We start from the raw sequence: 142012 nt of genomic DNA on the forward strand, positions 1-142012 counted from the left end.
TCTGCCAGTAGGTAAAGAAAAATAGTCTCAACAAGAACTCATATTTTAAGGAAAAAAAGTCAATTCACCAAGATTAATAAGGTTGTTTTACCATTTAAAGCTTTCATAACAAAATTACTTTTCTTGCAAGTAAAAAAGAAGACATTTTTAAACAAGGACTTCTTACTTTAGTTTAGTTTTTGCCCAGATTGGCCAACAAGATTTAATTCATCAATATTGCTTTTATTATTTTTGCAATGTTTAAAGAAGCTTGTATTGCATGTTATTTGTCAATAATATTGACCCAAAAAGATTTCTTTTTTGCTGGGGTAGCAGTCTGAAACTGAGGACAGACACCAAACTTAGATCAATGGAAAGACTTTTTGTACTTTTCCTTTTATTCCATTTAGTATAAAAATTATAAGATTTTTCTTCTACTTTTATCACAGCTTTTATTCATTGAGTTATGAGGGTGAGTTCTTTCAGAAAAGCTTTCAGCATCTCAATCAGTCTGAGGTTTGGAGATGTTTTCTCACTCACTCATTTGGTCCAAATTAGAGTTTTTTTTTGTTTTTGTTTTTATGGATTGTCAGTTTTTTTTGGCTGGAATAATCTGAAATCTGTATGGTCAAATTCCTGTCTCCCTGAGAACAAAAGCTTATTTTTTCTTTTTGCAACTAAATCCTAGTGTGATTCATCACAATGTGAATGTGGATCATCTAATGATGCACCCAGCATTCCATGGCATACATGCCAAAGACGGTCAATTAACGCAGTGTAGTAAGAAGCTGAAGGAAGTCTTAACTTTTAAAGGGCTTGAGGAACTAAGAGGTTTTCTTTTTTCTTTTTGTTTAATATTTTTTACAACAATGTCTTTAAACAGCTGCTGTTTCCAGATGCTGTTAAAAAGGTGAACTAATTTTAGTACTAAAAAAAACTATCCTAGTTTCAAAATTCCCTGAAACAAATTATTGCTTCGCAGTAATCGAATCGGTTAGTTCAAAAGGGGTCCAAGTCCACATTTTCTTCAAAATAGAGATATTATATGTTCTATGGTCTTCAAGGGAAAAGCTATCTGATTATGTGCAAAAAAATCCCAAGTCCATTGTAATGTGTTGACTATGCTTGACATTTAAAATGCATTAGGGCAAAATTCCTGGACTTGGGCCTCTCTTGTATGGGTTTTGCTTTATCCCATAGATGGCAGCACTAGTTATCCAATGTGGCAGTGCCCCTGTTTATTTCAAGAACGGCCCAAGTCCAGAGACTTTAGTTTGCTAGTCCTCTGAAATTATAAAAGTGAAGTACTTCATATTATAGCATTTGTAAGCTATGAACTGGTGCTAAATCTGGGTTAAGTATTAATCATTTGGTATAGTCTCCCTTTAAGCTATGCAATTAAAATCATTTCCTGGAAAAACAAACCTCTTGGACTTGGGCCCCTTTTGAACTAACTGATTCAATTCCACTAAAGGTCCATTGTCTTGTCAGATGACCCACTTTTAGTCCAGCTTTACTTGTCAACGTCATAGATTCAAATATGTCTCTAATAAAGCCTCAGATGTTCATGATCTGTGGCTGCAAACTGAACCTAAATCATCAGTCGTCCTCGTTGTGCTTGATAAGTCCTTTCCATCTCAGCGTGCCTTCTGGTTGAACACCTTCACTTTCATCTTTTGGGCATTCTACCACAAGCCATTTGGTTATTAAAGTGCAACTGCGCAGTGATCATGGTGTCTGAATTGCATTAAAATGCACTGCACTGGATGGTCTTTCCAGGATTTGGTGAAGGAATTCGGACAGCAGTTGCTTGATTGGACGTTACCTTCTTTTTGTGCAGCAACTTGTGAGCTCAGGTGGGAATTTTTTTAATTGTGGAAGGATTTTTTGAATAAATGAATCCAGACTTCCTTTTGTTGCAGAATAATGGACTCCAGTTGCTTCTCCATTTCTTTTACTCTGACGGTCACGCATCTGAGCAGCAAGCTGTCAGGTTTCACTTTGATCAGAAGACTGCACACCTGCTAATGAATCATTTAAAGCTACTGATTAGCATTTAAATCATGGATCCGAGATTCTGTATGGCGGTAAAATTATTTAATATTCGGTCCTCTGGCTGAGGGTATGCTTTAGTGACACCTTCATCGTCTTTGAACTCTTCATATAAGCTTTTAATCTCCCTTGTTCCATTTTCATTCTTTAATGTCGATGTATAGAAACTTCTAGGATTATGCAACATGGATCATGACAAGATTTTGGACTCTGCTGAGCTTTGAAGCAGCTTTTTCATTAAGTGGTTGGACACCCTGAGATGACAGTAATATAACACAGACTTCAAACACTTCTCACATTTGCAGGCAGACTGAAACAGATCTTCAGCGCTCATCTGAATTTCACACTTTTAAGTCACTTTTATGGATCAAAACACATTTTTGAAGCAGGGATTAAAAAGTTTTGAAGCTGTGGGATTTGTCACTTTTATTTTTGCTGACGTAGTGTGCTAGACAAAAATCCTACAAGGAAGCAAACTGAGAACTTAAGGAGCTAAATGGAAAAAAAAAAAGAAGCATCACAGGAGGAGCTGTGTCCTGCCTTTGTTGGATGACTTGTGCTGCACCTGGATGACAGAGCAAATTTAAGAGTTGTTTCTATCAAAATCCCCCTTTTTTTCCTGATAGCTGATGAAAAAATTGAAATGTTTTGATGCAGAACTGTGCCTCAAACAGATGTACAGACCAAGCCAACATGAAATTAGTTTGCCTTGTTTCCGTGTCAGTAGCCATGACATCAGATATTTTGAATGCAGCACAGTTAATGCCGCAACAGCTCCATTACTCGTCAAATTACATCAGATACAATGATGAGATTAAAAATAGCTGCATGGTACACATGTTTGTGTGCACTCTGACATAAATGGTAAATGGTAAATGGCATATACTTATATAAGGCAAGGCAAGGCAAGTTTATTTGTATAGCACAATTCGTACACAAAGTAATTCAAGGTGCTTCACAAAACAGAAAAATGCATTAAAATCACAATACATCATAGAAATAATCAACGTAAAATTTACTTTAAAAGAAAAGAAAAAAAAATAATAATTGAAAATTGATTTAAAAATAAAGGAAGGAAAGGAAAGAAAAGTGCAGATAGGACCTCTCAGTCACAGAGCTAAACAGAAATGTTTTAAGTCTAGATTTGAATATGAACACAGAAGAGGCCTGTCTTACGACTTCAGGGAGGCTGTTCCAGATTTTAGCTGCAGAATATTGAAACGCTGTTTCCCCCTTGTTTAGTTCTGACTCTGGGTATCAACAGGAGGCCGGCCCCTGAGGTCCTCAGAGTACGAGATGGTTCATATGGCACTAACATGTCAGAGATGTCCTTTGGTGCGTGGCCATGGAGAGACTTGTACACAAGCAGAGCTGCTTTGAAGTCTATTCTTTGAGGTACAGGGAGCCAGTGCAGAGACCTGAGCACAGGACTAATGTGATCATACTTCCTGGTTCTGGTCAGGACTCGAGCAGCAGCATTCTGGATGTACTGAAGCTGTTTTACAGCTCGTTTGGAGAGGCCGGTGAGCAGGCCGTTACAGTAGTCTAACCTACTGGAGACAAATGCATGAATAAGTATCTCCAGGTCTGGCTTTGACACTATGTTTTTGATTTTGGCAATGTTTTTCAGATGGTAAAATGCCGCTGATGTTACTGACTTGATATGGCTGTTAAAGTTTAGGTCAGAGTCCATGATTACCCCTAGATTTCTGACTTGATTTGAGGGTTTCAGAGACAGAGAATGAAGGTAGCTGCTGACACTTTCTCTTTGTTTCTGTGGGCCAAAAATAATAACTTCTGTCTTGTTTGAGTTTAGCTGGAGAAGGTTGTTCTGCATCCACTCACTGATCTGTTGGAGGCAGTGGCTGAGTGAATCCACCGGCCCATATTCACCTGTTGTCAGTGACACATAGATCTGAGTATCATCTGCATAGTTGTGATAAGATATGTTATTACTGCGTATTAACTGCCCTAGTGGCAGCATGTAGAGGTTGAACAGAAGCGCTTTCTACCCTCTTTCATACAGGCATGTTCCACTTCAGCTCGGACAAACATAAGAGGATTTTTTTTTTGTACTTGACCACATTTAGTCTCTGCAATTTCGATAAAAACAAAAATGACCAATTTTTGTGTTTTTTTTAAATATTTTTGACTAAAGAGATTATTTTGAAAATAGTCATGTAATCCCTAAAAATTTATAAATAAATCAGTTTTTTAAATCTAGATTACACGTCTAAGTAGAAGAAATAATCTGATAAATCTTTTTTATTCCTCTCTGGGGTTATGCTTTTTATGTTTATGTGATCCTTTTTTCCAGTGATTAATATTTTTTAAATCTAGAAATCTATTTTAAGTACCTATTCAGTTGAACAGCTCCAAAGAATGCCCTTGTTTAGGTGAGTCTACTCTGATTTATTTAGGGTTCTTTTGGTTGGCCACAAGTCTCTCTTCTATATTTTGTACATGAATGATTTCAGAAAATTTAGTTAACCTTCTACAAACTATTTCTTTATGTTAAAGAAATTCTATAAATCCACAAATGTAATAAATAATCCCATATTTTACAAGAAAGAATTAAACAGCCTGTTGACCCTGCACAGGACAAGACAGCAGATAGATGGATGGATGGATGGGTTGAACACTCCAAATCACACAGATACCTATTATAATTGACAGTGACCAAAAATACATTTTGTCAACATTGTAATTTTACTTTACATATTTAAGACTTGAAGCCAGCTTTCGTTCTCTTAACAAAAACTTAACCTTAAACTTTCTTATAGGACAAAAAGGCTGGGCCGTGAGAAGAAAGTTTCCCAGCCTTTTCACAATTTTAACCAGCCAATGATTATAAGATCTTTTGCTGACCATTACCATTTACCATTTTAAAAATTGCTAGCTGTAAAACATAAATAACTTTAATTTGTTTATCTTGTAGGAGTTTTAAAAAAATCTCAATTTTAGCTCGCAATTTAAAATCATTTTTTTCAATTTGATTGGTGGTTTAAGCTGTTGTAACTCTCCACCCTGCCGCTAGGGGCAATAGTGGCATCATTGTGTGTTTTTCTTAATGATGTTGAAAGCGGAAGTGACGCGTAATGTTATGGCGCTTCACATGTAAAGCACCGAGAATCCAAGTTTAAATAAGCGTGCATTTGGAATTTTAAATAAGCTTTATGCATGCTATTACAAACAATTAACTTTAATTTTCAAATAATAAAAGTAGTATTCGCTTAAATCTGGTAAGTAACCTAAAAACACGTTTGTTGCCGTCTTTACTCGCTTCATGCTAAAAATAAATAAGCTAGCAGCAAGAAGAAGAAGTTGTAGGCTCGGTGTTAATAATTCCGACGCTCTTGTCTTGTCAGCTTCATGTTTGCATGAAGAGAATCTGCCATTATTATTATTATTTTTTTAAAACGGTGTTATTCATTATTTAATATTCCCCAACAATTGTATGTTGGTTTCAGGTCGAACAAACTACGCTAAGTGGCTCCATTTTTGGGTGGACCAATCACCAAAACGATGAGTACTCAGGTAACTGAGAGACAGAGCAACATGTTGTGCCTCCATGCGTTCACCAAACACTAATGCTAAGCCTGTGTTTTGTCTCCAGTACACCATTCTGTTTAAACAAGAGCACGGTAAGTGTTACTCTGTTCGTCCTCCTCCATTTTTCTGCGGCGCCGCATAGTGTGTTTACATGCTGGATTCCCCTCATATTTTCAGTAGAATATTTAATATACTTATCAATCAGATCCCCAGTGTTGTTAAGGCTCACCAGGATATCAGACATCTTTGCAAATGTAGTCCTTTATTTGAAGTGAATCTGTGCACTGATTCCCTCTTATTCAAAAGCAAATTTGAGTTTGTGTTAATTTTATTGGTTTATTAATGTTTTTATGCTTTCTAAATACAGATGAAAACAAGTAAAGGTTGAATTTTTTTTTAAGAGGAATGTTCTAACCGTTTTCTAGTGTATGGGTATTAAACGAATGAATGAATCTTTGAATTTCTTTTAAATTTTAAAACCTCCTGTGTGTTTGCAGCTCACGATGACGCCATCTGGACGGCAGCGTGGGGCAGGAGTGCAGCAGACGGCTCAGAAACCATCGTCACAGGCTCACTAGATGATATGGTGAAAGTCTGGAAATGGTAAATGCTTCTGTTTATTATGGTTCCGTGTCTGAAAATGTGTCCCCTGCATTTGTCAAATTTCCTTGTTTTGCTTTTTTAATCTTTCTGGAATTTGGTTTATTTATAAAGCTTAAATCCACAACCAGAGACGTGATTGGTCAAGTTTCTATTGTTTTTCTTTTATAGAATTTGAAGTTTTTTTCACGTAAAATTTTTTTTCTTATCAATAAATCAAAAAATATTACAACATTTAAGTGTCACAGGCAAATTATCTTTCTTTTTTTTTTCTTTTTTTTTCTACTTGTCCTGTCCAACAGCTGGGCAGACAGATGAGAGCTGAGGGCCTCTTGTGTTGGACATATTTTACTTTAACAAGAGGGGTTATTCATCTTCAGACAAACCAAAGGTGTGACTGAATAAACCCCTTTTGTAATTGAGGCCAAACTTTATTAATTTCAACCATGTTTGAAAATCTTTGGTGTTGGACCGGACGGCAAAGGAAAGAGGGGAAGAAGAGAGAGGGACGTTAGAGAGAGGGGGGGTAGGGGGTGATAATAGGAGGGGAAGGGGGGTAAGACCATGAAGCAGCATAAAGCAACAAGTTTACTGGTTGTTAATCATTATGGTAAGGTTCAAATGCAGTACAAAAAGGGCGGGGCCCGTCCACACACACACTCAACTGTTATAAACACACCTGCTAGCTGCAAAAATGTCCACCTGTCGACATGTACACAAAACAGATAGTGTTCACACGCATACTTATGCCTTAAAACCAACTAGTGTGAAATATTTCAGTCATTCAATCATGCAAATTATCTTTCTATAAAATTCAGTACACATTTTTACATTTCTGTGACACAAAAGGTGTTATTTCAAGACTCTTAGTAGTAGAAAAAAACAAATTTTTTGGGTTTTATGTTGCTTTATGTTGCCCTTTTGGTTCTTATTTATACTGTTGAATTTTTTCTTTGGAACTTTCTGTTTGTCCACTTTTTATCAAATTAGTAATTGGATACAAATACAAACATGTATTTTATTTGTCCTCTGGGTGATTTGGGGCTTCTAAACTCTGAAACCTGTTTTCTTTCCGGCCTGTCGTTCATTAATCCCCCGCTTCCTCTTCATGCAGGTCAGATGAGAAGCTGGAGCTGCAGTGGACCCTTGAGGGCCACCAGCTGGGCGTGGTCTCGGTGGACATCAGCCACAATGGTGCCATTGCCGCCTCCAGTTCCCTCGACGCGCACATCCGTCTGTGGGACCTGGAATCTGGAAAACAAATTAAGTCGATAGATGCAGGGCCAGGTGGGAAAACTTAAACGGATAATTGTTAAAACTCTAAATTTTGATGTTTTCAAATCGTAATCTGCTGAAAATGTTTAGTTAAAGAAGGACAGAGCTTTTTCTAATTCTTCAAGGAACGTATTCATCATTGGGAACATTTTCTGCATTGTTGCCAATAAATCTGGATTTTGTTCACACACAAGTCCCATAATATAAGAAGCTGCTGCCGTTGGCTGTGATGAGTAGACTCTCCTCTCCTCTACAGTGGATGCGTGGTCGGTTGCCTTCTCTCCGGACTCTAAATACATCGCCACCGGCAGCCATCATGGCAAAGTCAACATCTTTGGTGTGGAAAGCAGCAAGAAGGAATATTCTCTGGACACACGAGGAAAATTCATTTTGAGTATAGCTTATGTAAGAAATGATGGATTTCCTGCATCCCAGACATAGAAGTGTCTCTGGATCATAATAGTGTCATATCTAGTGTGTAGTATAAAACCGATTTAATCTATTTGAATGTGTTTTTGCCCTTCAGAGCCCTGATGGAAAGTATCTGGCTAGTGGAGCCATCGACGGGATCATCAACATCTTTGATATCGCCACAGGAAAGCTGCTTCACACGCTGGAAGGTGGGTGAAAGCTGATGTGGTAAATGGAAATGTCAACTTCAGAGTCTTAAACGCTCAGAAACTGCAATTTGATGGACACACAAAGTTTGCTTTTTGTTGAAGATAAATTCTTAAAAACTCACTCTGATGAGAATTGTGTTTGTGTTATCTTTAACATGTTCTTGTGGCATTTTTCTCATGACATATAAAGATAATTGAGCCTAAAATGTCATCCCTGAGTATTTATTCCTTCAAATAATGCTGAATCAGGAGCAAAAAATTCCGTTTGAAAAAAGAGCATATTTGTCGTATGTATAGAAAATAATCTGGGCGGGTCACAATCTCCCTGCTCCGCCCAGCAACAGGGGGGGGGGATGTGGGGGCGGGCTTATTCTGCGCCAGTAGTCCCGCCCACAATTCCGAGGCTCACGTGAGCAATTCAGAGGTGAATTTCTTATGAACGACTGCAGCTCTGCAGAAACTATGACCTAGAAAACGACACCGATTTTAAAAGATTTTTGACTAAAAACAACATAATCATAAATAAAAGACCACTAGGAACGCTAGATCAATAGATGATCGATGACTTTCAGGACATTTTTACAAGGATCTGGAAATTATATTGTGCAGAAGACAAATTTAAAGAAACATCTGACTAATTAATCTAATTTTGGAAAACCACACTCTTTACTCTGAAGCATCAGAAAAATGAGCTCAAAATGTTTTTTATCTTCTCACAAATAGGGCTGGGAATTACTGGCCAAATACTGAATCATTTCTCTAAACGTTGATTTACGATTGAATCAATTCAGTATTTATTTGTCAAATCTCAGTTTAAACTTTATTAAAAGTATTTTCTACTCCAGTAGTTTTATAAACTGAGCAAAGACGGAAATTTGACAAACAATCTGAAGGTATTTCTAATTAAAAAGTAACTAGAAATACTTTCTTAACAAAAGCAAATGGAATCAAACTTTCTTGGTCCCTCAAAGGGGGAATTCCCTTCAGCAGTGGATAAGGTCTCACCAGAGAACGGGTTTTGTGTCTGCAGGTCACGCCATGCCGATCCGCTCTCTGACCTTTTCTCCGGACTCCCAGCTGTTGGTCACGGCCTCAGACGACGGCTACATCAAAATCTACGACGTGTGCGTGTCTTGCTCTTGTCTGTTTTTTTCCTTTGTGATGCAGACGCATTAGAAGTTTGTTGGAAGACATGCGTGTTGTAGCGTCTCTCTAACAGCTTGAACTCGTGGTCACTTTACTGCAGACAACACGCTAACCTGGCCGCCACGCTGAGCGGACACGGTTCCTGGGTGCTGAACGTGGCCTTCTCCCCTGATGACACCCACTTTGTCTCCAGGTAGAGAAAGGGATGTTTTTCTTCTTTCATGCTGTGCTGAAGATGAGGAGCTGACCTTCTTCATGTTCAAACTGAGCTGGGCAGGTGAGAGCTTTTCACCGTATCGTCCTCTCTGCTCCTCTCAGCTCGTCTGACAAGAGCGTGAAGGTTTGGGACGCCAGCTCCAGAGCCTGCATCAACACCTTCTTCGACCACCAGGATCAGGTAGCGGAGCCGTGAGCGGGTCTCGCTGTACTTTGGTTTATTTCATTCCTTTTCGTTTTCGTCCTGTCCAACGACTGAACACACACAGATTGCAGCTGAGAACCTCTTGTGATGGACATGGTTTGCCTTTTCCAATCTGAAGCTCTGCGTGGGGGAGGGGGAGTGGGTCAGGAGCGCCGACTCATCACATAACCCGTCGGATGTTTCAGCCGAAACCATCAGACTTCAGATCTGTTCTGCTGCTGAGCCTCTGATGAGGAGAAGCTCCTCAGGGGCCAGATCAGCAGCTTTATTTCCAGCTCCTCCATGAAGGGAATAAACCCAGAGGAGCTGGAAGTTATGAAATGTTCGTCTTTGTGACACTTTTAGCAAAGGTTGCATCATTTGTTTGGTGTTTGTGATTAGAGCTGATCAAACTAATATTCAATTTATCTTCACTTTGAAAATCAACACAAATTCATCAAATTAACGAATCAATTGTTTAAAATAAATGTTTTAGTTTCTGTTAACGTGCTTCTGGTTGTGTTTTTAATCAGTAATATCTGCATTTTGTTTATCAGAGTTCCTCCTTTGCTCAGTTTATATAACTCCAGGAGTAAAAAAACATTAATAAATAAATAATAATAAATAAATAGACATTTAATTGTTTTGATGAGTCAGCATTTTTTCAGTGATTCACAGCTCGATTTGTGATGAGATTAAAACATCTTGATCTGGTTTTAGTAGTGTAGCTTTCCAAAATTGAAGTACAAAAAAAGTGTCCAAATCTTGCCTAATATTTGTCCTCTATCCACTTGACCAGAACCTCCAAATTCTTAACAGAATTCAGCTGAAATTGTTTTTAATTCTAAGCATCAGTTTTGTCTCATCAAAATGTTTCCGAAGAAAATGTTTCTTGATTTTACAAACTTGTAATTAAAGTTAAAGCAGAAGAATTTCTGAGAAGATAAAAGACCGCCTGTGTGTTTAGCTGAAGGTGCTTTAATATTGACACATTTAGAATATTATTTAGCAGCCCCGCCCCTCTTCCCCTCCCAGTGACTCAGAGCTTGTAGCTTGTGGCCCGGCCAGCGTATTTTCTTCTGCAACTAAAAACCCTAAATATACCATTTTCATCACAGTGGGTCTTTCAACTGTTCTTTAATAGCATTCTGTGGGAAATCCTGAGTCTCTTAAGTTTTCTTTTGACCTCTTGTCCATAGTTCTTGGTGCTGCTGTCTCTGCAGGTTTGGAGTGTGAAGTACAACAACACCGGCTCAAAGATCATCTCGGCTGGTGACGATCGCGCCATCCACATCTACGACTGTCCCGTGTGACGGAGACCGGCCGCTCTGATCCAGGAGGGAAGGGATATGACTCTTGTAAATGAGAAAGTTTGTTTAGCAATGCTGTCAAAATAAAAGTTCTGTTTTTGTACAAATAACTGCTTGAATTGATGTGATTTAAGCACATTGGAAGCACTACACAGATTGGAGGTACTTATCCAAGTCTACAAAAAATGACATTGTGTAACCCTTGTGCTATCCTAGGCACTTTATCGTTGGGAGTTGGGTCATCTAGACCCACTAGACAGTGCTCTGAACCTTTTTTCTTCAATGATTTGTGATCTTCACTGGTGTCCATGGATTACATGAAATCCTCTTCACCTTCATCCACCTTTGTCATGGTAGGGAGAACACGTCAAAGTAAGAGTGGGGTCATCTAAGATAGCACAAGGGTTAGGCCCATCAGATGAGAGAAAAATATTGCTGCTTAAATGAAACACCTAAAAGTTTAGATTTTCGATTATTTGAAGGCCTTTCCTGTACAAATGACGTTTAGCAGTTAAACTTAACTGAGCTGAACGTTTTGACTTTTTTTCATCACCATTTAAACAAGAACGCTCTGTGACATTTTTATATATATATATATATACAGTCAGGACCATAAATATTTGGACAGAGATACATACTAATTTAGTTTCTGTACATTACCACAGTGAACTTTAAATAAAACAACTCAGATGCCATTGCAGTGCAGACTTTCAGCTTTTATTCCATGAGTTGAACAAAAAGATTTGCATAAAAATGTGAAAAACTAAAGCATTTTTTAAACTCAATCCCTTCATTTCATGGGCCTGTTAGCAATTGGACAATTGACTTCCATGCTATTGCATGGGCGGGTGTGGTCAATTCCCTTGTTATGTCATTATGAGTGAAGCAGATAAAAGGCCTGGAGTTGATTAGAGGACTCGTGCTGCATTTTGAAGATTTTGCTGTGAACAGACAACATGCGGTCAAAGGAGCTCTCCATGCAGCTGAAAGGAGCCATCATTAAGATGAGAAAACAGAAAAAAAAACCATGCCAGAAATTGCTAAAGTATTAGGAGTGGCAAAATCAACACTGTGGTACATCCTGAAAAAGAAAGAAAGCACTGGTGAACTCAGCAACGCAAAAAGACCTGGACGTCTACGGAAGACAACAGTAGTGGATGATGGCAGAATCATTTCCATGGTGAAGAGGAACCTGTTCACAACAGCCAACCAAGTGAACAACACTCTCCAGGAGGTAGGTGTATCAATATCCAAGTCTACCATAAAAAGAAGACTGCATGAATGTAGATACAGAGGGTACACTGCAAGATGTAAGCCACTAATAAGCCTCAAGAATAGGAAGGCTAGATTGGACTGCTAAAAAGCATCTAAAAAAGCCAGCACAGTTATGGAGAAACATTCTTTGGACAGATGAAACCAAAAACAACCTCTACCAGAATGATGGCAAGAGAAAAGTATGGAGAAGGCGTGGAGAAGCTCATGATCCAAAGCACACTACATCATCAGTAAAACACGGTGGAGGCAGTGTGATGGTCTGGGCGTGCATGGCTGCTAGTGGCACTGGGACACTAGTGTTTATTGATGACACGACACAGGACAGAAGCAGCCCAATGAATTCTGAGGTATTCAGAGACATACTGTCTGCGCAGATCCAGGTGAATGCAGCCAAACTGATTGGGCGGCGTTTCAGAATACAGATGGACAACGACCCCAAACATACAGCCAAAGCAACTCAGGAGTTTATTAAAGCAAAGAAGTGGAATATTCTTGAAGTCAGTCACCTGATCTTAACCCAATTGAGCAGCATTTCACTTGTTGAAGACTAAACTTCAGACAGAAAGGCCCACAAACAAACAGCAACTGAAAGCAGCTGCAGTAAAGGCCTGGCAGAGCATTCAGAAGGAGAAAACCCAGCATCTGGTGATGTCCATGAGTTCAAGACTTCAGGCTGTCATTGCCAACAAAGGGATTTCAACCAAATGTTAGTAATGATTATTTTGTTTTCAGTTACTCATTTGTCCACTTACTTATGAGCCCATGAAATGAAGGGATTGTGTATAACCCTTGTGTTATCTTAGATGACCCCACCCTTACATTTACGTGTTCTCCCTACCATGACAAAGGTGGATAAAGGTGGAAAGATTTCATGTAATCCATGGACACCAGTGAAGATCACAAATCATTGAAGAAAAAAGGTTCAGAGCACTGTCTAGTGGGTCTAGATGACCCAACTCCCAATGTTAAAGTGCCTAGGATAGCACAAGGGTTACAGAGTATCATGAATGTGCACTGCAGTCGGTTTCAGAAAAAGACGTAGACAATTCTGACATATTTTACCTTTATTTCTCTTTCAAATATACAAAGATTCTCAAATTTCTGAAATACTTAAGTCTTTTTTTTCTTTTGTAACTAGTTTTTATCAACTGCATGTCATTAAAGACGACTGTCCTTTTAAATGAAGTTAAAATCTAACATCAGGGCTCATTAGAAAGGCTGGTAGGTGTCTGAACATGAAGGCAGTGATTTGCTTAATATACTACATATGAAGGACATGTCTTGATCTACTTTGCCCTCTAACTAAAAATTGTATATTTCAATATATTTCTGCTTGACAGTAAATAAAATGTGCACAATTATTGTGCAGCAAAAATTGGTTCAAAAATGGGATCTTTGCCATTATCTATCTAAAAATACATAGGATCTTTGAAAAATGGATTAACCAGAATTGCTTATAATTGACTAGTTTTCAAAATAAAGCACTTGATTATTAAACTCCTGAACATTTTGGGGGGGGAAAAAAGGGGGAAATGTCAGTTCTGCCTGATTATAATTGTTTAAAAGCAGCAGCAGGAAATTTAGAGAGAACGGTTGCAGCAATGCCTCCACCACACCTGTGTGGGCTCAGACCTGTGGTTCACCTTTCACTCTAAAAGCTCAGGTGAAATCCAACTGCTTGCCTGAACCGGCATCAGAATGAAGTCAAAACCCGTCACTAAAACTCTTATTACAGTAAATCTTTCTTTTTTTGAAGTCTTATTGCTCCAATTTGTTTTGCAAGTTTTAGCTCAGAAAAAAACAGACTTTAAGGAATAAATAAAACCCTGCTGGTGCACGATTTAGAAGATTCATTTGTTATGGCAAAAAACAGCCCAAGGCTCAGCATTTAAAAGTCTGAGAAGGGATTATGTCTTTTACATCTTCAACACAAGGAATGCAGTCAGACATCACGCTCTTCCTCACTCTGGCAGAGGATCTCTAAGGACAAAAAAAAGGCAGTTTTGTCTGCTAATAATCTAAAAAATGTAACAGTCTCTCGTTTGACTCAGCTTCAAACAGGTAGAGTAATACGTTTCCTATTGAGGTTCATCAAAAACACACAAAAACATGTGAAAACCTGAATAGTCTTAGACGGCGACTGGACTGTCGCCGTGCTGCTGTGACCTCCTGAACATGCAGAACGGCTTTTTTCACTTCTTTTTAAAGAGATTTCCAGTGAAGAGTTGGTGCAGCAACTCTGAAATGCCCCAAAGCAGACCCAGCAGCTTCAGTACAGACGGGTCACAGTATGTGTTGGGGGGTGGAGCCTGGCGGAGAGGCGGAGTCCTGGTCCCGCTCTTGGACTTTCACCAATGTCTGGACTCAATCAGCTCGGCGCGCAGGCTCAGCTTCTTCAGGGTCTCGTATCCGACCACCAGGAGCACCGACGTGGGCAGGGAGGAGAGGATGCGGGCGGACAGCCCCTTGGTCACGATCCCGGCGCCCTCCTCCGCCAGCAGCTGCTTGAACGTTTCTATGATGGACGATCGTCCCTCCACCTTCAGGAGACAGGAGAAATCGCTGTGGTTAGGGGCGCCATCACTCCACAGAGAAAGATTGTTGAGGTGGAAAGTACTATGCACATTTGCGGATGGTGCAGAAGAAAACTAGCCTGAGAGACAAAGCACACAAACATTTCAACACTAAAGCTGTGACCCCGCCCACACCGGCTGAACGACTGCTGCACGCCGTCCACTTTCCCTTCTGCCCCGGCAACCCTGGTCAGAGTTGCATGTGACATAGTGGCGAAAGGCAGCTTTTCTCTTGGTTTTATCTCCATAGCAACCTTTCATTGTCTGTTAGTCAGGAGGTGATCATTTTTGGAAGAATCTGCAAAAGTAAACTTTTGGATTTCCTTGCCAACGGAGGTTTTTAGTTAACCATGCCCACATTCCTAATAAGTTTCTATTGCATGTCATTTCTTTTTGTCCAGCTGAAGTCAACAATTCGTGTATTCAAATTTTTAATGAAATTTCCCAGCCGTACAGTTTGGGGCCAGATTCCAGCTCAGACGAGGAGAACAAAGACAAACATGGATCTAATCGTCTGCAAGTGGATGCATCAGAACGGATCAGAGCAGAGAGTTTGTGGCCCGCACAGCGTATTTTTCAACTATAACTTCCAATATAGAAACGTTTTGGAATATTGAGCGCATTTTTCACTGAGCTAAAGAAAAAAAACACCCCCTACTGTTCCCATGGCAACTCCGATCTGATGGTTTGGGGGCCCCGGCCAGAGTTCCTGATGTGATGCATGATCTGCTTTGCATGCGCCTGTGCCAGGAACACTCATTGTTAGGAGCTTCCTCATTGACAGGAGTTCAGGGGTCATTTATGTGGTATTGGATGCTATGGGGGAAACTTGATTCTAGTTTTACTCATGAAACACAACTAAAGGATCTACAGCTAATGCTTATAGCAACAACTGAATGATGTGGAATCAAAACGGAATCAATCCAATCCATCAATGGAGAAAGAGCAGTTGCATTTCAACGAACCTGTACTCGAGCACGAATGACATCCAGGGGATTTGTGATGGTGTAGGCAGTCGCTCCTGCCATTGGTCCAGCCAGAGCCTGCAGGAGCAGGTGAGGCCAAGCACTCGGTGCTAACAGAGTCAGCTGTTCTGTGAACATAAAGGATGTCAAACGCTGCAACATGGTGCTGTGCTTAACGGGGAGGTTTTCACTGTTGGTATACCTGCATAAAAGTGATAGAACGGCCACCAGAGGGCGCTGCTGGGGATGTATGTGAGCAGTGACGCCACATAGCCCCGGTAGAATCCCTTCACTCCGTCGGCTGCGTAGATCTGCACCGTCAGGTCCCACGCCTGCCCAAACGTTCGCTTGCTCTTGGAGGCGGCAAGCACCCTTTTAGGTTTGACCTTAAAGCGGGACAGCTGCGACACGCTGTGGCAGCCTTGGATCATCAGGTGCTGGGAAACCACGTCGATCGGCACGGTGATGGTCTGAGCCACCAAGGATGCAGCGCCCCCCCCCACCAAGGACTTCACAGTGTTGCTGGGCGAGTAATGGGACACGAACTTGCGCACGAGTTCATAGGTGGTGACGTACGCCTGTCCGGACAGCAGGGTGAAGGAATTGACCATGAAGCCGCGGTAGAGGCCGCGCACGCCCTCCGCTCGCAGGATCTTCAAGAAGGCATCAAAGGTGCCGGAGTACACCGCCTTCCCCTTCTGCACCTGCAGGCGGGTGCGGATCAGGCTGGCTGGGTAGGCCGTGGCTCTGGAGGTGAAGGTCATGAACACACCCAGGGAGTAGAACTTCCTCTTGTCCAGGTCCTCCCATTCGATGATCTGGATGGGACCTTTCTGCTGCATGGTGGTGACTGGGAGGGCAGCGCTGCACCCCAGCTGTCATCAACCATCACACCTGTGAAGATATGAAAGTAAAAAAAAAAGAAAAAAGGATTCTCATCATCCTCACTAAAAGGTGGAATGAAGATATGTGAAAACCCAAAATCCCATTTCTGTGATTATTCAAGTTCTTCTATTTCCATCAGATGTTTTCTAAAATCTATTCTTGATAAAAAAGTTTTGTAGAAATCAAGCTTTATTTAAAAAAAACCCCACAAAGGCTAGAGTATTAAAAATGAAAGGACTTACATTCAGATAAAGAAAGGATTTATTTTTGATAAATAATCAGAGGTGTGAGGTAATCTAATTTCTAGAAATGTATTCTGACATTAATCTGTATCAACTCTCCATATCTATTGATCAACATAACCATTTCTGATCAAATATTATCTAAATTACATTAAATAACTGCTTTTTTATGAGTTCTCTCCCTGTGGACGTGAAACAGTGGGTCATCCGGTGAGCTCTTGAGGTGGTAGGAGCCTAAACTCTTCAGGAAAACCTGCTTCTGACCAGGTTAGGTTCACAGACTAAGTTACCATGGCAACGCCACCCATCTTTCAAACACAGATGAGCCTGGGTTTGATGAGGCTTTTGCTCTGAGCTTCAAACTGCACTGGGTTGTAAATATATTTAAAGTTAGACCAGTTTACATTGAAATAAAATAAGATTTAAGTTGTGCAACACCCCCCTCTAGTGGTTACTTTGTGAACTAAGCTTGGTTTAACTTAGTTGTTTCTTTGTTTGCAGCTGACACCATTTCATCTAGACATGTTGACATCCAATCACAGTGTTTTTAAGAATACCAAGCCGAATTATTGACCTAACAGGACCCGGGTTTGATGATCTCCTGTCAATCAAAAACCAGGCCTCCTGTTTGTGGGCGGCGGCTCTGAGGTCAATTATAAAATGGCGAGGGACGGAGGTGAAACATCCTTATTACAAACAAGAACAAATAATCGAAAATTATAGTAATAAAGGAAAGAAAAACATCGTAAGTGTTTGTTTTAGCATTTTTTTTCTATTAATCAAGTGTGTTTTGAAATTGTTTAATTTAACTGCAGGTCGTATTGTAACTTTTGATCAGAAACAGGAAGTTGTGGAGACAGAACCTCAATTCTGAGCTGTTCTGTAAAACACTAAACATAGAAGGAATTTAAGTAATAACAAATGTATTTAGAGTATAGATACAGTAGATTTTAACATCAAAAACTTTGTAGGTATGAGGCATCAAAGTAGAAATGCATTAATATTTACAACATAAAGCAAAGTCAGATCTGTTTTTTTTCTATCCACAGGAGCATCTCTGTCACATTTAGTAGTGTCCATTGTTGGCCTTTAAATTCTCATTTAGACATTTTTAGCCAAAATCCACAAACTATTTTGAAATTGTTATGCTGTTTTTAGGCTAAATCCGAACACCTGTGTCGTTTTCTAGGACATAGTTTCTGCAGTGAGGCAAGTTATTAGAAATTCACCTCTGAGTTGTGGGCGACACTGTTGGCGCAGTGTAAGCCTGCCCACAAGTCCCATAATCCTTGTATTTACACACTCTCCCGCTAACTTACAGCCCCTCACAACCCCAACCTAACATTAGTGGTGCAACAAAAATGGCGAGTGGTATTGGGGATATCCAGTTGCACAGTTTTGAGTCAGATTCCAGCTCGGACGTGGAAATGAAGAACTTTGAGAATCTATCGTCTGCAAGTGAATGCATCAGAATGGAGCGGAGCAGGGAGCTTGTGGCCCCACCCAACATATTGTTTACGTCACAAATAGCATTTTTTCACTTGCTCCTGATTTACAATGATTGGAATAAAGAAATACCAGTGTTGGTCTGTGTTTGAATAAAAGTTAGAATTAAAATTTTTTTTAAATAAGAGCAAGATCAAAAACTTTTTCGAAAAATAAATCTCATTTGATTTATTTTTATTTTTTTATAATATGCCTGATTCAAAACTACAGTGAAAATTAAGAAGAAAAAAAGATAACATTTGGATGAAACTATTCAACTATGAAGCGTGGCCTGCGGCGTAACGTTTGCGTTCTTCATGCTGTGCGTGGAAACAAAAACAACAGAACCAGGCTGATTTTTCAAAACACACCCACTTTCAGAAAAAGTTACGAAACTTTAACAAAACACGACGGAAAACGCGGGGAAAGCACCAGCAAAAGGCCCACACACACAAAAACAAAAAGGAACAGCGTCCTCAGATTGTTGTAGCTCAACAACTCGTTAAAGATCTTAAGTTTTGTTTACCACGTGTGATGATGTCACAGTGAGTGTTTGCTAACGGAGCATCAAGCTAACATCTAGAAGAACTGTGGAATTTACGGCCCAACGCCGACATAAATCATTAGTTTAATCGTAAACACACATTAACAAGTACCTTAAAGATCAGAAAAACACCCGTAGCATTTCCGAAACGCTATAAAGTCGAGTCTTTTTCCTCAAATTCACACGGACTGCAGCTTTGGCTTTGCTGTGCAAGGACGGTCATGTCTGCCGTCCAAACGCGAGCAAACGTCAGGAAAAGGTTAAAGGTCACGAGACCACCCTTCTCTGCAGCGTTTATAATATTGCTATGCGCAAAACATCCGAAATATAAATATATATAAGTGAGAGAAACGTACTGTAATGAAATTGCAATGTTGATGTTGCAGACAGTTCCTCTTCGATGAAGACGCATTTATGGTCAACGTAAAAGTGGGAAATCCAAGGAGCTTTTGGCAAGTATATTAGCCGCTAAAAGTAAAAAAAAGTGTTTGTTTTTATTTACGAGTTTTCTAATAACATATGTGAAGTTTATAATTTCGCTTGTTTAGATTTATTTTTACACAAGTGTATTCAGGAATGCCTTACATTAAACGCAAAGCTTTGCTAAATGTTTAATGTATAGTTTAAATAATTAATATTTTAAAAAAGAATTAAATCTACATCTCTGCATCTCTTCAAATTAACTTTAATGGATACACAAATTTTCCGATATGTTTTCTTTTTAAATAAAAAGAAATCTTGACGCGACAAAATCTCAAAACAGGTAAGCGTCATAAGCCCGTGGCACCTTGAAAGCATCACGAGCAGATGATGCATTTAGGTCAACACTGAAATGTTACTTACCTTATTAAAATTAAGACCGTTTGCTTTTTCATCGGAAGTTGATAAATAAACATAGCAAGTCTTATTTGTCCAAGAATCATTTTATTAATGGGTGTAATAGCATACATAGACATCTAAAAATGTAGAAAATGTATTTCAACTAATATAAAACGTTCCATACTCCGTAGATTTAGTTACTTTTTGATATTTATAATTGGTGAAAACGTTCACATTTAGACTAAAAGACAGCTCTGTGATCTGGGAATATTGGATGTCTCAGATCACAGAGCTGTCGACCTGTGTGGTCGACGTTTAGTTTAGTTATTTATGACCGTACAGTAATACATATAATAAAAAATATTCTAGTTGAATAGAAATACCTTAATGTGTTTTTAAACACAAAAAGTATAATAATTAAAAGTAAAATTGAGGTAATAAAGTAGTTATTTCAACATGTGAGCATAAAAATATGAGTTTTCCTTTTTCCTTTTGTTTCCCCTTGCAATGAGAAAAGGGGTATGGCCCCATATAAGAGGGGCTTTTTTGCAATTAGTCGTAGCTTTAAAGTTTGGATTTAAAAATACAGGCAGCTTTAGATATCAACTATAAAATGTCAAAGATTTTATGAGTAATAATTTTTTAGAATTAACGCAATAACATGCTAACAAAAAAAGCTGTGAATATAGTTAATATTATTCATAATTTAGCAAAACACTTATCTTATTATTGTTGTTGTTGTTGTTGTATTTTAATATTAGATTTGTAGGTTTCTTTAAAAAAAAGGGAAATGTCAGAATGCAGTTTTTTTAAAAGAACAGAAATAGAACTAAAATGATCAATCTGTTTTTTAAATCAGTTTATATTTTATTTCCACGGGTTCATGCATGTGGGCGTGGCCTCAGAATTCCGCTTTCTGATTGGTCGGCTTGCCGGTGCCTTTGCAGTAGCTCCTACGGGTCGTGTTAATTTCAGGAGTCATCATGGCGCTCGCTACCCAAATCAAAGGTAAAGGGTTGTCTTTGGAGAACCTTCTACGGATAGCTTTCATCCGATGCATGGCGTAGTCTTAAAAGACGGCGACGACTTTAAAAAAGACTAACTATCACTATAGTTAGCTGCTGCTTGCCCAAAGCAAGTGTTATATACAATGTTTCGGCCTTACTTTGTCAGAATTACAACAAGCTAGCTAACGTTTGTTAGCTTGATAATGCTTGTCTTATAACTAAGCAGTAACGTAAAACATGATAGTTCTCAGCGCTGTCTTTCACCGGCAGGACTTTCGTGTGCGTTTGATGTGACGTCGTTTGTTTCTGGTTATCTCGTGAATGGTTTTGGGGTAGCGTGATAAGTACGTAGCTCATGGTGTGCTTTACGATAAGGGACCGATGCTAGCAACTTGAAGCTTTGCTAGTAGTTCTGCTTCAGCTCCACCAAACATCAGTTTAGATGTTAGAATTTATTTTTAAATTGGAAATGAACCCAGACGTCATTTAAGCTGTAGATAATAAGTAAATCACTTTTCGGAGGTGTTTTTTCCCCCTCGTATTAAATCAAAAAATGTTTTTTTCCATGGTAAGAATTCTTACTAAGATATCTAAGAAAAACAAAAGCACGGAAATAAGCTTTAGCTTAAAATATCTAAACAAAAACACGAATTGACATGATAGCAACGCATTTCCAGCTTTAAGACGTGTTTTTTCGGTTTAATTAAATACTTAGTGAATGTCTGAAGTAAATAGGAAGTGAAAAAAAAGGTTATTATCAGTTTATTTACGCTATTATCTCTCTCTCTTTTTTTCCATCTTTGCTAAAGAAAGCTAAACCTGTTTAGTGACAATACAGTGAGATACTCCACTCAGCTTTCTCCAAACACCTGACAAAGGCTGTTGTCTTATAGCTAAACCTACCAAATAACTAAGGGAAATGAGGGGTTTATAAATGCATAAAATTGTGTTATTTTAAAATGAATAGATAGTTGCTCTGACACTAATGAAACCCTACATCTACAGCAACAAAAGGGCTTATTTTCAGTAAAAGTACGTAAAGTGAGCTAAATTATAGCCCTTTTGGATTGTTTATGGTTTGCTGTCATTGAGTTTAGAGGAAATCCAGTAGACACAGGAGGCGACGTGTCTTTACTGCAGGTTTACTGGTTCCTTTTTAAAGACCCACTGTTGAAAATATTTTTTTAACTTGTTCTTGTAGCATTTTTCGCATGATGTTGGACATGTATAAAGAAAATTAAGTTTGAAATGGCATTTCTGAGTATTTAAAAAAAAATTCAAATCATAAAATCTTGTAGCAGTGATGTGCCAACAGTCAGGCAAATTTCTTATGAGCCTTTGGGTAAAAATGGCATAATCATAACAAAAACTACCCTGCAAACACTTGCACATTTGTTTAAATCATTGTGAATCTGGAGCAGATGGGGGGGAACAAGCCACTTGAAATAGATCATATCTGTGTCGTAGAAATTGCGTTAGGTGTGCCACAAACTCCTGCTCTGAGCTCTCAGCAATGGGAAGTGGAAGGGGGCCAGGGTTGCTCCGTGCCAACACTACTGCCCACAACTCAGGAGAATTTGTAATGAACTCCTGCTGCTCTGTGGAAACTGTCCTAGAAAACGACACAGGGTTGCTAGATTTTGGGCTAAAATGGCATAATCATAATTAAAAGACCACGGGGAATACTTTGATCACTTTTTGACTCATTAGTGTTTCCTTATTTCTGAAACCAACCACTTTAATCACTTTTGGATTAAAGATGATCAAAGTGGGACTTTAAAAAGTGTGTGGGACTGAGATGAAAGATATAGTTTAATTATTCTGATGATATATAATCTTGTACGACAGAGTATTAGGGCCATCATAAAAATAAAAGTGTAAATAAATAGATGAGAAAAAAGTCAACATTTTACAAACATAGTTGTAAAATTATGAGGACAAAAGTCAACATTTTATGAGAATAACATAAGTTTATAAGTTAAAAATGTGCAAGTCGTAAACTTAAGAGGAAAAGGGCTGTAATAGCAACAACAGTAACTATAAGTGGTAACTTTAGCATTGGTTTCAGAAATAAGGAAACACTAATGAGTCAACATTAGATTATTGTTTTAGTATGTGGACTTTGAAAATAATTTGCTAGACACTGGGCCTCTGCATAAGAAAATGGCACACAGACTTGGTGGAAGAAATGGTTGGAGTTGCTGTTTATGTCATTGGAAGTATAGATAGATAAATAGATGACTTTATTAATCCCACAGTGGGGAAATTTCATTTATCTGTGGCAGCAACATGACATTCAGAAATAATCTATATAATATAACATCAATAAAGGACATCACAAATTACATTTATATTAGATAATTAAAAATATTACTAAAATTATTATGAAAAATTATTATCAAAAATGAGATTCTTATTAAATAAAGAAATAAATATTAAATTTGCAGTGGTTTGGTTTGTAGTGGTCCTAAATTTGCATATGGCACATAGATTCCTGGGATAAGCAAAATGGTCAATGGATTCAGTCAGCACGTAACATGAATGGAGGCTTACACAACCAACTTTATTATCCTAAAAGCCTGGCTTATCCTCGCAAAATGACAACTTGTTTCTCTTAATTTGAAGACTTTATTCTCAAATACTTTTTTTTTTCATTTATGTTGGCTCTCACAGTCTTGTAAAGGTTTTGTAAAGTTTGGTTTGTGATGGTGTCAGGGCTGATGCTGTTTTTTGAGGCGTTTCTGTGTCTTAAACAGGGGTGTCAAACTCATTTTCACTGAGGGCCACATCAGCATAGTGGCTATCCTCAAAGGGCCAGATATAACTTATACATGTAACTAAATGTAATGAAAAATAAATGTAACTACTCCTTAATGTTAAATAACTCATTATTTATTTACCAGCGTTGGAATAAGCGGTTATCCTGTTGTCCGAGACAACCAGATGTCACGGAGGACAACCAAAAATGAACCTGATGGTTGTCCGTGTGACAACCTGGTCATTTATTCAACATTTTGGTATTTTTTTACTATTTTTCAAAGTTTTTGGGAAACCGACGTCCGACTTTTTAAGATAAAACCGAGTGTACACGAACGATGTCACGTGACTTCCGAACGAACCGAGTACGCCCGAAGACGTGAGCGGCATCAGCCTCAGCAGACGGAGTCGGACGTGGATGATCATGACATACCCCTAGAGGAACTTATCTGAAATTACTTGTCAAAAATGACAACATTTCACCTGCATGTCTTGTTTAAAAGATCAGGGATATTAGTCTTTACTGCTACTGCAGGGCACAATGTAAACATGGGATCATTTACACGTGTTTATTTGAAATAGATGTAATATCATATTATAACTTTTCATCACATATAAATATTACTTTATATTTGGAGTGCTGTAGTAGTCCCAGTCCATACAAGTGTTCTAAATTTTAAAAATACTCATTAGGTTACAGTGTTGGTTGATGTAATCAATTTTCTGATAAATTATAGGGTAAGATAAAGTTTTTTCATTTGACCGTAACAGTATTTACATGGCAATACTTTGTGTAACCAGATGCTTCAATATTTAGTAAAAAGTTTGTTTTTAATATTTAAAGAGTTTTTTAAATGTCCATCATAAGAGGCAGTTGATATTAGATGTATAGAAGAAATAAAGATGTAAGTACTGACACCTGAATAGGTTTCGTTGCTGTTGAATATTGGTATCGAAGGACAACCAAATATTACTTGCCAGGTTGTCCTCCGGACAACCAATTCCCCCCCCTTATTTCTAACGCTGTTTACTATAACTTTTTAAAGTGACAATTACAGTTACATAAAAAACATATGTTTGCTTGTTACTCTAGCATAAATCCTTTTACATTTGATTCTGTCAGGTTAGGTTATACGGTCGGTGTTTAAGTTCTAATGTATAGTTGCCCAACCCGATAGTTTAAATCCAATTCCCCCTAGATATGAATAAATACACACCATTTTTTACTCTAAGAAATTAAAAACTTTTAGGCTCTCACGGGCCACATAAAATGACATGGCGGACCACATTTGGCCCACGGGCCCTTGAGTTTGACAAATGTGGTCTAAAAGAAAGATCAGAGTTGTGACAACCACAATTAAACAAGAGCTGAAGTTAAAACCTGATGTCCTGCTGTGAATCCTGCACACTAAAGTATTGTTTTTTTTAATGAAAAGATTAAATCATAATCTATTTTGGATGTTCCTGGCTGGTCTTAATCACATTGTTTTAATGTCAGTTCCTCGCTGAATCACAGTAGTTCTGTTTTTCCAGACCGCAAAGCTTCGCCTCAATATCTCTGAGTGTACGCACACCAGAGAACATTTAGGACAATTACTGCTGGAAATGTCTCTACCATGTGTAGCAGGGCTGCTAAATTTGGTGTTCTGATGCAAATGTTTGCGTTCCCTCTGCAGAGCACCCATACTCTCATGTCATCGACACGCTGAAAGATGGCAAGATCAAATTCTTCAACCCGCTGAAACTCAACGATCCGAGATACGGTGAGTTCAGGAATCACTCCTGCTGAAGATTTCATTAAGACATTTTGCTTTTAATGTTTAGCAAAGTTTAGTGCATATTGGAAAACAAAAAGGCTTTAGCAGCCCTAACTGAGAATAAGACATTTAGAGAACCTCAGCCAAACAGAAAAACCTCAGACAGTATTTTAAGAAAACAAAGCCAAAATGCAAAAATGTGAAAAAAACCTGCCGATGATTAAATGTCTTGTCAGCCCTCTAAGTTGCTGTGATTGATTTTTCTATGACGTTATCTGTGTCTCACATCATCATTTGGATTCATTTTGACTTGTTTTGAGGTTTCTTCAGTTCTTGAGGGTTTGTAGATTGCGGTCGTCTTAAGTCCCTGACACTTTTGTTTTGAATCCCTGCTTCATCTGTGGAAAACGGTTCTGCTGCGTGTTGTTTTGGATCAGTTCCTGCTTGGCTTTAGTCAGTAGCATAACTTTAAGTTACAGAGTTCTGGGGCTTAAATGGTGTGGCTTGAAATAAAAGGAGTCTAAAATTGTTACAACCATTTCCACTGAGTTTTGGTTTTTAGCACCTCAAAACGGGCATTTACGCGTTTCCATCGACCTTTCAATGGAAGTGGTTGCTTGAACAACCATTTCTGAGAGTGGTGTGAACGTAGCTTTACAGTTAGGGTGAGAAGCTGGATCACCCAGCGAGAGCTGGGAGTAGAGCGGCTGCTCTGGGCATCTTCACTTGCTGACCCTCCAGCCTGGTCCTGGAAGAGCAGAAGTGGATGGATGGATGGATAAATGGGGGGGAGTGAGGTCACCCACACCTCAGTGCTCCAAGACCTGAAACTGACAAAACTTTTGTGTCTGATTGTTTATCTGATGATTTATTTGTACATTTTCTTAGTCAAACTAGCTGTGAAAATGTTAAGAATTTTTTAACTAGTGATTAAAAGGGTTGGTTCAACTAATATTTGGGAGATTTGGCTTCTTCAGTTTGCAAAAGGTCTGAGGTAATATTGAACCAACTCTGATGTTTGTTTTCAGTGGGAACTCCAGATGAATCAGCCTTTTTTTTTTCTGGTTGTGTTTTCCAGACCGGCTGCCTCTGTCCATCCGTGTCTTTCTGGAGGCAGCGATACGCAACTGCGATGGCTTTTATACCACAGAGGGCGACGTGGAGAACATCTTGGACTGGCAGCAGCAGCAGGATAAAGCCGAAGTGCCTTTCACTCCGGCACGAGTCCTTCTGCAGGACTTCACGTGAGTTGACAGCATTTGAGGTGCTGTGAAACGGCGATCTCCAACCTTTTTCAGACCACAGACCGGTTTAATGTCTGACAACAGTTTTTCACAGGCCTGTACAAGTCTGAAGTGGTTGTTTAATATTTGTTTTATTTTTCATGGTAAAGTTTCTCTTCTTCCTCTGTAAAGTATCTGCAGCTGGTTTCATGGTTTTCATATACATTTTTGTAGGTGCGAAATAAATAAGTCACTAAAACTGATATTTTCTAAATATAATAATAAATGTGAATTTCTGCAACTTTATTAGCAGAAATTCATAACATTAGACAGCTGTTGCTAATTATTAGCCATTATTATTATGGTAAATAGGAACAACTTTGGCTATAAATCCAAATTCAGATTCCTGGTATTTGTTTGTCATAAGCAGCTGTCTTTTATTTTGAAGTCAAAGGTTTCCCTTTTTTTCTGTAAAAAAAAAGCAACTTTCCAAATAGATTTGTTTTTTGTGAATTATCTAGCTTAAGTGGTCGGAGCAGCCTCTTTAATAAAATAGCGGATGTATTTTCAACACGGGACCGAGCCGCTCATTGTTGATATGCGTCAACAATGAGTTGGATGTGGTGACGAAAATCTAGTAGTTTTCCAAAGAAAAAAAACTTCCTTTAAAATCAGAAAGAAAGTAGGTCATGTTTTTTTTCCATGTACTAACTGTCCCTTGGACCGGTACTGGTCTGCAGCCCCGGGTTGAGGACCACTGACCACAAAAATTAGGCAAATCTTTATTATTATAGCTGGTAAATTTCAAAATGTTTGGTTGAATAGTAACATGGTATGAGTAAGGTTATTGCAAAAGTTTAAGAAGAAAATTTGGCTTTTCTACCAGTTATGCTAAATGAATGAGGAAGACAAAAAAAAACCGTTACCTTAGTGAAAGAGAAATGCACTGAAGCATGTTTGTGCTGTTTTCTCTCTGTGTTGAATGAGTGGCAATGCTGTCATTTGAACAGGATTGATAGGATTGTTTCATAGGATTGGATTAGCAGTGGTTCCAAAGTCGATTCCATGAAATTACCGGTAGCCCTTCCCCCACCTCCAGTATAAATGCCTTTGTTAGAAACTGATAAACCTGCTGTTTTCTCCAGATTTTGGCATCATGAATCACCAGAAAACGTCTATCTATGAATTACCTAGAATATATAAACTGGAAGTCTCCAGCAGACGTTTTAATTTACTTTAATTTGTTTCCGTGCAACTGTCTCTGTGGCCCAGTACCATGAACCGTGAACCGGTACTGGTCCACCACCCGGGGGTTTGGAGACCACTGCTGCACAGAGCTGTGGTTCTCTGAATCCTGACTGAGCGCTTTGGGATTTTCTCAAAGTTGCCTGTGTTTCTCAGCTGTTGGGTTACATTTGCAAGGATCTTTTTTGACATGTAACTCCATCTACAGCCGGTTTAGCTCGTGCTGGTTTGCGGCGCCGACTCGTTCGCTGTGGCGACCCTGATGGGAAAAGCCGAAAGAGAAACAACAACTCCATCTACAGCTATGATTGTCTTTCCCAACAGGATTATTTACACATTTTAAAACCTGTTTGTTTTGTCAGTGGCATTCCTGCCATGGTGGACCTGGCAGCCATGAGGGACGCCGTGGCTAAACACGGCGAAGACCCCAGTTTGGTCAACCCTAAATGCCCCACAGACCTGATTGTAGATCACTCATTACAGATTGATTTCAGCAAATGGTGAGTTTGCTTTTATCTTTTGCATTTTCTCTTCTTCTTCTATGAAGTCAGCAAATACAATCTTAGTTTGTTTTTATGTTTCTCATATTTCCTTATTTCACAGTGCCATACAGAATGCTCCAAACCCCGGTGGAGGGGAAAGTGCGACCCCCAGCCTGGCTCCTCCTCGCTCTGTGCCCTCCAGGCTTCCATCCAGAGGCGGCTCACATTGCGGAGGCCAGCAGGGCTCCTGTAGCAAAGCCGCCTGTAGCGACCCGCCGGCCTCCTCAGGAGGACGTCCAGCAGCAGTCCAGCAGATTGAGAACACGCCTCTTCTCTGCCCCTTCCACCTAAAGCCTGTGTCTGAGTAAGCTCACTATGTACTACCATCTGTGTTTGTGCCATGGTAGTTACTGAATTAAGCATTGAACCAAGTTCTAAGACTCACATTTTATTCTTAGATCAGTCATATGGTTCTCATACTCAGAGAAACACTTTTGAGTCATTTAAAAGCTTTTTTATTTGCAGAACTGAAACGGCTGTGAAGAATCAGGAAATGGAACTGATAAGAAACAAGGAGAGGCTTCAGTTCTTTAAGGTACCAGAAGAAAAGCCTGACATTTCGGTTTTTATCACTTATTTATTACCAATGGGATGTCTGTCAGCGTCTCCTTTGAGAGGGTCTCCACAGAGAATCATTGGCCTTCATCTAACCCTGTCCTCTGCATCTTCCTCGCTCACAGCATCCACCTTCATAGTCTTCTTCACTACACAGGTTTTTGGTTTTTGTCTAAAAACAGCATAATCATAATCAAAAGACAACCGGGGACGCTCTTCTAATAGATCAAACGATGATCAGAATGGGTCTTCAGTAGAGCTTTTAACCATCGATTTGACCGGAAAAAGTTGTGAATGGTGTGATTTCTGAAAAACAGTGAAGGCGTTCTTGTCTGCCCTCAACATTTTTCTCTGTGTTTCCAAACAGTGGTGCTCCAAAGCATTCAAGAACGTGAACGTGGTTCCTCCAGACGTGGGTGCGGTTCATCAGGTCAATTTAGAGTACCTGTCGCGGGTGGCGCAGGTCAGCGACGGTGTGATCTACCCGGACAGTGTGGTGGGAACAGACTCCCACACCACCATGATCAACGGGCTGGGGATCCTAGGATGGGGTGAGAAGGGCTAGGGGTAGGGACTCATGTAAGATGTTTCTTTCTGCGGAGCAGGAAGGTGAAGAAAAAGAGAAAGTTGATGTAACTTGACTGCTGGTCTCTCCCTGTCAGGCGTGGGGGGAATTGAGTCAGAAGCCGTGATGCTCGGCCAGCCCGTGTCTCTGACTCTCCCTCAGGTGGTGGGCTGTAAACTGGTGGGCTCCATCAACCCTCTCAGCACATCCATAGACATCGTGCTGGGCATCACAAAGGTAGCCCTCCTGCTGGATCTGGTGGTGTCTCTGTGGTGTTGCTGTGTTTTTATGCTTTGTTGATTTGTTCTTTGTGAAACAACAAATAAACAGGAAACAGGGACGTCCGTCTGACGTTCTCAGTCCAACTGTGACGATGACAGTCAAGTCTGTGGATCAAGTTGACTTTCAGGAAGTTAGAATATTGCTATAGTTAAATTTATTTATTTGTTTTAAACCATCAACAAAAAAAAACTTGAAGGAAATGTTATTTATTATTTTTAATGTAAAATAATCTAATTTATTCTAATGAATTTATTTCAAATATTTCTTTTTTTATTTTGTAAAGCGTTTTTTTTTTTTAAAACGTATTAAGATTTATATATGTTTCTTTTATCTATTATGTAGTTGATTTATTTTGTATGTATCTATATGTTTATTATTTTCAACAAAGAATATAATTTAATTTTTAAAAACAGTTTTTTAACTGTCCTTTATTGTTTTGTATTAAGCCTCAATATTTTTTTGATTGAAAACATTTAGAAAGATTGTTTTTAAATGTAAAATATATTAAATTATAAAAATATCAATTAAAATGGACACTAACAGGCTCAGAATGTAAACAAGCTGAACAAAACCTTTGACAAAACTAAAGTCTTGCAGCATAAATCCACACATGGTACGGTCTTTTCTTTTCTTTAGACATTGCATTTTTATTTGGGAGTCCCAAAAAGAAAGACTAAGGATCCAGATCCAGGTTCAGTGTTTTTACATGTTTTATTAATTTAGTCATTTATATTTAGTCTTTCTTTTTTTATGTATATATTATGTAGAATGTATGTAATATATATATTATATTTGTATATAACTTTAAATTATTTTATTAATTTAACTTATTTCATCAAAATATACATTTTAATTTAATTGTAGTGATAATTACTTGTCATCACTCATGTTGAAAACGTGTTTTTCTAACCAAACAAAAGCATTTTCTAAAGTTTAAATTATCCATTGTTTCATTAAGCACAAATAAACCAGTTGGACTTTGAGCGTATGAATGACATTTTTTACTGATTCACTGTTTGAGCACTTCCACTTCTAATCATTTAGCATAATGAGATTATATATTAAATAACTCTCGGCTACGTAAACAGGCATTCCTGATAACGGGAGAAACCCATGTGATGCTTTTTGTAGCACTTTAACTCTTTAGGCTCGTTTAAAGGCGTGCAGAAGTTAACGCTGTATTCTAATGTTCTTGATCCCTAAAAAATAACCCCTTCTTTCTTTTCCCATTCTGTGAACTTTTTCCCCAACTCTCTGCATGTTTGGGAATAATCAAACACAGGCTCTTTATGTTGTTGATGGGAAAATATCCACTTCTTCCTTCATGACGTCTCCTGCTGCTGACGGTGTATTATTTAGAAAATGCTCCGAAACACGGGAATCCCAATATTCCTGTTCTTTCTGAACGTATAATTATGTCATTAAGGATATGACCCCACAGACTGAATGCTCTCTATTAGGTAAACTTAGTCACTGGTGTTGAGCTCCCTCAGCTTAAAGCACCAACAACAAAGTCAGTCAGCTGATTGAAACAGAACAGGACGTGGACTGCAGCAGGGGTTTTTCAACCTTTTTGGAGCCCAAGTACACTGTTTTCCTCGACAAAAATCCAGCAACCAAAAAAAAAAAAAGAGAGAAACTCTATGGTCTGTATTGATGTCCGGTCTGTCCACCATCTTGGTAGCATTTTTTGTAATAATTGAGGCAAAAATATTTTGAAGTTGCAGCTGTTTTTCCTAAAAGTTGCGATAATTTTCAATAATAACTTCTAACTTGAAAATAGTTGTTTTTCCTCTAGAGGAACTAGAGGAAAAACCTGTGGAATTATAAAAGTTCCAGTTCAAATCGGACTTTTACCACACAGTTGTAGTAAATAAATTTCTCATTCGTTCTGCTCCTTAGCTTCTTGTGAACAATGAAACGTTCCAGCGCAAAGAACTTTGTTTTTCTCCTTCCCACCTAACAAAAAAAAGGAAAACGATTCCTCTATTTCTGCAGGAGTTCTTCATATTTGGAATCATCCAGACCTTTCCTGAACACTGTGTTAACGTTTCTTTTGCACTGCTTTCTCAGCACTTGCGGCAGGCTGGCATCGCTGGGAGGTTCGTTGAGTTCTTCGGACCCGGAGTCTCCCAGCTGTCGGCTCCTGACCGGACCACCATCGCCAACATGTGCCCGGAGTACAACGCCACCGTCAGCTTCTTCCCCATCGACCGAGTCACACTCAAGCACTTTAAAAAGACAAGTGAGCCGCTCAGCGTTTAGCTGTAAAACCCGGACGCTTTGTGCTCAGTCTGTTGGGTCTCGGTGATTAAAGCTGTTGTTGGAACTCGCTGTTGCAGATTTCAGCCATGAAAAACTTGAATTGATGGAGTCTTACGTGAAGGCAGTCAAACTTTTCCGAAGCTATGAAGAACCTCCGGAAGACGTCCAGTATTCCGAGGTAAACTCCCCAAAATCTGCTCCTCCGTATCTAAACACTTTTCTTTCATGTTCCATCGTTCCTACATGGCTGCTGTTCTCCGGAGCGTTTGGCGCACCTCTTTCCACAACGAACTGATAGAAAAGCATTGATGCCTTTGCAGGTTATCGAGATCAACCTGAGCTCCATGGTGCCCCACGTCAGTGGCCCCAAAAGGCCCCAAGACAGGGTGGCGGTCAGTAACATGAAGGCAGACTTTCAGAGTTGTCTGGAAGAGAAGGTGAGCTGCAAAAGAACGCACACGGGGGGTTTAGTCAGGCCGAAGCGCCGCCTTTGACTCCTCACAAACGTCTCTCTCCATCCCAGGTGGGCTTTAAAGGTTTCCACATTTCCAAGGAGAAGCAGGAGACTCGGGTCCCCTTCCTGCACTGCGGTCAGGAGTACCAGCTGGTGCACGGCTCGGTGGTCATCGCCGCCGTCATCAGCTGCACCAATAACTGCAATCCGTCTGTCATGCTGACTGCAGGTGGGGGCCTGACTGACGCCATGAAGCGCTTTAGAAGTGATTGATTTACTGCTAGAAAATAAAAAAAAGCTTACAAACTGGTTCATAAAAAGCCACTGATGTCAGTGGTGGAGGAGAAGTAAAATAAGGAGCGACTCTACGTTCACACTGAACAAGATTTGCTAGCTTGTCTAAAAGTCTTTGTAAAGCTTTCTCTCCTGCTGTGTGTGTGTGGAGCTACCGTCAAAAACGTTTGGCTTTATCTCTGCATAATGGAAGACATAAATGATGTTTAGAGTTCACGTTTATTTGTTTTCAGGGGCTCTACAAAAGCCTCTGTAATCACGTCTCCATGTCTGGGTTCATGAGATTCTCTCAGTGCGGTGAGCTTCACCAAAGTCTGCTGCAGGAGCTGCGTCTGAATGTCAGCCGCTTTCAGCGGTACCTCCGTCTCTCTGTGAACCAGTTAACGACCTCCTGTCCCACATTAGTCCAAGGAGGGAAATAATAATAAATAAGAAAAGTATGATAAAGTTCAGGGGGAGAAGGTTCAGAGTTTTCGCCCGAGTCCAGATATTTGAACTCTAGAACCATCGGGATGTGTAGCAAAATCTTTAGCCTGAAACACGCTGCTGCTGCAGCATGTCTGACACTCAAAACCTCCAATCGCATTTGACCGGTGACTCCTTGCATTCGGTGTGAACGCAGCTATAGAAGACAAACTGATGATAAGATCGAGACAATCTTGTTTGAAAACCTCTTGTCTTCGTTCAGCCAGTAAGGGATCCTTTCAAGGCAGAATCTCCACTTCAGTAGAAAAGCATGTAGGATTTGATTTTTATGCCAAGTACTTTTATTTCAGCTGTTTAGGCTTGTTTTACTGATTGCAAACAAAAACATTTTTTAGCCTCTTTTATGCCTCATGCTCCTCTGTGCTGCCCATTCTCGCCTACAGACCATTTTATTGATTTAATTCTCGTCTTATTTTGCAGGTCTTCTGGCCAAAAAGGCCGTGGAAGCCGGCCTCACTGTCAAGCCTTACATCCGGACCAGTCTGGCTCCTGGAAGTGGGATGGTCACTCACTACCTCAACAGCAGCGGCGTTCTGCCTTACTTCAGTCAGCTGGGGTAAAACCACTGGAAACCACTGCTCTGGACCTGCTGGAAGTCAATGTTTTAGAGATTTTCTGTCCTCTGATGTCACTCCACTTCTACCAAGTTTAAAACAGATTCTATTCCATCTGATAGTTGCATAAAATCTGTTTTTTCCCCCTGTAATCTGACTGAACAAAAGCTATGTTTCTCAACCTGAAACTGGAAAAAAGGTGCTCTCTATCGCTGATTGTATGTTTGGATCCTTTAATTCTTTTTTCAGTGATATGATTATGTTTTCTCTCAGAGAGATAAGAGATGAAGAAACTTTATTAATCCTGAAGGAAATTAAAAAGCGGCCAGCTGCTTCCATTCAACACACACAATAAAAAAAATAAAGCCATAAAAGCCATCAATATTAAAAGCCATTAGTTTAAAATAGTAAAATATTTCAAATCTATGATAAATCCATAAAACTTCAAATTCAACGTTTGTTGCTCACTGGGGGAGTTTTTCCAGTAAACTTTCAGATTTGGTCTTTTTATTTTTTCAAGTTGTCTGGACTTATTTCACTAACGTTGGTGTTTATATCTCCACAGGTTTCAGGTGATCGGTTACGGCTGTGCCACCTGCGTTGGAAACACAGCACCGTTACCGGACGCCGTCGTGGACGCCATCAAACAGGTAGTTTTCCACCATCTGTGATCCTCCTCTGTGCTTTTTTTCTATTTGCTTGTTTGTTTTAACCCATTAATAATGAACGTCTTCATTTCAGGGGGATCTGGTGACCTGCGGTCTGTTGTCCGGCAACAGGCACTTTGAAGGACGCCTGTGCGACTGCGTGCGTGCCAACTACCTGGCCTCCCCTCCCCTGGTGGTGGCTTACGCCATTGCGGGCACTGTGGGAATCGACTTTGAGAAGGAGCCGTTAGGTAAGGGCGGGGATCTGCGTGTGAGGATCATGGGAGGATTTTGGTGCTTAAATCACAGTGAATGGGCTTTTTGTGGTGATTCAGTGTGCTGCACACACACACGTTTATGCAGAAATGACTGTTTTCTGCTCTGTTGTGCGTCTGAACGCCTCAAATCATCCAGCCGGCGCCAGCTGTACAAGTTATTTAAGAAACATGACCCGATGTTTGAAGCCACTCAAAAAAAAAGCTTTTTTAGACACTCAAGTTGATCAAAATCTGCCTTCTTCACACTTTTTCATCTGATTCAACAATCTCCCTCGCTGTCTTTTAGGTGTTGAGGAGAAAAGTAAAGTTTTGGTTTTAGGATGATCCTTCCAGGTTGGGTAATCTCCGACTTTGCTGAAAAAGAACGTTGCCAGCAATTTCTGCAAACTGAGCCTTTTGTGTTTAATCCTTAAAAAGACATTTTGTAAAACTTGACCTCATCTTTAACACCTCATGACAGCTGACCTTGTTTTTTGGTTTTTGATAAGGATGCTGGTCCTCTTGTCCTGCTGATGGACAAAAAAAACCCTGTTTTTGACAACTAAAAAAAAGAAATAAGAAAAGAAAAAAACCACATACATTTATATCTATATATATATATAGATATATATATAGATCAGTAAACCCTTGTTTTTCGGGGGGGTTACGTTCCAAAAAGAACCCCTGATAGACAAAATCTGTGAAGTAGAAACCTTTATTTTTTTTACAATTAAATTCTCTATTATACATTGAAAAAAAAGAACAAACCATTTTCCAGGCTCAAGCATTTGTTTCACAAATAAAAGTTCTTTAGAACGTTTTTTTCAACAAATAACTTCTGTACTGTCAAATAACAATTTTAATCATCAATGTGAACAGAAGGCTTCAAATTGCGGCGATTAGCCCCGCCCACCGCGACCTGAGTAATTGGACTAAACGGGAGAAAATTACAAAATAGTGGCTCTGGTGTATTTGTAGTGTTTTCTTTCTTTTGCAAAGTAACAATAGAGTTGTTGTGTGTCTTTGATCAGGTTTATCTTCAAGCGGAAAGGAGGTGTATCTTAGTGATATCTGGCCGTCCAGAGAGGAGGTCCAGCAGACGGAGGAGGACACGGTCATCTCCTCTGTCTTCAAGGATCTCAGGGGAAGGATGGAGGTTAGGAGATGAAACTAAAGCTGTCTTTTTAATGGAGATGCAAAGGAAAGTTCGTTTCTTAATGTGAGTAAATGTTGACAGATGTTCCGCTCTCTTCCAGAAAGGGAACACGTTTTGGAACAACATTGAAAGTCCAGACTCGGTGGTTTTCCCGTGGGATCCCAAGTCCACGTACATCCGTTGTCCACCTTTCTTCAGCAAGCTGGTAAGTCCTCTGAAAGCTCTCTGTGGGAGCGCCGGGACCCTGACTTCGCCTTTCATCCTCCTCTCCCCTGTCTCAGAGCAAAGAGCTCCCCGCTCCTCAGTCCATAGAGAACGCTCACGCCTTACTCTTCCTCGGGGACAAAGTGAGCACCGACCACATCTCGCCAGCGGGCAGCATCGCCAGGGCCAGCACCGCCGCCAAATACCTGCAGAGCAGACGGTCAGTTTCAAGCTTTGGTTTTTTATTGACTCTGTCCTGCCCAACGTTAATAATGGGGTTATTTCCAGGGAGGGACGGCCTGATCTGATCACGGAGTTTCACACTTGATCAAAATCAAATGTTGCATCAGGAATCAGGGATCAGATATTTGTTTGATTCTCTTTACCATACTGATCAGTGCTAAATACTTCAAGCTTATTCTACACCAGGGGTGGGCAAACTGCAGCCCACGGGCTGGATCCGGCCCGCCTCCATGTTTGGTCCGGCCCACTGAACAATATCAGTTATATCATTTATTTTGATCTGGCTACACTATCACGACCCGCATAGAACGTGAAATTTTATCCCCCTCTTCTGCAGTCTGAGCTCCAGCCTGAAACCCTCTAAAATCTCTGTCAAACAGAACAGAAGACAGTCTTCCCTTTCTACGTCGCAGATCATCTTTCCCGGTTTAGCTCACTCATTTAGAGCGATTGTGCTACTTTTTTTAAACAGCGCACCCTGTTCTGTGTCCTGATTGGATGGAGACCTTGTCAATCAATCTCCTCCGTGTCTCCTGTACAGAAACGCGGAGCTCTTCAGATCTACAGAAATTTGTGATCAATCAGATCTTTGTTTTCATTCTAAGATCCTTGACCTAAATTCTATGAAAGTTTCAGAATTTAAACAGAGAAAAGGATGAAAATGTTCATGTCTGTCTGAGAAAAGTGTAGAAAGTGTGCAGTGAGGAGTTTTACTGCCATAAGCGTTTGTAATCAGACTCTGTGGATTTCACCGATCATGGTTATTTTTAGAACGTAACTCCTGCAATAAAGGAGGGAACTCTGTACTGGTGAAAAGGTAACGCAGTTATATGCGTAGCTGCAGCAGAAGACAGAAGAATGTGCTTTCTTTCATTATTACTGGATGAGAAACAGACGTGCAGGACTCAGCTGCTCAGTTTGAGCGCAAACTGTGAGACGTGAGGAGCTGCAGCTTCAAAGTCTCAGCTGGTCAACGACGGGAGAGGATCTTCTATTTATTGGTTTTTCTATTTTTTCCTGACTTTTGGTCTTTGAAAAATCACAGTTATTTGGTCATTTTTTTTATTACATAAATAGTGTTATTTATCTTATTAAAAGGACCATGAATTAATAAAACTTTATTATAGGGCTTTACAATAAAAGACAGATAAAAGTTGAAAAAAAACATCAAATGTTGACCTCACAAGTTAAAGTTTGGGGACTCCGCTCTAGCATCCATGTGGGGTTGGAACATTTGTTGTTTTTCTATCTTACGATCATTCAAACATCACATAAACGCAGCATTTCCACAAGTTCTCCATGAGGTACATCAAGCCGTTGGTGCAATTGGCTAAAAATTCTAAAATGTTTTTTTTTAAAATACAACTTTAAATCCAAATGTTTTCATCCAGATTCCATGTTATTTCTTTCTCACAAAAAATGTGAAAAACTGACAGCGGGTGTTTATAGCTTTCCCTTAACACAAACATTGATGTACAACAGTATCCATGGCAACCACTCTTGCCATTCAGGAGTGAGATCCCACCTCACCTTGAAACCTGTCAATGAAACCTTCCAAATGTTCATCGTGAGACCACGTATACTTTTATGGAGTTTATAGCTTTCACTACAGATAGTAGGAGGAATAGCTAAAACATGTTAACAAAAAGGACGAGTACTGAGTAACAGATGTTTATTTCTCAATAGAATAGTAAACGCATTGTGTTTCTTTTAAGTGGATAGTTTCTGCAGAGCGGCAGGAGCTTGTTGTAGTAGACTGTTAGCTCACTAGGAGCCCGGAGCGTGTAGCTCGCCCAGCGTATTTTCTATGCCACAAAGAAGCTCTTTAAAATAAAGGGAATTGTGATGATGATAATGATCGGCGGACGCTGCTCACACCGTGTTTGTGCGTGCGTTTTGGATAGGCTGACCCCGCGGGAGTTCAATTCGTACGGCGCTCGCAGAGGAAACGATGCGGTGATGACCAGAGGCACGTTTGCCAGCATCAAGCTCCTGAATCGGTTCATCGGGAAGCCAAGCCCGAAGACTTTGCACATTCCTTCAGGCCAGACGGTGAGCGCTGCAGCAGAACCTTCTGATGCCGTCCTTCCTGTGTTTGTGTTTAGCTTATCTGCTCTGCTCCTCTGTTCTGCGCTCATCCTTCCAGCTGGATGTCTTTGAAGCAGCGGACCGCTACCAGAGAGATGGCGTTCCCCTGGTTATCCTGGCAGGAAAGGAGTACGGCTCTGGGAATTCCAGGGACTGGGTTGCCAAAGGGCCCTATTTGCTTGTAAACAACAACAACAACAAACACTCGTTTTGGAGTTTTCTTTTTTGCTGTTTTTTGTTTTGGCAGTAAAGCGTTTCTGTGTGCCTGCAGGGCGTGCGAGCGGTCATCGCCGAAAGCTTCGAGAAGCTCCACAAGTCCCAGCTGGTGGGGATGGGCATCATGCCGCTTCAGTTCCTGCCCGGCCAGAGCGCCGACTCGCTGGAGCTCAGCGGGAAGGAGCGCTTCAGCATCGTCCTGCCAGAGAGCCTGAGTCCCAGGCAGCAGCTCACCGTTAAGGTATGCGCCGGCACCTGCGCCCGCCTCCGTGTGACGCCACCGCGCTTCAGCAAAGCCTCTCTTTCTGCCCTGCAGACCAGCAAAGGAACGTCCTTCTCCGTCACCGCACTCTTCGACTCTCAGATAGATGTCATCATTTTCCAACACGGGGGGCTTCTTCGGTACGTCGCCCAGACTTTTCTCAGAAGTGGCTCGCAGCCCAGAGCCGGTGCGGCCGAGCGCCCTCCATGTCCATAAACAGCAGCCGTCTTTGGTTTGTCGTCCTGATGGAGAGACTCTGATGATCCGTCTGCCAGCGCCGGAGGCTCCACTGACTTTTGGAATGTATGCTTTAGGAGCAGCGCCAGAGTTACAGCGCAGCAGTGTCCCAGCAGCAGCGAATGCATCACACAACCAAGAGGAAACAGCGACGCCAGTCATTTCCATCTGTTATGGTCTTCTATAAAAAAAAAAACTCCAAAATATATATATATATGTAAATCGAGTCCGCTTACACAAACAGACAAATACACACTTTTTTTTCCAAGAATGCTAAATTTGGGCTTATTACAGGTTTTATGTATATTCAGTGTTTTATGTATATTCATACAATCACTTCCGTAGTTCAGGTTGTTAGCTGGCTCCTCCTCCATCGTCCCTACTTTCAGTCCTGGTGCTAAGCTCCGCCCCCCACTGACTGCACTTGTAGTGTGTTGAACTCCGCCTTTTATCTGACTAGACAGAAAGGAAGTAACTACACCCCCTCTTTGTGTGACATTGTGGAAGAATCTGCACTTTTGTCTGGGATTGAGGGCAGAGATGATCAGGGGCGTGTCTGGTGATGGCTCCACCCCTCGACTGTCTTCTCACCTCCTGTCTCAGTGCGACCTGGATTTTAACGTTCGTCAGAGTTCAGTCGGCATGTCCTTGTCAGGTTGATGTGCATGTGATCAGTGTTTTTGTGAGCGGATCTCCTGCAACCTCCATTTACAGAGCATAGCCGTCACAACACTGAAGAGCGTCACGGTCTGAAGATCCGTGTAGAGCTTTGTTTTGCTTCGTCCAGCTGCCAACAGGAACCACCTTCATCTTCTCTGCCGTCTTTGTGCCTCACCCATGTCTCCACACGGCTCCTCCCCCTCCTCCTACTGCTTCACGATGGTCGACCTCCTCAGAAGAGTCGGCCAGAGTCTTACCGTCTGCCTCTTCAGTTTGAGCACGTCGTGAGTGGAGGGTCCGCCACTCCCGTCTTTCACCGCCTCACGCCATGGAGGACAAACAGAAGCGCTGTTTGTATCACTGCACCGGACTGTAAATACTTTTTAATAAATGGAAAAGTAAAGCTGGCAGTGTGACGGTCTGTTGCTTTATCAAGAGTTCATCCAAACACTTCCGTGAGTTAAGGTGGAGTTAAGGTTCACACAAGGTGACATTTACAGGAAGTTCCTGTACAGAATCAATTCAATGTTATTCAAACTGAAGAAAAAGTGTTCCCAGAAGTACTTAAGGAGCCACTCTAATGAAAATGGTGTTTTTAACTGAAGATGGAAGACAAAGAAAATGAAAATAAAATTGCAGTTCTGAGTATTTCTTTATTCAAATTGTTGTGAATCTGGAGCAGATGGAAAAAAAAAAGAAGCCACTTGAAATAGATCATATCTGTGTCGTAGAAATTGCGTTAGGTGTGCCACAAACTCCTGCTCTGAGCTCTCAGCAATGGGAAGGGGGGCCGGGGTTGCTCCTGCCCACAACTCAGGAGAATTTCTAATGAACTCCTGCTGCTCTGTGGAAACTATGTCCCAGAAAACGACACAGGGTTGCTAGATTTTAGGCTAAAATGGCATAATCACAATTAAAAGACCACGGGGAACACTTTCACAATAAATGATCGGCGGGGATCTTTAAAACAAAAAGGTGTTTCCTCCTCAAACACGCCTGCATGTTGAAGACTGACGTGATCCATCTAGTGAAGGAACCAGGTTACACTTCTACAGTCCTGGAAAGCAGTTCCGTTTGACACCAAACCAAATATTTAAACCTTTAAACTGAGTTGTGGGGAAAGTGAATGGTTGCATTGGAACCAAATTCCTATCAGAAAACCAGGCTCTTTTTCTGTTTCGCCAACACAGACACCAAACATCCCGCAGTTTTTCCAGAACTTCTACGTCTTCGGAGGATGTAGTTCCTTTATAGCTGAATAATAGGTTGTCTTTAAGGTCAAACAAACTTTAATAATTTATCCTTAATGTGAAGAAGGTTCTGTGAAACCAAGTTCTTCCCATCACAGATGCGAGCGGTTCTCCATCTGAAAATCAAAGCTCATATCTGAGCTGCACATTGAAACACACCCTCTAAACAAACACCGTTTTTATTTAATGAACATTTTATTTTGAAATAAGTGAACTACAGGTCATCATAGAAGCTGCATGTAAGCACTGAAGAAAATAAGAGAAAAACCACAAAGTCTGAATGAATCTTGGTGTAAACAGTGCAGCTTTTTATTGATTGATTGATTGGCTGGAAAAGTCATCGTTGACACAGTGTATGATACAGACGTTGTTCTGCACCTTAAGAACCGCTGCTATAGTTATGACGTTCAAACATTTGAACTGCAATTAACTTCAAGGAAAAAAACCAAAAAAAAGGGAAAAAGTTAAAGCTGTGTGAGAGTCTTCCCGAGAAGAACAGGAAGTCGCCGCACTGGCTAAACTTCGAGCTTCCTGTATGGCATTGGGGTCGAAGTTACTGTCAAATCCTCAGCACACATCCCATAATTTCATTCCTACTGGCTCCTAAAGGTCTATTCTAGTGTTTGTGCAGAACGTTACCATCTGGGCATCTGTGATAGAAGTGTTTCCAGGTGAAATTATTTTTTCTTTTTCTGCTACGGCTTTTCAAAGTAAAGCCACTTTTGCTGCTTCTCTGTGAATCAACAGTGAGGAGATTATATTCATGTTTCATTGATTTGAATTTTATTTTAAGATCATTTTTTAACGGAAAAGCAAGAAAGGAATCACTTAAAAAAAAAAATAGAAGAAAGAAATAAGTGCCTGACCTTCTCTTCTAAGTGTAACGATTTTTTTGTTTTGTTTTTTTTACTATAAAGTGAGTTTAGACATCTGGAAGTAAAAGACGCAGGCGCAGACTCCGCCCCTTTAGGCAGCTTTCGCCACAGAACCAGCAGCTCAGACTAGCTTTGGTTGACTAATCCAAACAGACTCCCTCCCATCAGAGCTGGTGATTACCACTAAACAATGACGCACATTTAAACATCACAGCCTGTGTGGAGTCCGCCTAAAAAACCAAACACAAAAACCTTCTAGGTGAGAACTGAAAAGCATCTTGACCGGGTGGCGTCCTCGCTGGATTTTGACTGAACAAGTTGCACTAATTGTCACTCAGAATGCTGTTTGGAGGCAAAAAACACGTTTTTTTTTGGCATAAAAAAAGGCACATTAAGAAAAGTTTGCGTGCAAAACCTCACAGAAAAAAAAAAATCTAACCTGCTGCATAACTCCAGCTCACAGCGCTACTAATGCCTCTCAACATCTATTAGTTCTTCATGATGACAGGGAGGGATGTGTGGCAGAAAGGCTCAGACGTGTTCACTTTATCCTCTAAATGCTTCCCTTTGAGTCCCATTTGCTGTAAACTCTGAAGCTCCTGATCATTTTGACCTTCTTTTTCTGACAATAGACAGAGTCTACGCTTTTCCTCTATTTCTCCTCACCACTATACAGATCCAAACTCTTGCTTTCATATGAAAATATTCTTGACTGGTTAGGTGAAAATATAGAATTACTAGTAGAATAGAAAGGGGTTAAATGTGATTAAAAAAAGAAAAAAAAAAGAGGTTGATTGTATCTCCCTTTTCAGCACGTTTCGCTTGGTTTAAAGGCAATAGAGGTAAAGTGTAGAAGAAGGCAGCCTGTTTGTCGTCCAGCTTTACGCAATGGCTTTTGCTTCAGGTAAGAAAGCCTCCCAGTACTTTATCAGCTGAGGAGAGAAGTACACAAAAATGGAAAAGACATACTGAGCTGGTTTGTATTTGAAGATATTCAAAGTTTCACAACTGTTTGTTTTTATAGCAGCTGAAAGAGGGTTTGACTGTTCTTCTCGACTCACCTGCTGCTGAGACTGAAGCAACAACTCCAAGTACTTTGTTATCTGCCTTTTAAAATTCTTGGTCCTTTGTTTCTAAAAGAGGGATTTAAAAAAAGAAATAGTTGATCGTTTCCAGAGCTAGCTGTTGTGGATGAATGAGGGTCAGAGCCGTACCTCAAAGCGGAGGACTTCCTTGCGTACAGTTGCAGAAACTCTCTCAAAGTCTCGCTCGAACTGAGTCACCCTGGCTTCCCACTGCGATCCGGAAGAAAAGAGAAATGAGAGCGAGATCTCCTTATCAAGTGATTACTGTAAACCAAACTTTTTTAGGACTGTCATTGGTTACTTAAGCCTTAGTCCCAAATGCTGTTACCAGTAGACTGAGGGCCAGACAAAGGCCATCACACAACTTTAAGATCGTAGACCATTCAGTGAGCCCGTGAAGCCAAAATGTAAAGGCACGATTATTTTTCTACAGGCATGCTGTGGGGAACAGGTTATAGCGAACACTTCTACAAAACACACGGGTAAGTTAGGGTGAAGTAAGTGACGCATCACCTGCACACCCTGTGTGCACAGCTATTGCACATGGTCAGTAAGGAGCACCTAACTAATGTCTAAAATGCAACTAACAACTGGAACACAACCTACAAACTTACTACCAACCTTACTAAAAACTAGAAAGCAACCTTACTAACAACTAGAAAACAACCTTACTAACAACTAGAAAGCAACCTTACTAACAACCTTACTAACAACTAGAAAACAACCAACAACCTTACTAACAACTAGAAAACAACCTTACTAACAACTAGAAAGCAACCTTACTAACAACCTTACTAACAACTAGAAAACAACCAACAACCTTACTAACAACTAAAAAAAAAAACAACAACCTTACTAACAACTAGAAAACAACCTTACTAACAACTAGAAAACAACCTTACTAACAACTAAAAAACAACCTTACTAACAACTAAAAAGCAACCAACAACCTTACTAACAACTAGAAAACAACCTTACTAACAACTAGAAAACAACCTTACTAACAACTAGAAAACAACCTTACTAACAACTAGAAAACAACCAACAACCTTACTAACAACTAGAAAACAACCAACAACCTTACTAACAACTAGAAAACAACCTTACTAACAACTAGAAAACAACCTTACTAACAACTAGAAAACAACCTTACTAACAACTAGAAAACAACCTTACTAACAACTAGAAAGCAACCAACAACCTTACTAACAACTAGAAAACAACCAACAACCTTACTAACAACTAGAAAACAAACATACTAACAACTAAAAAGCAACCAGCAACCTTACTAACAACTAGAAAACAACCTTACTAACAACTAGAAAGCAACCAACAACCTTACTAACAACTACAAAACAACCAACATCCTTACTAACAACTAGAAAACAACCAACAACCTTACTAACAACTAGAAAACAACCAACATCCTTACTAACAACTAGAAAACAACCAACAACCTTACTAACAACTAGAAAACAACCAACAACCTTACTAACAACTAGAAAACAACCAACAACCTTACTAACAACTAGAAAACAACCAAAAACCTTACTAACAACTAGAAAACCACCAACAACCTTACTAACTAGAAAACAACCAACATCCTTACTAACAACTAGAAAACAACCTTACTAACAACAAGAAATCAACCTTACTAACAACTAGAAAACAACCAACAACCTTACTAAAAACTAGAAAACAACCAACAACCTTACTAAAAACTAGAAAACAACCAACATCCTTACTAACAACTAGAAAACAACCAACAACCTTACTAACAACTAGAAAACAACCAACAACCTTATTAACAACTAAAAAACAACCAACAACTTAACTAACAACTAGAAAACAACCAACAACCTTACTAAAAACTAGAAAACAACCAACATCCTTACTAACAACTAGAAAACAACCAACAACCTTACTAACAACTAGAAAACAACCAACAACCTTATTAACAACTAGAAAACAACCAACAACTTAACTAACAACTAGAAAACAACCAACAACCATACTAACAACTAGAAAACAACCAACAACCTCACTCACTAAAGACTAGAGTGTGACTAACGACCTTACTAATGACTAAAGCAAAGAACGACTTAACTCTTAGAACCTTACTAATGACTGGAGTTTGACAAACAACTTTATTAACAGAGTTTGACTAATAACTAGAGTGCAACTAACGACCTTAACCAACGACTAGAGCTGATAACCTGACTAACAAGTAGAGAGTGACTGAGGACCTTACTAACCACTAGAGGGCACTGCATCACCTGTGCATCATAAGACTTCTATTATTCTTACAAACACTTCATGACCCACTTACCACCCACGACAACCGTATGTTCCATTTTCATGAGGTGTTCATTGGAGCTTAAACTGTAGAACACATCTGTGCCCCCCTCTTTATGACCCTCCACGTCCCACACAACCCAAAACGCAGCCACTTCCCCATAGGTGTGAATGGGACAAAGGCTTTAACTGGTGCAAAATTAAGAGTTTCATTTGCTTTCTGATTGGTTTACCTCCACGATCTCCTCTTTGGCCTGTTGCAGTTTGTCTGGTTTGTTGGCCCACAGCAGTTTGGCCTCCATCTCCCTCTTCTTCTGCAGCATGGCCTGGGCGTCCTGCCAGCGCTGCCACGCCTTTATCCGGTGATCAAACGACCCCTGTAGGCCGAACGCGCACAGACACTTCAGTTTGTGTTCCAAAATACCTAAAAACATTCAGGTCGTTCTGCACGAATCGTTGGGCGCAATGTCCTCCGTACCCTGACGGCTCCCAGCAGGCGGATGTAATCTGCGATCAGCTCTGCGAAACTGAAGGTGTCGTACGCAGCCTGGTCCTGGTGCAACTGCTCGATCTTGTCCTCCACCTCGGCCAGCTGGGACAGAGCTCGGGACAAGGCGGTGTTGTCCTCGGCGCTGCCCAGCATGGCTGCACTTTTGGCAAAGTTTGCTGTGTTCAACGACAACTCTGGAGGAGATTTAAAAGACCTTAAGAATCGGGGGGGGGGTTGGTGGCATTTCACTACAGAAAAGAGAAATCCAAACCTTTTCTATGAACTACTAGTGATTCAACCAGAGCATGAAGCTTCCTGAAGTGCTGGTCTGCAGACTCCACCTCCTGGAGCTTCTCCTCAAACCACTGCAGGAAAACACATCGTCATCATCAACCAGCTGCGTCTGTGAGCCTCTGAATCCAACACAACACCTTTGCTTCAATTGGATCCACTTTGGTGGAACTTTTAAAGGACGGGGTTTTCCAGCTGGACTCACCGCGTCCGACTCGTTCATCTTGATGGTCATTTTACTGACGGCATCCGTCGCTTTGTTGATCATTTTGAGGAAGCCGGCGCCGCTTAGAGTCTGTGTGCTGACCGCTCGGGGCAACTGGAGACATAAAACAGAGTCAGACGCTCTAAAAAGTTTGGGAAAGAGAGACAGTCGTTCGGTTTGATGAGAGTTAAAAACGAGGGTTTGGTATTAAAGGACAGATACAGCGATTGATCAACTGAAGCGTACTTCATCCTTCTCCAGGAATTCACGGACATCGGGATCCTGGAGGAGCAGGGGGTGATTCACCACCCTCTGAAGATACCTGTAGACACACAAGAAACAAACATAAAAAGGTATTCAATCACAGATCTTAGTCTGTGATTCCAGAGTTCATGACCTTCATCTTCTTTTACCTTTCCAAAGCACCTCGTCTTCGCTCGAGAAAGTCTGCCGAAGAGGAATCTTCTTTTCCCACCTTCACCTTGGTCATTCCTGCAGGACCCAACACTCAGGATTAGAGAAATATGCATGAAGTGAGAGATGGAAAAGCCAGACACCCTTACCCAGAATGCTCTTCTCTGGGGGTGGAGGGACGATCAATCCATTTGGTCCATGTTTTTCGGAGAGTTTCTGGTAGAGGCCTAGGAAGTCGCTGAAGCGTCGCCGGACTGTGAACAGCTTGTTGCGGAACATTGGCAGTGTGGTCTAGGGAAAAAAAAAAGTTGTAAAAATTTACCTTGTCATCTTTTCTTTTTAAAACTCTCAAAGATGGAATTGGTTTAAAGACACACTCCGATGAAAGTCATTTTTGGTGTTTTTAACACATTCTTGTGGCATTTTTCTGACATAGATGAAGGAAAATTAGGCTTAAAACTGCATTTCTGAATATTTCTTTATTCAAATCGTTAAAAAAAGATCTCATTTGTGATGTAGAAAAATACATTGGGAGGGTCACAAGCTTCCTGCCATGCAACTGGAAGGGGAAGGGGGTTGCTGTGCACCAACAGTCCCACCCACAACTCAGAGGTGAATTTCTAATGAGCTGCTGCAGAAACTGTGCCCCAGAAAACAACACAGGTGTTTGGATTTAGCCTAAAAGCAGCAGAACACTTTAAAACGAGATCAAAAGACCAAAGTGGGTCTTTAAGAATTTGAGATGTTTCACAATAAGAGCACTTAATTTGAAAGAGGGTCATGGGAGGGGGGAGGGTCATGCATCAGATGTGAAAAAGTACAGTCCTGAAAAATGACAGATAAAAGAACCAAAAATCCAGCTTTACCTCTGTGGATACTTTGTAGGCCATGTAAGCGTTCATGCCGTCCCCTAAAAGACAACAAAGTGAAGTATTCTTAACATTTCTTTGTTTTTAAAGCTATGTTCACACGGCCATCGGAAATGCAAAAAAAGCTCGATGTGAATGCGTTTCAGGCTTCCGCCTTTGAAATTCTTCTGTTCACACACATTACGCAAGTTTCTACAAATGTTTTTGGGCTATCCGTACAAAACGAACATGCGTTGAAAGTTAAACTAGGTCACACTTGGGCTAATCCAGAATAGTGACTTATCTGGTGACTCCAGACATGACGGCGAGCTTGATGGCGTCTGGGTTTGTTTTTTTTAAATAAAGATAAACCGAGGTCGCTCTCCTGACATGACGGTGATCCATATCCGCCATTGCAAGGACGCTCCCAACGAACGGAACCATTTCATGCCCCAAAATTGCAAGATTTGCACCACTTCAACATTTTGCACCAAGCCTCTTTTAACTACAGGTGGCAGTCATGCGGTGGGAAACGGTAGAAAAAGAAGCCCCTCCCTGCTGGTCCAGTGTGGACACCAATCAGGGGTCTCAGAATCCAGGCCTCGAAGGCCAACCTGCCATTGAAGCTCCTTATTGGCTGAACCCACCTGATCCAGGTAATCAGGCAGCGTTTCAGGAAAACCAGCAGGTCAGCCCTCCAGGCCTGGAGTTTGACACCCCTGGGCTAAACGCACGTGTAAGAACCGCCGTGTTCGTAGTTTTAGTCTTCACAGTGCAAACAACAGAGGCCTGCAGCCCCGCTGTCATCAACCAAACCTAAAGAGTTTCTTTCACACAGCAGCTTCACAAAGTCACAGGAAACACAACCACTCACCAACTTTCTCAGGATCTTTGACAGAAACCAAAACGTCAAACTTGTCCTCCAGCTCTGCCTCTTCCTCATCTTCCAACTGAAAACCAAAGAAAGAAAATCTAGAAACATGTGTTTCCCACAAACACTTCTCCTACATAACTGCAATTCTGATTTAGGAAATGTCTGTAGGCATGGATACAAAAAATAAAGCAGAATTCCCCTGCAGGTTCATCTTTGTCATATTTTATGATAAAAATGATGATATAAACAAATTCCCGGGACTTTCATCTTGGTTTGGTTTGTACCTCCTCCAGGGCAGCAGGCGGCGGCTTGGCCTGTCTGGCGGGGGCTGAAAGAGAGGAGGAAGAGGAGGAAGCAGATGGCTTGGATGTTTCTTCGTTCTTCCTGCTGCTCCGTGGACTGTCTAGAGAAAGCTCCACTGTGGCCTCTGATGAGCAGAAACAGGAAAAAAAAAAAAAACGAACATAAAAGTGAAAGAGGGAAGGGTTGGTGTGGTTAACAAAATCCGTTTATGATTGTATACTTCCTGAAACAAGACAACCTAAAAGAGTTCCCACTTCAAACCACATTTATCGAAGCTGAAGAAGATGGAAAAGAATGGTGACTTTGTAAATAAATAAAGCACCCACCAGTAAATAAGTCCTCCTCAGAGTGCACTCCATTGGCCTTGGAGTTGACAGTGTTGCTGGTTCTTGGCACCGTGGTGGCAGCTTCCTCTGTGAAGATATCTGCAGGTTCGGTGGGTTTGGAGAATGCTGGCCCAGCAGCTTTGGCTGTGCTGGACTTCCCTTCATTCTCTGTGGTCTTCTTGGACATGGCTCCCAGCGGCTCGCCGAACAGGTCCTCGTCAGGTTCCCCGAAGAGTCCTTTTTCAGGCCGACTGCTGGCTTTGCTCTGTGGTGCTCCTGTGAAAATGTCGCTGCCGTCGTCTTCAAACAGGTCAACTACAGCACTGCTGGGTTTTTTGGGATCTGCGGCTGGAGTGTCACCGAGAATCTGAGCTAAAGGGTCGATTACTTTTCCCCCGACGCGTGGCGGCTGTACATCGTTGTCGAGGTTGATAATCGGAGCAGCGGAGGAGGAACCCGTTTTTTCACCTGGTAGATCCGGACCGCCACTGGACGCCTCACCTGAATCGGCTTTGACAGAAGCCTCGACTTCCACCTTTTGCGTTTCACTTCCCAGTATGTCAAAAAACTCATCCGACGGCTCAGGGGAAGAGATTTCTGCTGCGTCTCTACTTTCTGCATCTAGGTTGTTGGTCAGGTCCACAAATTCTTCGGGGGATGAGCTGGCTGCACTCTTCTCCGTTTGGCTGCTTGGAGGCCCGACTGAGAGATCCTCCATGAGGTCGCTGGCCTGACTGTCGGGGGAAGTTGGGGTGTCCTGTTTGGTCAAAGGAGTATTGCTCTGAAGACAAACATAAAAATCACTGTTAGTCCATACCTGCACTATGAAAGTGAATACGATTTTTCTTTTTCAGTTAGAAAAATAGGTTACGTTTTTTATGAAGGAATATTTTAGAAGCAAGAGAGAAAAAGTGGTTAAAACTTTATCTACTGCAGAAAGCCTGAATTCAACTACTCAATGCTGATAGTGCCCCCTTTAGGCCAAAGAAGGAGTAGAACGTTCAGAGTACTGAGAGACTGAAGTATTTACATCAGATTGAGGTTTTTTGTTTGTTTGTTTGTTTGTTTGTTTGTAAACAAAAAACAATGTTAGCAATACCAAATTATTTTTTGTATTTGTTTAGCCTTATATTTTTACTATAATGTTAGATATTAACCCTAAACAAAAGCATAAAAGCTCAGAATCTCAAGGACTCAAGGAGTATTTTATAGCCATTTTCAGTGAACAGGGCAGTTTCACAATCAGTCCCAACCTCAGAATATAGTAAAGCGTGCAGCAGCTAGCAAGCTCATGAGGCTGCCGTGGATTCCGTTTATTTCTTAGAAATGTAGCTGTAAAAGGTTTTGATGTTCATACTATTCTCTGGTAGGAAGCCTTGGCCTTTGACACAAAGATCATTGTGATGTGGGGTTTCCCCACACCCAACAGTCAGGGATCATTTAACTGGCACGTTCAAATTCTTTTGATCTTTTCCAAACGTTTATGCTAATATACGATTTGTGTGATCCATGCTCATTTTTTTCCTGTTTGAAAACAATTTCAGACAACTCTACTGCATACCAGTATGTTTCCATTGGAAGTGAAACACATTAACACTAAATTTAAGAAGGATTTATTATTTTATGACATCACACCAGGTTTAGTATGGGCCCATGGAAAGGTTTTTCTTTATTTTTACTCTCTCATTATTCAAAAGACATTATTCTGAATTTCTTCTTATTGTTGTTTTGTATTACATAAATCATATCAAACCAAAATGAACACGTGAACAAAAAATAATCATAACAATCACAACCAAATTGTGGGGAAAGTGAACCGTTGCATCCCTAATACAAATACTCACATAACTACGATAGTTGTGAATCTGGATAATGTTGATTCTTTGAACTATATATTTATCAGGTTGTGTTAGGAAACCGATTTTATGAATTACAACATTTGTTTCCAGTCTATGCACATATTTGGCCAGGGGAATTATGGGACATTCTAAACCTCCAAGTGGCAACACTAAAAATGGATTTTAAAGATTAACTAGAGTACGACTTATTTTCATATTTCTTAACAACTTCAGTGATTGATTTAAGGAAATTATGGAATTCATCCACTTCTTTGGGTCTATGTTATTTTAACATTGCATTACTAAACAATATACTTTTACAGTTTTTCAATAGTGCAAGTTTTCAATTTCATCTGATCCAATGTAGGAGATCATTGATTAACAAGTTTATACATCAAATTGTTGAAAGAGGTCTGCTTCGTTTGTTGGAGCTCATTTGGAAGATTAATCAATTTTGATGCATCAAATCCAATATTTTACCTTCCTTTAAAAGTGATTCTTGTTTTTTTTTTAATTTAAGACAAAAAAAGCTTTTAGATGATTTTAATTTAAAAGAAATTCAATTAGAAAAAGCTTGACTCTAATTTATCTCAATTTTCTGAGAAAAGTAATCAAATAAAACTGGTTTTGAACAGAAATCGGGAAAATATCTGTTTAATTGGATCATGGACTCAAATCAAAATCAAATTTGGATTTTGGCAAGGATTACCAGCCCTTTTTTAAGCAATTGATCTATTAGTAAACAATGATGCTAACTTGTTTTTGTTCTATTTCTCCAGTTGCACAAAAAGTCAAGTGTGGTTAAGTGGATTAGCACATCTTGGCAGAGGTTGGGCCACCCTGCCATTTGCAACCATTACTTTAGCCGTGAGCTCAGTTCAGAGAAACATTGGAAACTGCTGACTAAGCAGACTAATGTCCTCCATGCAGCTCTGAGTAAACGCAGAAAAAGCCAAAGGCAGCAACTTCCAATCTGCCCTGTGAACTTTGAGGGAAAACATCCGGGTTTAGACCATGTGACCTATGCGTGCTCACATGACAGGAGGCAGCTTCAGCAAACTTTCTATTCTCATTCAAAAGCACTGAATGACAATAACAAAAGAAAACACAAAACCGAGACATCTGCGTGTCAACCACAACTTCAACCACAATAAGCCCATGCTCTGCAAACTTCAGGTTTCCCCCCCACGCGTGGCCTCCCCAGTGTAGAGCCTGCACACCCAGAATCAGAGTTATTCAGTTATTTTTACGCGAACCATCTTCTTTAGATGCGGTTTGTAGATACAAATCGAATGGAAAGCGGTAAAAACAATGCACCTTTAAGAATGAAATTACCTGAAATGTTTGCAAAATTTCTGCTTAATCAAGTGACGCGGGGCACGTCGGGTAGTTTCCACCACTGAAACTCGAAAACCGCCCAAAGAATTCGCATGAATGCTTTGCTAACACGCGCAACCAAAACCCAAACTGCATAAAAAACGTTTTAATCTGAGATTCTGGTCATGCTAACTCACAAAACACGACAAAAGTTTGACCAAAACTATCCAATTAGCTTCTCACGGAGACGTTACCTCCCTGCTGACAGTTGGTATCCTTTAGCCAAATCAGAGGCGGGATAGCTAACATGATAAGGAGCGCGAGCTCCTTTGACACGTACCGCGCTCATAAACAGCTCCTCTCCGTCGTCTTCGTCACTGTCTCGACCACCAACTTCTTCAGAATCCAGCACATCTTGGTCCTCGGTGTCGGGAAAAGGAGGAGGACTCCGCTCCGAACTGGACGCCATCTTCAGTTCGTTCTTTCTTTTTCTTAAAGAAAAAAGAAAAGGAAAAAGGGGGGAGGCTTCCTGGCCTAATTGACGTGTCGTCCTGGGTTAGCTGCCAAAGGTTCCCCTCAACTAAACCAAACGGACCAGCGAAGGAGGACGGACGTCGCTCAGGAGCCGCTGCTGCTCTTTTACTTCCTGGTCCTCCTTCTCTCCTCGCCAAGCTAGCTTCAGCGTTAGCCTGCTAACAGCCGCTGGAGTTATGGGATCCCGGCGGCAGCAGCAGCAGCTGGGGTCCCGTTGAGGCCGGCTAATTAGTCGGTGTCTCGATCAGCGACGACCTGTCAGGATGTCCCGGCACTTGGATACAGGAGACGTGGACGCGCGACGGCCTCTGCTCCCCGGAGATCAGCTGGATTCCAGCGTGCTGGACTCTGATGAAGGTAAACCCACCATCACAACATCAGTAGATCAGTGACTTTCATTCACATCCAAACAGATAGGTGCAACATTTTACAAAATAAAAGTTTTGCCAGCAAATATATACTACCATATACTCTTTTTTTTTAACATCATATCCTGAATAATAATTAACTTTTTGTGTTTGTTTTTACAAAAACAAAAATTATTTCAGATGCAGTGGTGGGACAGTAGTTTGCATCCATCATGATTGTTTTTCTCACATTAAAATGCTTTAGATTTAGGAGTGTAAGGATTATTCAATGAATTGATTTAACCAACCAGATCGATTCAAGTTAAGTTGGTAATTAAATCAAATTACCATACAAGATGAAAAAAAAAATCCTTTCAAAATAAAATAAATCAATTATATTGACATTGGAAAATAGCTTTTCGATTATGACATGGTGCGTTTATTTTACTGTAACGTAAAAATGATCAAGTGTCATCACAGCGAACAACACAGATGTGATGGCAGCAAAAAATGAAGTCATCATTCCAGTCCAAATTTGAATTCAGCAAAGTCATGTACATACAGTACATGCAAACAAAACAGTATTCTAATAATGTTTTGTTTGCATGATGTTGATGTGGAAAAACAACAGTGGGCTGAACTTTAGGGACCAAAAACATGAATGGATTTGACATTAATTCTTGTTTACTTATTTGTTTGTACACATATTTAAATGACACCTAATTTTAATGCAAGGAATCAGAAAAAAAACAGTCCCACTGGTTGAATCTTTGGCTGAAAGATGTCCTGGAGTGATTTTAGGTCAGTGAATCGGACCGTTCAAAATGAACTAATAGACTATGAATCACTTGTATTGGACTTGAAGGAATATATTGTCAACATCCTGTTGCAATACATGCAACAACTGAGAAGACTTTATGGTGAAGTGGTGAAATTCAGCACATTTTCAGTCGTTTTAGGTTCGCAAAAGACCACACAATGGCGTCTAAAATCATTTGGCTCAGAGAAAGTCAGAGTAAAAGGATTCTACCATTAGAGAAAAACTAGGCAACTAACTGCCCTGTTGGGTGGATACAGGCTGTCTGCCAGTGAAAAATGGGCAAATCTGTGCGCATGTGGATCACACGACATATCAAGGTTGTAGACCCCTTTGGTAGCCAGCAGAGCGCAAATGTTCAACACACGTTTTTTTTCTTTCTGCCATGCTGCGAGCACCAGCGTATAGTGAACACTTCAACGACATTCAAGGTTTAAGTAAGGGGAGAATAGATGAGCCTCAGGCACATTGTATGGATCCAGGACATCTTTAGCCAAAACGTCAACCTGTGTGACTCAGAGATGAATACCTGGTACTGAACAGAGCAGGTCAAGTTCTCCAGATTCCTGGTATTTCCTGCAAATAATCAAGTGTAAATGAAATATGATTACAAACAAACAAGTAAACAAGAATTAATGTCAAATCCATTCACATTTGCGCTTCATTAAGTTCAGCTCACTGTTGTTTTTCCACATAACAATAATTCAAAGGGAACTTTACACATTCTGTGTGGTCGCATGTCTTTGCTAAATTCAAAGTGTTTCCACACATTGGACTGGAATGATGAATTGATCATCTTTTGCTGTCATCACATGTGAGTTTTCTGCTGTGATGCAGTTATAGTAAAATGAACGTACCACGTCTCAATCCAAATGCTATTTTCCAACACCAATTATGAATTTATCTTATTTTGAAATGATTTTTTACAGATTACTTGATTTGATTACCAGCTTGCCTCAGACACATTGATCTGGTTGGATAACATGTAATTCATCTGTTAACCGTTACACCACTAATGTGCACTGTGCAAGGGGCCACTTAGAACTGTTGACGTCCTGGGTTCTCATAACGCGACCAGTTTAGAGCTGAATCATTGAAGCAGCTCACTTGTGTAAGCCTGGGTGAGGAGTTTGTGTTTAGCAAAAAATCCATGCAAATCCCATATCTGTGGGGTCTGAAGGGTCACAGCCACGAGTTGAAGTAACCGGGTCACGCAGAGTTACCTAAAGCGTCAGTCTGATCATTCATCTAATGTAAAAGTGTTTCCAGTGGGTTTTTAACTATGATTTTGCTGTTCTTAACCAAAATGTAAAAATTAATTAACCAGTAGTTCATTAGAAAGGCAGGACTGTTGGCCAAGTCCACCTGCTTCCCATCATCCCACTAGCTTATAGCCCCTCACACCCCAACCTAACATGTTAAAACCCCCAAAAGCAGTTTTGATTGGAATGGGTCTCTAAGTCACTTACTATACATGAATGCCGTCTTGGAAGCAATTGAATTGGAACACACTCAATTCTGAAAACGTAAGGTAATTTTTTTTAAAGAAAATTCTCCACAGTCGCAACCTGGAAGCAGAGCAAGGTTAGTTGCAGTTAGTTACATGGCATTCTGCATGTGTGCATGCAAGCTTTTTTTCTCTAAATAAATGTGTTTGTTTTCCTTCTTTTAAGGTGAAATCATTTTTGAGCGGAGCAGCCAACATGAAGGAGGTGGAAACACAGCCAGAAAACTGTCTTATGAAGAAGCAGTTGAAGGAGCAGGTAATCCAAAATTCATTTGTTCAGACTAACATTGGATTGTTCAAAAGTCACAGATCCAAGATTTTTTTTGTTTTTGTATAAGGCTGAGCTTTTTTTTTCCGTTGCTGCAGGCTTCGGTTTGTTTCACTGGCTGCTGCTGCTGGCGTGCGGTTGGGCCAACGCCAGCGACGCCGTGGAGATCTTGTGCGTTTCCTTTCTGTTGCCGACGGCGCGCTGCGACCTGCTGCTGAGCTCCGCCGACATGGGCCTGCTCACTGCCAGCATTTTCCTCGGTGGGTCCGTCAAACAGCCAATCGTCTTCAGCGATTCCAACCTTCTGGTTGAGGTCAAAGTGAAGGGAAAACCTCTTGGTTTCTGATCTGTTCAAACCCTGTTTGGTTTGCAGTAACCCCTTTTTTTCTTCTTCCTGCTGGTTTGTTGACTTAGTGTTTGTTGAGCAATAAATTCTGCTGAAACACACAAGGCCTTGTTTAACCTCTGCTCACTAACCAGCAAAGTCAAACTGAGAATCCTGCTTTTATGATCAAAGGGAAGTGAAAGAGTTGCTTTTTGTTGAAATGAGCAGTTTGTTCATTTCATTTTGTAAAATCACTAAAAATCTGATGTGTTCCCACTCCAATCCTCTTTTGATCTATTGTAAAAGCATTCCCAAGTTATGCAGTTTTTAGGCAAAGTAAAAAAAACTAAAAAAAAAACCTGTGTTGTTTTCTTGAACATAGTTTCCCCAGAGCGGCAGTACTTCATTAGTAATTCACCTCAGAGTTTTTGGAAAGACTGTTGGCACGGAGTAAACCTGCCCCCCCCTTCCCATCATCCATCTGTTTACATGTTTTTTCACCTGCTCACAGCTTCACACAACCTAATATTACTGGTGCGACAAAAATGGCGAGTGATATTAGAGCTTTCCAGCTGAGCGGTTTAGAAACAGATTCCAGCTCAGACGAGGAAAACCAAGACGAACACGGATCTGTTTGTCTGCAAGTGGATGCATCAGAATGGAGGGAAGCAGAGAGTTTGTAGGTCACAGCTACTACAAGCTTTTTCAAACAAAATGTTTTCGTCTGCTCCTGATTCTCAATGAGTTTAAGAAATACTCAAAAATGCAATTTTAAGCTTAATTTTCTTAATGTACTGTAAGTCCTCCATCATCAGAAAAATGCCACAAGAACATGTTAAAAACAGCATTTTTTATCAGTGTGTGTCTTGAAATCACAGGACTTGTCTGTTTCTGCTTGCAGGAATGATGGTGGGGGGTTACGTGTGGGGGTACCTGGCTGATCAGAGGGGCCGGTGTAAAGTTTTGGTTGTCTCCCTGACCGTAAACGGCGTGTTTGGATGCCTGGCCAGCTTCTCTCCTTGGTTCTGGCTCTTCCTGCTGCTGCGTTTTCTCAGCGGCGTTGGGTGAGAGCAAGTCCTTTGGATTTTTTTATTTATTTTTTCATTTTTCCAGATCACCGTTCATCTCCACAGTAGAGTTCGCTCACACGAACCACTTCAGCGGCTCAGCGAGATGCTGCCATGGCCTGAAGTCACTCTACTTTTCTTTTCTGTGGGCTGATTGTGCAGCTTTTGAACCTTCTGAGACTCTATGTGCAACAAACGAGGCCAATTTTTGTCTTTCTAAAGCAAATAAAATAAAATAACAGTACCCAAACTAAAGCCTGGATCTCTGGAAGTTCAATCACAGAACTATTGACTTATATGAGAACTGGACTGAGTGACTCCTCCCCCTCGCATTCCAAACAGGAAGTGCCTGCTGCTTCCAAGAAGCCAAAATCCCATTGACTTCTATAGAGAAGTAAACAGCTGTTAATCAGTCATTCTATTTGTCACAATACCCATTATTGCTCTGCTACCTTTTTAAAATGTTCTTGATAATCCCAATTTTTTATGATGCTATTTCTTTATTACAAGGTATTCAAGTTTTAAACTGGCCATTCGGATGCCTCAATTTAAGTATGCGGTCTGACATTTGAAGCCTTTGACAGATTTTGTGTATCCCATTTTCAAGTGTTAGGGGCGTGGCCTTCCAACAAGCTCCTTCCCGATTAGTGAGAGGTGTTGCCATAGATCGATTTGGACCAATTGCTGCTTACTGACGTGGTCTGGCTTCAACATGGCGGCGTCTATGTCGCGGAAAAATGGCGACTGAATTGACTTTGTTTGGTTGGAGCTGAAAGTAAAGCGTTTTCTGTGGGTGTGGTCACGTTCAGTCAGTCCACTTCTCCTAGACAGTCTGAACTCTCAGTCTGTTCCGTGTTATCACAACAGACAAGGAGACTGTAATAACTGTCCCTTTGCAGGGTTGGCGGGTCCATCCCTGTTATCTTCTCCTACTTCTCAGAGTTCATGCCCCGGCTGAGGAGGGGCGCCATGATAAGTGCTCTGGCCACCTTCTGGATGGCAGGAAACATCCTGGCTGCAGGTGAGAAAATGTGTGATGGAGGATTTCTTAAAACAACAAGAAGAAATAAACATTTATTTGTTCTCTTTTCTGGTTAAATGACTGCTTTAATGCAAAAGTCCAACCCCAGTTTCATTCAGTCTAAGTTTAGATTCTGTTGAGTGAAAACGTCTACACTTTTACATTTAGTATGTTGAGATTTAAGAAGCAAATGATTTGAACTAAACACATCTTTAAAGTCCTCCAATGTTGTGATTAGAAATCCAAAATACAGCACTGCAGACATATTTTAAATGTTTCTTTTATTTATCATGTTCATCAGGATTGCTGGTTATCTAATTTAAATAAAATTGGCATTATTTTAAATATGGAATCTAATTCTGCTGTTAAAAACTTCCAAAAATCTAGACTTTAAGAGGAAACATCTCGCAAATTTTATTTGATGAAAAAGATGGAATTATGGATTTCAATTATGGATTTGCTTGTGTGCCGCCACCGCCATGTTTTTGGGTTCACAGGTCTGGCCTGGATGGTGATCCCCAGAACCTGGGCTCACGTCTCTCTGGGAGCGCTGGACTTCCAGAGCTGGAGGCTGTTCGTGGTCCTGTGCTCCATTCCCAGCCTCTCTTCGGCGCTCATCTTCAAGCTGCTCATGCCAGAGAGCCCAAAGTTCCTCATGGAGGTGCTAAAGGAGCCAGCAGCAGCTTCTGTTCAGGAAATCAACTTTTATTCATGGCCTTGCTTTTTGTGTTTCATCTTTGGCAGGTCGGACAAGAAGCAGAAGCGATCCAGGTCTTCAGACTGATGTTTGACCTGAACAACCGTGGAAAGGGGAACATTTTCTCTGTAAGCAGCACGCCATGAAGAAATGCTGAAGCAAAAAAACAAACATATTTTTAATATATAGAGATAAAAATGCAGCAGAAATATTTTAACAAAGTAGCTGTTTTACATTCCCAGATAGTTCTTGATAAACACGTTGAAAGTGGAATCTGGAGAGGGTAAAACGCAGAAATGATTAAAGAAATGAGAGATGAAAACATTTAAGAAGCGAATGAAAGACTTTTACATCCTTGGAGTTTGATTTTTTTTTAACTCCTTAATGTAGTTTTTAGGCCAAGTCGGTTGTTCCTCGCGTATGAACCTGGACATGCAAGACACCTTTAAATTTCACTCTGCAAGGCTACTGACTACAGTACCCACAATGCACCAACAACGCCTCAAGGGGGGTGGCTTTGTAGTTTACCAAAATCCTACCATATCATGTTGACAGATTTTAGAGTGGAGAAAATCCATTAGAAATCAATAAGTACAGCCGAAACCATGAATAAGGCTGCTGGATTTTAAAGCAGATTTTCTATTTCTGAAACGATGAGTAACATAAGGTAAGGAAGGGTCTCTTAATTTACAAATTTCTGCCTGAGATGCACCAACAATGGTAAAACAAAATGTATGATATTTATTTTCTTTCACTGCTGACCTCACACTTCTTACTAAAGCATTTTTTGCATTAGAGATGATCCTATATAGTACCGGGTGTCTTTTATTTTGAAAGGAAATTATGTGAACGTCTGTCAAAAGTTATAAACAATTTCTTATTTTGAAAAAAAAAAAGTTATTTTCACTTCATGTTAATATTGTATTTCTTCCTCAAAAAAAAGCAACTGTTTATGTATATTAATCATAATAGTAAGAATAACATACAAACAAGTCAGTAGCTTCTTTTTCTAAAGGGTCAAGTCAGAGTTTGTATTAAGTAATAAATCGACTAAAATGACTATTTTTAACTGCTAAAGGTTACAGATCTTTGGTGTAGAAGAATCATTCATTCATTCATCGTCTTTTGTTTATTCCCTTTCGGGGTCACTGGGCTGCTGGAGCCTATCCTGACCACTTGTGGGCGAAGGCAGGGGACGCCCTGGACAGGTCGCCAGTCTGTCGCAGGGTGTAGAAGAATAGAATTAGAAAAAAAGTTTAGACAGCCAGAAGACATCAGAACATTAGTACTTATGTATGTTTAAAGAAATATTTCTAATCTATTTAAACACAGTAACAAAACAAAATGAGCTGTGACGAGAGATCAACCAGGAGATGAGTGTAAACTGTGATTTCTTTTACTCCTGTTGACATCTTCCTCCTCTTCTTGTTGCTTTGCTGTGAGTGCACTAAAGCTCATCCTGACCTGTTTTTAGGAGTTTAGTTTGCATGTAAGCAGGAACCAAAAGGGGGACCTGGAGGAAATCCGAACTCCCGCATCACCACGAGAAAATCTGATAAAAATGTTGAAGAAGGTGAATCATTTCTCAAATTGTTGCCAAATAAAGAAGTCAAGGTTTCTCTAAACATTTCTTTTTTAAATACATGATGATAAAACTGTGTATTTTAGTGTTTTTCCTTGTTTATTTCTCAGGGTTTGAGTCCCATTAAGAAGATTTTCAGTGGAGCTCTCAAAGGCAGGAGCAGCGCTCTGCTCATCGTCTTTTACTGCATCTCCTTTGGGTGAGATCTTCCAACCTAACACGATCCAAGTCTCTACATGCTCCACTGGTTTCTTCATGCCAGCAATAGGATTAAAAAAACAAACAAAGTTTCTCGTATCGATGTTTACGGCCAACATTTGTGGAAGAATTCCTCACACCTGGTCCTTTCAAATTAAAAGCGGCTCTGTTTTGTGTGTTGATGCGAAGGTATTACGGCCTGTGGATGTGGTTCCCTGAGCTTTTTGAGCGCGTGGAGGGGGGCGGCTCGCCGTGCGCCAACATTTCTCTGCCGTCTGCGCTCCACAACCAGAGCTGTTACCCAGTCAAGACCGCAGGTGGGTTTTCCACCAGCAGGACAGGAAATCAATCAAAGTGAAAATGTGACCTCTAAGTATTTTTCCCACACAGTTCTTGATCAAAGTAAAAGCTATCAGCTTGAGCAAAAAGTATTCATTCCTTCATGAATGAATGAATACGTTTTACTTTAACATACTTTATTTACTTTAGCAATACTTTAACAATGATTCATTCATGAATGAAGGAATACTCAGATCATCTTCTGACTTTGCAGATGTAATCAGAGAAATCGATCTGCAGTCTTCAGTCTTTGATTGAATTCAAAGTGCAGTAAGAAAAAAAGAAAGTCTTTATGATTTGTTCTAAGGAAACTATTTAATTTGGACAGTTAGTAGGTATATTTACAGAAGTGCTGTACTTAGGCTGGAATACATGTCAGTTTGGGGGTTTTGTACTTTATGTAAAGGCTGTGGTGCAGTGGGCGCTCCTCTGGACGTACATGGAGCTAGCTGCAAGTTTATTTACAGCCTACTTGGGTTAGAAAAGGTAGTAAAACATTCATCAGATCCCCACAGGATTTACCTCACTGTGGATGAAGTATTTAAGTAATAATGTATTATTTTGCAGCTTTCACTGGAAAAGGTATTAAACTTTCCATATATGTTGCTTTAACTCCTTTAAATTTATAACAATATCTGTTTTTTTATAATCGAAGAAAAATGGGTCTGGGTTCTTATGGGTTAACAATAGATTTATGCAAACCAACAAATAGATTATTTAAATCTGAATCCCAGGTAAATATATTTTACACTTGAATCCTCCAGACTGCAAAAAAAACAACAAACATCTTTAAATAACAAATAACTGGAGTATAATGTGCAGTTTTTCTTCTCGAAATCTTGACTGTTCCAAAGACCCACACTGTTTTTGGTGTTTCGAACCTGTTTTACCATTTTTCTGAGGATTGAGGGCAGATATAAAGAACATTAAGATCCAAATTGATGACAAAAATGCAAGTGTGAGGGATTGTAAGCTAGTGGGAGAGTCTAAACGGAAGGGGGAAGGGAAGTGGGGTTGGGTTTACGCCGCACCCACAGTCTTGTCTACAACTCAGAGGTGAATTTCACATTAACTTTTGCCGCTCTGCAGAAACTATGTCCTGGAAAACCACACAGGTTTATTAATTTTGGCCAATAACGGCATCACCATAAAATATCTCTGGAAACGCTTTTACAGCACATCAATAGATTTCAGAATTAGATTATTGTTTATTATCAAAAGCAACAAATGCAGGATTTTCATCTGAATCTCAGGAAAAATATGTTTTTAAATTCAAGTCCTTTAGGAAATATATTTTGAAACACAAAACTCTGGTACAATCTGCCTACTTTCTGATCAAAATAAATGTTTTAAAAATAAGTTGTGAAGCAGCTAACAAGGAAACATTTAATTTCTCTTCAGTTTTTGACTCTTTAAAACAATCAAAGTTGTTCTTCTAAATACATTTAACAGTAATAAATAAATAGAACATCTTCTATAACAGCTCCAAGTGCTGCAACTCATTTTAGTGTCCAGCAGATCATCATTTTTACTGGTAGCATCCTCACTCTTTGTGTGTTTATTTATTTTTTTATTTATTTATTTTATTTTACCAGGAAATTCCATTGAGACTGCATCTCTTTTTCAAGGAAGACCTGGCCAAAAGGCATCAAAACAAAATAAATACAGTTAAAAAACAACTAAAATAAAATACATTACAAAATACAGATGCAATTAAAATTGAAATGAACAGTAGGGCAAGGATTAATTAAAAAGTGGTACAGATAGGTCAAGGGTGACATGTGCATGTTTCTTTTAAAAGCTCAGAAAGTTTTGATTTAAAACAATTCAATGGAATAAGGTCACTTAAATGCAGAGAGTTTTGAATATTATTCCAGGAAAGCGGAGCAGCAATGGAAAAGGCTGTTTTTCCTAGTTCACTGAGGAATCTAGGGACATAAAGAAGCAATTTGAGTGAGGAACGAGAGTTATATATGTTGTTAACAGGAGAAAGAAGATGGCACAGATATTGAGGTAGTTTGCCGAGAATGGCCTTATAGGTGAATATTAGCAGTGTTTCTGTCGCCTGACTTTGAGTGAAGACCAAGAGAGCAGAGAATAGTTCACAATGGTGGGTTCTGTATGCAGAGTTTGTGATAAAACGCAAGGCACTGTGATAAACTGTGTCCAGACTACGGAGAGTTGACGAGGCAGCATTCATGTACAGAATGTCCCCGTAATCCATGTGTGTGTGTGTGTTCTCTCTTGACCGGCCAGTGTACATGGAGGGCTTCATCGTCGCCGCCTCTAACCTGCCGGGGAACATCTTCACTATTCTGGTGATGGACAGCACTGGAGGAAAGGCGCTGCTGTGTGAGTGGATTCATCCTGAGGGGGATTTTGGCTGTTTGCAGCTGATTGATCAGCTAATCGGTGCTCCCTCCTTTGTTGTGTCCTGACCAGCTGGCAGCCTGATGGTCTCCAGTTTGAGCGTCTTCCTCATCTATGTGGTTCAGACCAAAACTCAGAGTCTGGCTCTGTCCTGCGTCTTCAGTGGAGTTTCTGTGATCGCCTGGAACGCTCTGGATGTGGTGGGAACCGAGCTGTACCCCACCCAGCTACGGTAAAGGCGCCGCGGCATTGATCTGTGGCAGTGACATACTTGCTCTGTGGGCATAAAGGAACTTCGTTTCCCCTCTTTCAGCTCCTCTGCGCTCGGGTTCTTCACTGGCGTGGGCCGCGTGGCAGCCATCATGGGGAACATCATCTTCGGGAAGCTGGTGGACACGAACTGCGCCGTCCCCATCCTACTGGTGTCGGCTCTGCTGCTGACGGGAGGACTCGTCAGTCTGCTGCTCCCTCAGACCAAACAGACGGAGCTCACCTGAACCTCATCCCTCTGTGCCTTTTCCAACCCTTAGAATAGAAAAATGGCCAAATCTGCCTTCCAAGAAGGATTCTTCTGGTGAGCAAATACGTGCCTTTAGGTGAAAATGTCGTTTTATCCTCACTTTGTGATGGTGTCCATTTTAGTTACACACAAAAACCTGTGAAGAGTTCTGCAGAGGCTGCAGCCACAACTGTCTTCAAGAAAAAAAAAAACACATTCCACATCTTTTCTTTGTGTTTCATTGATGAATTTAGCATCTTTAAGGTCAGTGATCTGCCCCCGTAAGACATCCAGTTCCTCCAGGGTCACTTAAGGAACCAAATGTTTACTCCTTTAAAGCCAAAAAAGGACTTGATCACTTGCTCTTACTTCGCACTAAAAGCTTTCCAGTCCGTGGAAAACCAAAGGTTGTGTCTCTGCTGCCATTCTTTGTGAGGCCTTCATGCTGATGAGCCACATTTTCAGAGCCGTTTTTGTTCTGGTCGATTTATTTCAATAAACACTTGTTATTATTTTATTTTGTACATTTTTTAAACCACACAAGTAAACATTCCTGCAAACCAAACCTGGAAGGTAACCCTTGTGCTATCCTAGGCACTTCAACATTGGGAGTTGGGTCATCTGGACCCACTAGACAGTGCTCTGAACCTTTTTTCTTCAATGATTTGTGATCTTCACTGGTGTCCATGGATTACATGAAATCTTTCCACCTTTATCCACCTTTGTCATGGTAGGGAGAACACGTCAAAGTAAGGGTGGGGTCATCTAAGATAGCACAAGGGTTTTAATAAAAGTGACAGAATTTAACTGTCTTCCTTGTTCATTATCCTCTGGTTTATTTGTCAACTTGAAAGCTTTCATTTGAATTTTCTTAGAATTTCAAATGAAATGATTTAAGCAACATGCTAACAGTTTTGGCAAATGTATATATTCTTCCATGTTTTACTGCTAATTTATTATTAAACCCTTGTTTTTGCATTATGGTAGCTCAATTAGCTAATTTGGCATCTACCAAGGCTTTTTAATCATATATTTTATATTAGCTAATGCATATAAATATATTAATATATGTATTAGCTATAACTTTAGCAATATGTTAGCAAGTATTGACCCAAGTGTAGCATTCCTTCATTTTTATGCTGATTTGGTGTTTAGGAAATACATTAAGAATGTTTGCTGTTTTGGCTTATTTATACGTTCTGCCATTTATGAATGCCAATTTTTTTAATTTGTTGGGCGTTGTATTTGCGTTTTGCTAGCGCGTTTAGCTTTCAGATGTGTCTGCAGTTATAATATTTTTAGTCATTCTCTTCCTCCAAATTGAATTTATTTTAACCAGCCATCAGAATTTATATTTAAACAGCTCTATAAATACACTGAAATGCATTCTTGAATACTTTTTTGAAAGAGTAAAACTATGTTTTGATAAGAAATTAAAAAAATAAAATAATTTCCACATAGTTTATTTCCCTCATGACCCTTATTTAAAGTTTACTTTAGAAAAAACAACCAAAACTCTTTTAAAAAGTCAATCTAAAGCTACTTTTGTGCTCTTCTACTGAAATGCATCTTAATAACATTTTTTAATGTTGTCCCTGAGTAACACCTCAACCTCAAATACATTTTTGGTCAAACTTTCAGGGTTTTTCTTTTTTTTTCTTTTGATGGTTCTGGAGGATGTAAGAAAATAGAAAACCCCTTTTTTTATCTTTGTAGTTTTTATTCGTACAATAAATAAAGTTGTCAAACCTCAGGGTTACATTTCAATCACACACAGAGTGATACTCTTAATATTTGAAAGCCACAACACACCCACAGAAAAACCAAAATAAAACCCAAATCTTAGCAGACGTGATTGTAGCTTTGGAAGGTGTTGCTTTTCTAGGAAGCGTGCGCCTTTTTAATGGTTCCCCCCTGAAACTGACTGCTACATGTTCCAACGATTGATGAGTCAAAGCGGTCAACAAAGAACGTCAGAGTTGAATGATTTGCTGGAAAATGAATGATAAAATTGTAGAACATTTCATTTTATAACCATTTCAGGAGCTAAAGTGTAACGATCCACTTACAGGTGGGACTACAGCGGACAGGTTTTACCGCTTCTGTTTAGGGTGAAGCGTAAAGCTGCAAAAAATAACTTTTTCCATTCCTTCTGAAGAGGACAGCGGCTGCTGACACACCTTCATGTTGGACTCCACAGTGAAACATCTGCAGGCGCTTGCTCTCTTTTCCTGCAGAACTTTGTTGTTTTGCACAGAAGCTTTTCACAACATAAGAGGTATTTGAGTTTGGATAGAAATACTGACGACTGAACAGCAGACGAGGCCGTCGGTTCTGACTCGATCCTTCTTGATTCAGTAGAGGAGCAGCTGAGTTATGAAGCACGTTATGTCAAACTGCTGTTTTTAGGAGGATTTCTCTCTATGAAAGATATGCATCAGGGAGACAAATATAGTCTGCTTTCCTCAAAGGAAAGTGTCGGCCCTGCAAAGATGCAGATTAGGGATTATTTTTGGAAATGCTACGGCGGTGACTCGTGAACGGGAGGCGGAGCTTCCTGTCACTGAGTCAGGGCCAGGAGGATGTCCTTCACCAGCATGGTGCCGATCACCATCTTCTCGCAGTTGACCGTCAGCTGAGCGGCGCCTTGGTCTTTGGTTGCCACGGTGACCAGCACCAAGCTGCTGCTCGTCACCGTCCTGCCTGCAAACCTGTAGACAGGGTATTTAGGAGGAGGAGGAGGAGTACTGAGGTCAAAGCAGTAAAGGTCAGAAGATGAAGCCACAGAATAAGAAGAATAAATGCAGATTAAACATTATGAACAATATAGTCAGACAAAAATAAACTATTTTGGTGTTTAATTTTGTATAAATTAACCATCCAGCATTTAAGATCTAGTGTCAAAGGAGCACAGTTGGAGCAAAACTTCCTGACTCGAAAGATGGAAATTATTCTGCATTGTAACTACAATTCCTAAAAAATCTGCATCAAAGGTCGGCTCAAACACTCACCTGCATTCTTTGTCGGAGCCGCAGGGCACTCTGCTGAGGTTGGCGGCGGTGGTGACCTTCTGCACGATGGCGTGCTCGTTCCGACACTTCACATCCAGTATTAGCTTCTCTGTGATCTCGTTCATGCCCATCAGCTGACCTGCAGAGAGGGGAGCGAGGCTCAGTCACCAGGATGTTCTCTGTCGTTTTCTTTTCCTTTTTTTTTATTTTACCCCTAGAATTGATCAGCGTGGAGAGGATAGCGGCGTTCTTCAGAGAGAGCAGCAAACTGCAGAACAGTGCTCTGTTACAGTCCTCCCCTCCACCCACACGGCACAAAACTCAGCAAAAGCAGCTTTACTTTCCCAAACATTTGAGGGGATTTGACGTCCAAACTGGCAACGTAAAACTGAACAGCCTCCACTGAAGACCGCTTCTAGGAGGTCCAATAATAGAGTTCAAACTGACCCAATTTAAACCAATTCAAATAAATTCATTCACATTTCATTTAAAACTGTATTTTTTTATAGCTGGACGCAAGAGTAATTGATTTAAATACATCATCATGGTTCTAGGTAAAATTTTAAGAACTCGGCTATAAATCTGAGGTATTGCAGACAGTTTAAGAGAATGTTGGAACATTTATTTGCAAATTTGATTATTTTTCTAATTGGAATTTCTCTGTTCGTTTAATAAAACAAAACCTGTATTTGTTTATCCAGTAGCCAAACGTAAAAGTAGAGAAGTATAGAAGTATTTTCAATAATTACTGTTAAAATCTAATATAAAAATCTAATGATGGAAGCAAATATTTGTTCTTTCTCTGAAGAGATCACATCAGAGTTCTGCTTGTGCTTACAATTTCTCTTATAATAAATATTTTATTTCTTTTTACTTAAATATAACTGTTCAATAAAAATTTTTGTTTATTTATTATGTTTAATATATATATTTTAAATTATTTATCCTTGTTCATCGCATTATTTAACTTGTGCTGTGGTAAATATAATATATCTTCTAAAAATAAAAGCAATGTTCAAAGGCATGAGAGGCTTTTTTAGAAGCTGCTCAGCCTGCTATTTATCTAAGCTACATGGATTCAGATGCTTTCAATAAATCATTTACATCCACATATATTTTTCCCAAATTGTTTCATGTTTTATGGCTATTATAGATTTCATTCCTAAAATTTCAGGACAAAAATTAGATGTCCAAAAACTAGCAATTTACAATTATAATAATGAAAAATAACTTTAATAGTTTTGAGTTACATTTAGTATGTAAGTATGTGACAATACTGCTATAAAATCGCTAAACTTTTAAAAATACATTATATCAATAATCCTTAAAAAGTCAGCATGAATCCTGCCATCTTTCTCAAGGCAGTAGACAAAATAGAAGCACCGCCTTTTACAGACACTAGGTGGCAGCAAAGAAATGATGGAACTTTGTTTTATTAGAGTAGAAGATGAAATCCACTGATCCATTCATCCTCATGTGATCATCAGCACGCCGTTTCATATATTTACTATGGAAGGGTCTTAGATAAGCTAAAACTTGTGGACTAAAAGCTTTTTTTTAGTGGAATACCATCTAATCATAGTTATTCAAGGAACCCATTTTATCTAAAATATGCATGATATCAAATTTGCGGCAAACTTCAACATTTATTATAATTGTTTTCCCCACAGCAGCCTGTCTGAAAGAGATCTGGGAAAAAATAAAAGGGCAACAGCAAATAACAAAACAAAAAGTAAGAATCTGAACCTAAGTTTTTTTTAAATGGCGAGGTAAAAATGCATTTCTATACATTTTTACAAGCTAAATCCATTCTTCTTAGATCAGATCTGGATCAAGAAATTGAAATATTCTTGGCGCCCTACAGAGGCTGTGCTCATTGGTGGATTCCCCGTGACACACGGCGGACAGTGAAGTGGGTTCAGGGGACGAACGGTGAGTCCTGCTGCAGCAGTGGGCGGGGCTGTCTGCAGCTGGAAAAGCAGGTCGCTAATGAAAGCAGGACGCCGAGGAGGTGGAGGCAAATGAGCGGTGGGGGCTGGGGGGTCAGGGTGAGGCTGTGAAGCAGGGGTGATGTTGTCAAAGCCGACTTACCTACAATCTGTGAAAGCTTCTCTACAGAGAACAGTAGGAAAGAGGCAGGGATGGGAGACAGTCAGCATGTGAAGGTCACAAGATCAGAGATGGAAAAGGACAGCAGAAACATGATGGGAAGCTGCAGATGCTCTAACCCGCTCTATCGAACATCAGTAGGTCATTTTTTGATTAATTTCTTTGTATTTATTTAAATTTGTCCTGTCCAGCAAACAGATGAGAGCTGAGGCCTCTTGTGTCGAACAGATGTTACAATAGACGACTGAATCTTCTGACACACGAGGTGTTTATTTGGATAAACCCCTGATAGAAATCAGTTAGAAATAAACTTTTTTTTAAAGAATAAAAACACATTTTTCTTCCTCACCTTGCTCTTTTTTGAACTCGTTTTCCGTCATGAAGAAAGGCCTCATCAGCTCCCCAACAGGCGGCTGTATCGACACAAAGAACTTCCTGGTGTGAGTGCTGCAAAACAAGATTTAAAGGGGGAAAAAAAAGACATTTCAGCTTTACTATATATTCCTTCGTTTGACTTAATAGTTAAACTGCAAATAGTGACTGTATTGACTCCAAATATAACCTACCTAACACAGCGGACCGCTCCAGCTAAAACTCGTTTTTGCTTAAAGCGATGACGGAGAGGCTTAAAGGGTTTGAAGGAATTTGCGACAAAACAGGGAGAGAGGAAGAATGATCTACTGGATGTGTTTCCCATTCGTCGTTAAACATGAAATGATTTTTTGCGTGGTCTATATTTTAGGATGAGGCTTTATCTTTATGAACTGCAACCTCTTTCATTTTTTTTTTTCATCTTCTTCCGTTTATTCCCTTTCGGGGTCACGGGGCTGCCTGAGCCTATCCTGACCACTTGTGGGCGAAGGCAGGGGACGCCCTGGACAGGTCGCCAGTCTGTCGTAGGGTAGAGTGTCCACAATCACGCACTCACATTCCCACCTAGGGACAATTTAGATTAACCAATTAACCTATTAAGCATGTTTTTGGACGGTGGGAGGAAGCTGGACTCCCTGGAGAAAACCCACACATGCACGGTGAGAACATGTAAACTCCACACAGAAAGATCCCCCATTGGTGTTCTGGGCTTCTTGCTGTGAGGCAGGGAGCGTTAACCACTGTGCCACCGTGCAGCCAACTGCAACCAAAAATGTAGAGAGTGTAGTTCACCACATGTAGGTGACTACCCATCCTTCCATCTTCCAAACCCACTGAATTCCTTTTAGGGGTTCCAGGTTGCTGGAGCCTATCCCGGCGGGATACACCCTGGACAGGTATGTTAAAGGGCCACACTCTCACACACACACATGTACACCTACGGGCAATACAAATGAACCTATGAAGCATGTTCTTGAACTGTGAGAGCAAACCAGAGACAAGCCACACATGCATGAGGAAAACATGCAAACTGCAGGATTCAAACCACTGATGTGAGGCCAGAGTGCTAACCACTACACCACCGTTCATCCCTTGGTGACCTTTACATGAGTGTTTTTGATTTATTATAGAATCATGATTCTGTGCCACATTCAAAGGGTTAAAGTGAATTAACGTCAATTTTTATGGTGTTTTTTGACGAATCGTCTTCTCCATGTCTGTTCCACGCTCCGTTTTACGTCTGCTTTTTGGGGTCTCACCACAGCTGGAAGTTTGCAGTTTGTGTCGAGTCACAAAAATCGATGCCCATCACCGCCGTGGCCGTCTCGCCAGCTGGCAGCAACTCTGTCAACAAAGAAACACACAAAACAAGTAAAGATGTGACATAAAAGTTAAGACATAGAAGTATTTTCATAACACGGAGAAATAAACGCTGAAATTCATCTCATATGTTTCCAGCATTTGATCTTCAGCACATCCCACGCACCGATCTCTGGGAACTCTTTGACCCTCATCCCCGACTGAAGCTTCACGTCCTCCATGTGCAGGCTCTTGGTGTCGGAGGTGGAGTTGTTGGTGAAGTGCACCTGCACCGCCACCATGTTGGCGTCGGTGATGAAGGGCTGCCGGCTGAAGCAGTACTCCACCGACAGGCCCTCCCCCGTGATGCGGTGCAGCAGCTCGTAGCTCTTGAGCGCGCTGGACGGGGCGATGGTCTGCAGGAAAATAGACCCGGCGAGTCAGACGTCTGCTTTTTTATTTTGGAATCTTGGAATGTGCGACTGAAGCGCGTACGGCCGGCATGAGAGCAGAGTCAGACAGGGACAGCCCCTCCAGGTCGGTCACCAGGCTGTTGGACAGGAAGGAGTTGACGGGGGTGACTTGAGGAGATGGAGCCGGTTCAACTGAGGGGACAGAAACCAGCCCAGATGATCACAAGTCTTCTGTTGCAAGTAAGTGGGAAGAGTTTGCATTAAGTTCAAGTCTGAAGTCTTTGGAGAAAAAGTCTTCAAACGTAAGAGTTAAAATGAACATTGTCACCAGATTTGTAGTGACGAAATAACAGGAAGTTGGTATTTCTTTATTTCAAAGCATCATAGGGGGAACTTTTATGTTTTAGAGTTGACACTTTGGCTGGTGCTAAAAAAAAAAAGCTAGTTTTAAGTCTCCATTGAACTTTCTACTTTTTCTTTAGACTTACAGTCGTCCAGATCAAGCAAAGACATTTCTTTCTTCTCCTTCTTGTTGTCCTTCTTGGTCGCTTTGAAAGCAGGTTTGGATGGAGCCCCCTGAAGGAGATCCAATCAACACTCACAAACTGGACGGCCTCCACGTCATCACTGAGAAGGAACCTCCACCTCCACTCACTACCTTTTTCTTCTTCTTCAGCTCCGGCTCAGAGTCTTCAGAGTCTTCCGACTCGGACTCGCTGCTCTCAGACTCGCTTTCCGACTCGGATTCTGACTCCGAGTCGCTCTTGCTCTGTTTGCTCTTCCTCTCGGGCTTCCTGACTTCTTCCTCGCTGCTCTGTTCGCTGGAAATGGAAAAGGTTGACATTTTTCTCTGATTTGAACCTCATGTACAAGATTCTCCTGTAAAACCGTCTCTGTAAACTAAACAGAATCAGTGTTACAGACTGATTTACACAGCAGAGTGGCTCTGGGTGTTAAAGGAAAATCACTTTTAGCGTCGCCAGAGGTCTTTTAATTATGATTATGCTGTTATAGTCAAAATCAAGAAACCTGGGTCGTTTTCTAGAACACAGTTTCCGCAGAGCGGCAGGAGTTCATTCGAAATTGTGGGTCGTTGGTGCAGAGGAAGCCCGCCTCCCCTTCCCGTTGGTGAGAGCTATTAGACAGTACAATATACCTTTCACTTTCTTGGACTGGCTTTTTTAGCGGTTTCTCCTTATTTTTCTTCGTCTTCAAGTCCTCCTCCTCCTCTTCCTCAGACTCTGAGGCCTCCTTGCTTTCATCGCTCTCAGAACCGGACCGGCTGTCCTCGCTGCCGCTCTCTGAGCCGCTGGCGGAGTCCGACTCTGAGGAGGGAAGGTGGCAGTGAGTGGGGGTCAGTGCTGAGCACAAACCTCCACAGACTTGTAGGTCTCTAAAATAAATACCATAGCTGATTTCTTCCAGGAGTGTAAATATTTTTGATGAGAAACATAAAGATCAGAATTCCTGCACTGCAAGCAGAAAGCATTTCAAGAACCAGATCACTGCAATGATGGAAGTGAAGTATTGGGTTAATTTATGGTCAGAACTTAGAGATAAAAAAATGTCCTTATCTTACATTACAACACTGAAATACATGCAAAATAAAAAGAGAAAGGATAAATAAACATTCTTTAACCTCTTAGAACCTGGCAACCACATGCTTGGACATCACATTCTGGGATTTATTACCACAGTAGTTAATTCTGCTTAACTGGAGCTCTGTGACTTGTTGATGTTTGCTCAAATATTAGTTCAGGTCTTCAGAGGTTAATGCTCATTTATTGATTGTTTATCTGTTTCGCCAAATGGGAAGGACAATAACAGTCACTCATATTTTTTTTATGGAAGAGTATAAACTAAAAAAATCACTGTGTGTGTTTTTTAAGGCTTTTGGGAGATTTCTATAAATTCTAGTCCATCATTTCATTTTTAAATTTCTTTCTAGTTGTTGGGCAAGTTGAAAAATATTCTTTATTGGTCATAAATTACAATAAAAATAGCTAAAACAAATACAAACTTTCGTTATGACGCTTATTATTTAGGATAGATTCTATAAAATTAGTTAAAAAACAAATTGGATTCAAAACTTATATAAGACTGATCAACATTGTATGCATGTGTAGTGTAACCTGTTCATTTCTGTTTCCATTTATTCAAACTTGAATGTTAATTTTACAATTTATTATTCCATTCAAACACTAGAATTACATTGGATTGATATTGTAGGGGGTTTCTTTACAAAAAAATAAAAATAAAAAAGTCTTAAGAATGTTTGAAAATCTGATGAGGAATATTTTTTTCAAAAATTATGTTACTCACCTTACCTTAAAAAACTTTTGTGAAGACTCGTTTATTCAGAATGGATTCATAGCAGAAAAAGTTTTTAAAAAGTTTTTTTTTTGTTTAAATTGGAGTCCGGATGAAAATATGAAAACTATTAAAACATTTGGAGTAAAAAACCGTCATTGATCGCACATAAAAACGTGTTTCTAGAAGTAGGAGTTGGCCTAAAGTTACCGCTGTCAGCTGACTCTGTGGCCCCGGATTCGCCTTCAGAGTCCGAGTAGAAGGGCTTCTCCACTTTCTTCTCCTTCCTCTTCTCCCGGCTGCTGCATTTGGTCCATTCGGGCACCTGGGGGTCAAAGCAGAGTTCCTGGTGTTAGCGGTGGAAGCCGAGCCTGGCGGGGCCCCCCTCCCGAGCACGAAGCATTTATTGTGGGGCAGATTACAGTAGCATGGCCATGAGTGCTTATGCCTGATGCAGCCAAATGAAGCCAGACGCTGCTGCTGCTGCAGATCTGACAGCTCATACAGGAACAGTTGCATGGCAGCCTTTTTTTTTTTTTGAGCACCAGGTGTTGCCTTCATGTCCAGTTGCAGCTTTTAAAAAAACAAACAGGGAGTTTTTCCATTAAGAGAAGTGATTTCTCCTACAAGGTGAGCGTGGAAGTGTCCCAAACCCAGTTTAGACCCACGCCGAGGTAGTTTGAGAGGAGGCCCTGCTGAAACAATCACTTCTTTAATGGCGGGGGAAAGAGGGTGCTGACTCTTGGGGGGGGGGGGGCTTTGGCTCAGCTAAGCACAGAACAGCAACTAGTAGGTCAGGCAAAAGGGGGGTGTCATGAAGCATTTGGGTTCTCAGCGGCTGTGTGGGTTGGGGCTCAAGGATGTTTGGCTCTTTGCCGCTAACTGACTCACACTCGTTAGTGTTGTGACTCTTTCAAGCAGCGCAAAAACCTGGCGGACGTAGAAAAGAAAAAAAGGTTGGAATGGAGATGAGGGGGGGTGAGAAAAAGAAGAACAGTTTTTTTCTTTAGAGAAAAGTCAGGAGAGCAGTAAAAATCAGACAGAGGAAAGGTTAAAGGGCAACACATCACAACGTGTGAGAACAGTCTGGATTACAGAGACAAAAGAAAAAAACCCTCCAGATTAAAAAATTAGCTCCAAAACGGCCATAATTAGAACTCCAATATAACAGACTGTGTCCCAATTCCCTCTCCACTGCCTAACTACTTAAAAACTATAAAGTGCGGGGCTATCAAGTGCCCTAAATTTTAAAAGCAATTCCGACACCATGATCACTACATTTATTTAATGGCAAATATGACATCACAGATTTCCTGAAGTATAAACCTAATTAATATGATCATTTTAAGAAGACTATTCATGAATACACCGTCTTCTGATGATGAAAACTGGATGATTTATAATAAAAAAAGGTTTAAAATGCATTTCTTTTACATGAAAAATTGTTAAAACGCAATGGATCGTGGTCTATATTCATCAGTCTAGTGAGCAATGATGCACACTGGTTTGTCGCAGAGACTTCTGGGTAATTTCTTGGGCACTGGATTTATTTTTGCACGCTGAAAAAAATGGCGACCGCCCTTTATAGCACGCTAAGTAGTGAAGGAATTTGGACACAACCTGAGTTCAAAACTGCAGATACACTGCAACCAAAGAACCTTTCTTATTCCTGCTTGATAACACGGCAAGAAAACAGACATAGATGCAATTAGTATGAGTGTTTTTCCTCCAATCAAATCATGCTTAAATGATGAAGATGAGGAAGAGGAAAAACACAGAACCACACTGGATTTGTGACAGTTGTGTCACAAATTTCACAAGAGTGCAGGAAGGGGGAAAAGGGAAACACCCTGTAGCTTTGAGTTCCCAGATCAGGTTTTAATCGTAATATTTGTCCATTTTTAAACCTATTTTTATTTAACAAGGAATAGATTTGAGGGTAAGGATTAGATTAGATTAGACCATCGTATCCAATCATAGCGGTGAAAGGCAGGAATTAAAATGAGAGAAGAAAAAGAGTCCTGGAGACTCCACTGCACTCCACACCACAGGGAGGAGCACCTCTCGCCAGTCTCCAAGCAGGCTGATCCGCCCCTCGCTGGAGGTCACGACCTCCTCCGGCTGCGTGCGGTGTGCAGAGGGGGAGACAGCGGGTGAGTGCTGCTGATGAATGGCTCTCCTGGCTGGTGGTCATTTTAAGCGCTGCTTCAGAGTGGTTTGCTGCTTTGAGGCTTCACGTATGAAGCATCACCACACCCATTTTTGTCAACTTTAGTTTGACAATTTATTTGAATTATTGTGAAAAATCTTTGTTACCAGGAAAAAAAAGGGTGAATTTTGTTACTAATAAACAAAACAAAAACTAATTTATTTCATTAGTTCCAGGTAATAAAGCCTACATTTAAATAATTGCCAGATTTTTTACTAGCTGATTAATTCATAATTATTAATTGCACTTCAGAAACGTACAAATTAGACAAAAAGTTTTTGTTTTCCCCTTGTTTTAAAAAAAACATGTTTTCTATGTTCTTTAAATGAACCATTGGCTCTTTTGAATTTAAGGGTTTTGTTTTGTTGAGTTTCTTTAAAAATGAAACTTAAAATGAGCCAAAATCGAGTCATTAAAACTTTCTTTTATAACTTTTTTTGTATTTTAGAAACCAGTATAAAATTACCATGATTGTTTAACCAGAGTTAAAAGAAATGTATGTTTTAAGTAAAACAAAAACTACCTCACAGCTGCATGTCTGCATAAGATCATGTTAAACTATTCAAAAGTACAGATAAACTTTTTTTTGTTCCTATCAAAGTGACAAATCTCTACAAGCAGAACAGAAACAGTGTCTCCATGGACTGCACCTGTGGCCTCATCTTGAAATCTGCATCACAGCTGATTAAATGAGGAGTTATGAACAACATCATGCAACAAAATCAAGCCTTAGGGTCATCGCTACGTGACACCTAAGCCTTGATGTCCTGGTTTCTCTGAGATCAAACTGTTGCACCAGAAGCACATGAAGCGAAGGGGCTGGAGAAGAGGAGAGCTTTGCAGATCATTTTACTCCCTTATAAACTTGAATTGAGCACATTTTGGGAAAAAGAATCCAAATGAAACAGATTTGGTGTGAACTTTTGCAGTGGTGTCCCTGCAGACTTGAAATAAGCCAGCTCCCTTCTGCAGAGCATGTGCTGGTGGCTCACACAGCGGTGAGGAGGGATGTGGGCGGGGCGAGGAGGCTGCTGCCCAACCGAAGCCAGTGTAGCAGAGAGGATCATGGGAAGCGCTGAACTCCACATAAAATCTCCAAAGACAGATTTTGATTTTTTTCTTTTTCTTTTGAGCTTTAGTTAGGTTTGGGAAAACACTTCATTCCTCCTCTATGGGTGTTAGGCAGCATCCGTGTGGCGAGACGATCCCGATGAGGTCGCCATGCTAACGAGCAGAAGATGAATGAATGATGAGTGGGAGAAAATCAGTGTTATATTGGAGTTTGAGGTAACTCTGGCGACCCTCTTCAACCCCCTCTGAAGCACTGCTCTGCGAAAGGAGCAACCCTCGCTCCCCTCCATCTTTTGGGGCCCCTGTAGACCCCAGAGGGCCCCTGTGTCTCTGTATGTTACTGTTCCCACTGCACGCACAGACTCCTTCACCTCCACGTTGCGCACGGAGGGGTCAGGGGCGGCTTCGGGCCAGTCAGGCAACTCCTGGTAGCCCCCGGCTTTGGCATTAAGCAGGTGGGACAGTGAACCCAGCTGGAAGTGGTCTCGATCTGGAAAAAAAAACCCCACAAGAATGACTGACAGAAACCGGAATCTGTGACTTAAATACACGGAAGGAAGCATAAATTAGAGTCTCTGAGCGTCTTTACCTTTAAATGGAGACTCGAGGACCGGAGCAGGTTTGAGGGCGAGGAACAGTTTCTTTGCGTACTTGCTGAGAGCACCACTCTTCTCGGTGGGAACAATGAGCTGACGAATGAAGCGTGCGCGGTCACGGATGTCATAGTTCTGGTCATACTTGGCCAGGTTGAGGACATACTGAGTCAAGAGCTTAGTCTGCAGAAGAAGGACTCACATGGTGAGTAAACAGAAATCCTATCCAGCTGATTTGTTTGTTTCTTTTAATTATTGGGGAAATTTAACCTGAAACCAGTGAACCCACGAAAACAATGGTTAGTATGCTCAAATTAAGGCAGTTTAAGAGCAGAAGACTTTGAAATAGGCTGGTTGATGTGTTTAAGACAAAATGTTTATTAAAATCAATTGTGTAGCTTTTGGTTGCTATGCTAAGTGTGGAACTTTTTTGAAAGTTCACGGAGGGCCGTGTATTATCAGAATTGGGGAAACTGTGATAATTTGCTGAGTCCTTCATCCTGGTAGCAATAGGACTCTCCATTAGCCAGAAAAAATAGCTTCTACATAGGCTGTGTCTGAATTTCCTTCTTATGCTCACCGAACATGATTTGCGCGACGTGGGTGTCCAGTTTCAACGCACAGGCGCAATATGAGGTCCTGCGGCGCGATTTGAGCATCGTACATTTGCATCAACACGATATCCATAAGGTCCATCTACAGTAGTTTTATTCTTGTTTTTTTATTTTTCCCCTCCTTTGATGACAGCAAGTCATCCAACTGGGTCACAGAGACGGAAGTAGCGGTGAAAGCGGGCGCCGTTCAGACCCAGCTCCTGCAGTAGACGGTGAACCTCACTATACTGGGAGAGTCTCTGAATGATCCCAGAAACCCAGACATGGAGCTGGCGTTACCAATGTTTTTGGAGAGTTTTTTTAAATAACTAATTCCGATCTCTTTACATCATCCATGTCTTCCATGCATTGTAAATGAGAGATACACAGGCGCTTCATGAAGTGATGAGGCCAAAAACATCTTTTTCATGAGACTTCTAGGAAATTTCCAAAAACACTGGATTTTGGAATTGTAGCTTTGGACACCGTCAACACGGCAGATAGAGGACACTAAACAGGGAGAAGTGAGTAAATACAGATGCAGCCATAAACACGTGTTTTCATGTTTACCAACATGGACAAACTAAGACCTCTTAAGGACCTACCAAGGCGTCTTTTATAATGCCAGAACAAATCAAAAATTAAAATGACTGGGGAGTTTACATTGGCCGTGTTCAAATTTAAGGGCTGCGTTCTTCCTGGGCTGCATTTGTAGGCTGCTTATTGTCACAGCGTTGCGACAAGTGCTGTTCAGATTCAACAACTCCTTCAAATGCAGCCAACGACTACAGCCAACGTCTGGTGTATATTTCTATGCTGTCCATGTCCCAAGATGCATTGCGGCCGAACCCGGAGATTTTCTGATAACAATGGGTGGAATGTGAAGCGGGAATCGGAGTTGAAGATAATTACACCTTTTTAAAATTACACCTCCAAGGTTAAAAGTTGGATCACATAAGCAAGAGTTCTTAGCTCTGTGACTTGTTCACTACTCCTCTCTGTATCGGGACTCACGGTTACTAGGCGACAGGACATTCGCCGATGTAACGGCTGGAATTATTCAAAGGCTAGACTCGTCCAAGTACACAGCCGTTAACATCCGGCCTACCCGGCCAACGCGCCTGGGAAGGCGAATTTGAACACATCAACTAACTGAATATAAGAACCGGACGGAGTAACCCATCCCCCTCGCATTGCAAATAGAAAGTACCTGCTGGCTCCAAGAAGCCTAAATCCCATAGACTTCTATAGAGAAATAAACAGCTGTTACTCAGTCATTCTATTTGTCAGAAAAACCATTCCTACTCTGATACCTTTTATTAATATTGTATTGCTACTCCTAATTATATTTATTTATATTTAATTTTATACTATATTGTATTTTTTTCAGGAGTTCAAGTTATTCAAGTTCTAAACTGGCCAATCAGATGCTTAAATAAAAGTATGTGGATGAAACATTTGATTGATAGATTTCATGAGGCCTGCTTTCAAGTGTCAGGGTTGTGGACTTCCAGCAAGCTCACTCCTGATTGGTGAGAGTGGTTGCCATAGAAATGTTGACTCCGGCCGACTTGGACCAGAAAATGGCAACTGATTTCTTATAGTTGGAGCAGGAAGTAGGGTATTTCCTAAACAAACTCAACTTCTACACAAAGACGGAGGAGTCTTCATGCCTGTTTGGAGTTGGTCAGGTACAGCTTGGCAGCCAAATTGATGATCTGCAGCTTGACGATGTCCTCCTCGTTGGTGAAGGACTTGGCCATCTTCCTCAGGACGTCTGGAGCAATCTTGGGCACGTGTTCACAGTATTCTCCTATCAGCCACAGGATGCTGGCCCGCGCCATCGGGACCTTTCAACACAGAGCGAGTGGAATGGTTTGCATGCATCTAGCTCAATACAACTAACTTCGAGAAAACTTCCATCAACATAAATTATTAACAGGATTCTCCAAGGACCCAGAGTCATGCATTTTCCACAGAAACACAAAACATTATCAACAAGATGGCAAATCATTGTGCTGCTTTAACTCTTGTGCTATCTTAGATGACCCCACCCTTACATTGACATGTTTTCCCTACCATAGCAAAGGTGGATAAAGGTGGAAAGATTTCATGTAATCCATGGACACCAGTGAAGATCACAAATCATTGAAGAAAAAAGGTTCAGAGCACTGTCTAGTGGGTCTAGATGACCCAACTCCCAATGTTAAAGTGCCTAGGATAGCACAAGGGTTAAGCTTGGGAGTTTTCCAAACAGATCATTCCATCCTAAGTCTGCTGGAAAACTGACTCTTCAGCCTGCAGGTCCTTCACTTCAGTTGTTTCCTTTTCATAAAGTTCCTGGAAAAATCTGGACCCGGAGATCCAGAGCTACACGCTGCTACAAGCTAAGCCTGCTGGGACTGCCTTCCTCACCTTCAGCTCAACACTTTTGCTTTCTGATCTTTCCCATCCTGGAAAAAAATGTCATTTGTCCTTCAGTGTTTATGGTTTTGTGTTTGTCTAATTGTTATCTGGTTCTGCTGCATCTTTTCTCCTTTTTCCGTATAAAAAGAATAGTTATTCTGACTACATGCAGAACACATTGAAGACAGTCTGAACAGAATTATATTTTACGTCTTGCATTCTTTGACCAATGTTGGGGACATTGCGCTTTCTAGAGAAACTGAACTGCATTTATTTTAATTGAATTGAGCTAAAATATAATTATTTGATGACAAGAAATGTCATAAATGTCAGCTGGAATTTTGTTAGGCAGCTGAAGAGGACACAGGATAGATGCAGGAAAGCAGCAAACTCAAGAACAGAGAAAGGTCATTTTAAAAACCTGCTCTGAATATAAGAAGAAATATATATATAAGAAAGGGAATAACTTTCTTAAAGACCCATTCTGAGAAAAGGGTATTTTTGGTGTTTTTAACATGGTCTTATGGCATTTTTCTCATAATGGAGGACATAAATAAAGAAAATTTAGGCTTAAAATTGCATTTCTCAGTATTCCTTTATCAAAATGGTTGTGAATTAGGAGCAGAAGAATACTGCTGTTTTAAAAAAAACGTATTGGTTAGGTAGAAAATACAATGGGTGGGCCGCAAGCTCCCTGCTCCACTCCATTTTGATGCATCCACGTCTTTGGAGAGCATGTAAACAGATGGATGGGAATTGGGGTTGGGGTTGCTCCACACCATCAGTCCTGCCCTCAACTCAGATGTGAATTTCTAATGAACTACTGCCGCTCTGCAAAAACTATGTCTTAGAAAAAAAACACTTTTATAAAAATTTACCAAAAAACGGCATGATCCTAATTAAAAGACCACTACAAACGCTTTTACAATAGATCAAAAGATGATTGGAGCGGGACTTTAACGGAGGTTTCACTGCAAACTTTAGCTTGAATTGATGTAAGTGTAACTTTTTTCTGTAAAACATGAATTCAACATGATTTTGTCAGCAGCTCATCTCTCACCTGAATGTTGTCTGTCAGTTTGGCCATATGCTTTATGATGTCGCTGTGCTTCTCTGGTTGCATTTGCAGGAGTTTCTTGATAACAACCACAGACTCAGCCACCACCAGCTCTGAACAGCGGGACAGAAAAGTTGAAACCTCTAGAAGTCCTCATGTCGTTCTGAACAGCAGGTGAACCTTCTCACCGTCACGGTTGGACAGCAGCTGCACCAGGCCGTTCAGACAGGTGTCCCTCACTTCACCGATGTTGGTAGCGCAGCGGCCGATGGCTTGGATTGTTGCAGCCACAAAATCCTTATCCATACTTTTAATGTAGGTCTGCCAGGAAGAAAATGGGATTTAATCCTGGTTCACATCCTAAATTGCTTGTAACTACATTTTAGATCTACAGAGAGCTTTGTGGCTCGTTTCTCTGTCATTAACTTTAACACACTGTAACAGGAGGCAGGACTGGAAACTCAACCATCAGTTTTTTTATATACCGTGATAAACTTAGAGGTGTTACACAGATAGTTGAGAAAGTCAGGAGCTTCTGACTTGGTTGAATAAAACCAAAATCCTTGAGACCATGTTCAGTTTCAATAAATATTTAGTTTGTGCTGCCTGGGTTGGGAGTTTAAATGCATAAAAGATAAATTTAGCCCAAACTTAGCTGCATAAAAGCAGATTAAATTAGACTGAATAAAGTTACTATGGAGATTTATTCCATAATGTTATCTTGGTCCAATTTCCAGAACGTTTCCTTCATTGTGGTTCATCTTTCTCCCTAAACAAATAAAAGCTTTTGCTGCTGCAACTTTGTAGCCTCATTTATATATTGTGCGTCAGACAGTTTTTCAAATTTATTTTCAATCAAAATTCAAATTGAAATGTTCGCCAGCCTTTTCTTGTGACCTCTGCTGCTAGGAAAGAGTTTTTATCCATGCATTACTTCTGCTGAAAGAAGGAAACATTATTACATAAACCTAACTACCTTCAATTGTCAAAACAATCATCTGTTATTAAGTTTAGATAAAAGCTTCTTTAAAATGCAAATAGAATAAAACTTTAGCTTAGGACTTTCTGATGATAAAAAAGAGAAGTTGTCATGACAACAGAGAGCTTGACAGGCTGGTGATGGTGCATTTAGGGACTATGAAAGGGAGTGAACAGGTTTGTCCATTTTGTGCGTTGAAATTAGTGATTTTCCAATCAATCAATCTGCTGTTGCTTCTAATTGTTGCAAACATGCAACCAAAAGGCTGAAAGGAAACCAGGAATCTTGACTTTGTCTACATTAAAGCAGCCCAGGCTGCATTTGGTCAGCGCTCTTGCCTCACACCAAGAAGGCCCCCTGAAACAGAACACCAATCTGTGTGGGGTTTGCATGTTCTCCCCGTTCATGCGTGGGTCCTCTCCAGAGACTCTGGCTTCTTCCCACCACCCAAAAACATGCTTTCATGTTCATGGGTTACACTAAGGTGTGTATGGGTATGTGATTGTGAGGTGTGTACGGGTGTGTGATTGTAAGGTGTGTACGGGTGTGTGATTGTGAGGTGCGTACGGGTATGTGATTGTAAGATGCGTACGGGTATGTGATTGTGAGGTGTGTATGGGTGTGTGAGATTGTGAGGTGTGTATGGGTGTGTGATTGTAAGGTGTGTACGGGTATGTGATTGTGAGGTGTGTACGGGTGTGTGATTGTAAGGTGCGTACGGGTCTGTGATTGTGAGGTGTGTATGGGTGTGTGATTGTAAGGTGTGTACGGGTGTGTGATTGTGAGGTGTGTATGGGTATGTGATTGTGAGGTGTGTACAGGTGTGTGATTGTTAGGTGTGTATGGGTGTGTGATTGTAAGGTGCGTACGGGTGTGTGATTGTGAGGTGTGTATGGGTGTGTGATTGTAAGGTGTGTACGGGTGTGTGATTGTAAGGTGTGTATGAGTGTGTGATTGTAAGGTGTGTATGGGTATGTGATTGTAAGGCGTGTACGGGTGTGTGATTGTAAGGCGTGTAAGGGTGTGTGATTGTAAGGTGTGTACGGGTGTGTGATTGTAAGGCGTGTACGGGTGTGTGATTGTGAGATGTGTATGGGTGTGTGATTGTAAGGTGCGTGTGGGTGTGTGATTGTGAGGTGTGTACGGGTGTGTGATTGTAAGGTGTGTATGGGTGTGTGATTGTAAGATGCGTACGGGTATGTGATTGTGAGGTGTGTATGGATGTGTGAGATTGTGAGGTGTGTATTGGTGTGTGATTGTAAGGTGCGTACGGGTCTGTGATTGTGAGGTATGTATGGGTGTGTGATTGTAAGGTGTGTACGGGTGTGTGATTGTGAGGTGTGTATGGGTATGTGATTGTGAGGTGTGTACGGGTGTGTGATTGTTAGGTGTGTATGGGTGTGTGATTGTAAGGTGCGTACGGGTGTGTGATTGTGAGGTGTGTATGGGTGTGTGATTGTAAGGTGTGTACGGTTGTGTGATTGTAAGGTGTGTACGGGTGTGTGATTGTAAGGTGTGTATGGGTGTGTGATTGTAAGGTGTGTATGGGTATGTGATTGTAAGGCGTGTACGGGTGTGTGATTGTAAGGCGTGTACGGGTGTGTGATTGTAAGGTGTGTATGGGTGTGTGATTGTAAGGTGTGTATGGGTGTGTGATTGTATGGCGTGTACGGGTGTGTGATTGTAAGGCGTGTACGGGTGTGTGATTGTAAGGCTTTACGGGTGTGTGATTGTAAGGTGTGTCTGGGTGTGTGGTAGTAAGGTGTGAATGGGTGTGTGATTGTAAGGCGTGTACGGGTGTGTGATTGTAAGGTGCGTACGGGTGTTTGATTGTAAGGTGCGTACGGGTGTGTGATTGTAAGGTGTGTACGGGTGTGTGATTGTGAGGTGTGTACGGGTGTGTGATTGTAAGGTGTGTACGGGTGTTTGATTGTAAGGTGTGTACGGGTGTGTGATTGTAAGGTGTGTACGGGTGTGTGATTGTAAGGTGTGTACGGGTGTGTGATTGTAAGGCGTGTACGGGTGTGTGATTGTGAGATGTGTATGGGTGTGTGATTGTAAGGTGTGTATGGGTGTGTGATTGTAAGGTGTGTATGGGTGTGTGATTGTAAGGTGTGTACGGGTGTGTGATTGTGAGGCGTGTACGGGTGTGTGACTGTAAGGTGCGTGCGGGTGTGTGATTGTGAGGTGTGTACGGGTGTGTGATTGTAAGGTGTGTATGGGTGTGTGATTGTAAGGTGTGTATGGGTGTGTGATTGTAAGGCGTGTACGGGTGTGTGATTGTAAGGCGTGTATGAGTGTGTGATTGTAAGGTGTGTATGGGTGTGTGATTGTATGGCGTGTACGGGTGTGTGATTGTAAGGCGTGTACGGGTGTGTGATTGTAAGGCTTTACGGGTGTGTGGTAGTAAGGTGTGTCTGGGTGTGTGGTAGTAAGGTGTGAATGGGTGTGTGATTGTAAGGTGCGTACGGGTGTTTGATTGTAAGGTGCGTACGGGTGTGTGATTGTAAGGTGTGTATGGGTGTGTGATTGTAAGGTGTGTATGGGTGTGTGATTGTAAGGTGTGTATGGGTGTGTGATTGTAAGGTGTGTACGGGTGTGTGATTGTGAGGTGTGTACGGGTGTGTGATTGTAAGGTGTGTACGGGTGTGTGATTGTGAGGTGTGTACGGGTGTGTGATTGCGAGGTGTGTACGGGTGTGTGATTGTAAGGCGTGTACGGGTGTGTGATTGTAAGGCGTGTACGGGTGTGTGATTGTAAGGTGTGTACGGGTGTGTGATTGTAAGGTGTGTATGGGTGTGTGATTGTAAGGTGTGTATGGGTGTGTGATTGTAAGGTGTGTATGGGTATGTGATTGTAAGGCGTGTACGGGTGTGTGATTGTAAGGTTTTTTTTGATTTTTTTTTTTTTTTTGATTTGAAATGGTTTATTTCAAGCAATCAAATAGGAGTAATACACACAAAAGCAATATAATCATCAGTTATACATTCATACAGTAACTAATCAAACTTAGGATAATTAGACATAATTAATAAAAATTGCTTGAAAGGGAGTGGAAAGAAGCGAACTTATATAATCCCACCCCGTTATACTATAACCATTTTATTACATGATTTATCAATATCCGGTTCCTAGGTTTTATCAGACAGAATTAATAATCATAAGGTATCAATAAAGCACGTGCCAAAGATGAAATTACTTAAGTACTACGTCAAAAATAACTTTAGAAATCAACATGGCAAATGCAGCATCTGAAATATATGCAAATTATGTTACTTTTAAAAGTCATTCATATGCTTTAAAACATAATACTATACCAGTAAAATAGACACAACACTGTTTCAGGAGTTTTCATAGCAAAATTTCATCAAGTATCAAAAGTTAAAAACATGTGCAAAATTATGCTACATTAGGAAAGATTTTTGAATCATTTTATCAATTTTAGGAGCTAGTGAAGTAATATCATCAAAAGTCAATCAATTTAACAATTTTCAATAAGTGATTAATCATTTGTTTTACTTTTTAAAAATTTTGTTTTTCTTTTTTTTTTTTTTTTTTATAATAAGGTAATGCTGTAAGGAAAAAAATTTAAAAGGGTCCACAATCTGTCGATTGTCCAAGGTTGGTATTTCTTCTTTTACTGATAACAGCTGATCTTCTGGGTTCAAAACAGTTAATAGTTCTCTTCCATGTTATGTCTGCAGACATTAGATTCAGGTCCATATCCTTCTTCAGCTGATATCAGCTGCGGTGAAAGTTGAGGTCAAATTGTCTGCAGGTCAGAACTCTCTGCTGTTATTCAGGTGACGTCAGACTTATGGAGAAAGTGAAGATTCCAGGTGTCATATTTCTTGAAATTATTTGGCTCTTTGATTTATTACTCCACGTTGATTCAGACGACCGTGATCAAACACTTCTCAAAGTCCTTCATGGTGTTCACAACCATAACCTTGGTGCGGTCCTCTGGACCGAGCGGTTTGACATAAATCCTGCAGCCTTTAACCCAAGTGTTCTCAATCTGCTTACGCTTCCTGAGAAGCCGTGCATGTTTTGAGATTTCAGCATTCCTTCTTGTCAGATGGTCGTTCAGATAAGCAGCCGAACCTTTCAGGTTTTTGCGTTGATTCATCAGAGCTAGCTTGTGTTTGTGATTCACAAACCTGATGAGGATCGCTGGTTTATCCGTCTCCTTTCTCCTGGGGAGCAGGTGGCAGGTCTCGATGGTATTGAGATCCAGGGAAATCCCTTTAGATGTGAGAAATGAATGTATTTGCTGCTCCAGCGACGCGTCGATCTCCGTATTAGCACTGCTAGCTACGCTAGCGCTAGCATTAGCAGTGCTAGCTCCTGCTGAATTCAGCTTCGCTCGAGGCTTGATTGGTACTCCAGTGAGAATGACATTATTCATCCTTACTTGCTGTTCCACATCGTCCAGTCTTTTCTCCAGAATCTCGACCCGGTTTTCTCCCTGCTCGTTTTGAGCCCGAAATCTTCGGAACTCTTCCATCATATCCCAGAGCGGTGTTAGCTTAGCCGACACTTGATCCATAAAACTTTTCAGCGTTTCTTGAATAATGTCAAGAGATTTTTTGAGCTCTTCATATTCCTGGGGTTTCTTCGGGGGCATGGTCAGCTCTCTTTTTGGAGAAAATCAACTTCTTAAGTAATTTGAAGATAGTATCCGCAGAGAGCCGCGACCACGCGTCCTGCCTTAACCCCGGAACCGGAAGAAGGAGGTGCGTACGGGTGTGTGATTGTAAGGTGTGTATGGGTGTGTGATTGTAAGGTGTGTATGGGTATGTGATTGTAAGGCGTGTACGGGTGTGTGATTGTAAGGTGCGTACGGGTGTGTGATTGTAAGGTGTGTATGGGTGTGTGATTGTAAGGTGTGTATGGGTGTGTGATTGTAAGGTGTGTATGGGTGTTTGATTGTAAGGTGTGTACGGGTGTGTGATTGTGAGGTGTGTACGGGTGTGTGATTGTAAGGTGTGTACGGGTGTGTGATTGTGAGGTGTGTACGGGTGTGTGATTGTGAGGTGTGTACGGGTGTGTGATTGTAAGGTGTGTACGGGTGTGTGATTGTAAGGCGTGTACGGGTTTGTGATTGTAAGGTGTGTACGGGTGTGTGATTGTAAGGTGTGTGATTGTAAGGCGTGTATGGGTGTGTGATTGTAAGGTGTGTATGGGTGTGTGATTGTAAGGTGTGTATGGGTATGTGATTGTAAGGCGTGTACGGGTGTGTGATTGTAAGGTGCGTACGGGTGTGTGATTGTAAGGTGTGTACGGGTGTGTGATTGTGAGGTGTGTACGGGTGTGTGATTGTAAGGTGCGTACGGGTGTGTGATTGTAAGGTGCGTACGGGTGTGTGATTGTAAGGTGTGTACGGGTGTGTGATTGTAAGGTGCGTACGGGTGTGTGATTGTAAGGTGTGTACGGGTGTGTGATTGTGAGGTGTGTACGGGTGTGTGATTGTAAGGTGCGTACGGGTGTGTGATTGTAAGGTGTGTACGGGTGTGTGATTGTGGCCGTGCGTCAGACTGGCGACCTGTTCAGGGTGTGCCCCGCCTTTGCAGTGGCTGGGATAGGCTCCGGCAGCCCCGTGACCCCGTAAGTGATAGAAACGGGTTTAGAAAATGAAAATGAATAAAGCAGGACAAAAGTTATTGTTGATAATGTGCAGACAGTGTCTTCTTACCATACCTGAAATTCTCTGAGAATAGTTGAAATATTTGTCTCATTTGCCAAATTTGTGAGAACTTCCAGCTGCAATAGACATAAAAAAACATCAGTCTTCTAGAAGTTGGCAAACTTAAAAAAAAAAAAAAAGGACAGCGAGAGAAAAATAAAAGGACCTTCAAGATTTTGATCTGCGTTGGATCTGTGGAGCGGATGTAGAAGCTCTTCAGGTATGGCTCAAACATGCCCTAAACAGACATGAAGGTCACACGTTCAGCGTGAACCACAGTGATGCAAACACACACAGGAGGAAAGAGTCTGTAGGTTCATCTCACCCGTCTTTTAATGGTCATCGTGGCCACATTCTGAAGGACAACGTACTGGACTTCACTGAAGCAAGAGACATGGACACGTGTTAGACAACTGCATCAGGGTTAGGGAACCTTTTCTGCAGCATATGACATTCTCGATCGGTTTGAAAGAAAAAGGACTGGAATTACAGAACTTTTGACTGAAAAAGTAAGCAGTGGAGGGTTCAAGGATTTCTTTTTTTTTACTTTGCCTTCACTCAAAAATTGTATAGCTCAAATTCCAGATATCTCAGAAAGCAAAGAACATTGTACATCAATAAGCAACATGAATTGTGGGATTGATGGAGCGTAAGCGCAGCGATCATAAAAAGTTGATGAAGTCTTTTTTGAACCTTCTGCTCCTATCACCATATGAGTATTTTCCTGATTGCTGTGTAGATCAGTGCTGCATCATGGGATCGCTCAGTAGGAAGTGAAATTGCATAAAAGAGCTCTGAGAGGAACGACAAACCAATGGAACGGGATTTGAACAGACGCATGCAAGGGAAAAGGAAGGAAGAGTCCGTCTCCTTAAAACATCAGGTGATGGAGCTCTTTTGTTAGAAGCCTCTCATAAAACTCCAGCTAGAAGAAAAATTACACGACTAATGTAACAAAATTGCTGATGTGGTGTTGAATCATATTTTTGCTAAAATTTACATTTTGTGTTTTTTTTTTTATTGTGTGTTCCTTAAAAAAAACATAAATGTATATGAAGCCTATTGCAGTTCTTCAGGTAGCCACTAGGTGCTTGTTTGAAGTTCCTCCTGTATCATAGTCCAACTCCGATCATCTAGACATCTGGACCTATTGCAAAAGCGTTCCAGTGGTCAAAATGAAAAAAAAGTGTTATTTTCTAGGACATAGTTTCTGCAAAGCGGCAGGATTTCATTACTGCCACAATTTGAGTTGAGGCCGGGACTGTTGGTGTGGAGCAACCCCACCAATCTCACCATCCACATTGCTGAGAGTTTTCTGTTTACACTCTCTTCCGCTAGCTTACAGCCCCTCACACTCACAGCCTAACATTTCCGGTGCGACAAAAATGGCGAGCAACAGAGCTATCCAGCCAGACAGTTGAGCCAAACTCCAGCTCAGACGAGGAAAACAAAGACGTTCATGGATCTATTTGTCTACAAGTGGATCCATCAGAATGGAGCGGAGCATGGAGCTTGTGACAGCCCAGTATACTTTCTACATTCCAAATACTATTTATGCCTTTTTTTCATATATATACAGTATATGTCCTCCATCATCAGAAAAATGCCACAACAACATGTTAATAACACTGAAAAACACAATGTTCATCAGATTGGGTCTTTAAATTCTACATTTAAAGCCATTTCATTTCATATTTAACCTAAAAATTGTACACAATCAGGGGGCGCTATTGAGATTGATGTGTCACCAACACTTCCCAGCTGTACAATAACCTCACTGGGCAATTTCCAACAAATATTGATTTTTCTGCTTAAGGGGTTTGGTGATCCTGCCAACATGGCGAAAAAACCATACTGTATTGCTGAAAATCAGACTTTCTAGAAACAAAGTTTTTCATGTGACCACTGACTTCATCCTTTGTAATCAGCTTTGATTTTAAAACTATTTTTCAGCTTTTTGTAACCCTTGTGCTATCCTAGGCACTTTAACATTGGGAGTTGGGTCATCTAGACCCACTAGACAGTGCTCTGAACCTTTTTTCTTCAAGGATTTGTGATCTTCACTGGTGTCCATGGATTACATGAAATCTTTCCACCTTTATCCACCTTTGTCATGGTAGGGAGAACACGTCAATGTAAGGGTGGGGTCATCTAAGATAGCACAACGGATAAATGAAAGCGGTGAACATGTATTTTGTTAGAACACAGAATTCATTGAGTAATTCCGTGTTTCTGTAATAAACCACAGGTCGCTGCTGAATGATGATAACATTACAGCACACACAGCGCCGCCACCCAAAGCTCGTTCAATAAAAGTGACAGTCGGGTAAATTTGTAGCCTCCAGACCCCCCAGCGCTGTCACCCCTCCCTGCTTTCTCCTCTCACATGAATCTTCCTTCACACTGCTTCTCATTTCATTTCCTCTCTTGCTTTAAAGCCCAAAAGATTACATTTCTCTGTTGTTCTTGTACTTCTCTTCTGAACGTCAGCTTTTCTCAAAGACTCGGCTGGTTCATTTTGGGGGACCGGTGTGATTTCTTCAGGAAATCTGTATTAGAGTTGAACAAAGCTTATTTGAAATTCTAGATAAAGCTCACCTGTGGCTCCTTAGGAGACGGACCAGTGCTTTGGCAATCACGCCGACCTCCGCCTTGGGGGCGAGGTGGAAGTACAACTGAGCCACAGCCATCACCACCTGGAAAAAGGCCAGATGATGAAACAGAGATAAGGCAAGTGTTGAGCTGCTTCACAGAGTCTCAATAGTAGAAAATGAGTCAAAGTCTGAGTGCACTAAAGAAACCCATCTGTCAACCTTACTGATGTGAGCTGACAGCGCTAACACCCCCCCCCCCCCGCATGCTGCAGCAGACACTTTATGAACGAAACGGCGTCTGAAATTGATCAGTTTCAAGGTTTCCATCACTAATTCCTCTGCCTTTTTGCTGGTTTATGCAGTGAGGATGAATGGGCCCCTTTGCAGAGTTGATATTCCTACTTTTTCTTTAAGGCTCTAACATTGCCTATGTCCGAATTCCTTTACTACTCACTATATAGTGCACTATGTAGGGCATTCATCATTTTGTAGTGCTATCAAAATCTACAATTCCAAAATCGAAATTTACCAGAAATCTCTGGGAAAAAACCCCAGTGTGCATCGATGCTCACTAGATTGGTTAATATAGACCACAATGCATTGCGTTTGAACAATTCTTACAAAAAAAAATATTTTAAAGTATTTTTAAATAAAATATTACTATTTTCATCTTCAGAACACACTGGATTCAGAAATGATTGTTGATTTTAACTTCAATGAGATTTTCACTTCGTGAAATTGATGACGTCATATTTGCCGTTTAAAAAAACAAACAACTAGCGAATATGGTGTCCAAATTTCTTTTAAAATACAGGGCAATACATACGTAGTCCCTCACTAGATCGTTTTAGGGTTAGGGTGGGAATTCGGACACAGCCATTGAATGACATTTAATGTTCAAAACACACCATGTTTATGTGATTCATATCTCAGTTTCTTCATCAATAAATGTCTAAATGACTTTTTTCTACCACTTCTAAATAGCTCTTTTTAGAACAATGCATCATCTCTGAATGCTCAGAACTCACCTGAAGCTTTAGGAACAAATATGTTCTAATATAAAATCAAAAATTTCTTTTTTAGGTAGCTGCTTGTATGAACTGTTATCCAACCAAAGGCATTTCCTTATATTACTACTAAAGGAGGCAGTGATGCACTCAGCAGAAAACTCCAGTAGTTTCAAACCGCTGGCGGATCAATGCTGTGGCAGAATTTGGCCGTGCAAATCGTGTCTGACAGCGGTTCTAAATCACTGACTGGAGTCTCCAGGTGTTAAATGTGGCGTGCGGCGGTCTCACAGCTGCGTTGCGGCTCTGCAAGAGCGGCTTGGTGTTCCTCAGCAACAGCCGGTGATCTGGATCCATCACGTACGGCTTCCTCTTTGCCATGGTGACGGCCTCAGCCTTCTTGTCTTTCTCCTCATCCTCATCCTCATCTTCATCTGAGGCATAGAATTTCTTATCCCCGCCTCCTCCCTCCTCTAGCAGGGATTCCTGTGAGTTGAATTGAAATTATTTCAGTTTCAACTCAATTCATTCATTTTAGATCAAATTTGATAATTTTTTTAATAAATTCCTATAAATTCAAAATCTTTATTTGTTTTCAAGGGACGACAGTAAACTTCACAGTTGGGATCAAACACTGAGATAAAACAGAAATATTGTTTAAAAAAGCTAATCTGTATTTCGGAAAGTTTATTTTCACATGAAGATAAATTGGATTTATTAATTTATCCAAAAAAAGTCCTTTTGAAACAGATAGTTTTAAGAAAATGAAACTAAACACAGTTTAGAGTTGTGTTCTGTTTAGATGTTTTTTGAATGAATACTTTTTTGCAGAAAAAGTACTTGCATGTGAAACCAAATTTAGATGAAATTAGTAAAAAAAAGAATAGAATAAAAAAAGGGTTTAACAATGAAATGTTTAGTGTGGCAAAGCTAGAGGATCAGATAATTTAATACTTTAAAAAAGTAACCAAAAGGTAAAACCCCCAGATTTTTGTACAATTGGTTGCAACCAAATCAAAAATCCTGTTATTTATTTGCACACGGCTCACATTGATGTTTGGGTTCAGGAACTGCGTCCTGGCGTATCGGGTCAGCATGTTGATGATGACCACCTGCCCCCACTCCTCCACGTCGATCAGGAGGTTACACAGCTTCCTGTAGTTCTTGTGGATCAGATCGATGCGCTCCGGGCAAACCTCCTCGAAGGCCATCACGACGCTTCCCGCCACCAACTGCAGCAAGGACGACAGCGACAGGAGGGTTAGGATTCAAATCTGAAGAGCATCACAATATTCTCCATGTAAAGACGCACGGAAACAGCTAAGACAGCTTCAACAAAAACGGTAGACTGAACAGATGATAGGCTGGTAAAATATTTTCATTTCTATATGCATGAGCAGAAAACGTGTGACAACAGAGGCCAACTCACCGTGGTTTTATCTGCCAGCAGCTTCTCTATGACTTCTATCAGCTGGTCTTTTTGTTCGGGATCCAAACTAAAATCAAAAAAACTTGTTTTGTTATATGAGAAAAAAAACGATAACTTTGTTTTTTAAATAAATTTCCGATCAATTGAGCTTTCTGAGCTAAATAACATGGACATCTATCTATCCGTCCATCAATAGGATGTGTTTTTTTTTTGTCTATTGAAAATCAAAAGCTCAGTGATGGAACAGTAGTTTGATCAGGGATTGCTGCCATCGCAGTGGCTCTCTCTGCAGGGTTGTACCTGTACAGTTTGGGGATTGCATGAGCAGCTGTCTTCCTGACGTACGGAGACATGTCGGAAGCTGCTTCTTTGATGGCTAGCATCATGATGGGGACGATGATTGTCACTCGAATGCTTGAGAGGACCCGCAGGGCACTGGCTCTAATGAGCTGGTTTGGATCCTGCCAAAGTGCAAGAAATTCCCCGACATTAGGAATGAGAGGAAAAGCAATGACCCCGAGGTCATTTGTAACAACTGAAGTCTTTCTTTAGCTGACGGTGAAACTGTCACTCCTGCTGCCAGATATTTGCTCATATTTATGTAGATTGATGAGAGCTGCTGTTGCCAGATAATGAGTCAGGAAAACGGATCTGTTGGAACCTCAGAATGTCAGCACATCAGCCAGCAGTTATCAAAATAAATCATTAAAGAACTAATCATTATGTTAGTATCAAATGATCATTTTTAAATTAAATTATAAACTTTAGAAACGTTGAAACTTTCACAAAAAAAGCACTAATAGAAATGAGCTGTACCTTCAAGCCACGCTGGAAGGTGGAAATGGACAGCAAAGCCAGATCCTGCTGCTCCTCGGCGTAGCGCACCAGATAAACATAAACCAACTTCTTGACCTAAAAGAATTAAATACGTAAAAAAACAAAAACACAGAGAACATTCAAGCGATGAATTTTGAGAAAAATCTGATTAAGATGTCAAAAAGGAAAGAAAAATTGCAACAGTCTTGAATTGGTCTTTGCCTATAGAAAATACTTAATGTTTCATCGAATAAAATATCTGCTTAAAGCTGACGGCTCACTCTTAGGGTTGGGAAAAAAAGAGCCATATTCTTTTTTTTCCTAACAGCTGAGCAAACAGATGAAAGCTGAAAAGCTCTTGTGTTGGACATATTTTGCTGTTAAAAAGAACCAAATTCTAACATCCAAACTCTGAATTTAAATTGACATCTGCAAGCAGGTTTGAACAAAGGGAAGGGCTGCTTCAATGTGGTAAACAGGCCTTTGTCTCCACTGTTTTCAGACCTGGCAGCTCATTTTCAATGAGTTAGTGTCAAATTTCTCAGTTCAGTCACTCGCTACAGTTGAGAAAATAATGGAAGGTCTGGTATGCTTTATTGCATTTGGATTTTAAAACTGTTCAAATGAAGATGAGCTCGTGACAAACCTCGATGTTTTTGCAGGCAACATTTTTCACCACCGCTGGGAAGAGATCGGACGCGTTTTTGCCACGAGCGATCATCTGCAGAGACAAGAACCAATAGGTTAAGACGGAGGGTTTGTGAAAAATACATCTGATCTGGCCCAATTCTGTGAGTCTCATGGAAAAGTTTCTTCCATCTCTTTCATCTTTTCTGTTCTGCAGAAATGAAGGATACGAAGCTATTCAGAGGAAGAACTCTTGACACAGAGGAATGAATATTTAACAGCTTCCTGCACACTTTGGTTCTCTTACCCCTGTAGTTATGTAAGGCTGCCTGTGTTGTACAGCTTGTGAATATTTAGAGCAAAGATCTTTGTGTTTAAGTTTCACTAACTTCTATGGATACACGCTGATTTTTCTGTTTTGAGGTTTGTCCTTCAGTCCTATTGTGAAGCTGGAACACAACCATTTTTAAAACTCACAGCCACGATCCGCTTCATGGCCTCCAGCTTCAGGGAGTCCTTGTTGCTGTCCAGCATCTCTTTCAGGTCGTCGTGTCTGCGAGCAGAGAAACATCCAGGGATTACACACGGCCTGGTTTCCTCCTTCATTTAGAAGAAATATGCAGGAGGAATCCAGCAAAGAGTGCAGACTAACTGCAGTTTGTACTGAATACTTAATACGGATCAGGATTCTCAAGAGTCATTTAAAAAAATGATATACCACAAAGAAAAAAAGGTATGAAAATGGATGAAAATGAAGCAGAGCTCCAAGGATTTTACTACTGATTCCAGGAAATGAGACAAAGATGTTAAAGCAAGGCAACCAGCTAACAAACAAGACAGAGTTAAAATGTTTTTCAGATGATATGAGCCAAAGAGCGAGGATGAGGGCCGACTTGAGAGAAAGTTATAGTTTAAGCCTTTAATGATGAAGTTTATGCTTAAAAAAATATAGTTTACTGGAAAACGCTGAAAATATTGTGAGCAAGTGAGCAAGACGAAACCAAAAGGCCTTAAAGAGCCCTTTATAACATGCAGCAACATTATAATCTAGAGTTTGTTCATTTATTCATAAAAAATAAAAGATTTTAAACTTTGTTGGTAAATATAAAATTGTCCTAAAAATTAACCTACCTAATGTAACAAAGTATATCTTCTTTTAAATGTGTCTTACTATCTTAGTCGTATAAAAATCTAATTAATTTCGAAGTAATTAATTAGTTAGTTAATTAAAAAAAATCTCATTACTTTCTGTTAAAATGTTACTTTTCTTTTAAAAACTACTTTAAATTGCAATTTTTCTATAAATGTTTACAAAATGTTTAAAAATGTGATTTTAATTATCAAGACATTTAATATTCTTCTCAAAATGTATTCATTTATTATCTTTTAGCCATGAAATATCCTCAGTGCTTATAATTGCTTATTACATGTTTATAGTTCATCATTTTTATGCAGCAACTTGTTTAAAATATTAAATCTAAAAAAATAAAATGTAATATCCTACAGCTTTAAAGTAACGTTATTATAAAGTATTTCTGAGTTGAACTAATAATTCAAGCAAAATATATTTTTGCATTTGCAACATTGATGATTCAACAGACTGACGGCTGTGAAACAAATAGTTATTTCATACTCTGTTTTACTGCTGTGCACCCACAATGCATTGTTCCTGCCATTTGAGATTCAGACGCCTCAGTTCGGTTTTTGTTTTTTCTGCATTCTGGTATTTTACTGATCCAAGTAGCAGGAGATGTTTCCCAAACCGGGTCCTCGGGGTTCATCATCCTGCATGTGCTCCATGCTTTCCCGCTCAGCCTGATTTTAATGACCGCCACTGTCAGGCAGAGCTGCAGATGCAGAGGAGGACCGACAACATCTGCGGCTAGAATATTTTACACATTTGGGAGAAGTTGCCTTGGAGGAAAACACTTCATTCAAGAAAGTTCTGCATTAAAAGTGCAGAGGGTTTATTTCAGCACATATCAAAAAGCTGCAGTTGTTTTCAGGTGCCGAAGTGTTATTATTGTGGTCTTTGGAGGAAAAGAGCATTTCAAATGTTTATCAAATACTTTTACCAAATCATGATCAAATCAATATTTGGGCTTTTTAAATTAATATTTCCCTAATAATATGAAGCTTGAAAACAAACTAATTTAAAGTTGAAACTTCATTTTCAGGAAGATTGGGGTACAAGATCTGTGTTCTTATACTTCCATTTCACTCAGATTGGAATGAGTAAGCTTGTGAAACGGGCATGTCCAAAGTCCGGTGTGGTGGCCGAGAGGTGCAAGACACGTTTATATTTAACATACAACAACAGCAAATCACAGAACACATGACAAAATACAGAAACACAACAACGAAAGCGAAGACACGGCTTCTAACAGAAAAGTTACGGCTGGAAAGGAAAGCTGCTCGCTTTTGTCAATTTTTTCTCCATTTTCTGCTGTCATGTTTTGTACTTGCCGGCCGGCTGCTTAATGGGAAGGGAATACCCTTAATACTGGAAGTGACTCAAAAACTGTCTAGTATTACTGTAGTAATATAATTCGTAAAAATGCTTTTGGACTGTTTCATGTATCTATAATGTTTTTTAGTGCTTCATGATTTGTGAGTCTGAACTAGGATTTGTTGTTGTATCTTAAACGTAAGCGTGTCTTGCACCTCTCGCCCACTGAAGTCTGGCCCGTGGGCCAAAAATCCCTTTCTAAAAACGACAATTTCTTGTTTGTACAGTACTAAGCTGTTCTAAAACTACGGCAACAACCTGGGGCTACTTGACATTCAGAGCCTTAAGGGCCAAAGAGAAGAGCATTTATTTGTTTCTGTGATCAAAATCACTTCTGAATAAAATAACTATTTGTGTTATTTTCCTGTTCATCTGATTTAGATTTAGAAATGTACAGTGAGCATTTAATAGTGAATTATGTGAAGCATTTTCAACATTTTCACAGTTTTTTTTTAAATGTATCTACAGATATTTGTGTTCTATGTGAAGAAAGTAAAAATATACTATTGCAAAAAAATAAATAAATAATTAATTTGCAATTAATGTTATTAAAAGGAATCAAATCTGCCCCTCTTTGCAAAAGGTTTGGACACCCCTGGTGTAAAGGCAAAACATGACGAAGAATAAAACTTGAGCATTAAACATGAGCATAATACTCAACAGAACAGAAGCTGCACTCCCGACTGACAGCATCATCACACCTTTCCCCCAAAAATGCCAAAATAAATCCATCACCAGCGCGGATGTTTTGCTGTTTTCCTAATCTTTGATCATCAACAACGTCAGCTGTCATGTCAGCGTGGAGCTCACTATCCGCTAACATGCGCCACTCACTCCAGGCTTTTCATTCATAAGATCTGTTAGAGACGACAGGAGCGAATCAGTGAGCCCCCTCACAGAGACCCACCATCCCTGTCTGAGTGGATCTAAGCTGACAGCCCCACCCTGCTGCTGCACAAACACACAAAGTGGAACGAACAGCTCTGACAGGTTCGGCTAAAGCCTCTGCGTGGAGCGAGCACACGGCAGATCGCTGCTGGTGGGGTTTCTGCTGCTGATGTGAAGACATGAGGCCGACCCAGCCTTTCTTTCCCTTTTAGCATAGAGGTGCAATCCGAGCCAGCTTCTTCCAGAAAGCCAACTGTCCTTTATTGTTAAGGTTTAAAAAATGGTTGTTAAAAAAGTGTATTTACAGTCAATGAAACAACACAAAAAGTAGTCAAGTGATGGAGCTCAAAACTTTGAGTGTCGATGCTAAATTAATCAGATGGTTCAATTAGGATTTAATAATTTCAGTTCATTGGATTTATTTTAAACCACGTCAAAACAACATTTGTGAAAGGAAAAACTTTCAAAGTAAAAACTTAGTTTACTTTTTAAATTCTTGTATTAAAACTAAAATAAAAGCAACCAATCGCTTCGAAGGAAACATGACCACTTAGATTTTAAAAAGAAAAATCAATTTAATTTACTGAAACTGTTTTCTAAATCAGGGATTTAATGTACCTTTGAAATATGGAATATTTTGTATAAAGATACTATAATGTCCAGGATCAGTGGTCATATTGGTTGCACTTGTTTAACAACTCAACTTTTCAAAACGTCTATGGAAAAATAATAAAGGATTGACAAAAAAACTAATTTAATTTTTTTTTTATTGTTATTAGAATTCTTCATGCCCTATTATTCTGCTGACACATCACTCATTCAACAAACTCCTTTTGAAACTGTTTAAAAACAATGAGTCTCCCCTCCTAAAGGAAAGCCCACTAGTTTCCTAGGCAACAAAGGATGTAATAAAATGAAATCAAGTGATTTTTTTCTCTGTTCGCTGAGCTTTTTTGCAGTTTTCAAAGAACGAAACGTTTCAAAACTGTCAGAGCGCAGGCGTCACATTTTACCTGTGAACATTCCATGACATCTTCTGCATTAAAAGAAAAATATGTATATGAGCCTCAGAAAAAAAGAAGTACAAAACCTATGTGAAACATGGTCCAGGAGAGCAAAATTACATCATAATCATTGAAAAATTCAACAAAGAAAGGACTGAAGTATTCATAGATGGCAGCAAAGCTATATGCTTTTCTTTCAACTTCAGAAATGTTTAAGTTGATCCATAAAGACACAAAGCATTGTTGGGTAACAACGGATAAAGAACAGGACAAACAGGTCAATATCTGTGGTCTGGAAACCCTCCTTTGAAAAAAAACATCAATAATCTTAAGGTTATTGTGATTAACTCTTAACCCAAAGTCCCCATGCAAAAGCACGTTACATAAAAAGCAAGAAATTTATAATTTTGCCTCTTATTCCTTTGAAAACTCTATTTATGTCCCTTATAATCAAAAATGTAGTTGGTTCAAAGTGTTTGGGAAAGAGTTCAACTTTTCCAAAATGCCAGTTTCTTTGGACATTTCTATTTTAGTTTTGACCTTCTGCTGTGAGCATATGTGTGCATTGGTGGCAAAAATAAGCTGAAACTTTTTTTTGGGGGGGGGTAAAACTTGAGTATCAACTTGTAACTAAATGACCTGTTCCATATAGACCTGTCAGTCAGGCTGCAAAGTGGGCATAAATATGTCATGCTTAGCAATGAGTCTAGATTCAGTCAGAATGTAGAGTCAAAGTGTTTAGTTCATGTGGAAAGGATCAAACTCACCGAGGCATCAGTTACGTTTTCGGTGGAGGCAGTGTGATGGTATGGGAAAAATATTCCTCAATGGAAAAACAAGAGTTGACATGAATGAAGGCTATCTCCAATCATAAAAGACTTTCAAATGCATTTCTGCAAATGCACAGTTTTACATTTTTATAGTCTGGGACCAAATTTAATCACTTCATTCTGATATTTTATGTTCTAAACAAATGTGGCCCAACTGAAGGGCAGATAAATGAAAAGGTTAGAGTTAGTTTTGTTGGAACAAATAAAAAAATTCACTAAACAAAAACATTCGTGCTACATTTTATTTAACTCAGTTGTAAGCTCCTTTAATCAAATTCCTGATTTTTTTTTTTTAACTTTGCTGTAATTACACAGTTTCGTTGATCTAAAAAACCAAAAACTTTCTGTAATCAACTTTCACAAAACATTGTAACTTACATATTTAAAGACCCTCTCCAATGATGTGTTTTTTGGTGTTTTTAACATGTTCTTGTAGCAGTTTTCTCAAAATGGAGAACATTTATAAAGAAAATTCAAATTAAAATCACATTTCTGAGTATTTCTCTATTCAAATCATTGAATTAGGAGTAAACAAAAATCAAATGCGGTTCGAGAAAGAGCGTATTTGTGATGTAGAAAATACGGACGAGAAGTTCTCTGCTTTAAACTCTCAGCAATGGGGAGAGAAAGGGGGGCGGGGTTGCTCCGCCCAAAACTCAGAGGTGAATTTCTGGTCAGCTACTGCTGCTCTACAGACACTATGCCCTAAGAAACAACACAGTTTTTTTTAATTGCCTAAAAATGTCATAATTATATATATATATAAAACTGTTAATAATATCTTAACCCAGATGTGAATCAAGAATTTGGACTATGGACACGGAAACGAAAAATAATCCCAAAGAAAAAAAAATCGAATGAAAAGACAGAAGATGATAAAGTGCGACCAAGACTTTTGCGAGCAACACTGTAGGAATATTGTGCTTAAGGCACAATTTGCAGTTTGAAAAATGCTCAGAATGGGTTATCTTCTGCGAGTAAATCCTTGACAGCCACTTGTTCTGCTGCTTTGTTCACACGTCTTTGGCTTGTTGCCTTGAGATCTATAAAAAAGTAAACTTGCATCAAGGCACAAAGAGATTCTCTACCTTTTTTAAAGGTTTTCTCTCTAAACCAAGCCATCCGAAAATGCTTCCAGAACCACTGCTGAAGCGGTGAACATAATTCATCTCTTGATCGCACAGCAGCAGTGAATGGAGAGCCTGCAGTCTGTGAGGAGGTGGCCACTGCTGAACACAGCCCGTACTACACAACTGTGCAGACAAGCGCTCATGCATGCGCCCATTAAATCTTTGTTTTCATCTGTGCAAAGTGACAACAGGATAATACATGCTGTTCAACAGTAGTGCAATCTGTCATGCTGGGTCAATACTGCAATAATTAAATTGTTAGCTCACAGTATGAGTTCAGTTTGGGCGGTAGCCAAAAGCTGAAATCGGTTACATGGCAACAAGTGCACATTTTTGTCCTAAAAAAGGGATTACTTCCTTATATGCCTCAAAGTGCTCAAGTTTCAGAGCGAGATGTTTCTTACAGACAGTATTTTTGTATAACAGAGCCTTCACTACTTCTGCTGGATAGGCTGATGATTGATGGATGACTGACTCATATTTGGAGCAATTGGACATTTTAGCATCTGGAGATGAGGAAAAAGATAATTCTGATTTCCTGCTGATGGTTGAAGCCCCCCCTCCATCATTTCTATCCTGTGCTTCCATGATGACAGACAACAGCCTGTAGCTTGTGTTCTATTTTTGTGAGCTCTGCTTAAATTAGAGATCTAGTTAAGCTCGCTGGAATTTATTTGGTTACCTTTTTTAGTTTGTTCTTGTGAACAGACACTTTTTGACACTGAAAAGGGGAAAGAAGGAAGTCTACTAACATGCCAGTGGGACTCTCTGTAAAAATACAGGGCGACAGGGTTTTTACTCTCAGATTCACTGCTATAAACATTTAGGATCACTAATAAACCAACTAGTTAAAGGAAACTGGACCACAAAAGAAAGTCAGCTCAACGTCAGACAAAAACATAAGAGATTTGGTGTTTAAAATTAAGAATTTCTCTGCCTCACATTGACACATTTAGAGCCCTCAAGGGATGATCTTTGAATTTCCACAGCAGTGATTGAAGATTTTGCAGCAACACTGGAACGACAGCAGCAAGAAGCCTCCTTTTGACTTCTGTTTCAAAGTAAAAGTAACTGGAGCAAAGTAAAGCCTGTACAGGTGCTGCTGGTTTTTGGGTTGTCCAGGTGCGTAGAGGGTTCTAGACAGGAGCTGCAGCATCTTAACCCTTGTGCTATCTTAGATGACCCCACCCTTACATTGACGTGTTCTCCCTACCATGACAAAGGTGGATAAAGGTGGAAAGATACAATCCATGGACACCAGTGAAGATCACAAATCATTGAAGAAAAAAGGTTCAGCGCACTGTCCAGTGGGTCTAGATGACCCAACTCCCAATGTTAAAGTGCCTAGGATAGCACAAGGGTTAAAGGGGGTGTAGTTGTGTCTTGGAGTTCCCTTGGGACTCGTCATGGGAATGGAACGTACCATTGTTGTGCGTGTGGTTAGTGTATTATTATTATTTACACTTATGACGCTGGCCAATGGTGCCCTTACACCACACTCTAGTTAAGCAAGGTGCGTGTATTGGCCCCTTATTGAGTGTGTGCAAATGTGCATGTGTGAGGTGTGTACGTGTCATGTAAGTTCCTGTAGGACCCCCGTAGGATGCTAACACAAACTACACACTTGTCAAATTTCCTAGTTTATAACCATGGAAGGAGAGCTCACTCATCTCGCAGTTAAAAAAAAAGGTAACAGCTGCATCTCACCTGCTTCCCCTTTCTTCACCCTCACATGTTGTTTGTGTTCGCTACAACCTGACGTTCACAGCGTGGCCGTTGAAAAATGTGCATGAACATTTTCGCTCTACAGGATCACAAAGCGATCTTCAACCTTACTATCTCATATGGAGCATGCCCTGAATGGGTTTGACCATTTTTTGCCCGCAGACAGCCCGTCTACATCCATAAGGGCAGTTATGACTAAGGCTAGGTTCCTGTTCAATCCAATGTAAATATTTGGCCCGGCTCCATGATTTCACATTCATCAAATCTGTACTGGTGATGTACTGTACTGTACCGTACTGTACTCCTTTTGCCTCATTGTTTTATTTTATATTTGAAATTGAAATGGTAAACGACTTGGGGCAGTATTTTGACAGGTGAGCATGAATCCATAGGTCTAAGACAACCTCTGTGAGCATGTTCCAACAACGTCACGTGTCTTTGTCACGCGTGTATCCCTTGTGCTAACTTAGATGACCTCACCCTTACATTGACGCGTTATCCCTACCATGACAAAGGTGGATAAAGGTGGAAAGATTTCATGCAATCCATGGACACCAGTGAGGATCACAAATCATTGAAGAAAAAAGGTTTAGTGCACTGTCTAGTGGGTCTAGATGACCCAACTCCCAATGTCAAAGTGCCTAGGATAACACAATGGTTAAACACTCCAAGAACAGCTGTGGGTCTTTAGTTATAGCTAGCAAAGATGGCAGCAGGCCAACACAATGGCTCCAAATGGACCCAACAGAAAAGAATGAGTCACACAAACACACATGTACCCTGGTTGTTCAAATTATGTTTTTTCTGATAAATATTAGTCATGAGTTTTTTCATGTTTTTTTTATTTTTAGATTTTCTATTTCCCTGTTTTCATATCTAAAGGGTGAATCTTTTTTTTTTTTTACTGCTGCAAAACTTAAGGCTCTAATAAGATTAAAAAATATGATTTAAAATGTTTCTGACTTAAAAAAAAAAGGCACTGAGTGTTACGGCGGGGAGAACGAGGGAAGCACCCAGGTACAGAGAGGAGGAGGAGGCAGGAGGTTCCAGGAAACAGGAGCTTTAATAACTAAACTAAAATAACCAAAATACCACTGCAGCAGGCAGGCAAACTCAAAATTGGAAATACATTCAAAATACACATTAAAGGTGAGACCTAAGACTATGGCGCAGCACAGGACTTAAATACATACAGGACTGACGAGACACAGGTGGAAACAATGAGGGCAGAATAGGGACCAAAAGTAAAACTAGAAAACACGACACAACACAGGAAACCCTACAAAATAAAACAGGAAACTGAACTCAAAACAAGAACCAAAAGACAACTAGAACACAAAAGCACAGGAACTAAAACCGTGACACTGAGGACAAATGGTTCCTATCTGTTTTTAGGAGTAATAAGCAGCACAACAACCAAACGTGTAACACAACCTTATTGAAACTTCATTGCGATCCTTTCAATAAATTTGTCACTAACTTAATTATCAGCGGTCTCTGCACTACCTGTGCGCTTGTCAATCACATCGTTGGTGATGTAGGAATGATGCCTACCCGCCATTAGTATATCTTTCAATAAACATTTTCTGTGAAGGTTTCAACAAGGTTATTAGCTTTATAGTTTTAGGTTTAAAACAAACATAATAAGAGTTATGACACACGATAAATGTGAAACACCTTGGAATAAATCCTTTGGAAGTTTCTTCATAGTTTAGGGTAAATTTGCCTGGTTTTTACTGTAAATCCTTTTTTTAAACCTTGTCTTTACTTTTGGGGGAGATTTATACATTTTTATTTTATCTGTATACTTTTAAATGTTATTACAAAACATAAAGACAGTTTCATCTAAATTTACGGGAATTGTTTCAGAAAAAATTGACAACATTAACTTCTTGGTATTGAGTTTCTTGAACATTTTCAGGTGTATTGTAGAATAACTTTGCAACATAATAAAAATATCTGTAAAAAAGAAGCTGTGTGCACTAAAAAAACTATAAATATTATTACGAATTGCCTCTAAAAAAAATTATTAGAGCGAAAGCTAAAATGCTAAAAAAGAACCCGGACTAATAATGATTAAAGCTGACTACACTGGAGTGTTTGAGGGAAGAATTATCTTTATTATCATTTACATAGAGTATTGGCTCTTCAATTTTTACTTATAAGGAAAAAAATAATAACTCGTGCTGATCAGTCCTGCTAATTAACTGTGTGAAAGGGATTAAAGCAGCTTCTTTAAAGCCAAACAAGCTTTGCTTTGCCTAATTAAAACCTAGAAAGTCCTATTAGTTCTGTTCTACCCAGGCTAGAGTCAGCCTGGCTGTGAGTCTGCATCCACAGATAATTGAGCCATACATTAGGAGCATTCCCATGTATTTAAATGATAAAACGACATGATGAAAGTTTAATTTAGTAGTGCAGAAAAATGTTGCCTAGAGGGAAGGAAACAACTCTTTTGTTTACTCTGACAGCCTTTCTTTTTTTTTTAAAGAATGACAAAAAGATAAAAGGAAACACAAAGTTGAGCACAAATAAACAAAATGGAAAGCTTCAAAGCAATTTCAGGCGGACAGGTGACGTCCCTGTCAATTTTACTGTCTTTTAACTCCGTCTGTGAGATATCTGTGAAAAACGGACAAAGGAACAGGGGTAATTTCATCCCACCATCACTCCTCTGGTTACTCTGGAGTCCCACTGAACAGCTCTGAATTATTGAACCCGCCGTGGTACGAAGGGGTCAGGTTACCTGGCACCAAAGCACAAAGATTATCAGGACTCTCCTTCTGGAAAGTATCCCTGAAAGTAGGCCAGTATCCAAAGACACGACCTGACAAACCAACTAAAAAATGAGATCAAATGAAAGGAAATGTTCGTGACTCAGCTCTGAGCAAAAGATCAAGGAGTTTCAGTTTGCATTTGGAAGTAGCTGTTTTACATAAAGTGACTCTTTGAGCGCAGACATTTCTTTTTTTTTTCCTGTCGTTGTATCTTGAAGCTCCCTAAACACCCCAACTGGTTCTCAGTACCACTGTGTGTGATCTTTGCGCTGGCGTTTACCACCACCACAAAACCCGAAACCGTTATTCAGTTCTTGATATCTATCAACTGCTGATTGTCTTGCTGCTAATTTAAAAGCTTTGTGTTCTATTTCTGAATCTTCAAAGTGTGCTCAGGTCCTTGAAAAAACGCTGTTTATCTTACAGAATAAAAGCTGTAAGACAAAGATCTTTCATCACCATCATCCTCAGATTGCAGCTAAAATGTTTCAGCAGATCTCATTCATGATTTTTGTTAAATCTATTAAAATGATGCTCTTTAAGCTTCTTTAACATTTCTTTATATCTTTTGTTTAAGGACAGCTTAAATAATTCCAACTTGTGAAATGACTCATCTCTGTTACTATTAAACAGCAGGGTAAGTGAAATAACTGCGTATTTACCCAGAAATCTTTGACAAATTTGGAGGAAGTTTACAAAACTGAAATATACAAAGGTTTGCAATTGGAGAAAGGTAGAGATGCAAAGCTAGCTAATGTGCGCTAAAAGATATCAAATTTGTTGTGGAAACTGGTTGTTAACAAGAACGCGGATCAAACAAGAGCATGAAGTTTGTATTTGACTTACTAATGTTGTTTTAGTAATGTCATTTTGGCTTCCTGGAACATCTAGAAAAGTTACCTTAAAAAAGACTAAGGTACGGATATGAAAACCCTCAATATTTGTTTTTGATTGAGCAGTTTTCATTATAGATATATTTTTAATGTTTGTTGCAACTGTGCGACAACAGTCCCGGACTTAGCCACCCCAAACTTAGAATGTCAGTGGAGCAAGTCAAAGCAATTGGGTGTGCTGAGATTGTAGGCTGTCTAATGCTTAGAAAAACAAGCTATTATCATATCAGTTTATCCATCCATGTTTTTATCTCATCTTTTGAACTATTTAAGATGTCTTTTAAGTTTAATGCTATGTACATGTATTACGTAAGCTTTCTGTTGAAACTCTTTTACATAAATAATTGAAAATAAGCAGGTTTTAATGGAAAACATGACGTGTGTGGAGAAAATGGAGAGCAAAGATTAAAATTAAAGCAGTTTGTCCGTCCTGTTCTTCCAACTTGTCTCTTTAATTGCCACTATTGTTTAATATCAACATCTTTGCAGAACATAGTCATGTTTTGGCTTTCCGGCAACATTGGCGGTAAACGGTAACGACTATTTAAAGTCTCAACATGATCGAGCATGTCCAGGACGCCCAGTTTCAATGTTAGATCAATGTACAGACATGATCAGAGGTTTTGCGTCGCAATTTAAGCATGTTTTGGCAAAATTAGGACAGCGACAGCTCAAAAATCTGAACTTTGGCAGATAAGATGCGTCGACCAATCAGGGACTCAGCTTCGGATTGTGGCGTGTAGATGAAACAATCAGTGGGTGGAGTCCAAAACAAACACAGGAGGAGAATCTGATCGTTCTCCTCCTGAACTTTGTGATCTTTTTTTTATTTTCATCAAGACAATAATGATCTACTGCGGGACAATGCTTCCATGTAGCAATGAGGCGGAAAGCTTTAGACTGTAGCTCCTCCCACACACGTCTGGCGTGTCAAGTTTATGAACACATTTTTGGGCACGCGTCACATTTCCTGTTCTGTTCTGTCGAAATAGAGCCGTCAGACACTCAAAGTTTTCTGCCAAAAGCTTTCATGAGGAGAGACATCAAGAGAGTGTTGTTACAACAAACAGAAGCGCAGCGATTCCGAATTTATAGCTTTGTGGCAAATCCAAAAACCCAAGAAAAGTTTTTCATTTGCCACAGTTTGAGATTAAAAATGCAACAAAAAACAAGGCAACCTCTGGACATCCAACGCGTCAACCTTACGTCATCTACTTTGAACAATCAAAACAGCAACACAAATCCTGAACAGCGGTAAACCGTTTGGAAAAAGCTAAAGTAGAAAATGTCTTTGATAAATACATTTAAGTGAAGTTTAACTCTTGAATGGACAGAGTTTATTTGAAACTAACCTCCCTTCCTGCTTTTAGCTAATGTGGTTTACGGTGAGTCCAAAAGTGGATTGCTGACTTTTGTTGGTAGAACTTTAATAAGTGAAAATAAATGTTTAAATGTTATGTTCAAACAGCTACTTAATACTAGCAAATTGGATTTCAGCAAAAATCCAGTGTTGTTTGCTCTTCGAGCTGCCCTGTTGCTTTCAGTGGGACCTGCCCTGACAGGCAGACGAAGCCTCCAACACTCCTTCAGCATGGAACAGCTATGATTACCGCAGCGGTTGAGTCTGGAAACTGCCGCCACCTCCTCCGCCACCTTCTTCCAGAGTTGCTCGCTCCTCCTGGTCTCCACTTCCACCTCCACCTCCACCTGTACCTGAAGAAGACCGAAGGTGGCGCAGCTCATCAGGTTGGAGGGCGTTGTACCAAGTCTGCTGAGCGCCGTCGGGGGTCAGCACCGGACTCTTGGCCTCCTCCTGGCCTTGCACCTGACTCTGCACCGTCTTCACCATGTTCACAGCGTTCACTGGCAGCTGCAGCAGCCTCTGCATGGTGGTCATCTTCCACACTTGGTAGGCAAAAAGAACAAGGGCTGCTCCAGTGATGTTCCTCAGACGGTCTTCACGCACTCAAGAGCACCTCCTCTGTAACCTGGTCAGATGAATCCAGTGTGGATCTTTCTTGCATGACTGTTACAGCAAGTCCCTTCACAGATGCTCCAGCGTGGAGACGCTTCAATTCTGTGCCGCCGCAGAGCTCTAATCTAAATCCAGCGATGCCACGGAGCACTTCTGCATCCCCCCCCTTCTGCTGCTGAGTCTGTGCACAGCGCCGGCTCAGTAAATGGATGCTCGGCAGGGAGGGGCGTGGAGTTTTACTTGCTGTGACGCCTCTTCTCTAACAGCTCCTCCTCGTGTGGTTCCTGTTGCTGCACCCTCCCCTCTGTGACACACACATGCATGATCTTCCACCAATGAAACGGCTGCTACCATTTTTCCCCTGAAACATTATCAGCTTCTCTCCTCACACCTATCATGTTGGCTAAACCCTTAGAACCTCACTCTGTGAGTCACTGCCACGAATGAATCGCCGTGGCAGACGCTGTCACATTTCTCACTCCTTGTGTTGAGAATCTGCTCGGTTTTATCCCTTTTTTTTCCCACTGAGCCTCCTTTCTTCTGGTCTAACATGACTCAGCTTTTTCAACAGTGTCGTGACGAGGACACTTCACTCATTCGCTCCCACTCTTCTCCTCCATGTTCCCAGTGACTGCCTCAAAGCACAATTCGCTCTCCTTTAGGATCTGTTGACATTCGCTAATGACTAACGGGACTTTTAACCCCGGATCAGGAGCGGTACCTTAAGGCTGCAGAGACGCATTCAAGCGTTTCTAGAATGCTGCGCCCCAAAAGGGCTGTAAAACACAAATTGATGGAAAGCCGAGAACATTTCCTCCTCCGGTCGGCTCAGAAAGGGATGCTGGTTCACCAGACTGCAGCCTTTAGCTTCCCATCACAGCATTTTGAAAGAACCATCCGCAAATCTTTTAGGAACTCCTCTAATGCTTTCCCTTTAATGAAACCAGAGTTCTGATTTTTAGTTCTACTCATTCTGAATACTTCTTTTTAAAGGAGGGGTAACTCATCCTAAAGGGAATGTAATTTAGAAGAAAAAACCTCTCCATGAATTATTCAACTCCTGCATCGTCACACGTTTGTTCTTCATATCTACCCTTCAAAGGAATTTGAAATTAGGATGTAAGAAGACAGAATATAAACTATATTGCTTTGGATTTTATTATTTGATGTGCTTTTATTTTTTTTTCTCTTTATTGTTCCTGGTTTTTATTTACACCAACAATGCTGATGACTTACTGTCTGTAAAATGTGTGACTGAATTCAAGCCCACACATTTTCTCTAATTAATTACATAAAAATCTATACAACACATTTCACCTTAACAGAGAACATTTGCTCCAGATTTACTCAAACTACTCTGCAACCATGAATCTGAAAGAATTTCAAAACAAAAGTTGATCATTTTTATCTACTCATTTCATTTATGTGTCTTCAAGCATTAACTTCACAACTGTAACCAAATATTTAAATATATAAGCCCTAAGATCATAGAGATGTTTTGTTTTGAAGCTGAACATTAACCGGTCATTTCTGAAAGAAACAGCGTTAAACAATCGGTGGAGAAGAAAAATAAAGGTTCAGATTTTTCTAATGGAGCACTTTCATCCTCTCACTCTCTACTCAACCAGATGTGATACTGTCAAAAGCCTATAAAGAAAGCTGCTCTGAAAAAGACTGAGGCTGCGTTTCCAAGGAGACAGGAGTGAGCCTCAGAGCAGGGCCGTCCTCCATCATGTGTACAGACAAACTGGTCCGGCTGTCTGCTTTAGGTAGACATCCCTTCTGCAAACAGATCTCTGAATCAACATGCTCTGTTTAAACCACTCAGTGAAGGCAGACTTTAAGCACTGACAGCTCTGCAGTTCCCTCAGCTGTGCACACGGTGAGCTCCCCCTACTGGTGAGAAACTGAAGGACACCAGGCTGCTCATCCCTGAATCCTGACGTTCCTCTGCAGCTTTTAGCCAGAGAGCAGGGGAGGAGATTAACAGTTATGATTACATATTTATATATTGTAAGAAAATAGCATTTGATGTCCTGAAATTAAAAAAAAACTAGCATTGTGTTTTTATTTTTCAGCTAACAAAACTACACTTTTATTAGTGTTCATATAGGCAGGATGTGTGGTTATGTTAAGAATTACTCTTTAGGTGATTCAATTTTAACTTAAGTGTTGTTCCCATATGCATATTGGTAAAATAATTGTATTATCTAATGCTCAAACTAGATCAACACTACTGCTAATTATTATTCATAGCAGACAGCAGAAACATCACCAGAAGAAAATATCAGAAGACACAAAACAAATCTTGCCTTCAACAGTGAATAAACAACCGCAAACACAATTATTTTGAACAAACCACTTTTTTTTTAGACCCACTAATGAAAATGTTTTTTTGGGTGTTTTAACCTGTTCTTGTGGCATTGTTTCTGACAATGGACATATTAAGCTTAGAAATTGCATTTCTGAGTATTTCTTTATTCAAATAATTGTGAATGAGGAGAAAAAAAGAGCATCATTTTTACATAGAAAATAGGCTGATCGGGTCACAAGTTCCTGTTTCGAGCTGTCAGCAATAGGGAGGGGAATAGGAGCGAGGTTGCTTTGCGCCAACAGTCCCACCCACAACTCAAAGGTGAATTTCTAATGAACTCCTCCCGCTCTGCAGAAACTATGTCCTGGAAAACAACGCAGGTTTTTATTTTTTTGGTCCAAAAATGACATAGTCGTATTTTCACGACCATAGGGCGCACCGGGTTATAAAGCGCAGTCTCAGTTATGGGTGATTTTTCAGTTTTTGACACATACAAAAGGTGCACCGGGTGTTAGGGCATGATAAAATATGCATGCTAGTGGTGAAACTTTCCTGCGATATGTCAATGAACATACTACTGTGACTTTTCTTCGATGACGTTTCTGACCGCAAGGGGATCCCCTCCAGGGCCTAAGACGGGTCTTCCTTCGGGGTTCACTTCTCCGTTCGGACCCTCAGAACCTCCAGAGCGGGTTTATAAAAGACAGAGAACAGAGCAACGCAAACAGAATGCGCGCTCGCGCTGAGCGCTCTGCCCCCCTACTTCCTGCACATGCGCGAGCGCAGACACACCGGGTTAAGCATACGCACACACACTCAGTGTGTGTTTAAAAAAGGCGGACGTCCATTCACAAAGTGAGGCGTAACGTGCCCGGCGCTGCCTCCACAACAATAAACGCAGAATTTTCCTGCCCCGTTGTGTGTATCGCTACTCCTGTTCTTCTCGAGAACGAGAGCAGTCAAAAGTCAGTGGCGCTTAGTTCATGTTGGTGATGTGACTGGGCTGGAGGCGTTTGTCGGCGATCTTTTTACTGCAGTATGAGCGGAAGATGCATGCGAGCAGACCGTGTCTCTCAGCAGAGCAGACTGGTATTTATGTTTGCGGGCAGGGGAGGGTGCTTTGTTAGTGTGTGCGCTCCGAAGGAGGCTTCTCACCGCAGTCCGTCCGGCTGCTCTGCATGAGCGAGCTGCTAAACTCAGGCAGGGGTTGACATAGCCCAGAAATTTGCACTGGCCCACAGGGCCAGTAGTTTTTGAAAGTTACTGGCCCGACACCGCGCACAGCGAGACCCGCCGCTCCGCAGGTGCTTGCAACTTTAGGGGGGTCCGGGGGCATGCCCCCCCCGGAAAATTTTAATATGGTGCAATTTGGTGCATTCTGGTGACATCTAGCACTTATTTATACACTTTTCAATGACTAAAAATAGAGCATATCAAACTTAAATCTGCTCTAGTCTGTTTCAGATGTTTTGAAGAGAACACTGCAGTGTAGTAGGAAACACTAGTTAAGAAGTTTTCATGCTGCTTCTAATCACTGCTATTTCACATTTGTTCCTAATCAATAGTTAAGAAGTTTTATTGACTTTTTTGCCCTGACTGCCTTAAGGTTCTGCTTTTTGTTACTGTTGCAAAGTTACATTTACTTTTTAGTTACTTTAGTTACCTAATTAAATTAAATAATTGAAAAATTAAATACAATTAAATTACTGAGATCATTCAGCTAACTAGAAATACTTACTGCTTACAGTGTTGTAAAGAAAAACAAAATTAAGTAGTTTGACCTTATACTCCATTTGAGTCTGAGATTCAGGTATTTTGAGTTGCCTTTGATTCTTTGACATTCAGCTTAAAGCTTAGTGCATACAGTTTCATCTTCAATGCATTCATTAAATATCTTGCTGTCCATAGTACTAATTCCACCCGTCACTCCATCTAACATATTCCTATCTATTCCTGCCATGTCTTCCACATCTCTGACATGCTTCAGTCTCTCTTCAGTGACGGTGTTGGATTTATGATCATCGCGGTGAAAAACCACCAGGGGGCGCGCTGATATGTGTGTCAGTTTAAATATATCTGCCTAAAATGTAATAATAACCCACTGGCTTGTTCCTTCGTTGTTGCTGTTTAACATTGTTTAGTATTGAATTGTTACATTCAATAAAGTTTGAAAAAAAAATTGACTGAGCGCGTGCCGCGTGGTGCTCGGCAGTGACAGCCGCGCGCGCAGGCGGGAGAGGAGGAGAAGAGTGATAAAAGGTTTCCCATAGAAACCCTTGAAGTCTGAACACAGGACTAGCTGAAAAAGTGAATTATAAAGACGAGGTAAATCTACACGTTTTCGCAAAATATACTTTATTGTAAAAGGTGAAAAATGTATTAATTGTTAGATATTTTAGTGGCCCGAGCGGACAAGTAAAAAATAAAGTCTTGTGGTCCGTACTGCTCGAAAAACAGGACCGGGCCAGCGGACAAATGGCTATGTCGAGCCCTGCTCAGGGGAACCGTGTCTCCGAGAAGAGGAGCGGCTTTAGTGTGAGCTGGCAGGGATGGCTTTTCAAAGCAGAAATTTCACTTCACACGTTCCTGAGAAACCGTGTAAACAATCATGTGAAGTCATGTTCCCAATCGTGTCCACATAAAATATAGGCTGATGTTATTGCCACATATTTACGTGCAGCCAAGATGCACACTGGCCGCATGGATTTTTTAAGTTCACCCAGGGCTAAATGTTGTCAGTACGTATTTGCCGAACCTACCCTGCTTCTTCCGGCTCCGTTCCGTCAAGAATAAAGCACTGTTCGCACAGATTTAAAAAAATTATAAGCGAACAAGCACTTTATAATTATCATAACAATAATAAAAGCACAATTAGAAAATCATCTTGCTCTATGCCTCAGCTTTGTTTGTTTACAACGGGACTCACTTTTTCTTCTTCTACGGTCTTTTCCGGTGTTTTAGATCATTCTGCGTATGTCTAAATGATTTATTCCAACCGAAAGTTTGGCATATGTAAACTTTATATATAATCGGATAAAGGTTTTCTGAGCCCATGTACACAGTTCAGTTCTAATCCAATCTTGGATCTGATCAAAGCTATTCTGCACATGGAACCGCAACCACTCTTTCTGCAGAGCGACAATAGTTTATTTAGAAATTCTCCTCTGAAATGGGCAGGACTGTTGGTGCAGAGCAACCCGGCCTGTACCCCCTTCTCATCGCTGTTGCGGAGCAGGGAGCCTGTGTATTTTTTACATCACAAATACGTTCTTTTCCTTTGTTCTTGATTCATAACTATTTAAAGAATCAAAATGACATTAAATCGGAAACATCTTAATTAACATGTCCCCCAACATGAGAAAAATGCCACCAGAACATGTTAAAAACATAATTTTCATCGGAGTGGAGCATCTCTCTGCCCCAAACTATGGGGCCTTTCTGAGGTTATTTTCTGTGGTGCTACGCTCAAGCTAGGCATGTGACATGCGTTCAAGAACTCACATTCCAGAAAGCATTCTTGAATGTGCATTTAGCCCATGGTGTTCAACTGGACAACCAGGGAGGGGCTTCCTCTTCTTTTTCTACTGTTTACTAGCTCATGTCTGCCACCTAGAGTTGGAAAGTCTTGGTGCAAAATGTCAAAGTGGTGCAAATCTTGTAAATCTGGCTCCAGGCTTTTTTCTCTCACAGCTCTATTCCCTTATATGAAAGACATGGAATTTTGGCCGATTATTAGTTTCTCCTTCATGATCGATTTTCAAACGGCTAACTTCCTGAATTAAAAGGGACGCCATCCATACGTCACTACAAAATCTGAGTCCCCAATTGGTCAAAGATTGACCTGGTTTAACTTTAGTGCAGTCAATGACAGCACATTTTGCATGTAGAACCCAAAATCGGTCGCAGACACTTACGGAAACCCTAAACGTGCGTTAACGTTAAAAGTGGTTCCTTAACTCGCGTTGCTGAGGGGGGCGTGAAACTAGTCCTTCCTTATTGTCACCTCATGCATGGTAAACCATCTACTGTCTCTCTTTCCTTTCCTTTCGTTTGGTTATTTTTGTGTATGCTTATTTGCCTAAATTAAGCTATAACATAAACAATATAACAACAGAATAGACTTTAATGTCCAAATGTGTTGGTTTGTATTTTTTACTCTTTGCTTTCTACATGACATGAGATGATTTTTTTTCCTACTGAACTTATGGAAAAAGCTAGTTATAAAGTTTAAAATGATCAGTATAGGTGAGAATAGTGAAGCTTAATAACGAACTGAACTTACATTCAGAAATCTTACCAAAAATCAAAAGATTGACTTTGATTTACTACAAAGTATTTATGGTAATTGAAGAAATAAACAGCAAACCGGTTGTTTATATCTAATTACTTCAAAAAGATACAAGGTGAAAATAAACACCAAGCACGTGGTAAAGTACAAGCACGAGAATCCTGCTCCGGTCGTGAGCCTTATCGGGGGATGTGCGCGTGCGCGGCTGTCGCTGTTCAGCAGGGGTGGTGCTGAAATGCCGGAGCAGAGGCCTGCCGTCCTCCCAAACGGGCCCAATCACATCTCAACTCAGCGCGTCGCTATACATCTATAAAATGTGTTCCTGTCCGCATGAGGGGTGAAGGGACACGCAGTCGGCTGCAGCTGCCGCGACTGCGCCTCAGCACGCGCCTAAATCACGGCCATGACAACAAAACGCAGCTGCCGCGTAACGACGGCCCTCTCTAACACCGAACTTCAAGTCTGATGTTTTTCTGCACTCTGAGCTCCCATGTTTAAAAGAGCGCTTTATCTGCACCTCCCCCCTCCTCCCTTAAGCCGCCCCTTTAAACCTCGACACTCAGAGAAAAACGGCGTCAACCGAAAGCGGGAGGCTCTACCTTTTATAATCAGAGGAGAAAATCCCTCCGCTGGCCGGATCGTGGCCGTACTCCGGTTCCCCGACACTGGACGAGCCTCCCTTCTCATCATTGAAAGCGGAGCTGGTAGACATGGTCGCGGCGTGGTGCGGGTTTATTCTGGCCGGGGATGGAGTCGCTGAAGGAGGAAGGTTCTGAAAGGCGCGCAGACACCGCCGTTATCTCCGGGACGCACTGAGGGATGATGGGGGAAAGAGGAGGGGGAGTGATGATGCAGTGGTCACGTGATTTTCGAGCTTCAAACCCAAAAGTTTGACTTTGGCAAATATTAATATTTTTAATCTTTAGTATAATCTCGCTTTTTATCAGTTTAATACATAGGTAATGGTTTTAATTGTCATTTTTAATAATTAACCTTTTCAATCACTAGAGAAAAGGTTTCTAAAGCTATCCGATTAATATACCCTCCACTTAAACGTAAATTGTTCCTTTTTTCATTAGTCCTATAAAATAAAATACAAGACAACAAAAACAACTCTTTGAGGCTCAGAATTATATCAAAGAAACATGTAATTTCAATTGATAACATAGTAAATGGCCTATTTTCAACTTTTGTTTGATAGTTTTTTTTAAAAACTGTTCCAATAATAATTTCCATTTATCAAAAGTTTAATGTAATTATTGCTTTTATGGAACCAAAAAGCACATTTAAACGAAATATTTTTATTCACTCTTCTCTTCAACGTCTGTTACACAATAATTATGTCTTTATTTTTCCCGCTTTTTGACCGTTCCCCTAACGCGCATGTATCAAACTCGAGGCCCGCGGGCCAAATGTGGCCCGCCATGTCATTTTATGAGACAGACGAGAAAATAAAAGTTTTTAATTTCTTAAAATAAAAAATAAAAATTGGTATGTATTTATTCATATCTAGAATCTGACTTGAAACATCGGATTGGGCAACTAAACATTAGGACTTAAACACTGTCCATATAACCTAACCTGACAGAATCAAATTTAAGAGGATTTATGCTAAAGTAACAAGCAACCGTATGTTTTCTATTCAACTGTAATTGTCACTTTAAAAAGTAATAGTAAATAAATAATGAGTTATTTAACATTACGGAGTAGTTACATGTATTTTTTATTACATTTAGCTATTTGTATACCTTTTATCTGGCCCTTTGAGGACAGCCGCTATGCTGATGTGGCCCTCAGTGAAAATGAGTTTGACACCCCTGCCCTAATGCCTCATTCTCCATCATTGGAATGTGCTAAATCAATGAATTATATGACTAGAGGAGACATCACGTGATTCCTCGTGGGAGCAGAGCACTGCCATCTTGGTGAGGTGAAGTCACTGCTGCAGTGCATGTATGTGAACACATATTTTGCAAAATGCCAGTTCATTGTGCGGGTTTCAACTGCCAAAATCGGAGAAATTAGTCCACGAAGGAGGAAGACATAACATTTCAAAGGTAAGGACTATAATTTCTTCCCTTTAATGCTCCAGGGGCAATCTTTCATAGTACACATGTTGATATGCATGATGCTGCAGGGCTATTATCAACATGCTGCATGATGTACGTATAATTTGCTGTCGACATAAATGTAAACTTTATTTTGTTAAACCTATATACAGTATTGTAGGACTAGGCAATTATAGTAATATAGATTTATACATTTCTGACTCAGTGACTGAACTTTTCTTGCAGGTTTCCAATGGATTCAGACTTAAGGAAAAAGTGGGCCTTAGCTATCAAAAGAACTAACCCGGATGGATCACTGTGGTACCAACTAGTAATACAGTCGGGCTATGCTCAAAACATTTGGTGGAAACAGATCTTGATAAGAGGCCAGACTGTTCGCTTGAAACCCGGCACCATAGCATCTGTGTTACACCAAATCGATCACTCACTGTGTATCAGTAAATCTATAGTTTTTCTTTGTTTTTTTTAGGGTAAATCTATTGTTGACTTTCGGACTTATAGTTTACTTATTATTCGCCTTCCGTCCGTGAAACCAGGGTTTGACTCCGGGCTGCTCCCTGTTCCCTTCTCTACCTCTGTGCCGGTTCCAAGCCCGGTTTGAGAAGGTTGCGTCAGGTAGGGCATCCGGTGTAAAACATTGCCAAATTTACCATGCAACTTGTTCGCTGTGGCGACCCCTGATGGGAGAAGCCGAAAGTGGAAGAAGATTGATTTATTCGTGTTATTTATTGACTATTAGTGATTTATTATTATTATTTATTGACTTATTGTTGGGCTTTTCTTAATAATTTAAATTACATGTCAGAGAGGTCTAAAACGTCAAAATGTTACATACATACATATATATATATATATATATATATATATACATATATATATATATATATATATATATATATATATACATATATATATATATATACATATATATATATATATATATATATATATATATATATATATATATATATATATATATATATATATATATAAGCAACTTCGATGCCACCAAATGCTATAGAAAGCATTGTCATTTGGGCATCGACGACCTCACCAAAATGGCGTCGCACTCCGCTACCGTTGGCCAGGCTGCCCAAGTGGGCGTGTCTCCTCTGGCCCAATGCCCAAAAGCCCAAAAGGAGCCCCCATCTTTGGGCTAAACCATTGACTGGATATATGGTTTAGTCCAATGTACTTAAACGCTAAATGTTTTTTTTTCAAATAAACTTTATTGCACATTATGCCATTTACAAAAGTAATACAATTGCAAATAGTCAAATAATAAATTGATGACACGTCATAGTCTAGTGTTCATAGGAAATGTAGTGACCACGGAGATATATAAAAATAAGACGACGTATATAAAGAATCCCTGATTTTTTACCCACCTAATTTCTAATGTGCCATCACTTAACGAAAATCTTTTGTCAAAAATGCAAATTAAAGTGAGCTTTTATGTGTGGACACGTTAACTCAGACCCCAAAGACAGCTTTAATTCACTTACTGCACGTAAACGTCTTGATTTAGATATACATTTTTTTAAATTTAATAACCTTATCAACTGAAATGAAATATGTGTTTTCTCTCATTGGTTTAAAACGTCCTGCAGTGATCGATTTTCTCACTTGATGGCACTGTTTTCCTGCCTTTACACTGTACTGACACTGGGAAGACTGAGAAACACTTAAAAAACAAAATACTTTGCATTTGTGAAGTTATGTAGATCAAAGAAAACAAATGTGTTTTAATCTCTGCTTTTTTTGTTACAACTAACTACTTAAAGTCCCACTCCGATCGTCTTTTGACATATTGTCAAAGCCATTAGTGGTCTTTTTTTTAATCATGATTGTGCCGTTTTCAGCCAAAATCAAAAAACCTGTCATTTTTAAAGGGCAGAGTTTCTGCAGAGCGGCAGTAGTTAATTTGACAGTTTCCTCTCAGTTGTTGGCAGGACTGTTTGCTCCCAATGGATCTATTTGGAGGCATCAGAATGGAGCTTTGTGGTATGTTGTTGCTTATACATCACATCCCTCTTTTTCCAAAGGTTTTTTTTTTTTGTCTGCTCATGGCAATTTGAATAAAGAAATACTCAGAAACGCAATTTGGGGATTCATTTTATTTATATATGTTCTCCATCTTCAGGAAAAAGCCTCAATTATATACTAAAAACATGTTTTCCTTTCAGGAGAATTTGTTGTGACAAGAACTAGAGACATCAGGACGTGGCCCTGCAATGGTCTAAGCAACTACTTGTATTGGAGCTCCAGGTCAAAGAGGAATCCCTTGATTCCCTGGAAGGGATGGAAAAAGTGGACCAAATGGACCACCTAGGGATATAGGTGAACGGGGACTAAAGGGGGAACTTGGACCACATGGACCAGAAGGATTTTAAGGTAAAAGTGTACAGGGTGAAAAGGGACCACAAAGTAAACCTGGACCACCTGGGGATGAAGGTAAACACAGACCAAAGGGGGTCTAGGGAACCAAAGGCATTTTAAGGACTACCTGGACCTCCATGAAGTATGGGACTACAGGGTCGACGAGGTGAAACAGGACCAACTGGAGCATGTGGTCAATCTGGACTATCGGGTCCCTGTCAACAGCAAGTGGACAGACTCAAATTAACAAGAGGTGGGCGGTTTCTAGCTTGATAGTTGCAGTTTTTTCTAATTTATGTGGGCAACAATTGCTTTAGGTGGGGAGATATAAATTGGGCGGTCAGGGATCGGTTCGGTGGTTTTTTAGTTCCTCATTGAAAACCTTTTCAACCAGTGATGTGCAGTCAGACTAAATATGTGTCCACTTACCTGTTCTATTAATGCAATTTATGTTTAATTATATTCATTTTAATCATTTTCATCCTCAATATTTTGTGTATTTGTGTAATATTTGCACAACAAATACTTTTTGGAGTTATCTTTAGGTGATATTTGGTTTCGTTCTTAATGTATTATTTTATATACTTGGGGATTTCCCCCCACAAAAATAGGTTTTTGAAAATCAAACCCTTCTTTATTTTTTTACCTCGATTCGTGAAAAGTAATAACATGAGAACAAATTCCACTTTTGTTTATTATAGGCTTATAAGTTATGAGCTACTAGAACTTCTGGTGTTTGATTATTTGAATTTTTCCCCTTTCCTCTCCTTTTTTAATTGTTCTTAAAATTGAGCAAAAGATCTGTGTTTGATAAAGTTCAATAGGAGTCTGTTATTTTGTGTTTTTCTCTGACTGACTGCAAAAATGCTGGATTTAAAAATGTGTCAAAGTTGTATTTTCAATCAAATCAGGAACCAATAAATATTGCATGATTGATAATTGATAATGAATAACCGATTCATATTTTGGGTAGTTCTTTGTTGGGTCTGTTGGTTTTAAATGACTTTTGTGTCACGGCGGTGGGGTGGCTCGACAGCCGGTAGGACCCAGAATGCAGAGGCAGGAGGCACAAAGTTCCGGGGCAAGGGGTTTAATTACAAAACACAAACGAAAAGCGCTGCAGAGCAGGATGACAAAACCAAAAAACAAAACTCACTGTGACATGGCATGAGACAAGAAACGAGGGACATGGCATGAACACCATAACAGGGGTAACTAATGGACCAACACAGGAGGAAGGCAGAGACAAGACTTATATACAGACAGGGCAGACAAGACACAGGTGGACACGATCAGGGCTGAATGGGAACCAAAGGAAGTAAAACTCAAGAAACCAGACAAGACAGGAGACTTTCAAAATAAAACAGGAAACAGAAACAAGACAGAACAAGGACCAAAAACAAGACAACAAAATCAAATCATGACATTTTGGGCTGAAAAAAATCATGACTCTACGTAGCAACACTGGCAGAGATGAAATTATGATTTAAAGTAACCTTTTTTTTTTAAAGCAATTTTCTTTGGATTATTAACTCTGGTGCAGTCTAAAAGTGGATGTTTGGAAGTAATTTGACATTATAACCAAGGTATGGATAAAAAAATAAATAAAACCGCTGCAGAGGGCCCCATGTTATTATTCACTTGGGGCCCTCAAACTGTTCAGTCTGCCAGTGGTGTAACATGACATGAACACTGTAAGCCCGTGACCTCTTCGTGACCTCAAAATAACACAGTTTGACTGAGATGGAGGCGTCAAGCTTCATCTTTGCATTTTATCATTCACTGAAGAGAACGTACCCTATCAACAACATTATCCCCATCACAAGGTTGGACTGAACCACAATAAAAGAGCTGATAATGTATTGACCTTTAGGAGGCCAAATTTCTTTGCTCTGATTTAGAATTTCAGATAAAATGGAATCCTTGCACTCCAAAAGTAGAAAAAAATGACAACAATAGCATCTACTGTACATCTTATTTCTGTTGTGTGCTGCAAAACTGACTATGAGGGAGCACTGATGGATGCCAGTAATAGTTACTGGCATTTGCAGTCACTAATTCCATCCTTGAATGTGCTGCTGCTGTCTTGTCCATGAACTGAATTTACAAAAACTAAACAAACGTCCCTATTAATCCATTTATCTATCCATCTTTTCCTGCTTATCTAATAGTCTAAACATAGACGTCCTCCCTCTCACAGTAACTTCCTCCAGTTCTACTGCAGGAATTCCAAGGTGCTACCAGACCAGCAGAGAGACGTAACCCTTGTGCTATCTTAGATGACCCCACCCTTATTGACGTGTTATTCCTACCATGACAAAGGTGGATAAAGGTGGAAAGATTTCATGTAATCCATGGACACCAGTGAAGATCACAAATCATTGAAGAAAAAAGGTGCAGAGCACTGTCTAGTGGGTCTAGATGACCCAACTCCCAATGTTAAAGTGCCTAGGATAGCACAAGGGTTACACCATCTGGCGAGTCCTTGGACTTACTTGGGGTCGCGTTTTGGTGGGACATCCCTGGCCTCGCTCGATGTGGAGGAGCAGTAGCTCTCCTATGAGCTCCTCTCGGATGACAGAGCTCATTATTCTGTGGGAGCTCCAAGTCCCCCTGCAAAGGAAGCTCATTTTAGCCAACTGTATCATCTTATCAGTCATGACCCAGAGCTCATAGTCATGTGAGAGGGTAGAACCATTGGCTGACCACTAATTCAAGTGCTTTGTCAATCCTTAAATCCATCTTTTACTGCAATTGATGCAGGATGGTATCTACAACTGCTGCTGGGGGTAATGGGTTGGCACCAGTTGGCACCATTTACCATAAATGAATACAGGATGGAATCCAGGTTAATCACCTGATTCTGCAAGCAAACATAATTTTAATTTTTTTTTGCAACTTAAAAAGTTATAATTTTAAAATTCAACATTTGGTTTTCAGTTCAGAGAGATTTTAATTTGGTGGAGCCAACGGAACAACATCACTTGCTAAAATGATATTAATAGTAAAAATGGAAATGAAATCCTGTGGTCACCAAACCAAACTCTGTCCGGTCTTTTTTCTAGAATTAGTGACAAGAAGCATCACTACCAGAATCTAACATGCACTGAGAACAGGACTGACTTACTGCTATTTTAGTCAAATTTGTTCTCTGGCTGTATAGAGACTGAATGACCCCTAATAGGGGATCCCAGGTCCCAGATTCCAAGAGCACCTTCTACAAAACCCATGGGTGAGGGACAAGAACCTTCTCTATGAAGCAAAAGGGATTGGATGAGTGAACTTCCATTAACTTTCTTTAAAGTTCTACACCGTTCATCTTTTAATCTATTGTAATAGCGTTCCCAGTGGTCTATTAATTATGATTATGCTGTTTTTGGTCAAAAGAAAAAAGAAAAAATAATTTTCTTAGACATTCCAATAGTTTCTGCAGAGTGGCAGGAGTTCATCAGAAATTAGACTTTGAATAGTTGGCGGGACTGTTGGCACAGAGCAAACCTTCCCCACTTCCCATCATCCATCTGTTAACAGTCACTGCCGCTAGTTTACAGTCCCTCACACCCCCAACCTAACATTAGTGTTGCAACAAAAATGGCGAGCAACCGTTCAATTTTGATCCAGATGCCAGTTCAGACGAGGACAACAAAGGCGTCCACGGATCTGTTTGTCTGCAAGTGGATGCATCAGAATGAAGTGGAACAGGGAGCTTGTGGCCCAAACAGCATATTTTCTACATAAAATATGCAACCTTTTTCTAACTGCATCTTTTACATTTTCCTGATTCAAAACAGTTTGAATAAAGAAATACTCTGAGATACAATTTTAAGCTTAATTTTCTTCATATGTGTCCTCCACACTACAATAATGTTAAAAACACACTTTTCCTCTAAGTGGGCCTTCAACTATTATCTAATGCTGCAATGAAGACATTTCCCCTCTGAGCAATAACTAAAGGGTTATCCTATCTTATTTTAACTTCCTTTTTTTTTAATGGTTCAATAAGGTGTGTTTAAACTGCTTTAGTCTGGCTCTTCACCTTGAACCTTGGCGTTGTCTTTGTTGACAATTGGAGTGCTTTTGGGGAAAAACGCAGTCTCATGCAGAGAGATGGAATGCATCGCACTTCTTTTTATGAACATTTCTGCTAGCCTGTATGTAAACTGACAAGCCAGGGACGAGACCCGGGCACAGAGCAGCAGTTTAGAAGTCTCCTCTGAGCCTCCTGTAGCGTTGGTGCAAAAGCCATGCAGGGATAGTCGGGCAGTTTTTAGCTTGACTTTAGCTTATGTGCTGAAAGACAAGTGAAAGGAGGGAGACACAGAAACCTCAAAGTAACAGACACTAGCACTTTCAATAACAACGAGCAGAATTATGATGTCATTAAATGTGGTTTAGTAAACATTAGATCCGTTTTGTCTAAGTCCTCTTAGTCAATAGGTTAATTAATTATAACAAACTTGGGCTACTAGCTTTAACAGAAACTTGGCTCCAACAGGATGACTATGTTAGACTGAATGCAGCAACCCCCCCCCCCCCCCCCCCCGTTATAATAACAAACAGAAATCCATGGTTTCCAGGGAAAGGAGGTGGTTTGGCAGTAATATCCCAGTCTAGCTTACTTCTTAGCCGTAAAGTAAAGCATGTTTATAACTCATTTGAAAGCATCATATTGTCTATAAATCACCTAAACAGGAAGACTCGAAAACCTGTTTTGCTCGTAATTATTTACTTTATTATTTATGAAAACATCAGACTCAAAAAGTAGTTTTATTCATAATAATTTATCGCCTTCCTGGCCCGTATTCAGAATTTTTAACTGGGGTTTCTTACTTTCTATCAACCACTGTTTTAGACTCTGATCAAATTACAATGAATAATAATAGGGGATTTTAATATTCATGTTGATGACCCCAGTGGTTGAAATGCTTTTGCAGCTTTATTAGATCAGGTTGGTTTCACACAAAACGTAAATAAATCCACTGTCATAAGCACACCCTGGACCTTGTTTTAACTCATGGTCTAGAGATCAGCATGCTGAGAGTCCTTTCTCATAAACCCATAATTTCAGATCACTTTCTAATTACCTCCCAGTTCACATTAGAATATGCTACTACACCAGTGAACAAGAAAACCCTTACAAGAACATTATCTGACCGTTCTGTGTCTCAGTTTAAACTCACATTGGATCTAGTACTTAGTAACGTGCAGAGCAAATACCCTGAGAACAGCTCCCATAGCTTCAGTCCCAGTAAAAACAACCAGTTTGTTAATGATGTCATACAAGCCCTCATGCAGGGGGGCCGATAGAGGCCTCACTGCGCGCCGGGAGAAGAAACAAAGAAAAACAAAAGTTTGCTCAGTGTAGTTAAACTCAGTGACGTATGTTTCAGAGGATGTTCAATTTGTCGTTCTGCATGTCAATCAAGTGACGTATTTCACGCTGAGGATGATGATGATTCACTGACGGATTTAAAAAAAAAACATGCTTTCATTTTTTTGTTTATTTATTTTTGATGGCCACATCTGTCGACATAATGAGCACCTCTGGTATAAGGCCAGGGATGTCCAGTTTAGTTTAGTCTGTTTAGTTTGGTTCAGCAATTACCTATTGAATTTTATGACTGATTTCATGTTCTTATGCAATTACCATTTTTTGAAACATTGCTTTATATAAATAAAGTTGAACTAAATTGAACCTGTCTGGCATGAGAGACCCCACTAGGGGTATTTGTCCTAGCAACTCCTAGAATCACTCAAGCTCAGCCCCCCTCACCACGTTAGGATGGCCGTGCATAGAATGGACAGTCTATTTTAGCTTCTGATTTAGCAGTTGAACAGCTTTATTTTGCCAAACCAGAATCATTTACCCAGACATGTTTCAGAGGGTAGAGTGCAGTGCAGTTGTTTAAGTATATCTATCTGGATAAAACTTTGTTATGGGAAGGCTTTATCTAAACGGGATGTTTCCTCTGACTGCATGAGAAATAATGCTCACGATGCACTACTGATTTTTTCTCCGGTGGGTTGGGCCTCATACATATTCATATATTAATATATGTACATGTATATACATAAACTGGTTTTTCTGTCCTTTCTGTGTTTCAACCTTTGACAAAGCCTAACCTTTAAGGTAAATTCTGTTTTATTGTCATATTTTTATTCAAGGTTTCAAGATTAATAGTATTGCATTTCTTAATCTATACATCTGGGGAAATTAAACGTAAAAATAACAGTTTACAAAAACATTGTTCTGATACTCCTTACTGTAATTTTGTCTTAATTTCAGGTTTGTGCATTGAAGATGATGATTTTCCTTCATCTCTGTGTCCTCTACTTGATGGTTCTAAACTCCTTTAACCAAGGATGGGCTTTTCATTACCAACCCAAACACCCATATCTACCATACAAATATGGTAAGTTTAATTTCCATAATTTTTTTTCTGACATAGATAAATGCAAGGGTTTAAATTTTTTTCATTCCATAAATACATCAGAAATGGAAAACTAGCTGAGAGCACTGAAATTTTGTTCAAGGACGTGTTTTTTAATGTTGAGAAAACGGGGGGGGGGAAGCAAGAAAGCCGCATGACATAAAGTAACCTTAAATTAACTGTTTTATTTATTAATTATTGGGTAATTAGCAACATATAGAGTAACGAGGTTACATTTTATGAACATTGTGTGTGTAAAACAGCAGGGTAAAGGTGGAGCTCGCGTTCTGCGGACACATTCCACTGTCATTACCAGAACAGTTAAAGCTACAATGCATACCCTAATATATTCCTTTCTCTTGTTTTTATAGAATTAATAAAGTAAATTTAGCTTGACTTCTCTTTTACTAAGTTCTACTATTTGACAAAAGTAAAATAATGTGATTTTGCAGCAAAACGTCTTCTTTAAAAAAACAAAACAAGATCAGCCTTAAACAATCTGAATGATCAGCTGCTTTGGTTGACCACAAAAGCAAAGAGCCTCATCTACCCAATTACAAATATTCCCTAACATTCAACTTTAATCAAAACCACCATTGCAAAATAGTCTGACGTTTTGAGGTAAGAGTTAACTTTAAAAAAGGTATTTTATTTGCTCAAATTTGAGGTTTTTCTCAAATAAAGCAGATCAACTAGTGAGAAGAGAAAATCAGAAATTTTGCAGATAAATTGCACTTATCCAATGACATTAAGTTACTTGCAAAATCTTTTTTGTAAATAATTTTGACTTTTCACCAGGACTGCAGACATTGTTCAAGGTCATAAGAAAGTTATCTAAGTAAATAGCTTGTGTATCCGCTAGTCTGAATGTCTAAACACTTTTTTATAATCTCCTAAGTCCTTCATCTGCTTACTTTTGCAAGGACAAGAGACTAGGAAAAAAGAAGAAAACAAAAATATAACAAAATCAACGAATTTAATAAGCCAGGGGGAATCTTACCGACACGTGTAAGCTCCCTGAGAACCCTCTTCTCTATCCTCTTTCCTCTGAGATAAACAAGTACACTGCTCTCTTCTAGAGTTTGCAGACTGAAGATCTCTCTTATAATATGCAAATTTCATCAAAAACATGACATATGACCAAATCTAAAGATGTATTTTACAATTGGATAAAAGGTAAACAAAAACCTTCCTTATTCATCGATTGATTAGCAATACAACCACTGCCTGAAACTTAGCACGAGGCTGAGTGGGACAGGTCTTAGGAAAGGCAGCAAAGTGCTTATTTTCAAAGTAAATAAATGCAGCCACAAGAAAAAGTAGAAACCTATCATTTTATTTTCTTTAAATCTGATGTTGATTGTTTATTTTGAAGGATCGTCATTGGTTTCTACCTGGGTAAATGGCATTCATCATAGGGTCATTTGTCCATAAATTTATGAGTGTTGACACCTATTTCTCAAAAAACATTTATCACACAATGTTAGACTTTGTATGTCTATGTGGCTTTACAAGCAAAAGAAAGAAAAAGATGGAGTCAAAACTTTAATTAGTTTTCAGTACTTTTGTTTACTTTGATAAAACGGCCACTTTCAGGTTGGTTTAAGTTTCTGTGTTGGTTCTTGACCTCTGATGAAGGCGGGAAATTTTGATACAAACAAACATGATTACAATAAATTAATAAGTCTATGAAGACTCTCATTCATCCAGGTTGGTTCCATTGTAGTAGGTTTAGGGGATGTCATCTGGACTTGGTTTTTAAAGTTAGAAGACGTTTCACCTCCTATCCAAGAGGTTTTGTCAATTCTGAATTAGCTGGTCGAAGAGCCAGGTATATATGCGCTAATGGGGTAAAGCCGCTTGAGGTGTAGCGGCTTTACCAACATCGCAGAGCCAACCCAAGTGGACCTGAGTCTGCAGTGCACTTCCACCTGAAGGCCACAAACCACTCGTTCGAGGACAGTGAAGTCCGAATTCTAGCCAGAGAGAAAGGATGGTTTGAGTGAGGATAAACCTTCTCTTAATAAGAATGGTGGTCTCAGGTTTATTCTTCCATCCATCTACGGCAGTGTTTTGAAACCTAAACAAACCAAACCACTTCCATCTGAAGTGGAAAGCTGAAAGAGATGACCAGTTTGGGGAGGGAGTTACTGGCTCCCCAACGCCCAGCTGAGGACAAAGGACTCTTAATGACCCGAAACCATGTAGGCTAAGTTGATAATACCATCCAATTTCAGGTCTTTGACATTGACTATATATGAGAATTGGACTGAGTGACTCCTTCCCCCTATAATTCTAAATAAGAAGTACCTGCTGGCTCCAAGAAGTCGAGGTCTTATAGACTTCTATAGAGAAAAAAACAGCTATTACTCAGTCATATGTTAGAATAACAATTATTACTCAACTTTTTTCTGCAGTTTTTTTAATCTTATTTCAAGTTATTCAAATTATAAACTGAGTAATCACATGGGTCAATAACAGTAGGTGTTCTTATGTCATATACAGTAAACCCTTGTTTTTCGCGGGGGTTACATTCCAAAAAGAACCCGTGATAGGCAAAATCCGTGAAGTAGAAACTTCTATTTTATTTTACAATTATTATACAATTAAAAACTCTATTATGCATTGAAAAGAAAGAACAAACCATTTTACAGGCTCAAGCATTTGTTTCACAAATAAAAGTACTTTAGAAACTTTTTTTCAACAAAGAACTTCTGTACTGAATTGTCAAATAACAATTTGAATTATCAATGTGAACAGAAGGCTTCAAAATCGCGGAGATAAGCCCCGCCCACCACGACCCGAGTATTGGATTAAACGGGGGAAAATTTAAAATGATTATGAAAAAAATACAAAGTACAGTCGGACAAATAGTGACTCAGGTGTATTTCACTGCTCTACAGACTGAGCCGCTGCATCCTGACTCCACTCTGCAGTGTTTTCTTCTATTGAAGCCCGCGGGGCAGGTGTGTTTGTTCAGGAGAAGAACATGGTGATAGGCAGTTGTTGTCGCTCTTTTTTCTATGGGTTTTAGAGAAACTCTAAATTGCTAGAGAATTTGCACGTATGTAATTTAAATTTGGCAAGCTGTTTTACGTACGTGTACATATTAAACTGCAACGTTATTGACGCGCAGGTAGAAAAGAAGCGGAGTGACTTTTTAGCCAATCAGAATGCAGAACACAATGTACGATGCAAATCCGTGAAGTAGCGAAACCGTGAAAAGTAAACCGCGTTATAGCAAGGGATCACTGTATTCGAAACATTTGATTGAGAGATTCTCCTGAGCCTGCTTTCAATGGTAGGGATGAGGCCTTTCAACAAGCTCACTCCTGATTGGTAAGAGGGGTTGCTATAGAAATGTTGACCTAGACTTAGTCGGACCAATCATTGCTTACTGACGTAATTTGGTTCCAAACGTCTGTATCGCCAAAAAATTGGCAACTGAATTTGCTTTATTTAGTTGGAGCCAGAAGTAAACCCCTTTGTTTGGGTGACTGGTGATCAAATAAACTTCCCTTTGAGTAGTTAATGACATTTATTTTTAAAAGATCCTTTTTTTAATTTCACATAAGGGTGACACTAAATTGGTATTTCTGGTCCTGCGCAAAAAAGACAGAGCAAATAAAAATATCAATATGCTAAAAATTAAGATGAATACATTTCGATGGAATATTGCTAATAAAGACAACCAATATAACCAATATAACCAAGATAAATAAACACAATGTAAAAATCTTTGTCAATGAATTGTTAAATCAAAAGGGAAAAGAAAGAGTGAGGGCAGTAGTGCTACATGGGTATTTAAAGTTGATCTTTTCAAAAGGTAAACTTTAATGTTTCCGTTTGTTGTATTACATGCAGACTATTCCCGGTCACCTGTACTTCCTGAAGAAAGTGGACCATCTGGATTACCTGGGCCACCTGGACCATGTGGACCACCTGGACCACGTGGACAACCTGGACGTCAAGGACCACCTGGGCCAAAAGGTGAAAGAGGACATCAAGGACCAATAGGCCAGCCTGGAATCAAAGGATCAGAAGGACCAAGGGGTTATATGGGGCCAAAGGGGTCAAATGGAATACCTGGGATGTGTGGAACTCCAGGACCACAGGGACCACAGGGAGAAATTGGTGCACAAGGGCCAAAGGGTAAAATGGGTTTGAAAGGAGCAAAGGGTGACATTGGACCACAGGGGCAAAAAGGTCAAATGGGATCAAAGGGGTCAAAGGGTGAAATGGGACCAAAAGGGCTTAAAGGTCAAACAGGACCACAGGGACCAAAGGGTGAAACTGGGCCACAGGGACCACCTGGACCATCTGAGAATAAAGGAGCTCAGGGGCCAAAGGGAGACATTGGACCAAAGGGAGCAAAAGGTGCAAAGGGACAGCAAGGGCCAAAGGGTGAAATGGGTGAAAAGGGATTAAAGGGACTGCCTGGACTTTCTGGGACACCAGGAGCAAAAGGTGATATGGGACCACAGGGGCCAACAGGTGATTTAGGACCACAAGGGCCAAAAGGTCACGAGGGATCACAAGGTTTAAAGGGTGATATGGGACAACAGGGACTCAAGGGTGCAATAGGACCACTGGGGCCAAAGGGTGATGTGGGACCACAGGGACCAGCTGGACCGCCTGGGTCACCAGGAGGTCAAAAGGGAGAAAAGGGTACAAAAGGAGAAATGGGTGTAATGGGAACACAGGGACCACCTGGACCACCAGGGGGACAGGGAGAAAAGGGTACAAAAGGGGCAGTGGGTGCAATGGGACCACAGGGGCCACAGGGTAATACAGGAGCAATGGGAGCAAAGGGAGAAATGGGACCAAATGGGCTAAAGGGTGATATGGGACCACAGGGGTTAAAGGGAAATATGGGATCCACGGGACCAAAGGGGGAAATTGGACCACCTGGGCCAAAAGGCAATGAGGGATTACAGGGACCTAGTGGAACACCAGGAAATCCAGGACAAAAGGGGGACTTAGGACCACAGGGGCCAAAAGGTGATGTGGGACAACAAGGGCAAAAAGGTGATACAGGACCACAGGGTCCCAAGGGCAATGAGGGATCACAGGGACCTACTGGAACACCTGGGAATCCAGGATTAAAGGGTGATTTGGGGCCACCGGGGCCAACGGGGGACATGGGGCTACAGGGACTAAAGGGTGATAAAGGAGCCAAAGGACAAAAGGGTGAAATAGGAGAAAAGGGAACAAAGGGTGATTTGGGTCCTATGGGGGTTAAGGGTTCAGCAGCAGAACCGGGACCACCAGGGCCACCGGGGCCACCAGGGCCACCAGGGCCACCAGCACCTCCAAACTCAAGAAGCCCACGTTCAATAATTGGATATTTTGGGCCACCAGGGCCACGTGGACCATCAAGACTAACAGGACCTATTGGACTAAGAGGACCAAGTGGAGATCTTGGACCACAGGGGTTGAAGGGTGAAATGGGACCACAGGGGTTAAAGGGGGACATTGGACCACAGGGGTTACAGGGACCATGGGGACCTAAGGGACCCCCTGGAGAACCTGGTTTACATGGACAGCAGGGACCACAAGGATTAACCGGACCACGAGGAACACCAGGAGTTTGCGAAACAGGTGACATCCTATTTCTCCTTAACAAATGTTAAATATAAACCATAAACTAATTATTTGATGTCATACAGTTACTGTGTTGCAGTATTCAAGTTCTTGTTTTAAGTGGTGTTTCATGTCCTTAAAATAACTGAAAATAATAAATAGAATTGGAAATAACAAAAAATGTTTTACTGTAAAACTTTAACACAAGCCAGTGAGATTGTCAACAAGGTAAATGAATATACCAACCACCCAGCTTTTTTGTGTCCAAGTTATAATCTTTACAGACTGTGTGTAAATACTCTTTAACTATTAGCAAATTAAATAAAAGCAACAGTTAACATCTAAAATTGGCTGACTGTGATATTTCAAGAGCTTGATAACTATTCTCTGTTTGCCATGTGTTAACTAAATTCTTTCCATTTGACCTAGAGTGCGGATGTTTGAACATCAGTGACCTGCAGGACAGCATCATCAAGATAAAACAGTACATATTAGGTAAGATTACGAGAAACAAGGAATTGTACTCTTGGTAAAGACTAGAATGAACTTTCAAAGTTCCACTCTAATTATCTTTTGAACAATTGTGAAAGTGTTCCCGGTGGTCTTTTCATTATGATTATGCCGTTTCTATTAAAAAGAACAAAACTGTGTTATTTTCTAGGGCATAGATTCAGCAGAGGCAGCAGTTCATTAGAAATTCTCCTCTGAGTTGTGGGCGGGACTGTTTGGACAAAGCAACCCCCACCCCTTTTGCTGAGAGCTCAGAGCAAGAAGCTTGTGGCCCAACAGGGGTATTTTTAATGTCACAAATAACCTTTTTGAAATGGCATTTTTTTCTCTGCTCCTGATTCACAACATTTTTGAATAAAGAAATACTCAGAAATGCTATTTTAAGCTTAATTGTCCTCCATTGTCAGAAAAATGCCATAAGAAGAGGTTAAAAAACAAAAAAATCATGATTTTCACTGGAGTGGGTCCTTAAGTATACAGACAGTTTCTATTTTTCTGACTTAGATAAACATCAAAACATGTTTTTTCATGAATTCATGCAGAAATCTAAGTAATTCGAATGTGTTAAAATACTTTTTTCTTGCAACTGTAAAGATAGAAAGTTGTATGGTTCAACTATACATGGTACTGAACTGTCAGCTATTTTAGAAACCCATTGATCTGTGTAAGAAAAAACAGCAGCATGTTTGCCCTTTGAGGCCTATCCTTCACTACTACAATGGTTGCAGAAGTGTGAAATGTTAGCCAACAATTACTTGTAAGTTTAAGCATATTACCACGTAAACATGCAGGATAATCACGTTCCCATTATTGCACGTTTTTTGTCATTTCTGTAGGACAGCTGTATTTGTTGATTTTCGTTTTTAAAGCCTCTTAGCTTTCATGTGCTTTCCTCTAGTCCATTAAAATCAAGCTAAAATGTCCATAGTTTGGTTATATTCTTATTGATAAATTTCTGGTCTTGTTGTTTAACATGTTTAAATGTGGATTATTGCATAGGTTGCATTTAAATAAAGCCACCAAGTTGTGTTAGTTGTTTTAATTTCAACATTTCTCTTTGTAAAATTCAAACTCACAGTACTGTAGTTTATTTTCTGACATTTGCTTCCATGAAAACTCATGTTGTTTTTTTCTTTGTAGCCAAGAGTTTATCATTATCTCTTTTTTTTCCAGCTAATACCTTCCAGTTCCTCTGGAACGTTGGTCAGAAATTCTTTGTGTCCAACAAGGACAGCGGTTCTTTTGAGACAGCCGTGGAGTTCTGCTCCCAGCAAGGCCTGGAGCTGGCTCTGCCCCAGAATGAAGAGGAGAACAACAAACTGATGGAGGTGTTTGGGGACGCCTTCAAAGACGTCTGGATCAGTGTCAAAAACAAAACGGCAGATGGGACATTTCAGGTTGACGTAAAAAATCAACCTCTGACTTTCACTAAATGGGAAAAGGGACAGCCAGGTGACTCCATCCAGCACACAGGCTGCACTGTGCTGACTGGAAACGGCTTCTGGAGGGTGATGCATGACTGCCACTACAACACGTTCATTGTTTGTCAGCTATAGTGACATTTTTGTCCAAGTTTTTCCTTAATGTCTCGTGAAACTAAATGTTTCCTACTTCTTTAAATACATTTTTTAGACTTGTTCTCTATTTTTCTTTTTTTGAAATCTGAGTTTCTGTTAAGAACTTAAATATGTGTTGATTTAATTAACATTATGTGTACATATTTCTCAATAAATAAATAAAAATGAATAAAGTAAGTGCTTGGTGCGGATACTCTGCTCCAATAAAATAAAGACCAACCATCCCTTTTTACATTTGGTTTCACTTTTTTAAACCTGAATTTATATTTTACAAAGTTAAAAATAAATGTTAATGCTTCTCTTTTCTTTGGGAAAAGTTTTAAACAAATAAATACTTGTAAGCTGTTTACATTTGATACAAAATTACACAATTATTTATGTTTGAAGAGTGTGTTGATTCAACAACATCCATCTACTTTAGGAAATGAATTGTATTTTTCACCTCTGGTCCAACATGTGTGTATTTGATTATATCAGTTACTGACATTGTACTATCCACAGTAGTTCCACAAGAAGAGCTTCAGCTTTGGTGCATATGATGTTTTTTTTAATATAATAGTAAAATGCGCATAAAAGTTAGAGGATGAGTGACATGACTTAATGACCCAAGACAGTGTGTTGTGTACAGCAGACCAAACTGTCCCCTTATGATAACAGTCTGAAGTTTGTCCATTCATCCATCATCAGAACACGTTGAATCCCTTTCGGAGGGTTGCTGGAGCAATTGAGATACCAATCAACCTATGAAGTAATTATTTGGACTTTAGGAGGAAAGCAGAGAAAACCCACACATGCACGAGGAGAACATGGAAACTCCACAGGAAATTCCCAGCTGGGATTTCAACCAGGGCATTCTCACTGTGAAATGAGAGCACTATCCACTGTGTGCAGGTCCTACAAAGAGTATTGAAGAAGAAGCTAAATTAATAAAGTATGACAGGACAGTAGTGAAGGGATCTCCAATTTTCTGAGCAAAAGACTTTTGCTTCAAAATTACCTTAATTTATAGCATATACATAAAGTAAAAAGATAAGTGAATTGTTTTTCTCATAGCTGGAAATAAATTCAGGCATCAAGGGGTTGATACCTTGTTAGCAAGAAGGTTTAAATTATTTTTAAGTGTTAAAAATAATTCACACTAAATAACTTTAAGTTATATATTGGCCTGATACTTTAAAACACAAAAACATGATGATAACTTGAGTGATTGGTCAGTCATTTACTTTTTGTACTTGTCAAAAGCCCACTGTCTTTTTTTGAATGATAGTTTTATTATAACGTTAGTTTTTTAAAGTAAAAAAAAAAAGTCATTTCAGTTTTTTATGACTTCAAGGTTTTTTGCTGACTTGTAAAATTCCTCTGTCTGATGTTTTAGTCTAGTTTTACTTTTTAAAATACTCATCATTACATTACAAACATTAAAAATCCTTTCATCTTTTTCTCTATACATATATTTACAGTACAGACCAAAAGTTTGGACACACCTTCTCATTCAAAGAGTTTTCTTTACTTTTCATGACTATGAAAATTGTAGAGTCACACTGAAGGCATAAACCTGTAAATTAACACATATGGAATAAATACATATGTCATATTGTAGGTTCTTCATAGTTGCCACCTTTTGATTTGATTACTGCTTTGCACACTCTTGACATTCTCTTGATGAGCTTCTAAAGGTAGTCAGCTGAAATGTTTTTCACTTCACATGTGTGCCCTGGTTAACAGGTTAACAGCAGCTCAGATTGGAGAGCAGGTCAATGGCACACAGAGTTCTAGCAGCAGACACATCTCTACAACAACTGTTAAAAGGAGACTGTGTGAATCAGGCCTTCATGGTAGAATATCTGCTAGAAAACCACTGCTAAAGAAAGGCAACAAGCAGAAGAGACTTGTTTGGGCTAAAGAACACAAGGAATTGACATTAGTCTCGTGGAAATCTGTGCTTTGGTCTAATGAGTCCAAATTGAAGATTTTTGGTTCCAACCACCGTGTCATCCCAAGCAATCCTGATTTTGACCAGGGGCCCTAAATTGTGTAATACTAAATAAACTTGACACCACTTTTAAATATCTGGGTCTCTTTTTTGGGTTCTGTTATAATGAAAGATGGTTTTCAACTTTTCACATGATCAGTAGCAAACATTAAAGCCTGAAGGAACATATTTTTGACTCAATTTTGTTGCACAAACTTCAATCCATCGGATGGCAACAACACAGAAACAGGCGACCACACAAACTAAGCCCAAAGGGATAATATAGAATAACCAAATAACCTGAAGTATGATTTAAGACTGTGGGAGGAATCTGAAGTCCTGGCGAAAAGAACTTATACTTATATTGAACTAATTTATATGAACTCCTTTTGTTTTCTACCAACTGATCTGCCGCCGCTTGCATGTTGGTATATGTCAGACCACCATGACAACAGTGGTTCATCGTGTGAGCAGTGCTAAACAGTATCAAGCACAGAAAGTTCCTGGCATTCTGAAGCACATATTGTGTGACAGTTGAGCTGTCACTGATAGAGATTTTGACAGAAAAGTCATTGGAACTGATTAGCAATCTTTTAATGCATCAGTGTGTTCAGTTTTAATACAGCTAAGCATGTTTTAGAGATAAAACATAAAAAAGATCATCTTGTATCCATGGATGTTGGTGAAGTTGCAGAAAAAAGCACAGTTGAAATGTGGAAATGAATTAATCAACATGGATTTTTTGCTGACTACTCCGCTGACTAACTTTTCTTTTTTTTCCTGAGTCAGACCAGAAGTCTGTATAAATAAGTATTGTCAAGTTTTCAACTTCACTTGTGTTTGAAACCAGTGGCAAAAACAGCATTTCTAAGGTAATTATGGCTTTTGATAAAGAAGTTTAAAACAACTTCAAGAATAGGATTTTTCTAACGCAATCTAAACAATTTCACTCATTTCTTTTCAAAAAGGTTTCAAGGTCAAATCAATAATAGGTGGATAAATGTGTAATTGTGTAACTTTCATTAGCTTTAAATTGACTTGTTATAGTAAAGCCCTGCTTGGTTATGTTGCTTTTAACCTAAATGGGTTACACAGTTATAGGAATTGTGTCATCATTTTTTTTTTAAATATCTGGATTCCATCTCTGCCTTTAGATGATCGGGAAGCGTCTTCTGCTCAGCATCTTCAGCTTGTTGATTCCAAGTGTCTACAACCTTGCTGGAGCTTCCACGGCAACAGATCCAAACAAAAAGGATCAGCATGGCTCCAAAGGATTGGATCAGCGCTCCTCAAAAGACTATGCACATTATTCACATGAATATGGTAAGGTTTATTGTCCTTTCTTCTGACATTCTGACAAATATATCTTGCAAATAAAACTAAAAACTAAATTTAAAAAAATCTACTGCCTGTTGAAAAGTGTCAAAAAATCAAAAAGTGATGTTCTAATTCCTCTGTCCATCTATACACAGCTACTGGGTTAAAATATTAACAAATTCTACAAAATGAAAATTTTTGGATTTGGAAATTTTAGAATTCATAGACTTAACTGTACAGTTTCTATTTACGTTTTGGTTGTTTTTCCTGCTTCTGTTTGTGTAAAAAAAACCCATCCAAAACAAATTTCATAACAGAGTTTTTTAACTACCAACTAAAGAGTCTTTGGAGTTTCCTTGAAGTTAAAGAGCAGTTAAAAACTCTACCAAATGTCTGCCATCTCAAAGAATTTTACCCCATTTAAAGTATTTAAAATATAGGGGACTTTAAATTCCATTTTTATATCTACATGTCAAACTTGCTGTGCAAGCAGAATTTAGTATACATAAATCTTCTGCAGCAACTAAAAAGATCAACGTACAGTCAAACACTGAATCTGACTATAACCAATAGATGTTGCTGTTTAAAAAAGTTTTTCCAAAAATGTGGATGTCTGACTATTTCTGTTTGCTTTGATTTGTTGATTTTAATTATAACTAATATATTTTGGTAAGATTTTTCAAGTTTTCATTCTCTATTTGTTGGAAGAAGAAGAAGTTTGCTTGCTACTTGAGATTGAAAAACCAACTGCAGGTTCAGGATAGACAATTTCAGTTAAAAGACCATTTGACCCACCTCACAAAAGTTCTGGGGCCTCATTTATAAAACTTTGCGTAGGATTTGCGTCAGAAGTGGCGCACGGATGAAACATAGGACGTGCGTACGCACAGAAATATTCGGATTATTAAAACCGTGCGCACGCACATCCTACGCATCTTTCCCTTAATAAATCACAACCGATTCTAAATGCAGCGCAGCTTTTGCGGCTTCATGACACGCCCATAGTTGCCCATAAATAGTCCGTGAAACGCCCACAAATGAATATTCATTGATTGCGAAACCATGCCAAACACGGAGAGAAAATAAAAAAAAACGTAACTTCACTCAATGTGAAGTAGAAGTTATCGTTGGCGAGGTGGAAAAGAGGAGAAAAGTGTTGTTTGGAGGGCACAGTGTGGGCATTACTAATGCCAAAAAGGCACGTGAGTGGCAAACGGTGGCAGACGCCTTAAATGCTGTAGCCTCACAACCTTGGACCGTGGCCGAAATAAAAAAGAAATGGTCGGACATCAAAGTCGAGGCAAAAAAACGTCTGGCGCTGCATCGCCAGAGTGTGTCTGCCACGGGGGGGGGGGGGGGGGGGGGGGGGGTTTCCGGAGCTGACCCCTCTTGATGAGAGACTGGCGGCAATAATTGGGCCCCACCAGAGAGGGACGCCCACAGCCCCAGTCCTGTTGGACAGGACAAGTTTAAAAAAAAAAAAAAAAAAAAAAAAAACATAAAATAATTGGGGAATCCCTTAAGTGGAGTGGTGACTGGGGCGCAGGGGGGGCACCGACGTGCCAGATGAACCGGGTGACACACCCCCAAAAGCCCGCAGAGGTCCAACAGGGCGGCTCGAGAAAGCCGGAACCGGCTCATAAGCCACCTGTCCTCGTTTGCCAGCACGCGTCTTCTTGCTGTCTAAAGATGCGTTCACTCCGAATTCTTCCATTTGCCACATCTTCTAAGAGCGCAAGATCAGCCACCCATTGTGCGTCATTGTGATGGGGCAGATGGGGCATTTTATTTCCATCCATTTAATTACATCTGACAAGCTACAGATGTCGGTAATAATCAACGTGGAAATGGGAAATTGATCAGCGCAAATGTAATTTCTTGTTGCTTTCTGAATGAGACATACGCCATACATTGTTTTATCAAAAATAAAACAAACTAAAGGCATATGCATGAATACCATAATTCCGTAGCTTCTGAAGAAATGTTTTACTATGAAAACAACTTTCCCCATTGGACAATTAATACGTCTGTCTGTCTGTCTAATTGCACCTATATCTGCTCCGCCAGATGAACACATTAACGACAATATCAGTTTTGTACATTATTTCGTTCTGTTAACTATATTATTTATGAGGATGAATTGCACAACATGCCAATATTGCAGAACATATTTCACTTTTCTTTCTGCAAATAAGTGTTCATTTCAATTTCTGTTGTAATTTTCGTTTGATTTTTTTTGTTTGTCTCACTGCTGATCGATCAAACGGGTGTTCGTGTAGGCTGTTAATTGTAAGACTTGCTTTGTGAAGTCTTCATGTAATTTCTGATAGGCAGTATTGTCATTTTCACTTTCACGTGTTTTTCTTCCGTCTGCCGACGGTGTCGCCGCTTCTCATTTCACCCGTTTTTGTGCGTACGCCTGGGTCAGAGCTTGCGTGAAGGACCGCACATTTTCCCGTCAAGTTTGCTTTTTATAAATCTCAATTATTGCGTAGAGAGTGACGTACGCCTTCTTTTGTGTGTACGCAACATTTTTAAATGAGGCCCCAGGTCACTTTATGATAACTTAGTTAAACTAGAAACTGTAGAGAATCCTTTTCAAAGATTATTCAGAAAGTAATGGTATCAGCTGGGGGCAGGAAGGACCAACTTTAAGAGTGAGCATTACAGCACATGTGAAGAAACCTCCAAATGAAGAGTCTCTTGTGACTGAGTTAGTGTTATAAAAAGGATTCCATTTTTATTGATGGCTTATTTTGATCCAATATCTTAAACCCACATCCAACTAATTTGTGACAAAGCCTTTGGTGAAACTGATGCTGGGTTGTTGCCATATTAATTTATTTTAAACTGTTGCAATGATTGAGTGGTTTTCTTCACTCTGCTTCAGCTGTACTTTACTCTTCTGTCTTTATTCAAACCCAGATCCCCATTTTCCACCTGTGCTAATGGGACCACCTGGACCACCTGGACCATGTGGACCACCTGGACATCATGGACCACCTGGACGTCCTGGAAAAAATGGACAAAAAGGCGAAAAGGGTGAAACTGGACCTAAAGGATCACCGGGATCACCTGGAGAACAGGGTCTAGGAGGGGAAAAGGGTCTAAGGGGCCCTCGGGGACCAAGGGGTCGAAACGGAAAAAAGGGGCGACGCGGACCAGAAGGTGAAGAGGGACCACAAGGGCCAAAGGGTGAAACGGGACCTGAGGGACCACCTGGACCTGAAGGGCCGTGTGGACCAATTGGACCTGAAGGACCTTGTGGACCACATGGACCTAAAGGTCAACCTGGACAAAAAGGTGACAATGGACAAAAAGGACAACCTGGACCTCAAGGACCAATGGGACCTCCAGGACCACAGAATTTGAAAGGTGAAATGGGACCAAAAGGATCGCCAGGATCAAATGGACCACCTGGACCACCTGGCCCTCCAGGACCACAGGGATCAAAAGGTGACATGGGACCAAAAGGATCACCAGGATCAAGTGGACCAGCTGGACCACCTGGACCTCCAGGACCACAGGGATCAAAAGGTTACATGGGACCACAAGGGCCAAAGGGTCAAATGGGACCTCCAGGACCACAGGGATCAAAAGGTTACATGGGACCCCCTGGACCTCAAGGACCACCTGGACCACCTGGAAGTCAGGGACCAAAGGGTGAAAAAGGACATAAAGGTGAAAAAGGTGAAAAGGGATCAAAGGGAGAAAATGGTGAACCTGGAACACAAGGACCTCCTGGACCATTGGGACCTCCAGGACCACAAGGCTTAAAAGGTAAAAAGGGTTGTCCAGGACCAAAAGGTACGCCTGGAATACAGGGGCCCCCTGGACCATGTGGACCTCCAGGTCCTTCTGGATCAAAAGGTGCAAAGGGGGAAAGAGGACCAAGTGGACCTCCAGGACCAACTGGATATAAGGGATCACCTGGAATGAAAGGTGATATTGGACCGCAAGGACCATGTGGACCGCCTGGACCATGTGGACCTCCTGGACCAGCTGGAAATCAGGGGCCAAAGGGTTATAAGGGCGATCAGGGCAACATGGGACCACCGGGGCCCAAAGGTAGCACTGGACCACCTGGACCAAAGGGTTGCAAGGGAAATAAGGGAGAAAAGGGAGAAAAGGGTGAAAAGGGTAAACGGGGTAAAAAGGGAGAGAAGGGTGAGAAGGGGGAAATGGGTCCACCAGGTCCACCATGTTCACCATTACCTTCACTTCTACGAACTCGACGTGGAGTAACTGGACCAATTGGAATTCCAGGACCAATTGGACCTCCTGGAGCAACTGGACATCAAGGACCTCGGGGCTTAAATGGGGAAATTGGACCACAGGGGCCACCTGGTGAGCCTGGATCCCATGGACAACAAGGTCCAGCTGGATCCCCTGGAACACCCGGAATCTGTAAAACAGGTAATCATCTTTTGATGTACCTACCACTAAGAAATATGAAATGGGACCAAATATGGGATGTTGTTAATCTGATCAGAGCAGGGGGCTTTAGAAATATTATAATCACGCATATGTGATGAAAGGCACGTGAAACCATAATGAGACCAATTGCTCTATAATACATGTTTTTTTAAATTGTCTTATGTTACATTTTTTTGTCTCTGATCTAGACTCGGATATCAGCGTTTTGCTGAACAGTGTAATCAAGATAAAGCAGCACATACTAGGTAAGGCAATGTTCAACATTACAGCTTTATTTGGAACCGGAAAAAGCTGCAATTTATTCCTTTAATCAAGTCTGTTCAACAGATCTGGTTTTTTCCATATTTTTCTGTCTTCTTTGAAAACATCAGTTGATTATTTTCATCTCTTTTTTTTCCAGCTAATACCTTCCAGTTCCTCTGGAACGTTGGTCAGAAATTCTATGTGTCCAACAAGGACAGCGGTTCTTTTGAGACAGCCGTGGAGTTCTGCTCCCAGCAAGGCCTGGAGCTGGCTCTGCCCCAGAATGAGGAGGAGAACAGCAAACTGATGGAGGTGTTTGGGGACGCCTTCAAAGACGTCTGGATCAGTGTCAACAACAAAACGGCAGAAGGGAAATTCCATGTTGATATGAACAATCAACTTCTGACCTTTACCAAATGGGAAAAGGGACAGCCAGGTGACTCCATCCAGCACACAGGCTGCACTGTGCTGACTGGAAACGGCCTCTGGAGGGTGATGCATGACTGCTTTAGTGATGCATTCATTGTTTGTCAGCTATAGGAGAAACAACGTCTTAACTGTTGTGTTACTTCTTTAAAAGTAATATATTTGATCTAAGTTTTAAAGTTTTTTTCTACAATCTATTTTGTCATCTGTAAAAGACAAGCGGTTCTGATCTTCGTCTTTATTTAAAATAAGGTTATATCTGTCTGAAGTGTTTGCCACTTAATTCTACTAAATATAAATCATTAAAAGAAAAAAATATTTATTTTAAGAATGGAAAGTCTGTAACATCCAAGTGATGTTTGTTAAATATCAGCTTTTAGTCTTTAATACCACTGTCTTCTTTCTCATGAAAATGTGCATTAATGGTTTAAAAGCTGTTGAATTCAGAAAATAAACACATAAAACCTACTTTTTCCTTTCTGTGTTTTCACATG

The 142012-nt window shown here is 40.2% G+C and overlaps 7 protein-coding genes across 26 annotated transcripts in view; 4 read left to right on the plus strand and 3 right to left on the minus strand.

Moving 5' to 3' along the window:
- The first annotated feature begins 5108 nt into the window (after positions 1-5108).
- skic8 (SKI8 subunit of superkiller complex) lies at positions 5109-11044 on the plus strand. The gene is made up of 11 exons (XM_004069482.5): positions 5109-5273; positions 5502-5568; positions 5648-5675; positions 6081-6186; positions 7298-7470; positions 7715-7863; positions 7985-8078; positions 9109-9202; positions 9325-9417; positions 9543-9621; positions 10848-11044. The coding sequence occupies exons 2-11, from the start codon at positions 5557-5559 to the stop codon at positions 10935-10937; spliced, it is 918 nt and encodes a 305-aa protein (XP_004069530.1). The 5' UTR covers positions 5109-5273; positions 5502-5556; the 3' UTR covers positions 10938-11044.
- Positions 11045-13255: 2211 nt separating this feature from the next.
- On the minus strand, positions 13256-19335 carry slc25a44a (solute carrier family 25 member 44a). Of its 4 annotated transcripts, none has more exons than XM_078949268.1 (4): positions 19260-19335; positions 15950-16641; positions 15748-15870; positions 13256-14749 (listed from the first exon to the last, which is right to left on the minus strand). In XM_078949268.1, the coding sequence occupies exons 2-4, from the start codon at positions 16587-16589 to the stop codon at positions 14574-14576; spliced, it is 939 nt and encodes a 312-aa protein (XP_078805394.1). In that variant the 5' UTR covers positions 16590-16641; positions 19260-19335; the 3' UTR covers positions 13256-14573. The 4 variants fall into 4 exon arrangements, with proteins under 4 accessions (XP_078805394.1, XP_011474179.1, XP_004069531.1 ...); XM_011475877.4 differs by having other exon boundaries at positions 15748-15875; XM_004069483.5 differs by lacking the exon at positions 19260-19335 and adding an exon at positions 19016-19151 and having other exon boundaries at positions 15748-15875.
- A 1265-nt stretch (positions 19336-20600) lies between these two features.
- On the plus strand, positions 20601-40081 carry ireb2 (iron-responsive element binding protein 2). Its single transcript, XM_004069484.5, has 22 exons — positions 20601-20730; positions 25163-25249; positions 26322-26487; positions 28074-28211; positions 28315-28557; positions 28719-28788; positions 29176-29359; positions 29471-29610; positions 31729-31900; positions 31998-32098; positions 32241-32357; positions 32444-32603; positions 33575-33710; positions 34274-34358; positions 34450-34606; positions 35644-35768; positions 35869-35973; positions 36050-36192; positions 38120-38267; positions 38362-38484; positions 38575-38760; positions 38836-40081. The coding sequence occupies exons 1-22, from the start codon at positions 20706-20708 to the stop codon at positions 38995-38997; spliced, it is 2973 nt and encodes a 990-aa protein (XP_004069532.1). The 5' UTR covers positions 20601-20705; the 3' UTR covers positions 38998-40081.
- A 1132-nt stretch (positions 40082-41213) lies between these two features.
- Positions 41214-52772, minus strand: LOC101163736 (sorting nexin-1). Of its 2 annotated transcripts, none has more exons than XM_004069878.4 (15): positions 52430-52772; positions 48935-49715; positions 48590-48732; positions 48306-48381; positions 47450-47493; positions 46733-46874; positions 46583-46661; positions 46416-46491; positions 46170-46283; positions 45945-46038; positions 45662-45867; positions 45417-45560; positions 43018-43098; positions 42865-42936; positions 41214-42735 (listed from the first exon to the last, which is right to left on the minus strand). In XM_004069878.4, the coding sequence occupies exons 1-15, from the start codon at positions 52556-52558 to the stop codon at positions 42685-42687; spliced, it is 2232 nt and encodes a 743-aa protein (XP_004069926.1). In that variant the 5' UTR covers positions 52559-52772; the 3' UTR covers positions 41214-42684. The 2 variants fall into 2 exon arrangements, with proteins under 2 accessions (XP_004069926.1, XP_011474181.1); XM_011475879.3 differs by lacking the exon at positions 52430-52772 and adding an exon at positions 52108-52247.
- A 39-nt stretch (positions 52773-52811) lies between these two features.
- sv2 (synaptic vesicle glycoprotein 2) lies at positions 52812-64467 on the plus strand. The gene is made up of 13 exons (XM_004069485.5): positions 52812-52980; positions 55461-55550; positions 55661-55822; positions 56789-56951; positions 57854-57975; positions 58473-58636; positions 58720-58800; positions 60147-60245; positions 60365-60453; positions 60642-60769; positions 63048-63143; positions 63234-63393; positions 63475-64467. The coding sequence occupies exons 1-13, from the start codon at positions 52887-52889 to the stop codon at positions 63656-63658; spliced, it is 1632 nt and encodes a 543-aa protein (XP_004069533.1). The 5' UTR covers positions 52812-52886; the 3' UTR covers positions 63659-64467.
- An 892-nt stretch (positions 64468-65359) lies between these two features.
- On the minus strand, positions 65360-120201 carry ap3b2 (adaptor related protein complex 3 subunit beta 2). Of its 16 annotated transcripts, none has more exons than XM_078949279.1 (28): positions 120179-120201; positions 94719-94794; positions 94261-94335; positions 93615-93710; positions 93099-93259; positions 92799-92865; positions 92419-92601; positions 91661-91855; positions 90367-90464; positions 88094-88148; positions 87935-88006; positions 87783-87845; positions 81292-81424; positions 81107-81216; positions 79314-79490; positions 77044-77230; positions 76814-76944; positions 74066-74104; positions 73385-73499; positions 72021-72189; positions 71523-71685; positions 71353-71440; positions 70947-71056; positions 70639-70867; positions 70412-70496; positions 69130-69227; positions 66672-66810; positions 65360-66407 (listed from the first exon to the last, which is right to left on the minus strand). In XM_078949279.1, the coding sequence occupies exons 1-28, from the start codon at positions 120184-120186 to the stop codon at positions 66221-66223; spliced, it is 3309 nt and encodes a 1102-aa protein (XP_078805405.1). In that variant the 5' UTR covers positions 120187-120201; the 3' UTR covers positions 65360-66220. The 16 variants fall into 16 exon arrangements, with proteins under 16 accessions (XP_078805405.1, XP_078805403.1, XP_078805401.1 ...); XM_078949277.1 differs by lacking the exon at positions 120179-120201 and adding an exon at positions 115174-115415 and having other exon boundaries at positions 65360-66371; positions 76826-76944; XM_078949275.1 differs by lacking the exon at positions 120179-120201 and adding an exon at positions 115174-115415 and having other exon boundaries at positions 76826-76944.
- A 4881-nt stretch (positions 120202-125082) lies between these two features.
- The window catches only part of LOC101164228 (uncharacterized), a 16984-nt gene continuing 54 nt past the window's right edge, over positions 125083-142012 (plus strand). Inside the window, exons 1-10 of the mRNA XM_078949213.1 lie at positions 125083-125152; positions 125309-125435; positions 129318-131054; positions 131466-131531; positions 132720-133101; positions 135946-135967; positions 136250-136418; positions 139338-140828; positions 141038-141094; positions 141250-142012. The exon at positions 141250-142012 is cut by the window's right edge and continues 54 nt beyond it. Of these exons, the coding sequence (XP_078805339.1) occupies positions 125324-125435; positions 129318-131054; positions 131466-131531; positions 132720-133101; positions 135946-135967; positions 136250-136418; positions 139338-140828; positions 141038-141094; positions 141250-141632 (4419 nt within the window). The 5' untranslated portion in view covers positions 125083-125152; positions 125309-125323 and the 3' untranslated portion in view covers positions 141633-142012. The remainder of the gene's footprint in view (positions 125153-125308; positions 125436-129317; positions 131055-131465; positions 131532-132719; positions 133102-135945; positions 135968-136249; positions 136419-139337; positions 140829-141037; positions 141095-141249) is intronic.

Source organism: Oryzias latipes, chromosome 6, assembly GCF_053564925.1.
Source record: "Oryzias latipes strain Hd-rR chromosome 6, Olatipes_Hd-rR_3.1".
Taxonomy (NCBI): domain Eukaryota; kingdom Metazoa; phylum Chordata; class Actinopteri; order Beloniformes; family Adrianichthyidae; genus Oryzias; species Oryzias latipes.

Coding starts and splice junctions, on each gene's coding strand:
- skic8 (XM_004069482.5), top strand. Junction 8,079..9,108: donor GCTGCTTCACACGCTGGAAG/GTGGGTGAAAGC, acceptor TTGTGTCTGCAG/GTCACGCCATGCCGATCCGC. Junction 9,622..10,847: donor TCTTCGACCACCAGGATCAG/GTAGCGGAGCCG, acceptor CTGTCTCTGCAG/GTTTGGAGTGTGAAGTACAA.
- slc25a44a (XM_011475877.4), bottom strand. CDS start 16,589: ATGCAGCAGAAAGGTCCCATCCAGATCATCGAATGGGAGGACCTGGAC. Junction 15,876..15,949: donor GTTCTATCACTTTTATGCAG/GTATACCAACAG, acceptor TTATGTTCACAG/AACAGCTGACTCTGTTAGCA. Junction 14,750..15,747: donor TCATTCGTGCTCGAGTACAG/GTTCGTTGAAAT, acceptor TGTCTCCTGAAG/GTGGAGGGACGATCGTCCAT.
- ireb2 (XM_004069484.5), top strand. CDS start 20,706: ATGGCGCTCGCTACCCAAATCAAAG. Junction 28,212..28,314: donor CAGATTGATTTCAGCAAATG/GTGAGTTTGCTT, acceptor CTTATTTCACAG/TGCCATACAGAATGCTCCAA. Junction 38,268..38,361: donor ACATTCCTTCAGGCCAGACG/GTGAGCGCTGCA, acceptor TCATCCTTCCAG/CTGGATGTCTTTGAAGCAGC.
- LOC101163736 (XM_004069878.4), bottom strand. CDS start 52,558: ATGGCGTCCAGTTCGGAGCGGAGTCCTCCTCCTTTTCCCGACACCGAG. Junction 46,284..46,415: donor AATTCCTGGAGAAGGATGAA/GTACGCTTCAGT, acceptor TTATGTCTCCAG/TTGCCCCGAGCGGTCAGCAC. Junction 45,561..45,661: donor GCCTGCTGGGAGCCGTCAGG/GTACGGAGGACA, acceptor TTCGGCCTACAG/GGGTCGTTTGATCACCGGAT.
- sv2 (XM_004069485.5), top strand. CDS start 52,887: ATGTCCCGGCACTTGGATACAGGAGACGTGGACGCGCGACGGCCTCTG. Junction 60,454..60,641: donor TTTTACTGCATCTCCTTTGG/GTGAGATCTTCC, acceptor GTTGATGCGAAG/GTATTACGGCCTGTGGATGT. Junction 63,394..63,474: donor CTGTACCCCACCCAGCTACG/GTAAAGGCGCCG, acceptor CCCCTCTTTCAG/CTCCTCTGCGCTCGGGTTCT.
- ap3b2 (XM_078949269.1), bottom strand. CDS start 107,894: ATGACCACCATGCAGAGGCTGCTGCAGCTGCCAGTGAACGCTGTGAAC. Junction 94,795..107,607: donor TTCCAGACTCAACCGCTGCG/GTAATCATAGCT, acceptor CTCTGCTCGCAG/ACACGACGACCTGAAAGAGA. Junction 73,500..74,065: donor GAGTCACAACACTAACGAGT/GTGAGTCAGTTA, acceptor TTTGACCCCCAG/GTGCCCGAATGGACCAAATG.